We start from the raw sequence: 142,876 nt of genomic DNA, 5'->3' as shown, positions 1-142,876 counted from the left end.
GTCTGTTTTTTTTCCCTGTCCTTATCTGACCATGTTGGGTCAACCTCATTCCACTTATTCCTTTCTCCTTCTTTTTTCTTCTTTTCTCCCCACTCCTTCCCATCTCCTCCTTCCATATTTTTTGGGTCAAGTTTCTTCAGGTATAATGTACATGAAGTAAATTCATCCTTTTAAATAAACAGTTTTATGAGTTTTGATTAACATATGCAGTTTTGATAAACACATCTGCTCCACAATGAAGATATAGAACAGCCCCTATCACTCCAAAAGATTCCCAACTCTTTTTTTCCCAAACGCTTTTAAGAATTTCTTTTTATTACTTGCTTTCAATGACTTTGATTATATATGCATTGGCGTACTTTTCTTTATGCTTTTTTCCACTTGGAGTTCTTTCAGGTTCTTGGATTTGTGGGTTTATATTTTTCATCAAAATTGGGAAAATTTCAGCCATTATTTCTTAAAATATTTTTGTGGTCCCTTCCCTTTCTCTCTTCTACTTTTTTGGGACCTTTGGATTACATGTATTTTACGCCACTTGATATCATCCCATAGATGACTGATGCTCTTTCATCTTTTCCTCTTTTTTTCTCTGTGCTTCATTTTAGATCTCTTCTATTACTATGCCTTGAAGTTTTTAATCTTTTATTTGGCAGTGTCTAATCTTCTGTTAATCTTATCTAGTGTGTCTTTCTTTTCAGGTCTTATATTTTTCATCTCTACAAATTTCATTTTGTTCTCTTATATCTTCCATGTCTTTCCTCACTATGTTGATGGTTTCCTCTACATCATTTTGTATAAGAAGCCTATTTGTAATAGCTGCGTTAACATCCTTGTTGGCTAATTCCATAATTTCTGTGATTTCTGGGTCTATTTGTGTTAATTGATAGTAAAAATTTTCACGCCTGATAATGTTTTATAGGATGCTAAATGTTTTTTGTGGGGTTTTCTTGAGACAAGTCTCACTCTGTTGCCCAGGCTGGAGTGCATTGGCACAATCTCTGCTCACTGCAACCTCTGCCTCCTGGATTCAAGCGATTCTCCTGCCTCAGCCTCCCAAGTAGCTGCGATTACAGGTGCCCACCACCATGCCCAGGTATTTCTTTTGTATTTTTAGTAGAGAGGAGATTTCACTTTGTTGGCCAGGCTGGTCTCAAACTCCTGGTCTCAAGTGATCTGCCTGCCTCGGCCTCCCAAAGTGCTGGAATTACAGGCTTGAGCCATCATGCCCGGCCAAGAATGCAAATGTTTGAGTCAGCTCAGGCTGCTATAACAAAATGTGATACTGCATATAGCTTAAAGAACAGACATTTATTTCTCACCATTTTAGAGCCTGGGAAGTCTGCAATCAGGTGCCAGAATGGTTAGGTTCTGGTGAGAGCCTTCTTCCTGTCTTGCGGGTGGCTGCCTTTCTGTTGTATCCTCACATGGTGGCGGGCAGGGGGTGGGGCGGGGGAGAGAGAGAGAGAGAAAGAAAGGTCTCATGCTTCTTCTTGTAAGGGCACTAATCCTGTCATGAGGTCTCTGCCCTCATGACTCAGTTACCCCCCAAAGACACCATCTCCAATTACCATCACATTGGTTTCAACATATGAATTTGAGGGAGAACAGTTCATTGAATAGCACTGGATATTGTAAATTTTGTAATTGGGTGCTGGATTTTATTGTGTTTCTTTAAGTAGTATTGAACTTTGTTTTGGGACACTGTTAAATTACATGGGATCATCTAGGTTCATTTTAGCCTTGCTTTTAAGATTTTCAGAGGCAGGTTCTGAATAGCCTTTGGTCTAGGGCTAATTTAGCCTCATGACTGAGATGAGTCTCCTTATGAGGGCTCTGCTTGATGCCCGATATATTAAGAAGTGTCTGAATTTTAACTGTTGGAATCACAAACAATTTCTCACCTTATATGAGCTCTTTAGCCTACTGCTTTCCAGCAGTTTCCCCCCCGGCCTTGGGTACTTTTTCTCACATATGTGTAAACCAATACACAGCCAAAGACTCAAGAGGGCCCCTTGGAGATCTCTGAGGTTGAGAACTCTGGACTCCTCTTCAACACTCTTGCCTGTAAATTCTAGCCACTTTGGCCATTCTGCTTGAGTTTCCCTTCTATGAGCTGCATTGTGAAAACTGTCTCCACACAGGAAGGGGTGATCTTAAGGCTCATCTCATTTTTTTTCTCTCAGGAATCATAGTCTTCATTGTCTGTTGTCCAGTATATGGAAAGCATTGTTTCATATCATTTTGCCTGTTTTCCTAATTGTTTAAGGGAGGATCAATCTGGTCTCTATTACTCTATCATTACTGACAGCAGAAGTCTTTGCCCAACACTTTTGAGAAAAAAATTATACATCTGGAAGATCTGAAAGTCTGAAAAACACTGCTATAGACCTGTTAACTCTCTTCAAAACCATCCCGGGAAAAAAATCCTTTATAATGTAGGATTTGACCAATCTAGATCAAAATTGCACAATTTCCCCTCCTTGAAATTAAGGACCAAGAAGGGTGGGGAAAGGAGAGAGAAAAAGGAGAAAGGAAACATAAAGGTGTTCTCTCCTTGCTATGGTTTGAGTGTGTGTGTCTCCCCTGAATTTATAAGTTGGAACCTAAGACCTGTTGTGATAGTATGAAGAGGTGGGGACTTTAGGAGGTGATTAAGACATAAGGGATCTACCTTCATGAATGGGCTTAGTGCCCTTATAAAAGAACTAGCTAGGCCCTTTTAGACCTTCCATCTCTTCTGTCACATGAGGACACCGTATTCATCCTTTTTTGCCCCCTTCCACCATGTGAAGATGCAGCAAGAAGATGCTATCATGAGGCCGGACGCAGTGGCTCACACCTGTAATCACAGCACTTTGGGAGGCTGAAGCGGGCGGATCACTTGAGGCCAGGAGTTCGAGACCAGTCTGGCCAACACAGCAAAGCCCCATCTCTACTAAAAATACAAAAATTAGCCGAGTGTGATGGCCTCTGCCTGTAATCCTAGCTACTTGAGAGGCTATGTCATGAGAATCACTTGAACCTGGGAGGCGGAGGTTGCAGTGAGCTGAGATCGTGCCACTGCACTCCAGCCTGGGCAATAGGGTGAGAGTCCATCTCAAGCAACAAAGAAGGTGCCATCATGAGAGCAGAGAGCAGCCCTTACCAGACGCCAAATTTGCTAGTATCTGTATCTTGATCTTGGACTTCCCAGCCTCCAGAACTGTGAAAAAATAAATTTATCTTCTTTATAAATTACCCAGTCTCAGCTATTTTGCTATAGCAGCACCAATGAACTTGGATACCCCCCAGCACCGAGAAATTCATTCTGCCTGATTTGGAGGCAGCATAATTGTTGACAGCACGGGCACAGGTGCTAGCTGCCTGGGTTCAAGTCCCAGCTCTGCCATTTATAAGCCTTCCTTGGGCTGGTTACTTGACCACTCTGTGCTTCAACCTCCTCATTTGTAGAATATGATGATGGCACTATTAGTGCCTACCTCTTAGGTACTAATATTAGGTATCTTCTTAGCGTTGTTATCAGAATTAAATAAATTAATTTTTTTTGTTTGTTTGTTTTTGAGACGGAGTCCCGTACTGTCATCCAGGCTGGAGTGCAGTGGTGTGATCTCGGCCCACTGCAACCTCTGTGTCCTGGGTTCAAGCAATTCTCCTGCTTCAGCCTCCCAAGTAGCTGAGATTACAGGCACACACCACCAGGCCCAGCTAATTTTTTTTCTATTTTTAGTAGTGATGGGGTTTCACCATGTTGGCTAGGCTGGTCTCAAATTCCTGACCTCATGTAATCCACCTTCCTTGGCCTCCCAAAGTGCTGGGATTACAGGTGTGAGCCACCATGCTTGGCCAGTAAATTAATGTTTATAAAATACTAAGGACAGCGAATGGTACATAGCAAGCACTATGTAAGTGCTTGATTAAAAGTATGCATTTTTTTTTCATTAAAGAAGTAATACATATTTAGTGCAGATATAGAAGTTCACCAGGGTGGAGAAGTGTGGCCTGCTGAAGCTGTCTGTCTTCCAAGATACCTCTTAGGTTGGATTTCCTTAATACAGCATATTTGCTCAAGCCTAGCTCTCAATCTTGCAGGTGTGGGAGAAACAAAGCTTGCCATGGTGGCTGGATCAGATCTATCAAAGGCAACTTCCATCTCTATAGTACCAACCACTGGGAGGCCCCAGCATGACTGTGTATTCAGCAATGCTCTCTGCCCAGTGAAAAATTTACACCTTCTTTATTGGGCAAAAATAACCACACAAAACTGGTCGTCTCTGCTTTCTACAACTCAGGTGGCCATGTAAAATTTTCTTTAACAAACATGTTTTATAACAACTAGTTAAACAGTTACGAGTTTTATGGTTTAAAGATTGTATTTACAATCTGTGTAATCCTACAGCAGTATCTCTCAGAAAGCCACGTGTCTTCTCATTAAATATTGCTGAACATGAGGAAAGAATGAACAACTGTAATATAATCAGGAAAAATTTACATATATATTATTTCTTACTTTTTAAAAATTATGGTAAAATACTCATAACATAAAACTTACCATCTTAACAATTTTCAAGTGTACAGTTCAGTGGTATTAACTGCATTCATACTATTGTGCTATCGCCACCATCCATCCAAAAACCTCTTTTAGTCTTGCAAAACTGAAACTCTGTACCTATTTAACAATATCTCCCCATTCTTCCCTCCACCCAGCCCCTGGCAACCCCCATTATACTTTCTGTCTCTGTGAATTTGACTAATCTAGGTACTTCATATAAGTGGAATCATAAGGTATTTGTCTTTTTGTGACTGGCTTATTTCACTTAGCATTGTGTCTGTAAGGTTCACCTACGTTGTAGCATGGGTCAGAATTTGCTTCCTTTCTAAGACTGAAGAATGTTCCATTGTATGCATGTATCACACTCTGTTCATTCATTTATTCATCAATGGACACTTGGGTTGCTTCCACTTTTGGCTATTATGAATAATGTTGCTGTGAACATTGGTGTACACATATCTCTTTAAAACTCTGTTTTCAGTTCTTTTGAATATATACCCAGAAGGCAAATAGCTGCATCATATGGTAATTCTGTTTTTTTAATTTTTTGAGGAACTGCCATTCTGTTTTCCATAGTGGCCGCATCATTTCACATTCCCAAAAACAGTGCCCAAGGGATCCAATTTCTCTACATCCTATACAACACTTGTTTTTGTTTTTTTTTTTTTTTGACTTATTGATAGTAGCCATCCTAAAGAGTGTGAGATGATATCTCATTGTGGTTTGATTTGCATTTCCCTCATGATTCCTTTCTTTTTTAAGAAACAAATAAGAAATAGCTTACACACAGTTATAAGATAAAGTGCCATATCTTACCAGCATGGCAGAATGAAATAGTACACATGCATATACCTGCAAAACCACCACCAGATTAAAATATAGAACATTCCCAGCATCCAGAAGGCTCCCTCATTCCCCTCCCAGTCAGTAAGCTCTAAGATAACCACTCTTCTGGGGCACGTATAGTTTTCATCTATCCTGTGGCTTTTGCCCCACCAGACCAATTTCCAACAACGCCCTTGGCATATTGTTCTATTACAGTCACAGCAATGTTAACATTCCACATAACCTTCTCTTCCTTATCTTGCTGAGAGGGCAATTTCAGTGCAGTATTTAAAATTCTCCAGGTACTTATGTCCTCCAAATTATTTCCCCTCTCTTTACAAGTCTTCTTATCAAATTCAATTGTGACTTCACACTTCTGTAACCAAGATTTGTTTGATTCTACACAAGTTTAGCAGCTGATGTCTTCCCTCAGAAGTGGAATTACATTTACCAAGCTCATGAGACTGAGATGGAAAATCGGAATGTCAATGTATTCATTGATAACATGAAATATAATTGTTAAGCAGACTGACATATACTCAGCAAAACCAGCACATTCTTTCCTGAAGGCAGATCCAAGTGAAAAGCCAAATTACACAGAGGGTGGCTTGGTGAGCATTTAATCATTCAACATGATCTACTAAAAGACAATTACATGTCAGGGACTGTGCTGGACCCTAGGTGGAGAATAGTGAATAAGAAAGACAGGGCTCTGTGCTTGTGGATCCTAAAGTGTAGGAAAAAGACAAGTCCTGAACATATAATCAGACTTGTAGGTTAAAGAAAAAAAAAAAGACTGTGTATCTTAGACTCTGCTTCCTCCCTAGATCCACTAAAATAACAGTACAGGGATTTTTTTAAAAGGCAGTACATTCAGACAGGGGTCAGCAAACTATGGTCCGCAGGCCAGATCCAGCCTGTTGGATCTGGCTGAGAATACGGTCCACATATTGTCTGTGGCTGTTTTCATACTACAATGACAGAGTGGAGTGGATGCAATGGAGACCATATGGCATCCAAAGCCAGGAATGTTTACTACCTGGCTACTGAGAAAATTTGCCAATCCCGGTTCTTGAGCAGCGCCGTTCAATGGAACTTTCTGCAGTGATGGAAATGTTCTGCACTGTCTGATGCAGTAGCCAGCCACTACCTTTGTGTGGCTATAGAGCACTTGAAACGTGACTAGTGCAATTGAGAAACTGAAAGTTTATTTTATTTTAATTACATTTATTTATTTATTTATTTCTGAGACAGAGTCTTGCTCTGTCACCCAGGCTGGAGTGCCAGTGGCATGATCTTGCTCACTGCACCCTCTGCCTCCTGTGCTCAAGCAATTCCCCTGCCTCAGCCTCCCGAGTGGCAGGGATTACAGGCACTCGCCACCACACCTGGCTAATTTTTGTATTTTTAGTAGAGATGGGGTTTCACCATATTGGCTAGGCTGGTCTCAAACTCCTGACCTCAAGTGATCCACCTACCTTGGCCTCCCAAAGTGCTGGGATCACAGGTATAAAATAGGCCTGGCCTATTTTAGTTAAATTTAAATAGCCACATGCAACTAGAGGGTACTCTATTGGATAGCAAGCTGCAGACTACAAGACAAGGGGTATCTGGCTTGAGAGACACCAAGCATAGTGAAAGATAGGGTCTTCGGACTGAAAGCAGAAGGATTAAGTGAAAGTTCACATAAGGAAGGTTGAGATGCTCTGCCCAGTTGCTTCTCGGGCTTCTTTCCCAGCCTACACTCTAGAATGCTGACTCTGAGCAAATAATGCTGATCCTAAACAAATAATGAGACTTCTAGGTTGGAAAAAAAGACTATTAGCAGGTATGGTGGTACGTGCCTGTAGTCCCAGCACCTCGGGAGGCTGAGGTGGGAGGATTGCTTGAATCTGGGAGGTCAAGGCTGCAGTGAGCCGTGATCACTGCACTCCAGCCTGGGTGACAGAGTGAGACCACGTCTCAAAGAAAAAAAGAAAGAAAAGAAAAACTGCACTGCCCAGGACTATACTCTCTAAGGGAGGATTATCCTCTCCTAAAAAGAAGCTAGAAGAGTCTTTTCTGGAGAATTTGACCAGTTCAGAAGGAAAGATGTAAAGATCCTGATACTGATGACTAATGAATAGTCATCAAAGCTCATAGTTAATAAGCCCTGCTCACATGCACATAGCTTCCAATAACTTTCAGTCTAAGTCTCATCCTTCAATATAAGCAAACTGTCAAGGATCATCATAGGTTTTTATTATTTTTTTACTTAGGCTAATACAATGTAAAGAATAGTAGATTTGAGGAAAGTCTGTAATAAATAAGAAAGAGACCAAACAGATAAACAGACTTCGGCAAAGACATATGGAAACCTGTTTTATTAAATTAGGACATCCATGAAGTTGGATTATGAGAAGAAAAATTGTCTTTATTTTCACAAAGTTCAGCTCAAACTTAGCATTTTCTTCAATTATGAAAATAAACAAGAGACTGTAGTAATATTCATGTTCCTGTGACTTCATCAGCAATAGAAATCAGGTATTTTCCCCATCACATTGCTGTTGTTGAAATTATTTCAAAATATCACTTATGTTCATCACAACTTTGAAATCATGGTCATTATTAGACATGTTCCAAATCTTGTAAAAGCACATATGTTATTCTATGACTGATTTACTTTTTAAATATTTTGATAAATGTACTTTAACACGAATGATTTCTTTTATAATCCTATATATATAATTTTATTTATTAAAAAAATATTATGCTGAGAAGGCATCCTTGAGCTCCATCAGACTGCAAAGAAGTTCATGTCACAAGAAGGGTTGAGAGCATCTATAATAATGTTATCTTTAGGACTATAAGTGGATGGGGGAAATGCAGATAATAATCATCGAGCACTATGTGCCAGATTTTAAAATTCACAATTCTGAGAGGTAGGCATTATTATTATTATTATTATTTTGTTAGTTTTCATTAGAATTTTGGAATGCTTGTGTTATCATTTCAATGGGATATTTGGAGAGAGAAGAGATGAACTGATGTGCTTAATCAGTCCTCTCAACCCATAAGTCCAGCTTCCTTTTGTGAAAATAGTATGTGTACATCATAAGCAAGTTAGAGAAGTGCAATAAGGACAGCAAAAATCACCCTTAACGCCCCTACCGCTTTGGTGAACATCGTTCCAGACAGCAATCTATGCATATAGACATAACTTTACACACCTAACTTATATAAAGATAAATGTACACGGGGACTTCAAAGAGTTTGGGGCAAAGCGAAATTAAAGATAAAAACAGAAAACATAAACTTTATTTCTCAACACAAGTTCTGTCAAGTTCAAGACACTTTTGTAAGTGATGATACTAGCCATTCAGTCCATCCCTAAAAAACTGAGGCCTGGGGATTTAGCCATGTCAATGTCATCTTTTTTTACATTATTAACTAAAGAAAAATGGGTGTCCTTTAAAGATATTTTGAGATTAGGAAACAAAAAAGACGTCAGAAGGAGCTGAATCAGGACTGTAAGGTGGATGCCTAATGATTTCCCGTTGAAACTTTTGCAAAATTGACCTTGTTTGATGAGAGGAATGAACAGGAACATTGTCATGGTAGAGAAGGACTCTCTGGTGAGCTTTCCTGGGCTTTGTTTTGCTAAAGCTTTGGCTAACTTTCTCAAAATACTCTCATAATAAGCAGATGTTATTATCCTTTGGCTCTCTAGAATGTCAGCAAGTAAAATGATCATCCCCCCAAAAACAGTTGCCATGATCTTTGCTCTTGACCAGCCTGCTTTTGCATTGACTGAACCACTTCCATCTCTTGGTAGCCATTGCTTTGATTGTGCTTTGTCTTCAGGATTACACTAGTAAATGTTTCATCCCTGTTACAGTTCTGTGGAGAATGCTTCAGGATTTTGATCTCATTTGTTTAAAATTTCTGTTCTTGTCTGCAGCTGATCTGGGTGCAAGACTTTTGGCACCCATCAAGTGTAAAGTTAACTTTAACTTTTCAGTTAAAAAAGGAGCAAAATAGGCCAGGCATGGTGGCTCACACCTGTAATCCCAGCACTTTGGGAGGCCGAGGCGGGCAGATCACGAGGTCAGGAGATCAAGACCATCCCGGCTAACGCGGTGAAACCCCATCTCTACTAAAAATACAACAACAACAACAACAACAACAAAATTAGCCAGGCATGGTGGCGGGTGCCTGTAGTCCCAGCTACTCACGAGGCTGAGGCAGGAGAATGGTGTGAACCCAGGAGGCAGAGCTTGCAGTGAGCCAAGATTGCACCACTGCACTCCAGCCTGGGCAACAGAGCGAGACTCCGTATCAAAAAAAAAAAGGAGCAAAATAAATGGACAGAAATTGTCCCTGAGGAAGCCCAGACATTGGATTTACTAGCCAAAGACTTTAAATCAGCTACGTTCAATATGCTGAAAGAACTAAAGGAAATCTTGAACAAAAAACTCAAGGAAATCAGGAAAACAATGTATGGCGCTACATAGACATTCTGGAGCTGAAAAGTATAATAACGAAAATGAAAAATCTATTACCTGGGCCTCATCCAGCCTAATTACATCAAAATCTTTGGAGGTGGTACTCCAACATCAGTATTTTCCAAAGCTCTGTCAAGGTTAAAAACCTCTGTCCCAGGGATTCTGGTTTAGGAGGTCCAGGGCTGTGAATGGCAACCACAGAGGCACATTAGCATCACCTGGAGAGCCTTCAAAAACGCTGATGTTCAGAACACTCTCCAGACCAATTCAATGAGAATCTTTGAGGATAGGCACTGGGTATTGGTGTTTTAATCAAGCTTCCCTTACAATTTTTTTTTTTTTTTCTGAGACACAGTCTGGCTCTGTCACCCAGGCTGGGGTGCAGTGGCATGATCTTGGCTCACACTGCAGCCTCTGCTTCCTGGGCTCTAGCCATCTTCCCACCTCAGCCTCCTGAGTAGCTAGGACTACAGGTGTGCACCACCATACCTGGCTAATTTTTTTGTATTTTTTTGTAGAGACGGGGTTTCACCACGTTGCCCAGGCTGGTCTTGAACGCCTGAGTTCAAGCCATCTGCCTGCCTTGGCCTCCCAAAGTCCTGGGGTTACAGGCATGAGCCACTGTGCCTGGCCTTCCCTTAAAAGTTTCATGACCAGCCAAGGCTAGAAACTTGGAGAATCTCTTGCTGGTCCAGTCCTTGATATCTCCGAAAGCCTTTTTCAATTGAAATGCCAAGAGTCCCAGTATCTAATGTAGATACATTAATAACATTTGCTTATTCTCAAGTCCATTGATGAGAATATTGAGATTGGATTAAGTTATTATTGATTTCAGACTAAAAAATTACGCAGTGCCTGCTGGATGCCAGACCCTGGGAATGCAGCAGTGTACAAAACAGACACAGCCCCTGCTCTCATGGAGCATTTGTTCTAGCACAAAAAATTTACATAATTATGACAAGCAGTAAGAGAAGAGACAAGAGAATGGGGGTTGGGGCATGAGAGCTGCTATTTTGGATAGGCTGGTCAGGGTATCGCCGAGTAGCTGACATTTGAGAAGAGGTCTGAAGGAAATGAGATTAGTCCAGTACTGTGGGATACTGGAAGAGCTGTTGATTTTAGCAAAAGTATTTGAAATGCTCTTGTGGTTTGTTTTTTGTTTGTTTGTGTGTTTTTTGAGATGGAGTCTCGCTCTTTTGCCAGGCTGGGGTGCAATAGCGTGATCTTGGCTCACCGCAACATCTGCCTCCTCGGTTCAAGCGATTCTCCTGCCTCAGCCTCCTGAGTAGCTGGGATTACAGACACCTGCCATCATGCCTGGCTAATTTTGTATTTTTATTAGATATGGCGTTTCTCCATGTTGGTCAAGCTGGCCTCGAATTCCCTACCTCAGGTGATCCACCCACCTTGGCCTCCCAAATTGCTGAGATTACAGGCATGAGCCACTGCGCCCGGCTGAAATGCTCTTGGTTTAAGGATGACAATCTCACTCTCACAGCAGCCAATGTCTTCCTTTCATTGTGGGTACCTCTGTCTCTCACTCTCTGTTTTTGTTTTTTTTTTTGTTTTTTTGTTTTTTGAGACAAGGTCTTGCTCAGTTACCCAGGCTGGAGTGCAGTGGTGCAATTATAGTTCACTGCAGGCTTGACCTCCCAGGCTCAAGTAATCCTCCCACCCCAGCCTCCCGAGTAGCTGGGACTACAAGCGCACATCACCACGCCTGGCTATTTTTTAAAGTTTTCTGTGGAGACATGGTCTACCTATGTTGCCCAGGCTGGTCTCAAGCTCTAGAGTTCAAGTGATCCTCCCATCTTAGCCTCCCACAGTGCTGGGATTACAGGTGTGAGCCACCGTGCCTGGCTTTGGGTACATCTCTTATCTGAGTCCGACTAACCTGGTTCCTCTGCTTTCCACTACCTGTGTGAACTTTGGGCACGCCACATCATCCCTGAGAGTCTTCATGTCTTCAACTGTAAACTGCACATAGCAGTCATAACCATACCTACCTCACAGTAGGGTTGCTGAGAAGGGAAAACGAGCTAGGGAAGTGTAGTGCAATGATTACCAACGAGAGTGCTTGGGTCAGCACTCATTCAAAGTGCTGGGGTCAGCCTGCATTCGAAGTCTGGCTCTACCGTTTTCTAGCCATATAACCTGTGGCAAATTATTTAGCCTCTCTGGGTCTTTGGCTTGTGTGGTAGGCACAATCATGGCCTCCCAAAAATGCCCATGTCCTAAAACCAAACCTATGAATATGTAAGGTTACATGGCAAAAGGGAATTGAGGCTGCAGATGGAATTAAGACTGCTAATCTGCCGGGTGTGGTGGCTCATGCCTGTAATCCCAGTGCTTTGGGAGGTTGAGGCAGGAGGATCGCTTGAGCCCGGGAGTTCCAGACCAGCCTGGGAAACATGGCGAAAGCCCATCTCTACCAAAAAAAAAAAAAAAAAAAATTAGCTGGGCATCGTAGCACCCACTTGTAGTCCCAGCTACTTGGGAGGCTGAGGTGGGAGGCTTGCTTGAGTCCTACAGGCAGACGGAGGTTGCAGTGAGCCAAGATCGCGCCATTGTACCCCACCCTGGGTGACAAAGCCAAACCCTGTCTCAAAAAACAAAAACAAAAACAAAACGCTCCTAATTGCCTGACTTTAAGGCAGGGAGAGTATTCTGTGTTACTCTCTGGGTGGACCCAGTGTAATCACGAAGGTCTTTAAAAGTGGAAGAGGGAGGCAGGAGAGGACATTCAGAGGGAAGAAGATGTGACTACAGAAGAACAGCTGGAGTGATAAGAAAGACTTGATCATTGTTGCTGGGTAGATGAACAAGGTCACTAGCCAAGGAATGCAGGTAGTCCCAGGAAGGAACGCAGCCCAAGGTGCCCATGTAGACTTGTAACCAGCAGAACTGTAAGATGACACATTTGCATTGTTTAAGCCACTAAGTTTGTGGCAATTTGTTGTAGCAGCAATAGGAAACTAACATGGCTTGTCAATTGAAAATGGGCAAAATGATAGTATTGGTGATAGCTGTTGTGAAACCTCAGTTCTTATCTTCTTAGTTTAAAATAATTGAACCAGCCGGGTGCAGTGGCTCACACCTGTAATCCCAGTACTGTGGGAGGCCGAGGCAGGTGGATCACTTGAGGTCAGGAGTTTGAGATCAGCCTGGCCAACACAGTGAAACCCTGTCTCTACTAAAAATACAAAAATAGCTGGGCATGGTGGCCTGAAATCCCAGCTACTTGGGAGGCTGAGGCAGGAGAATTGCTTGAACCCAGGAGGCAGAGGTTGCAGTGAGCCAAGATCGCACCACTGCACTCCAGCCTGGATGACAGAGCAAGACTCCATCTCAAAAAATATTAATAATAAAATAAAATAATTTAACCCATTTCCCATTTGCCCTGAAAATACTTGTGCAGCTGCAGCATTTACCCTGAGATAACTCTCGGGCAGACATCATTCTACAGCATTCTCTTTTTAGTAGTGGTATTTCCATTTACAAAATATAGTGATTCTCGATCACTGAAAATGTCAAATCCTAGAAAACATGGCATTCCTATGCATGATGTTAATTCTGTGGTGAATTTATGGCACCAAAATGGTCTGACTAGGAGGTGACAATGTTTTCAACATTCCACAACGATACTGTTATTGAGGTAGACCACAGAAATGGAAATAAAACTAAGAGGCCATGTGTCATTGTGGAATATAACGAGAATATGGGAGCGGTGGACTCAGTTGATCAGATGCTCTCTTCTTATCCAACTGAGCACAAAAGGCACAAGGTTTGGTATAGGAAACTCTTTCACCACCTTCTAAACATGGCAGTGCTGAACTCCTACATCCTGCTCGAGAAGGACAATCCTGAGGACAAGATTAGCCATGTAAATTTCAGACTGACACTGATTGGAAGAATGCTGGAAAAGCACCCCAAGCCGGGGTGGTAACGTCTTCGAGGTCGTCAGTGCTCTGATGATGTCACACCTCTTCACCTGTCTGGAAGACACTTCCCCAGGAGCATACCACCCACATCAGGGAAACAGAATCCAATTGGTGGCTGCAAAGTTTGCTGCTCACACAACAGGAATGGCAAGAAGATCTGAAGAGAAAGGCCACATTTTTGTGTGGAATGTGATGTTCTGCTTTGTGTTGTTCCGGGCTTTGCAATTCACCACATGAAAAAAAAAATTAAATACTGATCATCATATACATTTCTGTTACATTAGGATTAGAGACAAGTTCTGTTTAGAAATAAATAACTCCGGGCATGGTGGCTCATGCCTGTATTCCCAGCACTTTGGGACGCTGAGGCCGGTGGATCACTTGAGGCCAGGATTTCGAAACCAGACTGGCCAACATGGTGAAACTCCATCTCTACTAAAAATACAAAATTAGCCAGGTGTGGTGGTGGGCACCTGTAATCGCAGCTACTGGGGAGGCTGAAGCAGGAGAATCACTTGAACCCGGGAGGCAGAGGTTGCAGAGAGCTGAGATCACAACACCGCATTCCAGCCTGACAGGTGACAGAGCAAGACCTTGTCTCAGAAAAGAAAAGAAAAACAAGAAAGAAAAAAGAAATAAATAACTCCAAGAAGAGATTTTATATTTTATTTTCACATTGAAAATCAGTCAGATTTGCTTCAGCCTCAAAGAGCACGATAATGTAAAGTTAAATGAGTGCTGGCAGCCAGCTGCACTTTTTTTTTTTTTCCTAAATGGCAGTGGGTTAAACAAGAGACACACAGCAAAGGAGATGCAGCACAGAGCAATTTATTGCAAAGGAGAAAGAATATTCTGAAAGTTAGGTACAGAATAGACAGTCCACCCTGAGGGGTGATTCCGAGCGGGGAAACTTCCTTTATGGGAGTCTTACCTAAGGGGATAGGAAGAGGTGTTACTAGCAAGCATGTTTTGGATGGTCCTCTGGGTGAACATGTGCAGTAGCACATGCTTGTTCATGCACTGCATGTCTTAGTAGCATCTTAAATCTCCACCCAGGGGTGTGTTTTTTACTATCGTAATGAGCAAGGGTCAGTCTGAGGACAGGTAAAATCAAAATGCACATACTCTTCATAGGAGAAATTCCCTACTGGAGACAGCTTTGCTCGCATGAGCTGGACTACAATGCAAATGCTGGGGCTTACTGTGTTGACAGTCACAGTCACAGCCACGGCTCCTGTGGCCTGCGGACATGTTACTTCCTTGCCTATCTATCCCGCCTCAGTATGTACTTCCTAGGTTTGTCTAGAGGGTTATATGAATTCACAGCAATTCCAGGTGCGTATAAGTTGTGGTAGCTAAACTAGTGGTCTACCGAAGATGTCCACATCCCAATCTCCAGAACCTGTGAATGTTACCTTACATGGCAAAAAGGATCTAGTAGGTGTGATTCAATTAAGGATTTTGAGATGGGGGCATTATCCTGGTGGACTCAATATAATTGAAAATGGAAGAGGGAGGTAGGAGGGTTAGAATCTGAGGAGACATGACAATGAAAGCAGAGGCGAGGGTGTTGTGTGTGGTGGGGAGAGATTGATTTGAACATGCTACACTGCCAGCTTTGAAGACGAAAGAAGGGGCCACAAGCCAAGGAATGCAGGTGCCTTTAGAATCTGAAAAAAGCAAGGGAACGAGCTCACTAAACACAGCCCTGCTGACACAGTGATCTCAGGAATTCTGACCTCCAGAACTGTAAGAGAATAAATTTGTGTTTTTGGCTGGGTGTGGTGGCTCACTCCTGTAATCCCAGCAGTTTTAGAGGTCGAGGTGGGAGGATGGCTTGAGCTCAGGAGTTCAAAACCAGCCTGGGAAACATGGACACCCTATCTCTGAAAAAAAATTTTTTTTTATTAGCTGGATATGGTGGTGCATGCCTGTAATTCCAGCTACTCAGGAGGCCAAGGCAGGAGGCTCGCTTGAGCCTGAGAGTTCAAGCCTGCAGTGAGCTATGATCATGCCACTGAATTCTAGCCTGGGCAACAGAGTGACACCCTGTCTCTGGAAAAAAAAAAAAAAAAAAAAAAGAAAGAAAAAAAAGATGTGTTTTTAAGCCACTAAGTTTGTGGGATTTTGTTATAGCAGCCACAGGAAACTAACATAGTGTTCCATGAATGTTAGCTACTGCCATTAGGTAGACGCTTTAGCGTGATGTCAGGCACACGGCTGGTGCACTTAGTAAATGACAGTAACAATGAGTAGAATTCACCAGGAGGGGCACACCAGGATGCCTCTACCTTTTCTGCTTGACTTTGACTTTTGGCATCTTCAGTGTCTGAAATTTGAGGTTTGAGTTTTTAAATAAACTTCTAAATCAGTGACTTTGTTCTGCCATTCAGGCCTAATTTCACACTTTAATGAATGTTAATCATTTTGTTACAGAGACAGGCAGTGATGATAGGGAACACCCCTCAGAGTGGAAGTCAGATAGCCTGGGCCCGGTCGCAGCTGTGCCTCTATCTGGCTGTGTGACTTAGGTCATCTTGCTTCCCCTCTCTGGGTTCATTTTCACCATTTAGAAAAGGAGGGAATTAATGTAATAATAACGACCATTTTTGGGATAGCTACGATATGCAATGTATACTTGAAGTTTTTTTGAGCCTCACAAAACATGTGCAAAGTATTACCCCCATTTTAGAGAAGTTAAGTGATTCGCCCAAGGTCAGAGCATTGGTATTTGGCAGAGCTTGGATTTGAAATCAGAGCTGTTTGACTCTTTTTTGGTGAACCCCTTTACCTTTCCCACGTTTCTCTGACCTCAATGCCATCTTTAAAGGACAGCTTTGGCCAGGCTCAGTGGCTCACACCTGTAATTCCAGCAATTTGGGATGCTGAAGCGGGCAGATCACCTGAGGTCAGGAGTTCAAGACCGGCCTGGCCAACATAATGAAACCCTGTCTCTACTAAAAATACAAAAATTAGCCAGGCATGGTGGCACATGTCTATAATCCCAGCTACTCAGGAGGCTGAGACATGAGAATCGCTTGAACCCAGGAGGCGGAGGTTGCAGTGAGCTGAGATCGTGCCACTGCATTCCAGCCTGGGTGACAGAGTGAGACTCCATCTCTAAATAAATAAATAAAGGATAGATTCATGTGGCTCCTGGTTTTCTCTGTAGGTTACCATGAGAACGAGCGCGGGGCTGCGAACAGCCCTAAGACCTTCCTCCAGCCCTCTGCCTTTCCACATGGGGACCCTGGAAATGGGTCCAGTTTGTGTGCTCCTGAGAACCTGTGACTAAGCCCCTTGGAGGCCTCCCTCGATCATGACCCATTTCCCATCTTACCTTTTGTGACAGACACTACTAGTTACTTAACCAATGCCTTTACTCCCTTTCTTACTTAGTAACAGAATCCCAGTTTTATTTGAATGACAATATGCCCAGTTAAAAATACCCTTGCAGCTGGTCCTCTGACCCAGTTCTGACCAATGAGATGTACAGGAAAATCTGGATGAGGCTTCCTTGGAATCTCTTGTCTTCCTCATACAAAGGGGTAGGGAAAACTCATCAGGAACGTGCCTTCTCTTCTTTGCTTTTGCTTTTATTCCTACCTGGAATGTAGGTGAGACTTCTGGAAGTGGGGCAGCCATCTTGTGACTATGAGGGTGAGAGCCAGCTGCTAAGGATAGCAGATCAGGAAGATTAAAAGAGCTTCAATCCTTAAGGATTTCTCTGAGCCTCTATACCCGCCTGGACTGCCTACCACTGGACTTCTTGTTGGGTGAGGGGAAAAAAATGGTATCTGGTCAGACTTGTTACATAAAACTCAATGTAAATTTGACTGACAAGTTCCCCAAGACAAGTCTCTTGTCTGTCCTGTAGCCCTGATATGTGGTGTTAATAAGCATCTGTGGTGACCCAAAAATAGACTTGGGGACGGAGAGATTGGCTGTGGCTCTGATTCTGAACTTGCTGATCCATCACCTGTTCCATTTGTGCTCTGAACAAGAGTACTGTTAATTACCAGTCCCCTCCGCCAGCCAGAGCACAGGGGGCTGTGTCTGTGTGCTCTCAGGGAAGTTCAAATATAGCTCAGGCTCATCCACTGCTTTTGCTGAGTGTGCAGCATCTGCAAGTCTGGCAGCCCCGGTGCAGAGTGGGGAAGCTTTTCCTGGAAGGCTAGGGTCTGAACAAGGGGCCAGAAGCCAGGGATGTCAGCAGGCCTGGCTCAAGTAAACAAGATTTCCTTCCTGTGAGGTGGGTTCAATACTTTCTAGTTAGTAGATAACAAAACCTGCTTTGGGTCAAATTAAGACCTAGAGGGTGAAGGGACAATGTGTTAGTTTCATTCTTTGGTTATATGCAACAGAAGTGAACTCTGTATAACTGGATAAAAAAAGCGTATTGGAAAAATATGGGATGGCTTACAGAATCATAGGCAGAGCTGAAAAATCAACTTGAGAGCAAAAAGAGTCATACTTCCAGGAGGTCTTGACAGCAGAAAGCAGCATTGGAATGACATATTTGGGTTATGAACCCATTCTTCAGTTGAAGGAGGACAGGATGCCTTTACTGGAGTTTTTCTAGATGATCTTGGAGATTGGAAGAGTGGTTTACCAGAAGTAATGGAGGTCTCTAGTACCCAAAGAATGGTGAAAAGATGTTGGGCAGTACAAATTTTTAAAAAATGTTCACTGAAGATAATATAGAATTGGTCAGGGGCATGGGTTTGGGGATCAGTCTGATCTTACTTAAAATCTTAGCTCTGCCCTTTACTGTTTGTCCTCAGTTAAGTCAATTAACCTCAGTTTCCTCACCTGTGTGTGATGAGAATGAGACATGTTTAAACCCGCTAGAATGTCAGCTGTATAACAGCAGGGATTTGTGGGTTCTTTCCTTCCACTCTTATACCCCCAGCACCTAGACAAGTGCATGGCTCATCACTGATATTAATTGAATGGATGAATAAACTTTACATTTGTCCCAGAATACTTCTTAGGCAGAAAGCTATTTTGTTGAAAATATAACAAGGTAGGTGCTTGGAGTGAAATGTGAGCATTGCTCCTGCCTCACTGCTTCATTCTGGGGAGGGCGAAGGAGATTCGGGCAGACATTGAGAGAGAGGAACAGATGCACACGCTATAGTCTCTCTACCTGATGCACCCCCAGCAGCATTACTCACAAGCACGGTCCCTGTGCCCTCATACTCACAAGCTTTCGCTGAAAACAACTGGCCCTCATTGATGCAGGATGAATCCATCCCAGAAGTCTTCACGACTTCCAGGCACAACGTTGGCGGGTTACACTCTGCTCATAGGTTTAATGTGTTGAGAAGTCTGAAGTCAACATGCTCCTGTGTTTCACAGTGAACCATGACATCATGGCAAGTAGAATAAATTACAGCCCCAGGGAATGCAAGCATTGTTAAAAAATGTACACACAACAGGACTTAACTGGTGGAATGAATCCACATCAATTCTTCAGTCATGTTTTCATCTACCAGTCTTGACAAGATGAAATTCTAAGTCTTTTCACTCCCCAGGGCCATTGTAGAAATACAAAGCGTAAAAGAAAGAGACAAACCTTGAAGAAATAGGGATGCTGGTACCCATGATCTTTAGCCCCTCCAATAACCAGCATCTCTGCCAAGGAATTTTGGTACCCATAATTGCTAGCCCCTCCAATAATCGTCACACTCACAAGCACCATCGCACGTCACTACCACCACCACCAAGCCCCATGTTGCTGGCAGTGGCAGCAACAACAGTAACAGCACCAGCTGAAGGTGAACCGCTTCTCCACCCCATCATTTCACCATAAAAATCAGCAGTGACATGGTTACCACTAGATAGTAAATGATACTGGGGCCCCGCCCATGTGCCCACATTGGTTTCTAGTTACAGAAACCAAATTTGCACTAGCTTTAATAAAAAGGGGTTCTTCTTTGCTAAAATCCATCCTTAGGAGGGATTGGGAGCTGGCCTTAGGGCTAACTGGAAAAAGGAATTCAAAACTAAGCAGTTTCTCTCTCTCCCCTCCTTCTCTTTTTCCCTCCCCTCTCTCACCATCTCTTTCTTTGTTTCTCCCTGCATCCTATGGTCTTGTCAACAGCAGGGATAGCGGAGGGCTGTTCCAGCTACCCCAAGCCCTTTCCCCCATCTGATTGCAGAGAACAGCTGTCCAAATCATTCAGAGGGTAGTAGGATCTTGACCTGGGGATTCATGGATCTCTCTGATCCATGAGACAGAGATTGTGAAGAATTTGAAAAATCTTATGGATCGGAATAGTCTCAGAAGCTCATCTTCTTTCCCCATGATTGGGATTCCTGTACGTGTCTGCAGCCCTTCCTGGGAAGCAGGTGGTGTAAAGTGTGTGTATGTGGGGGGTGGGGGGAAGAGTGTGGCTTTAGTGTCACAAAGATCTAGATTCAAACAGTAGCTTTCCTGTGCCTGCCTGGTACATTGCCTGATAGACATTTGATGGTTAACTTGCCGAGTGGCTTTAGACAAGTTACTTCACTTCTCTGAGTCTCCATTTCCCCATAAAATGGAGATGACCAGCATACTTAGCAGGCAGGGTTGTGATGATTTAGTCAAGCACTTGGAACATACCTGGTGCTTAGTTAACATTAGTTCCCATGCCCACTCGCTTTTGCAACAGAAATCAGCTCTCTGCTGTTATGCCATTTCCAACTTGGCCAGTGGGGTAACCCCTACTCTCAACTAGGGCTATAGGCTAAAGGGAAATGTATCAATATTAAGAAATATTTGTATGAGGCCCTCACTCTTTGCTCTGCTAGCAGTTACATAATCTCAAAGTCATCTCCATTTTTCTCTGCCACCCTGGCTGGCCTCCAGGCAATTAAACATTGATGTCGTAGCTATACTTATCTTCTCTTCCCTCTTTCAGCCAAGCCTTGGACATCAATCCTGTCTTTCAAATAAAAAATTTAACCCTCACATTTGTGGAGTTCTTCAGTATATGTAGCACTTCCAAGTTCCCTTTTTTGACATACTCATTATAAGGAATTAAAGCAATATAAAAAAGTACAAAGAATAAAGTGAAAAAGTCAAATGATCAAGGTCAACATCACCAGTGAGAGGTCATGTAGAGATCACGTGCCCTTTCATGTAATGAATGGGATGACAAGACATCACTTCTGTGATTTTTCTTCCCCAAAGCCTAAAACCTCAGTCAAATCATGAGAAAACACCAGACAAGCCAAAATTGAGAAACATTCTAAAAGTTTATGACCACCACTTTTCAAAAGTGTCAAGGCTATGAAAGGAAAGGAAAAACCAAGCAACTATCATAGGCCAGAGGAGACGAAGGAGATGTGATATCTAAACACAATGTGGTATTCTGGTTTGGAAAGTGGAACATAAAAAAGACATCAGTGGAAAAATTAGAAAATCTGAATGAAGTATGTATTCTGGTTAATAGCACCATACTATAATAATTACCAAGTTAATGTCTTACTTTTTATACAGGTAGCATGATTGCATAAGATGTTGACATTAGAGGAAGTTGAGGGAGGAGGAAGTCAGAACTTTCTGTCCCATCTTTACAACTTTTCTGTAAATCTACAATCATTTCAAAATTAAAAGTTTAAAAACAAAAATAAAAAGCCAGAAATGAGCATAATTCAAATGAGGTGAACATCACTCCAAACATCTTTCAATGCATCTATACAGATAGGTAATCAGAAATAATTTCTAAAAATTATTTCATATTATAATACTCTTCTTAAGTTTTGAAGGGTATTTCACTTATTTTACTTGAATTAATTGGAATTTTAGAAACAAATGTAAAGAAAGAATTTATGAACTTTAGATAACAATTTCTCCACCAAAAGAAATATATGAGCCCCTTAAAGATCCCTCCTGAAAACATTAAGAGGTTGCAGACATTGTTGTTTTTAGCCTTATATATCAATTTTAGATGGTGACTACATGCAATAAAACACTGGCACTGTTATACTCTTTCCATCTCTTCTCCCCAAACTTCCCGTTTTATGTTGTTATTTTTACTGTGTTGTTATTTTTACTTTAATGGAGTGAATCAGTTAAAGACTGCCGGACATGGTGGCTCATGCCTGTAATCCCAGCACTTTGGGAGGCCGAGGTGAGCAGATCGCCTGAGGTCAGGAGTTTGAGACGAGCCTGGCTAACATGGTGAAAGCCCATTTCTACTAAAAATACAAAAAATTAGTGGGGCCTGGTGGTGCGTACCTGTAATCCCCGCTACTCAGGAGGCTGAGGCAGGAGAATTGCTTGAACCCGGGAGGCACAGGTTGCAGTGAGCTGAGATCGCACCATTGCACTCCAGCTTGGGCAACAACAGTGAAACTCCATCTAAAAAAAAAAAAAAAAGATTGCTTTTAGCCATGAACTACAGAAAGCCTGAGTAGCCAGTGTCTTAAATAAACAAGTAGTGAAGAGTTAGGCAGTTGCCGTCACCATTTCACTGCTTCAAGGATGTCAGGGTGAAGGGTCTGTGTAATTCTCCTGGGATTTTCCTTTTGATTGCAAAACAGCTGCTAAAGCTCCAGCCATCATGTTCTTATTCCACCCAGGAAAAAGGAGAGAATGACTAAATCAGAAAAGGAAAGTTTTCTGCAAATTCCTAGTCTGCATTTCACTGACCATAACTGTGTTATATGCCACCCCTAGCTGCAACAGAAGCTAGGAAATGAGGAATTTTTTTTTAACTAGGCACATTTGATGGCCTCAATCAAATTAGTATTTCTTAGTAAGGAAGATGGAAATAACTGATAATTCTCAGTTATTTTTCTTCATTTTATATTTAAGCCTGTTTAGTATTTACCAGCAATTTTATATACCAAAGATTTTTAAAATATAATTTTTTTAATCCACTAAAAACATTTAGTGAAATTTTTTATATCCACTGGATTTTAATTTTTTAGCTCCATCTTTGTTTTGATCCATGTCTTGGTTAGCAAGATTTTATTGTCAGGAGTAAGCTGAAGCTGGGATCTTGAGAAACACCCACAGTAACCCACCTTGCTCTTCTCTAATATCTCCACTGCCCTGGAAATTAGACTTGAAATGGAAAGAAAGAATCAAGGTGGCCCAAACCTAGCTCCCTTGCCCAGGCAGAAGCTGCCCCTTTAAAAGAGAGAGGAGGCAGAGATGGCTCACTGCTGCCAGAAAAAGGCTTCTGATTGACAGCCAGTGTGCTCCCTGGAGACCTGATGTCATCACCAGTGAGCAATAAGGCATCCAACCGGCAGCTGAACGATGAATTGTTGCTGTGACCAGGATGGCTCCGTGGCCAGGATGGCTACATGCAGCCTTTGCCCAGCTGAATTTTAAAGTCGGAGGAACTTATCTTAAGGGTGTTGCTTCTAGTTCATCTAAGGCTACTCAGGGATTCTCACTCGCATATCCTCCAAACAGGCTGGCCGCTGGACTTCACCATTCTCAGTATCCTTGGAAGCACTGTGTTGTACCTGCAAGACTAGACTCAGGTTGGTGCCCAGCACTGGAGTCCTTGAAAAGTTCTGCCACCTCCGGGGTTCTAGGTCTGGACTACAGCCTGGCCGTCACGTGCATGTTCTCCCCCAGCCCCCAAGAATAAGATAATACAGGCTCATTGGAGGGGTGGGAAATGCAGGGGAAGGAAAGCACAGAAGGCCGGGCATGGTGGTACATGCCTGTAATCCTAGCTACTCAGGAGGCTGAGGCGGGAGGATTGCTTGAGCCCAGGAGTTCGAGTCCAGCCTAGGCAACATAGCAAGGCCCCATCTCTAAAGAAAACCCCCAAAACAAAAAAAATGGAAAATAAAAAAAGCCCACACATACACAGAATAGTATAAAGAATAAAATGAAAATTATACTTAGCAAAAATCACTGCTAACATTGTTGTTTTTTTGTTTTTGTTTTTGTTTTTCTGGCCAGGGCTTTTTCTATGCATTTATGTATTTTTAAAGTGAGATATAACTTACATAAACTTGTATAAAGCATACAAATGTTAACTGCACTACTGGCTTAATTTTTATGTTTGTAAACATCCATGCAACCCAGCAGGCTTCCCAGTCGACGACCCCTTTCCCCTCCAACCTTGATCACTACACCCTGGTCTTTCCTATTTTTAAACTTCATAAAAATGGCACATATGCATTTTTAAAATTAAAATGGGCCATAACTTATACATTATTTTACCCATTTGATATATCATGAACATTTCCTGGTGTCATTGTTGTTTTAGAACTTATTTTTAATGACTATGTATTTTATCATATGATCCTACATGATTTATTTAATGTTCCCTAATTCTTGCACATTTAGCTTACTTCAGAATTTTTGCCATTTTAAACAGTACTATGTAGAGCATCTTTTTTACACTGAGTGTTCCAGAGCATAGGATAACAAGGTGGTTCAGAGAATGGGTTTTGGAGTTAAAGAAATCAGGATTTGAGCATCCTGTCACTTACCAGCTACTTGAACTTAATCAACTTACACCACCTCCTTGGGACTCAGTTTCCCCACCTAAAAATGGACTTGACAATACTCCTCACATTGCATGTTGCTATAAGGGCTAAATGAGTTAAGTGTAAGTGCTTAGCATACTGCCTGCACAGAGTGAACACCCTGTAAATGTTAAGCTGCTATTATTCATCTTTGTATTCACTTCTAATTATTTCCTTAGGAGAAATCCCTAGAAGTAGAACTGCTTGATCAAAAAGAGTGCTTGTCTTTAGAATTTTTAAATACAGTCTGCCAAATTGCCCTCCAGAAAAGCCGTGCCAACTCACACAACTACCAGCTGTGCTTGAGAATACCCTTTCACCACTCCCTCAACAATGAGTATCGGAAGGAAGGAGGGAAGGAGGGAAGGAGGGAAGGAAGCAAGGAAGGAAGGAAGGAAGGAGGGAGGGAAGGAAAGAGGAAGGAAATGAGGGAGGGAGGAAGGGAGGAAGGGAGGGAGGAAGGGAGGGAGGGAAGGAAGAAAGGAAAAGAAAAAAGAAACTTTGCCAATCAGACAAGGAAAAAAAATATCCTTTGTTGTTTTATTTTCTAATGAGGCTGAACACTTCTTTTTTTCATATGGGCTATTTGTTTTTCTTCATTTGGAAATTTGCCTAGACAGATCTTTTACTGTTTTTTCTCTTGGGATGTGGGCTGGTGTTTCAATAACTGGACCACTACCCAATTCAAGAAGTCTGTTCCACAGTTCCTGTCACAGGGCTCTGACCTTGGTCCCTGCCCCAAGTTGTCACCTTGGTGTCTACCTGATTTTATGGCTCATCTAGGTTTGGGCTTCTGCTAAGACCCCTTGCCAACCTGAGATGTGCAGATGCCCAGAGCAACTAAGAAATCAGTGTCACTTTTTCCTTTAAATAAACATTTGCTCACCATTTGTTTAGAAGAGAAGCTGGATCATGCATGAAGGAACAACTGGGAAGGAAGACCTCTTGTGACAATACTTTGCATCATCTATTACAAGCAATTCAGCTCTGGCCCCAAACTTGCATTACTGGCTTAAAGAAACTAGAGTCCTATAGTAAAGCATAGCTGTCTTCCTAGAAGGCAGTTTAACATCATCTTCCCTTCTCCAAACTCCAAGTATTTATTTTAAAAGTATACTTAACCCCTGAACAACACAGGTTTGAACTGTGTAGGTCTATTTATGTGCAGATTTTTTTCAATAAATATATTGAAATGTTTTTGAAGATTTGTGACAATTTGAAAAAACCTGCAGATGAAACATACCCTAGAAATATCAAAAAAAGAAAAAGGAAATATGTCATCAACGTATGAAAATATGCAAATACTTACCTATTGTTATCATTTACCACCATAAAATATACACGCATCTGTTATAAAAAGTTAAAATTCATCAAAACTTACACACGCAAACAGATGATGCATGGTGCCATTCACAGTTAAGAGAAATGTGAACAAATGTGAAGATGCAGTATTAACTCATAATTGCATAAAATTAACTATAGTTAAAAAAAATAGCCAAGTGTAGTGACATATGACTATCATCCTAGCTACTCAGGAGGCAGAGATGGGAGGATCACTAGAGCCCAGGAATTCGAGGCTGCAGTGAACTATGACCACACCACTGCACTCCAGCCTGTGCAACAGAGCAAGACCCTGTCTCGAAAAAAGCACAAACAAACAAAAAACCATAGCACATACGGTACTACTGTAATAATTTCGTAGCCACCTCCTGTTGCTATTGCTGTGAGCGCAAGGGTTGCAAGTTTCCACTTAAGACGCTGTGTGCTGCTAATCATCTCTGCATGAGCAGTTCATCTCTCCAGTAAATTGCCTGTGGCAGTAAAAAGAGATCTCACAAAGTTCTTAGGTATTTTTCGCTGTGTTTAGTGCAATGCCATAAACCTTGAATGACATCATGGGACCCATAACAAGTGCTACCAGTGATGCAGGAAGTACTCCCAAGAAGTGGAGAAAAATTGTGGTATTATAAGAAAGAGTGGAATTGCTTGATACGTATCATAGGTTGAGGTCTGCAGCTGAGGTTGCTTGCCTTTTCAGGCAGACAATTCATCTTGTAAATCAATAACATAAACTTATGGTTTCAATAAGTACAGTATGGTAAATACATTTTGTCTCTCTTATGGTTTTCTTTTTTCTCTTTTTTTTTTTGAGTCAGGGTTTCACTCTGTTGTCTAGACAGGAGTGCAGTGGTGTGATCTCTGCTCACTGCATCCTTGACCTCCCTGGGTTCAAGCAATCCTCCCACCTCAGCCTCCTATGTAGCTGGGACTACAGGCGCCCGCCACCATGCTCAGCCAAGTTTTTGTATTTTTTTTTTATAGAGACAGGGTTTTGTCATGTTGCCCAGGCTGGTTTCAAGCTCCTGGACTCAAGGGATCGGCCTGCCTCAGCCTCCCAAAGTGCTGGGATTGCAGGCATGAGCCTTGGCGCCCAGCTCATTTTCTTCTCTCTAGCTTACTGTAAGAATACAGTATGTGATACATATAACATACGAAATATGTGTTAATTGACTGTTTATGTTCTCAGTAAGGCTTGTGGTCAGCAGTAGGCTATTGGTAGTTAAGTTTAGGGGGAGTTAAGTTATCCTCGGGTTTTTGACTGCACAGGGGTTGGTGCCCCTAACCCTGACAAAGTACAAGAGTCAACTATATCACCTTCAAATACATTTAGTCATAGCCTTGAGAATAAGTCAGGTTAATATAATTTTCTCCATGTCATTTTATTTCTAAAATTCTTTTAGAGTCCCCAACATGCTTTAACAACTTCTATAGGTGCCCATCTGACTAGTACCTTACTGGTTCTGTTTGGTTTGTGTAGGGTCTGGATTTCTGGGTTCATCTCTTGCTAAAGAGATCCAGGAGGCAGTGTCATGAAGGGAATGGTATTGAAAACTTGGCTGAGAGCCAGGCACTGTGGCTCACGTCTGTAATTCCAGCACTTTGGAAGGCTTAGGCAGGAGGATCACTTCAGCCCAGGAGTTCGAGACCAGCCACAGTAACATAATGAGACCCTCTCTCTAAAAAAAAAAAAAAAAAATTTAAGTCAATTATCTAGGAGTGATGGCTCATGCCTATAGTCCCAGCTACTCGGGAGGCTGAGGTGGGAGAATCCTTTGAGTCATCCAGGAATTGAAGGCTGCAGTGAGCTATGATCACACGACTGCACTCCAGCTTGGGCAACAGAGCAAGATCCTGAGTTCTAAAAAAAAAAATAATAATTTGCTTGGCATGGTGGTTCACGCCCCAGCACTTTGGGAGGCTGAGGCAGGCGGATCACTTGAGGTCAGGAGTTCAAGACCAGCCTGGTCAACACGGTGAAACCCCTATCTCTACTAAAAAAATAAACAAACAAAAAAAACAGACAAACAAACAAAAAAATAATAAAACTTGGCTGTTTTGGAAGAAGATACTATTTCCGCCTATGAAATTGGAGACTATTTTTTTAAAGGAGAAAAAGAGAAGGTTAAGAAAATGAATTACCTAGAATTAACCAAACATGTTAGAGAAAACCTATCAAAGGAGATAAAAGAAGACCTGGGTAAATGAAGAAATGTGCTGTTTGTAGACGGTAAGACATAGCAGTATAATGGTGTCAATTCATGTAATTATTACCAAATATTTGGGGGAGAGGAATTAGAGAAGCAAATTATAAAGTTTGCATGGAAGAATAAAGTTCCATGAGTAGCTAAAAGAACTATTTTCAAAATTAAGAGCAGAGATGGGGATCACCCTACCAGATGTGGACTAGTGGGACAAAAGAGAAGAATCCAGAAACAGAACTGTGTATGTGGATGTTTGGTATGTGATAGAATTGACAACAGAAATCAGTAAGGAAAAGACGGATTATTTTAATGGTGTTGGGGAAAATATCTGGTTGTATGGAAAAAATAAAAATAGATCCTATCTCACAGCATGTAAAACAAACTTCAGCTAGTTTAAGAAGCTAAAACGTTTATAGGCAAATCTTTGTGACACTGGGTTAGGGAAACATTTCTTAAGTAAGAAACAAAAAGTCCAAACCATAAAGTAATTGGTGGTTTTCTGCTCTATAAATGACAACACAGACAAAGCTAACAAATGATCAACAGACTGGGAAAGGTATTTACAGTATATTTTCAATAACAATAAAAGGATTTAAAATCTAAATTATATAAGAAACTCAGCAGTAAATCAGCAAGAAGAAACCTGGCAACCCAATAGAAAAAATAGGCAAACTCACTCTCTGAGAAACTCAATTAGTGAATAAACATATAAAGAGAAGCTCAACTTATTAGCATCAAAGAAAGAAAAATTAAAATAACAATGACATGCTGCTTTATACACATCAGACTGGCAAAAAGAAAAAAATATAAAATCAGGTGTTGGTTGGGGTGTAGGGCAATGATAACCTGTCTTGTAAATTAGTGTATCTACCCTAAAGAGTAATTTTAAAGCATTTAGTGAAACCAAATATATTTTAATCCATCGTTTTTCAAATTGTGGGCCATGACCCATTACTATGTTGTAAAATCAATTTGTGAGTTGTAATTGACATTTTAAAAAGGAAGTTGAATGAAATAGAATAAAACACATCAGAATACATTTCTAGTAATAAAGATAAAGGCTATTTCATGAAACTTTTGTTTTAACTTGTGTATGTGGAGATTGTGATGTAAAATGTGCTTATTATCATAGGTCACAATAAAAAAAGTTTGAAAAACAATGTTAACCTACCAACCAGCAAACCACTTCTGCATAGAAACCCTAGTAAAGATATAGGGATGAAGATGTTCATTAACTCATTGTTTATAATAGCACAAGGATAGCAACAAGTTACATTAGTCTGAAAACAAATTTTAAAAATGAAGATAAAATTTAACAGTAATTAAAATGAATAGAGTTATATAATTTAACGCAAATCTCAAAAACAGTCTTGATCAAAGTAGAAGAATCACTTGAACCCAGGAGGTGGAGTTTGCGATGAGATCACGCCATTGCACTCCAGCCTGGGCAACGAGAGCAAAACTCCATTTCCAAAAAAAAAAAAAACAAGAAAGAAAGAAATTATGGTATTGCTGATGGCAGACCATGAAAAACAGAATCACAAAGAAAACTGCTAGTTTTAGAGAATGAGGATGGGAAATAATGTCATATGCTCCTGGAGAGTGAATGTCATATGCTCCTGGAGAGTGAAGATTGGTACAATGTCATCAGAGGAAATTTGCCAAAACTTATTAAAAGCCTTCAAACCATGCAACATTTTGACCCAGCAGTTGTCCTGCTAGTGAAGTCACGGATGTGTTCAGCAATCTAATTGCAAAAGTATTTCTTTAAACTTTAACATGACAGCAAAAAACTGGTAACAATTTAAATGTCCAACATTAGAAATTAGTAAAATTATGTCAGCTGTTGTTCAGAAACTTAAAACGATGAGATGGAGGTATTTTTATTGCTGTGAGAAGATGTTTATGATAGAAAGCTAAGTGGAAAAATAAACAAAACACAGGCCATAAAAGCACTTATAGTATAATACCATTAGAAATATTCGTATATCATATATGGTCAAAAAAACACATCAGGTTTAAAAGTGGTTATTTCTGGGTGGTATGATTATGTGATTTTCAATTTTTTTCTTTGTGATTATTTTAATTTTTTCCCTAACTTTCCTAAAATGTGCAAAAATTATTTTTGTAATAAAATTAGTTTATTTTGATTTGCAAATTGGGCATCTGGGCAGCTGTCCAGATGATTTTTCAAATGGATGGAACTAGGCTAAGAAAAGAGAACCAGGCACAAAACCAACAGGGTGGGCAAGAAGGTTGGAAACAGGGAGAGTGAGAAGAAGCAAGGCCTAGAGAACAGATGGCCTGTAATGGTGACTTATAGGGGTTCTGCAGTTTGGGGCATGGCCAGGAGGGAGCAGTTAAAAGTGGAGAGTCCTGTCCCTGTCCCCAGACCAGAGGCTAGAGCCCTACCTCCTTTAGGCAGCTTGCCCAGTGGCCTGGACTCCAACATCTCCAGGCCTTAATTTCCCATCATTCTCCTGTTTGTTGGGCTTGGAGTGAAGATCCCCTCACGTAGGGATACTGAGCTCTGTCTACCAAGGGAAACCTGAGCTACTGTCCACCTCAGCTGGGGGCAGCCAGAATGAAATAGAGGAGGGTTCCTTGAGGGTCAGGTGTAGGAAGCTGAGCAATAGCCTCAAGACATCAGTGTCCATAAATGAGCTGTGCAAATAATCAGGACTCAGTGATATGGTTTGGCTGTGTCCCCACCCAAATCTCATCTTGAATTGTAGCTCCCATAATTCCCATATGTTGTGGGAGGGACCCAGTGGGAGATAATTGAATCATGGGGGCAGTTTCCCCCATGCTGTTCTCATGGTAGAGAATAAGTCTCACAAGATCTGATGGTTTAATAAGAGATTTCCTTTTTTGCTTGGCTCTCATATTCTCTCTTGCCTGCCACCATGTAAGACGTGCCTTTCACCTTACACCACAATTATGAGGCCTCCCCAGCCACGTGGAACTGTGAGTCCATTAAACCTCCTTTTCTTTATAAATTACCCAGTCCAGGCTGGGTGCAGTGGCTCATGCCTGTAATGCCAGCACTTTGGGAGGCTGAGGCTGAGGCAGGCAGATTACTTGAGGCCAGGAGTTCGAGTCCAGCCTGGCCAGCATGACGAAACCCTGTCTCTACTAAAAATGCAAAAATTAGCTGGGTGTAGTGGTGCGAACCTGTAATCCCAGCTACTCAGGAGACTGAGGCAGGAGAATAGCTTGAATCCCGGAGGTGGAGGTTGCAGTGAGCCAATATTGTGCCACCACTGCACTCCAGCCTGTGACACAGTGAGGCTCCATCTCAAAAAATATATATATTAATAATAAATAAATTACCCAGTCTCTGGTATGTCATTATCAGTAGCATGAAAACGGACTAATATACCCAGAGAAGCAATAGTTTGGAAAGGGTGTTTTAGTATTAGTAATCCTGAGTATCAAATGGCCATAGACTTAAATGGCTTAAAACACACACACACGTTTATTATCTCACAGTTTCTGTGGATCAGAACTATGGGCAGACTTAGCTGGGCACTCTACTTTCGGATCTCTCACGAGGCTGCAATCAATGCATCAGTCAGGGCTGGGGTCTCAGTCTGAAGGCTCGATGAGGGAAGCATCTGCTTCCAAGCTCACACAGTTGTTGGCAACAGTTGGCTCCTTAGAGGCCTTTGAACTAACGGTCTTACTTCCTAGCTGGCTGCTCACCAGAGGTTGCCATTGGTCCCCTGCAGAACAGCTACTTGCTTCATCAAATCATGCAAGCTAGGAAGGCAATAGAGAGTTGCCAAGGTGAGAAGGCAATAAAGAGAGGAGTTAGCAATGTGGAAGTCACCATCTTATGTGGAGTCTAATCATGGAAGTGACATCCTATCACTTTTGCCATATTTTATGGGTAAGAAGCAAGTTTCAGGTCCTACCTACATTCAAGGGGAGGGAATGACCCAGGTACACCAACTCCAGGAGGTAAGGATCACCTTAGAGTCAGCCACCACAAAGGGCAACGTAGAGAAGGGCAAGCTGAAGGCAGATGGTCTTAGACTACAGGGTGGGAGAGGGACTGCTGGTGATAGGAGGAACAGCCATCCTGGTTTTTCCAGGACTGACCCAGTTACAGCAATAAAAGTACATCCCAGGAAACCCCTCAGTCCCGGGGAAACCATGACAATTTGGTCATCCTGCCTAGTGGGACGTGAGATGATTTTCTATAGTGTAACACTAAATACCATACCAGAGAAACTCCCAGTTTGGTGCTAGTATGTTTTTTGCCCCCTTGGCACATGAAGTAGGAGCCGGGTGCTAGTATGTCTTGTCACTTCTCTAAGACTGTCATTCAGACTTAAGCCTCCTGCGGGCCACCACATCTTTCTATAATTTAATAATTGTTTCAGTGTTGTATTTATTTATTTGGTTACATTCTATTTGTTGCAAGTGATACTTGCCCTTCATTTATAGTAGTGATATAAAATTTTCATTTCAAATGTATCTGAACAAAAAGCAAACCAATTTAAGGAACAGTAACAAAATAATAATATTTATGGCATATGAATATTGCACAAATTGATGGCCAGGCATGGTGGCTTAAGCCTATAATCCCAGCACTTTACCAGGCTGAGGCAGGCAGGTTGCTTGTGCCCAGGAGTTGGAGACTAGCCTGGGCAACATGGCGAAACCCCATCTCTACAAAAAATCTAAAAATTAGCTGGGCATGGCGGTATATGCCTGTAGTCCCAGCTACTCACAAGGCTGAGGAGGATCACTTGGGCCCAGGATGTCAAGGCTGCAGTGAGCCAAGATCACTCCACTGCACTCCAGCCTGGGTGACAGAGTGAGACCCTGTCTCCAAAAAAGAAAAAAAAAAAGAATATTGCACAAATCAAGAAGGACTATATCATTTTTCCACTCCTTTCCATCATTACTCTCTAACTTCTTGTATTCCCACCTGCCCTTCAGTCATCTACACTCACTGCCCTGGCCTGCTTTCCAATTCTCTGACATATGAGGGGCACTCCCACACCTCAGGGCCTTTGAACATGTTGTTCCCTTTGCCTGTGATACTCTTTCTCCAGACATCTGCAGGAATCCTCCCCCATTCAGGTCTTTACTTGAATGCCACCATCTCATGACGCCTTTCTTGGCCATCCTGCACAGCATTATAGACACCTCCCAATTTTCCTCTACTTTATATACTTTTCCCAACAGTGCTTACATCTAAAACACTGTAATTTCTACTTGTTTCTCTTCTTAACCCATTTATGCCGGAGGTTGCAATTTTTTGTGTGTGTGAAAAATCAGATCTTGGCGATGACCTTGAGCAGTAGGATATAAATAACTCCCACAAGCTTAGCATTCCAATAATGGAACACTAGGCATAAATGGATTGTCTGTTTATCCTTACTAGGTAAGGATGCTTCATGAAGGCAGACATTTCTGTCTGTTTGGGTATTTTCTGAGTTCCTGGGCCTAGAACCATGCCTGGCTCAGAGATGCTCACTAACTATTACTATTGGCCAGGTGCAGTGACTCACACCTGTAATCCCAGCACTGTGGGAGCTCGAGGTGGGTGGATCAAATGAGGCCTGGAGTTCAAGACCAGCCTGGCCAACATAGTGAAACCCCATCTCTATTAAAAATACAAAAATTAGCTGGGTGTGATGGCAGGTGCCTGTAATCCCAGCTACTTGTGAGGCTGAGGCAGGACAATCACTTGAACCTGGGAGGTGGAGGCTGCAGTGAGCCAAGATTGTGCCACTGCACTCCAGCCTGGGTGACAGAATGAGACTCTGTCTCAAAAAAAAAAAAGTACTATCCATGGGCTCCATGGTGTGTGTCAGCCTGATTTAGAGGCACAAGGCTGGAGACATGCCACCACTACCTCACCTTTCTGCCCTATGTGTTTCGTCCACGATCCACAGCCTGCCCTACATTTCTTCCTAATGCCTGCTACTTTCTTCTCCAAATCAGAATCAAAGATGCCTGCCATGAAAATCTATACGCAGGGGTTGCTTGGAAAAGCTCTGGCTGGGTGTGGGGTTATTTGGTTTCAAGAAACAAAACGAGGAGGGGGTTTTATTGAAGGAATGCAGGAGAATGTCAAAGAGGTCATGGGCCAGAAGATAGTCAGGTGAGCAGGTGGGTCTACGCATTAGGAGGCTTTTGGTGACAAAAAGCATTTAACAGATGTGTGCCTCTATGCCTGGCTAATTAAAAAAAAAAAATTTGTAGGCCAGGAGTGGTGGCTCATGCCTGTAATCCTAGCACTTTGGGAGGCTGAGGCAGGTGGATAATTCGAGGTCAGGGGTTCAAGACCAGCCTGGCCAACTTGGCGAAACCCCATCCTGTCTCTACTAAAAATACAAAAATTAGCTGGGTGTGGTGACTCACACCTGTAGTCCCAGCTACTTGGGTGGCTGAAGCAGGAGGATCGCTTGAGCCCAGGAGGCAGATGTTGCAGTGAGCCGAGATTGTGCCACTGCACGCCAGCCTGGGCAACAGAGCAAGACTGTCAAAAACAACAACAACAAAAAACAAAACGAAAAAACCTGCCTCTTTTGTAAAGCTGGGGAATCTGAGGCCTAAGTTGACACTAAAGCCAGCATTAAAGATAGGTACCCGGCACAGCAAGGAGATTGAGCCCACTCGCTTGGTATTAAGTTGGGATGGGTCTGTGGGAGTGGAGACAGAGAAACGTGGAGGAATATCCAGCTTTTTCTACTGGGGACAATTCCATGTGGAGGTGATCGCAGTAACATAATTTATGCAGCATCAAAAGCTCTCTTTATGCACACCTTCCCTGAATCTTAAAGGCTTGTCACAGTACCTGGAGGGAATGTACCCCTCCTGGAAAAGATATTGCAAATGAAGCCCAGTTGAATTCCAAGAGGCCCCTGTCCCAAAATCCTTCCCACCCATTAGCCTTTCCTGACCATCCCAGAGGTTTAGTCTTTATTAATCAATTATAATATTCATGGGTGATTTGGATGGGGCCACACATTAACCTATGATTCCACATGAATTCATTTAATTAATTAATTTATTTATTTAGAGACAGTCTTGCTCTGTCACCCAGGCTGGAGTGCAGTGCCACGATCTCGGCTCACTGCAACCTCCGCCTCCCAGGTTCAAGTGATTCTCGTGTCTCAGCCGCCCACATGGCTGGAATTACAGGCATGTGACACCACGCCCAGCTAATTTTTGTATTTTTAGTAGAGACAGGGTTTCACCATGTTGGCCAGGCTGCTCCTGAACTCCTGGCCTCATGTGATCCACCTGCCTTGGCCTCTCAAAGTGCTGGGATTATAGGCGTGAGCCACTGCACCCGCGTGATTCCATATGAATTCAGTAGCAAGGATAAGGTTTTATGCTTATTGATTCCTAGGTCAGAGCACATGGCCCTCCCAGGGCAGAAGAGCTGTTGGGTACAGGTTGGGAGATGCATGGGAAAGGTCCTTAAACTAGGGCTACTTCTGAGGGGCCAGGTTCAAGTAAGACTCTGGATGATGATGGTGGCTGCCATTTGTTGAGATGTTACTATGTGCTATGTACAATTTTAATGCTTTATATACTTTATCTCCCAATTACTCTATGAAGTATATTATTTTCTCTGTTTTATAGATGACCAAATTAAAGCTCAGAGAGGTGAAGTGGTTTGCCCAATGGTACACAGCTAGTGACTTTCAGAGGTCAGATTTGAACTCATGACTATCTAACTTAAGTTAAATGGGTCAGAGTTGGGAGGGCTTTCAGCAATCATCCTATCCCATCCCCCTTCTGACATGTGGGGAAGCTGAGGCCCAGAGGGAGAGAGTGGCTTCCCCAAGATCACAGTATAAACCTGTGGCAGAGCAGATTTTAATCTTGCACTAGGTTTCTAGACTCCAGCCATCTCCTTCCGGGCTGGGTGGCATCAAAGGACAGGTTTAGATGTCAGGGTTGCTTGGTCGGGGGGAGGAGGAGTGCGATAGAAAAAGGTTGTGGTTCCTGGAAAGACGAATCCACCTTTTCCACCCAACCGGAGCCTCCCTTGGCTCAGGAGAGAAAGTGACCAGCTTGGGAAATGGCAGGTGGTTATTTTGGGCAGCCTAGCCTACTTTCTCATTCCCAGGAGACTGGCGGCAAAGCGTGCTCCCACCCTGAGGGTGGTCCCAAGGGGGATTCTGGACCTAATCCATGTTACTGAAGTCGTATATAACAGGAAGCTTGTAGGTAACCCTGGCCCAAGTAACACATTTACACTGTAATTATTTACTAACTATGGATACTAACTCCTTTTTTAGGTGAAAAAATGTACTTAAAATTATCTTATTCCAAACAATACATGCTCATGGTAAAAAAAAAAAATTCATATGCTAGAGAAGGGCATAAAGCAAAAGACACTGACTACTACCTAGAAGTTATCAGTCTTATGTACCTAAGGAAATCACCATTAATAGCTTCCTGTGTATGGCTCCTGAAATCTGTGTGCCCATTCAAAGATTTATATTTAAATACCTACATACATATGTATTTTGGACACAGATGGGAGTGCACTATACATACTATTCAGACATCGCTTTCTTATTTCATTATATATCTAGGCTATCTGTCCCAAACCCATCTACCTCGTTCATTTTAATGACTATAGAATTTCCCTACATGGATGTATCATAGTTTATTTGATGAGTACCTGGCTTATTTTCTATCCCTCGCTATTATAAACAATGCTACAAAACATTCTTTATACGTTATCTTCCTGCATATGTGCAAGTATATATGTAAAATGTAGAATAAATTCCTAGAAGTGGAATTGCTCTGTTCAAATGGTGAATTGCTAAGTTATGGTTTGTGAATTTAAATATTTTGATAGATACTAACAAATTAATCTCCAAAATTTTCATCAGTTAATATATACTCCCACTAACAATGTGTGACTGTGTCTATTTCTCCACTCCCTTCCCCATACAGTTTATTTTCAAGCAATTTCTTTGTTAGACTGATGGGTAAATAATTTGTTTTAATTGACATTCTGTTAATAGTGAGAAATACTGAATAACTTTTTGCTTTTAGATGTCATTTGTATTTTTTTTTTCCTGTGAATTGCCTGTTAAGAGCCTTTCTCCATTTCCTACAGGAGTGATGGCCTTTTTTGTACTGTGTTGTAAGTGCTCTTTATATATGAAGGGAATCCAACTTTTTTTGGCCTTTAAAAGAACTTACTGGGCCAGGCATGGTGGCTCATGCCTGTAATCCCAGCACCTTGGGAGGCCAAGGCTGGCGGATCACGAGATCAAGAGATCGAGACCATCCTGGCCAACATGGTGAAACCCCGTCTCTACTAAAAATACAAAAATTTGCTGGGTGTGGTGGTGCGCACCTGTAGTCCCAGCTACTCAGGAGGCTGAGGCAGCAGAACCGCTTGAACCAGGGAGGCAGCGGTTGCAGTGAGCCAAGATTACGTCATTGCACTCCAGCCTGGCATTAGAGCAAGACACCGTCTAAAAAATAAAAAAAAAACAAAACAACAAAAAAAACCAACCAAACAAAAAAACTTACTGTAGTTTTAGAATGTTTTGGGATTTGATAGGGCTCCTGATCACTCATTATCCTTCCCCACTTTCCTCAACTGCACATTTTCCCAGCAATTTTCCATGTGAGCTGTATAATTAGCTTGCCTAGTTCCAAAGGTCCTTTTCCAGACTTTTCCATTATTTCTAAAACTTTTTTACATCCATTATCCCCTTTAGCTTTGAAACCACTGAATGAGGTCTGCGGGCTTATTTTCCGAATGAAGAAACTGAGACTCAAATGGGATGTGGCTTGGCATTGCATAAGGTCACACAGGGGGTTCCTGATGACCAGAATCCACCACTACTTTGAGGCCCCTGCCTCTTCCTCCATTTTGTGAGCATGCATATATGAGCATTTGAGGATGAGTGTGTTTAGGAGTGTGTGAATGTGTGTATGAGTGTGTATGAGTACATGTGTGTGTTGGATGAAGGTGGCCTGAGGAGAGTGGCAGTCCTTGCTACAGGGCTCTTACAGCTTTGTAAATTGGGGCAGCCCAAATCAGGTCTGCAAGAAAGCCCGACTTCATTCTGATCTCTTCCTGTCTCCAACCATCTCCCTCCCTCTCTCCTGTTTCTGCCTCTGACTCTTCCATTCCCTGTCTCTTTGTGTCTCTCTGTTAGTGTTCCATGTCCCTTTCTTAGTTTCTGTCTCTTTCTACCCTATCTCTCCTTCTTTCTCTGTCTCTGTCTGTCACTTGTCCACAGTAGTGGCTTATTGAGGTGGACACCACACCCCCTACCTAGTTCTCTTTTTTCTTTTTCTTTTAAAAATAAGGCCAGGCCCCTCACTAAATAGTAAGTGAGAGACAAATGGTGGAGAAGTGAAGAAGCTCTGCTCCATGGCTTCCCGATAGGTGTGTCCCCAGAGGGTGAACAAGGACTAGAAATGACAGGAAAGCCTGTCAGTGCCGGGGGTCTGGCTTTGGCCTGTCAGTGCCAGCGGGTCTGGCTATGGCCTGAAGTGCCAGGGGGTCTGGCTTTGTCTCAGCTCTACCTGACCCTCTTGATGACCCAGGACAGGCCTCTGCCATTTTAAGGCTTTGGAATGTCCCCTGACCTGCTACATAACTGCACAGCTCCTTGCAGGTTCAGAAGTGCAGATGCCCCCAGAATCTCTGTAAGAAGGTGGGGCAAGAGTGCTCTACCCACTCTATGGGTTCAGACAGGGCACAGGCTTTGTCCCAGGTCACACAAGAAGGTGAGGCAGAGGCACTTAATGGCCTCTGCTATGGACAGGGCCTCACCAGCTTCTAGCTCAGGGGTGACCCTTAATAAAGTGCTGATGAGAATTTGCTGAATCACAGTGACCACAATGATGTGACAATAATCCTTAATATAGTGAGCACCTACTATGTGTTAGGCAACACGTTAAGTATTTTATATGTGGCATCCCACTTCCATTTCTACCCCACATCCCCAGCCCTATCAGGTAGCTACATTATCATCTCCATTTTATAGATGAGAAAACTCACGCCTAAGAGAAATAACTACATAGTTACTAAATGCCAGTGAAATCAAGAGGGAGGGAGGGAGAAAGGGAGGGAGGGAGGGAGAGATGGATGGATGGATGGATGGATGGATAGATGAAAGAATAAATTAATGGTTAGGTAAGTAGTTAAGGAATTTGGAGTTCATAACAGATTTTAATATCTCTATCCCTATTAGCTCTAAGGCATGTGTTAGCCACTTAAAGACTGAGATTAATCCAAGAAAATATGAGTCCCCTCTCAAGCTACCAGTCAACATGGACAAGTTCACACAAAGCAACATTCACACACTGTCAGGGATGCATTCACACTGACCAGGATGCAAAGAGACACACACAAGCATAGGCATTACAGAAACCTTACACCGACACTCAAATACGGCTAACTCAACTCAGTTACACATAGACACCAATACACTTAGAGATAAGGCAAACACACAGAAGGACACACCATCAACGGAAGACACAAACACAACACAGAACCACATGGCAATGGGAATACATGGATCATGTGCACACAGAGACAGGCACTGTCTTTCTCTGTCTTTGTGTGTGTCTGTTTGTGTCTTTCACCCACATACACACCCACATATCAGTACATGCAAAGACCAGGATACATATCACATTCGAAGCTAGACTGGACACATTTAACACGAGGACATGCACCTTGAAAGGATGTATTCAGAAACAAGGTTATTGCCTCAAAGACAAGGACACAGATATGCAGAAATGCTTATCTATCAGAGGCATGCACATTAGCAGGGGAGTTTTGCACACACACACATACATACACACACACAGAGCAGGCAGAACACAGACAAGATCAGTCTTTCTCTCTTGGACAAAACTGCAAATAGGACCCCCTAGAGGTTTAACTAACTACATTCCAGCCACTTGTCACTTCTCTAGCTGAAAGCCACTCAGCTGGGTCTTGCAAAATATGTAAAATTTAAGGGGCACTCCCCTGAAGGCTTCAGCTTAGTGAAAGGTGCCTGAAGAGGAGGGCTCCATCTGTATGTGCTGTTTCTCTTGATGCTCAGAGCTTGGCAGTGTCTTTGTTCCTCCTTTTCCTTCCCAACCCTCACCCCATCCAGTCTGTCACCAAGTCCTGCTCAAGTGATCTCTGAAACTTTCAGGCCCAGCCCTCTCCTTAGCCGAGGCCTTGTTACCTCCCATCCATGTCTCAGCCTCCCCCAGCCATGGCCTCCTATCTGGCCGTAGGACCCTTTGTCACTCAGACTCCTCCACTTCACCTTTCCACCGGGACATCCTTTCTCAGCCATCTTCCTTTGCTAGCAGGCAAAAAAAACAAGCAATGGATTTTTGGTTCAAATCAGGACTTACCTAAAGAGAAGGGGCAAGGCACTCTCTGAATTCACTCAAATCCATCCCTCTCAGAGCAGCCCCGGAGTTATTTTATTTTATTTTTTTGGAGATAGAGTCTTGCTCTATCCCTCAGGCTGGAGTGCAGTGGCGCAATCTCGGCTCACTGCAACTTCCGCCTCCTGGGTTCAAGTGCTTCTCCTGCCTCAGCTCCCCCGAGGAGCCGGGATTACAGGCACCTGCCACCATGCCCAGCTAATTTTTGTAATTTTCGTATAGACAGGGTTTCTCCATGTTGGCCAAGCTGGTCTCAAACTCCTGACCTCAGGTGACCCACCCGCCTTGGCCTCTCAAAGTGTTGGGATTACAGGCGTGAGCCACTGCGCCTGGCCCCAGAGTTATTTTAAAATGCAAATCTGAGGGCAGCGATTTGGTTTAGTTACTGATATAAATAAGTAAAATGTGTTCTAAGAACAAGTTTGACCAAGAACAGGACCAAGAAGAGTCCAGGCACATAGGAAGTGCCATTTTGAACATCACATCCTCAGGGAAGCTTTCTTCCATCTCCTCATGCTGGGTCAGATTCTCCACCCACTTGAAGGTGCACACACATGTACACAAATGCACTGCAACGTATACGCACGCTGGGCTGGGCACGGGGGCGCACGCCTGTAACCCTACCCACTTTGGGAGGTCAAGGCGGGAGGACTGCTTGAGGCTAGGAGTTTAAGACCAGCCTGGGCAACATAGCAAGACCCCATCTCACCCTACCTCACTCAAACACACACACACACACACACACACACACATTATATAGATATATATCTTTTATGGCACTTATCACAATTGCAATTAAAATTATCATTATGCAACTATTAGATAAGGTAGTAATTAAATAATTTAAATAATTATTAGCATAATTATTTGTTTAATGTTACCAAACTATAAACTCCATGAAGGCAGAGACCAGGTCTGTTTTATTCATCCCTGTATTTGTAGAGCTGGGTACAATAGTGAGCACTTGGAATTTACATTCAATAAATTTATCTATCAAGTACCTATTACATGCGATGCACTCTGTATACATCCAATCTCCAATCTTCATCACGATTGTGCAAAGAGGTGTTAATTATTCTCTCCCTTTTTTTTTTTTTTTGGAGACAGAGTCTCGCTCCGTCACCCAGGCTAAAATGCAGTGGCGTGCTCTCTGCTCACTGCAACCTCTACCTCCCAGATTCAAGCAATTCTTGTGCCTCAGCTTTCCAGGTAGCTGGGGTTACAGGCGTGCGCCATCATGCCCGGGTAATTTTTTTAATTTTTAGTAGAGACAGGGTTTTGCCCACGTTGGCCAGGCTGGTCTCGAATTGCTGACCTCAAGTAATCCTCCTGCCTCAGCCTCCCAAAGTATTGGAATTACAGGCGTGAGCCACCACGCCCAGCCTATTACTCTCATTTTTTGATGAGAACCTTGAGGGAACATACCCAAGGTCACATAAATAAAATAAGGACAGGCGTTTAAACCCAAGTCAGGCAATGCTTCTTCCGCTCCACTCCACTGAGCTGCCTGGTTCTTGGCATCCTCCATCTCACTAGACTGTGAACTCCAACCTGGAAGTTCATCTCTGATTTCCCATCCCTTCCTTCTCTGGATCCACATCCACCACTTCCCTCATTCATTTTCTTAAGCATCCCTCTCCACCCCCCAAACTTGTTCTTAGAATGCATTATTCATACCCAGGTATAAGTGGCTGACCACTTAAATTTCCCATGGGGAAACATTACATATTTACAAAGGGTAAATGATTTAAGTGTACAGGCCCAAACCCTATGGATGGAATTGTAGGCATGAGCTAACCAAGAAAGGAGAAATCACACCAAGAAGTCCAGGCACATAGGAGGTGCTATTTTCAGCTCCAACATCACATCCTCAGGGAAGCCTTCTTCGATCTCCTTATGTTGGGTTAGATTCCCCACCCACTTTTTTTTTTTTTTTTTTTTGAGATGGAGTTTTTGCTCTGTTGCCCAGGCTGGAGTGCAGTGGTGAGATCTCGGCTCACTGCAACCTCCACCTCCTGGGTTCAAGCAATTCTCCTGCCTCAGCCTCCCAAGTAGCTGGGATTACAGGTTCCTTCTACCACGCCCAGCTAATTTTTGTATTTTTAGTAGAGATGAGGTTTCGGCATGTTGGCCAGGTTGGTCTCGAACTCCTGACCTCAGGTGATCCACCCGCCTTGGCCTCCCAAAGTGCTAGGATTACTGGCATGAGCCACTGCACCTGGCCCCCACCCACCATTTTTGACAAGAGGCCTACTCACTGTGACCTTGAGTAAGTCCATTCCCCTTCGCAAGCCTCAGTTCTTTATCTGTAAGATGGGGAGAGGATGCAAAGGATACCTATCTCCTTCCTATGGCTGGTGTGAGAGTTTATTCATTCAATCAACAACTATTTACAGAACACGAACTTTTTGCCAGGCATCTTTCTGGGCTCTGGGAAGGGGAAAAAGAGACAATAAACAAATAAACAAGAATAAAAATGTGTGTGTTGTGTATGTGTGTGTGTGTATATATATATACATGCAAACACATACACATATACATGCATATACACATGTATGTGTGTTTGCACATATATACACGCATATACACATGTACATAAATATGTGTATGTCTGTATATATATGTACCCCCCCACATATATATGAAACATGTCAGATGGTGATGAGGGCTACAGGGAAAAATAAAGCAGGGTAGAGAGGATCTGGCATTTCAGGGAGGGGTTTTTGCTACTTCATAAAGAGTGGTGAGGGAAGACTTCAGAGGGAAAGTGACATTTGAGCAGAGATCTGTGAGTGAGCTACACAGCCCTTTACAAGGGAGAGGGCTTCAGGCAGAGGGAACAGCAGTACAGAGGTTCTGAAGCCGAGTGAGCCACCGGGGTGTCCTGGGTATGAGGACAGAGGGGTGGCAGAGCCAAAGAAGTTAGGACCTTGTAGAACATGGACTTTGACTGTGAGATGGGAGGGTTTGGGGCAGAGAAGTGGTCAGTTTCTGGTTACATTTTGTGTATAGAAATGACAGGAGTTGCTGATGGATCGAATGTGGTGTGTGTGAGACTGGAGTCAAGTATCCAACATTTCTGATCCAAACAAGTGGAAAAATGGAGCTGCCATTGACCAAGATGGGGATGATTATACCAGCACTCTTAACCATGACACCAGGCTGCCTCAAAGTCTAGATCTGGTCCCTGGGAAGGGGCTAGGGCTCAGGAGCACCTGCCGAAGGCCAGCACTGTGCTAGGTGTTTTGCACACTGTGATGGGCAGATGTGTCAGAATAACTCCAGTGATCCTTGCCCTTATGTAATACCTTGTGTGATCCCGCCCTTGTGTGAGCATGGGTGGAAACTTCGACCCTGATCAGGAATCGCTACCGTGATTATATTACATTATATGTCAAAGGGACATCATGCAAGTGGATCTGATCTAATCACACGAGACCTTTAAAAGCAGAATCTCTCAGGCCAGTAAGCAGAAGCCAAGGTAGAAAGATTCTACTGAAGGATGAGAAGGGCTTGACATCCTGAGACTGGCCTTGAAGGTGGAAGGGGCCATGTGAAAGGACCAGAAAGCCACTTCTAGGAGCTGAGGTTGACTTCTGGCTGACAGCCAGCAAGGAAACAGGAACCTCAGTCCTGCAACCACAAGGAACTGAATCCTGCCAACAACCTGAATGATCTTGGAAGTGGATTCTTCTCCAGAGCCTGCAGAGAAGAGCCCAGTCTGGCCAATACTTTGTGAGGCCCTAAGCAGAGAACCCAGCTCAGGCTGCCCAGACTTCTGACCTACAGGATTGTAAATCACTAGATTGGTGTTTTTAAGCCGCTTCATTTGTTACGCAGCAATAGAAAACAAACACCTGTGTTATCTTACAGGCAGTTCACAACCATCCAAAATGGAAGGCTCCTGTCCCCATTGTACAGATGAGGAACAGGACCCATGGGATAAAGAGTTTTGCCATAGGCCACCCAGAAAGACAGCACCACAGCTGAGATTCAAACTCTGGGCTGTCTCTTTCTGAGGCCTGAACTGTTTCCATGTCGCCAGATGGCTTCATAAAGAGGTGTGCGAGCAGCTGAGAAGGTTGTTTGACATCTGGGGCCTGATTAGGTGGGCAGGGACCCTCACGTCCCAGGTCACATGCAGGGAATGGAACATGGGTTTCCGATTCGCTCGTCTCTGTCCTGGGGCTGTGAGTGTCTGAGCCCGTGTGTGTCTGAGGACTGCGGGTCGCCGAGGGTGATAATGGGAGAGTCTGTGAGTGTGAGCCTGCCAAGTGTGTCTCAGTGTACCTGAGTCTGAGGGTGTCAGTCAATCCGTCGGGATGCACCCACACTGGGAGGGATGGAGTCTGTGTGGCTGTGTCTTGGCGTGTGTGTGCTACTCTAGTGTGTCTGACGGTGAAGGTGTGTGCATCTAGCCGTGTCAGTCAGAGCGTTTGACAGTGCTGAGATGATCACAGGGGGAGGCGACACAGAGTGTGTGCTGGGTCTGGGCTTGTATGTTCATCTGAGTGTATGAATGTGTGTATGAATTCTGGGTGTCTTTGGTAAGTGTGAATGCATGAGACTGTGTATGCCTACCTGAACTTCGTGGGGTTTTGTGGCATCTGAGAGTCTCCCCGCGAGGGAGGCCGGGCACCAGGGATGTCCTGCCTACCTCCCTGAGTGTGTTTGCAGGTCTCTGCGTGAGTCTGCGTGTGTCCGTGGACGTGTCTGTCCCCGCATCTGTGAGGGGGTGGGTCTGTGGGTGTATCTGTCCGGGTGTCTGCGGGGCATGTTGCAGAGTGAATGTGTAGGTGTGGGTGCCTGTTTGAGCTTCTCTGTGGGTGCAGGTGTGAAGCCGAGGGTCTCTGTGTGGGAGGCCGAGTGCCGACCGGCCTGGGCGGGACCCTTTGAGCGCATCCCCTCCGAGCGCGCCGGTGTCTCTGGGAGAGGCCTGTCTGGGTGAGGGACTGGACGCCGGCCTCTCCGCAAGTCGGCCGGCTGAGGGTGGGGGCCGAGGCGGGGTCGGGAACAGCCCTCGGACCAGGGCCCAGACAACCTCGCCCGGCGCCTGCCTCCCCGCGCGCACCTGCCGGGCCCGGGGGCTGCTAGAAGAGGCCGCAGCCCGCGCCCTCCGCGCTCCCACGCCCCGCAGCGGCGCCCCCTCCCCCGGCGGCACGGATTGGCTGCGGCGCCGCTCCAAGCCCGCCTCGCGCGGCCGGCGGGGGGCGCCGCGGGCCAGAGCGCGCTGCGCCGCCACCGCCACCGCCGCCGCCACAGCCGCCGCCGCCGGCAGCACAGCGCGCCTCGGGCTCCGCGCGCCGCCAGCTCCTGGCCCGCCCGCCGGCCCCGCCGCGCCCGCCAGCCCCGCAGCGGAGCCTCGGCCCGGCCCCGGGCCGCCGCCACCACGCCGCGCGCCGTACTCCGCGTCAAGAATGGGGCGGCCAAGCTGCCCAAGCCGCCCGCCGCCGCCGCCGCCGCCGCGGCCGAGGCGCCCGGCGCCGGCGCGGGCATGGAGCGCTCGCAGAGCCGCCTCAGTCTGTCCGCCTCCTTCGAGGCGCTCGCCATCTACTTCCCGTGCATGAACTCCTTCGACGACGAGGACGCAGGTAAGCGCGCGGCCCGCCCCCCAGACCCCCGGGGTGTCCCGGGATCCAGGTCGGGTGGCCCCCTCCCCGACCCGTGCACCCTCCTCCCCACCCCCAATCCCCTGGGAAGGCGCCCCCAGGGTCTCCTTCCGCACCCACGGGACCCCAGGGTCTCCAGGATGCGCTACCTTCTGGCCTTCTCCCCCAGGGACCCCGAGATCGTCTGCATTCACCTTTCCCGCAGGTGGGCCCTTTGGGTCGCCAGGACCCATCTCCCTCCTCACCCGCGCCTGTTGGAGGCCCCTTGCCTCGTCCCTGGAGCCGACCTGCCACCCTCCCTGAGTCTCCTGAATGTGCCCACTCTTCAAGCCCTGGGCTTTGGCCGTCCCACCCCTGGGGCTCCGACGCGCCCCCCGCCATTGGAGGTGGCGCGCAGACCTTACCTCTCCATCTTTGTCTTGGCCACATCCAGAGGATCCCTGCCCAAGACCCCTGCCCGGCGCCCGAGGCCTTGAGCGCCCCCAATTATCTCTCCTCTCCTTCCCTCATGGGCTGGGGCTCCAGACTCCTGCTTCTTATACGCCTGGGGCAGACGGAGGGGAACCGGCCAGGTGACGGCCTTTCCTCCCCTCTCTTCCCGGAGAGAGGTGTAGGGCGGCGCCAACTCTACACTTGTCCGCCTGCTGGTGTGTGCCCCTGACCTCAGGTGCTCTTGTCCCTGGAGTCGCCTTTCTTGGTGGGCTGAAGCCGGCCACCAGCCAGCGGCTTGAACCTCCTCCTCCCAGGCCTGCGCACAACCTCAGCCAGAGCGAGGGGTGGGGAGCTATAGGGAAACCTACTCTTTAGGGCCCTGGGACCCGGCAGAAGGAAGATGAGAGCTCCGGATTTGGCTCTGGGGCGAGGAAGGGAATCCACCAACAGGTGGGGTAGCTAGAGGGCTTGGGTGAGAGTTCCCCAAAGAATGCCAGATTGGGAATCGGAATCAGGTTCCAGTCTTCATTCTCTACTTCTTAGCTGTGACCTTGGGCAAGTCATGCCACCTCTAAGCCTGGATTTCCTCATCTCTGAAATGGGGATCATCGTATCGATGCAAAGCTCTGTATGGTGTGAGGGTGGAGTTCAGTGTTTTATAAGCTGAAAATCCGAGAGTCTTTGAATTCAATGGGGGAACAAAACAGAGGAGTGTATGTGCTGGAGGAGTGTATGTGCTTGAGGAGCAAAATGGTTTCATGGGCACTTTCAAGTCTCTGAGGAAAACATGGACTGTCTCTCCCGAAGTGCATATATGCACCATCCACAAAATGTAGCCTACGGTTTTAGGAAGTTCCTGGGCCCAGGTTTAGACTTAGTCTTTGGGGACCCTTGTCTGATCAACCTGGCCACCAAGGTTCCATCATGGGATGAAGTGGTGGGCATGTCTTCCTGCCCTTTCTCCAGAAGAATTTGTTGACTGGTGAATGAATGGGGATAGGTGAGGCAGATCCCCAATAGACCTGTCTTTCTATTGACCTGGAAGTGGGGATGGGGGTAAGGGTAAAGATGATTACTGCAGAGACATTTTACCATTTTTATAATCACCATTTTACAGAAAAAAACAACTGAGGCTCAGAGGTTTAACTTCTGCCTTGATGTGGCTGAGGGAGGTTATATTATTATTCTGGACAAGGCAAGGTGGGAAGAAGTAGGGGGCTCCCCAACACAGTAGAGAGGTCAGCAGGCCACTTGGATCTCAAGAGCCAGGCTGGGCAGGAGCATGGGTTTCTAGGAGCATCAGAGGCAGGAGCGGTTTAGTTTTTCTTCAAAGTCATGCTCTGTGTCATGGGTCAAACACCTTGGTTATTGCAGGCTGCAGGCAACTTGCTCTGGTTTCACTTAAGTCAGAACAGATAACTTCAAGTAGTATTAATGATATTTTTAAAGGTCCACTCACGTTTGTTTTTTCCAGCAGGCTTCTTGAAATTCTTTAGTATTTCACTTGGAAGAGACCTAGAAATCATCTTGTCTATCCCCTTTTTGCCCGAAAATGGATGGGGGTGTGTGTGTATTTGTGTGAGTGTTTGTGTGTGTGTGACTGAAGCCCTGGAATGGGTGTGTGTGTGTGTGTGTATATATATATATGTATGTATATATATATATATATACACACATATATATGCCAAGGTCATCTAGTGAGGCAGCCACAGAGCTGAGACTAAAATCAGGTTTATGGTTCTCTTTCCATTAAACCAGTAGCCCTCCCTCTGAAAGAGGATTTCTAAGAAATCCAGACCTTACTGTGTAGAAAATGTTTCCCAGGTGAGGAGGCCTGGGGGTGCGGCTGGCGACCAAGAGTTTGGTTGGGCATCTTGTGCTTACTGTCTGTTCTTGAGGGATGCTTCAAATTTGGGAGGGGGAGGGAGAAAGTCAACTTTCATTTCCGGAAGAATAATGAATGTCTGGTGAAAGTCGGAAGTAAGCAGCGTTGTCTTGGTGCTTAATGCCTCTTGTTCTCCTTAAAGTCATTAATTTTCTCCTAAAAGAAGCCTTTTTGGATTTGTTCTTTTAGAACAGCACTGCGCTGAACTGATTTCTAAAAGCAATGGAATGGTCTCTCCCATACTGGACACAGGCGTGGCTCCACCTGCCTCTTCTCCCCTCCCTCCCCTGGCCTTCTTAATGCCTGTCTGTCTCTGCTGGCTCCGTCTCAGAAGTGTGTCCCTGACAGGCCTCCGGCTCATCTAGGAGCCTCCCCTTTGTTGCTGCTTCCAACTCATGTTGAAATGCATCTTTTTCCAACTAGATTGAGCCAGAGCCATCTTCAGAGTTTAGTTGCCATCCTTTTGCTAGTTTCCTGAGAGATGGTGTGAGAAGGAGCCTTTTTCTCATTAGCCTTAACTGGGGCAGAGCACATTCCTGATTTGGACTTGGGATCCTTGGCCATTGGGGTGGGCACAGGAAGCTGAGCCTTCCTCACACCTCTTTCTAGCCCCCCGTGGGCCCAGGATGCTGGTCATTACTGGTTCCCAGAATTCCTCTCAAGGGGCATCTTCCCTCGTGCACTTTGAACTTACTTCTTGAGATGCTCCTTTTGCCCTCTTTCACAAGGATGCTGGGGCTTTAGGGAAACATGTGCTTGGAGGCGTTTTTTGTGTGTGTGTGTTTTGTTGCCCAGCCTTGTTGGCACTGGGTTTGTAATCGGGGAGGAGTTAGACACGTGGCCTCGGTTTCGTATCTGTAAGGAAGAAGAAAAATAATAACATGGACTGCATAGGGTTAACATTTTACAAATGATTACCTTTGTGCGAGACATATTCCCAGGCATTTTAAATATATTAACTCATTCCTCATAGCAAGCCTATAAAACTGCTATCCTGTTAACATCCCCATTTTCAGATGAGAAAACTGAGGCACAGACATATTAATTCATTCAAGGTCACTCAGCCAGGAAGTAAGGGAATGAAGCCTTGAACTTGGGCAATCTGACCCAGGCATCTATGCTTTTAATCAACTATTATGCTGTTTGTGCTGTGCGGAAGTCTTAGTACAGTACCTGGCATGAGGTAGGCTCTCACTACATGTTAGCTGTTATCTATCTTATTACTGAGAAAGAGTTGTTTCTGAACATGACCATAGAAAAGAATCTGTGGGTTTGGGGAGGGGAGAAGGCTGATTCTCAAAATGCTAGCTTTATAATTTTAATAGGCTAATCTTATTGCATCGTTATAGTTATTAAGGTAGAGCTGGGCCCTCCTTCTTTGAAGTGGCTTAAACATAAGGATTTGGGAGACTTGCCTGCCAGTCAAGAGGGTGGGGAGGATTTCAGCCACTGGTTCCCTGCTCTTCCTGACCACTTCATTTGCACCAATCACATCTACAGTCCCAGCCCTGACACTCTGCCTTGGGGCCTAGCTGGGGAGCTGGGGTGTCTCTAGTTTCCAACAGATGCCAAAGGGGGTTGTTACATCAGGGTCTGGAATTGAGCTTGGTGTTCCTGAGCCTGACCAAGTGGTTTCAGCGTCCAGTTCTCCCCCTCCCGCCTGGGAGAAGGGCGGAGAAGCTGGAGCAGCCAGCTCTGATTTGCCCATAGGATGGAAGCTTCGATCCAGCGCAGGGAGGAGGTTGCCATGGCAACACCAGCCAGCTACCGGTCCCTCTCCTAGCGGTTTGGGCCACATCTCTGGGCTGGAAAGCCCTTCCTGGCACCACCCTCTTCCGCTCAGACCAAATCTGTTGGGCTGGGGGCAGGGTGGGATAGTGTATGGGATCCAAAAACTAGTACCACAGTGCCCCGCTCCCCATTTTTGGACAGAGGGGAAATGTAGGGGGTGGTCTGAGTACTTCTGGGTGATGAGGCGGCGATACCCATATCCTGCCAGACAGATCCTGGCAGGGAGAATCAGAGTTCCAATTTCTCCCCACACCCCCAGGCACCTGGAATGACCTCACTGGAGTTCTCCCCCTCCCCCTTTATTCCATTTGGCAGAGTTTTCTTTCCCAGACCAAGTGCTAACTTTTGTCCTTGAAATTTGACCTGAGCTTTTTCTGGGAAACAAAATGTCCTGCTGTCTCACCCCTTCCCTCTAAGATGGTGGGAATGAATCCTTCAGCCCTAGAAGGAGGCTGGCAGGGTGGATGAGGGAGGAGGCCTTAAAATATCGTTCATGATCAGGACCACGTGGAGGCATGAAGTTGCAGCTTTGAAGCCTCCACTCCCACCCTCACCCTCCAGGGCAGGACACTTCCTCTCTCCCTTCTTCCTGACCATACCCCCCTTCCCATTTTCTTAATGTTTTCAGAGCTGGGCAGAACTCTTGTAGATTTGGATAAGTGAAGCATGATGGAGAGTTGAACCAGTTGTTCCCATAGTTCAAGTAGAGGGGTGGGGTGAGAGTGTGGACGCAAACCACTTTATTTATTTATTTATTTATTTATTTACTTTGAGGCAGGGTCTCCCTCTGTCGCCCAAGGTGGGGTGCAGTGATGCGATCTCAGCTCGCTGCCATCTCTACCTCCCGGGCTCAAGTGATCCTCTCACTTCAGCCTCCCAAGTGGCTGGGACTACAGGCATGCACCACTACCCCTGGCTAATTTTCTTTTTTTTTCTTTTTGTAGAGATGGGGTTTCACTATGTCACCCAGACTGGTCTCAAACTCCTGAACTCAACGATCCTCCCGTCTTGGCCTCCCAAAGTGCTAAGATTACAGGCATGAGCCACCATGCCCAGCCCAAACCACTTTATTTTAATCTAATTATCCTGAAAGAATAATCTTAGAAAATCAGGTGCATGAGGATTCACGCCTTACCCCATTGTACAGATCACTGGTCTGCAGGTCTGCTCTGCTGCAATCAGCACTCTTTCCTTATCTTCTGTCTCCCTTAGGCACCCCCTTCCCCATCCCCAAGCCCCTAGACTCCTGGCTCCAGCTTCCTCGGTTTGCAGCTGCCATAGGCCCACATGGTTCTGTTTGGTGGGAAGGGGGAGAGAGGTCCATCTACCTTGTTTCCCTTTCAGGATGTGGCTCTGCATCCCTCCCCACTCCCTGCTAGAACCAGAGGCAGAGCCAGTTCCAACTGAAGGCTGAGTGGGGGTGAAGGGAGAGATGCAGAGGAGAACGAGAATGGAAGGAAGCCTTCACCCTCAGCCGACCCTCTCGTCTGTCTGAGGGACTTTTTTCTACTTTGCCTCCTCTGTGTCTTTTCTTTATGGCCGTAGCAACCATCATTTCATCATGTCTTTTAAAAATTGCTGGAAAGGTGCCACTTTTGGTGAATGTGCTCAAAAGGGTGCAGTATCTCCCCCACTATAAACCTTCCCCCATTCTGCATTCCTCGTCAGTTCCACTGCCTTTTTGTATTAGAAAGATAACTGGGCTTGGATTTGAATCTGCTCTGGCTCTGACCTCAAGCAAGTCTCTTAACCTTCCTGAGCCTCATCTGGAAAAAAAGGGTTCATTATTTTTGTTCAAGCATCTCTCAGGATTATAAAAATAAAATGATTGATGGGCTTGCTTGGCCATGCTCATTGCTCTCTGTGATCGCACTGAATTCTATGGCAACCTGAAGCGGTAGCTGCTGTTGCAGATGTACCCATTTTGCAGATGAGGAAAGCCAGGCAGCTTAGAGCAGTTGAATTCATGACTTTCTCAGGTTATAGGGTGGCGATTCAAACCCAGGTGTGTTTGACTCTAGGCCATCTTCTGCTTCTGGGCATGAAATGAGATCCTGGGTGGGACAGGACCGTGTAAGCTCCTGGGGCTGTGCTTGTGCTGTCAGAACAGCAGGTGACAAAGGCCTGGGTGTGATGTGCCCCACCAGGGTCCACCACCCCGCTACAATCCACCCACCCATTGGAGTGCCTTCCCGGCCACTGGTTCCTGGTTGATCCCTATCACAGTTGGCCCTCAGCTGCCGTGGCTGCCTGGCCTCCTTGAAGAATCCAGTTGTCTGCCCTGGCCCTGGGGGCCAAGCCATCACCTGCCTCTCCAGACTGATGTAGGCCAGTGCTGGATTATATTTAACGCTGTGCTATTTCCACTTGACAGCTCCAGAGCGCCATCCCCCCTCCCCTTTTTTCCTTCCTCCCCCCTCCCCTTCTGATTCACTCGGAAACTGAGGAGGCTGATGTCAGCGCCTTATTCTTAGCCCCCGTAATTGTAACTGCATTTAGCAGTGCGCACTTCATTAACAGTTTCTGCGACGGGGGAGTGAGATGACTGTGTGGCTGGGCAGGGATGTGGATGGGGGTGGCGAGAGGGCAGCTGCTGCCAGGACCCTGGCCAGCTGCCTTCTCTGGATGGACCAGCTGGGCTGCTTCCAGGTCTGGCTTTCCAAGACTGGAAGTCTTGGAAGGACCCTTGGAGAGCATCTAGCCCATTTCCTCATTAAGCAAGTAGGGAAACAGGCTCAAAGAGGCGAAGTGGCTTGCCAAGGTCACATATTAAGGATCCAGAGCTCTGACCTCTGAGTCCAGGTTTTCTTTTCTGGTATTTATTCATTCAGTTAGTAGTTAATGAGCTGCTCGTGTTAAACAATGTTCTAGGTGCTAGGGTGCTAGGGATATATCAGGGAACAAGTCACACATGGTTTCTGCTCTCAGGGAGTTATATTCTGGGGTAGGGGAAACAGACAATAAATAGGTAACCAATTCAATAAAGAATTTCAGGTTCTGCTAAGTGGAATGAAAATGGAACGATGATGGGCTAGGAGATAATGTTAAGTAAGGTAGTCAGGGAAGGCTAAGGAGGTGATATCTGAGATAAAGCCTAAATGACAAAGAGCCAGCAATGGGAATATGAGGAGGAAGAGTGTTCCAGGCAGAGGGAATAGCTGTGCAAAGGCCCTGAGGTCAGTGCGAGTTTGAGTTTTAGGGAATAGAAAGCAGACCAGTGTGGCTAGAGATGACAGACCAGTGTGGTTAGAGAGACAAGATCAGAGAAGGGGGCAAATTATCTCAGCCTTGTAGAGGATAAAGATTATCCGGTGCGGCAACTGAGGTCCGAAGAAGGAAAAGAAAAGGCCCCCAGCTGGGTGAAGTTAGAGGGAGGCCAAGAACTCATGCCTCCTGAATCCCTGTTTTTTATGTTCCTTAGGCGCAGATGGCTGTGCCTTTACATGCATAACGCAGCTTCCTTTCACGTCGTAGCTGGAAGGCACTGTGGAGTCCAGGCTGGGTTCTTTCTGCTCACCCTGCCTGCCTCCACCCCTCTTCGAATCTCACCTGACCCAGACTGATGATGTAGGTGTGAGAGACCCTGGGGAACTTCCATGGACGGACAGAAAGAACATAGCTTTGGAATCCGACAGATCTGAATTTTCATCTTGACTGCCACTTCTAAATTGTATGACTGTAGGCAAGTTGCTTCAACCCTCTGGGGTTCAATGTCCGCATCTGTAAAATGGGGCATAATAACAGTAAATACTCAAGAGGGTTATAGTAAGGAGTAAATGACATCATGCACACAACACACCTAACCCAGAGCTGGACGTATGGAATAAGGTGTCCTTTGCTATGAGGATTAATGGATGAGAGTGCGTGTTTACCCCTCGGCACATAGTAGGTTCCCAGTCATTGGTAGCAGCTGCAGTTGTCACAGTGGCTGTTGTCAGTTTAAATGGGTTAGAGCAGGGCCGCCAAACTTGAGTGAGCCTCAGAATCCTCTGGAGGGCTTCTTAGTGCAGACTGCTGGGCCCACCCGGAGTCTTTTATTTAGTTTGGGGGCAGGGAGGACTTGAGGATTTCATTGCTAACAAGTTCCCAGGTGATGCAGATTCGGATGGTACTGATCCAGGGACCCTACCTTGAGAACCGCTGGGTTGGAGGAAAAGGCTGGAGAGAACTGAAGGGGTCTTGCCAACGTGGGATATCTCCTGGCTCCTGATGTCTTAGATGCTGGGACATTGGGTACCAAATTCAGTCCTGGGTATGGTCTTCAAGCCCTCTTGTTTCTGTCACAGAGTCTATGATCCAAATGAGTCTCAGCTGCTGCCTGCGTTGTGCCAGGTTTAACACGTAGGCCCTCATAAAGCCTCTAGGAAGTCATTTGTACAAAGGATAAGTGAGTCAAAATGAGCAATGCATCAGGCCATGAGACCATTGCATGGGATATTGGACCCAGACAGCTCTGGGAATTCTGAGGATTCAGGTCTAGCTCCTTTTTCGTCCAGAGAGAACAGGACATGGTCCCTTTTCTGCATTGGGAAAAGGGAGGGCTGTGTGTTAAAACCAGGAAGTTCATTTGAGGACAAGCCTCTACTGGGAAGAAGTAAATCAAAGGAATCATCGATGTAAAGGGGGCAAAGTGCTGGGAAATGCTACCGAGGGAGTTTACTGAGTCAGTTTATTCAGATGTTTCTAAGAAAGGGGTCGCTGACAATTTTCTAGGGAAGATTGGGGTCTAGCTCAAGTTGGAGGCAGGGGACCAACCTTGATGTGATGAGATTCTCACCCAGCCCCATACAACTCAGAATCTGAAGACAAAGGCACTTAAAAATAGTTTCCGGGTGGGACTTGTCCTAAACTGATGGGAAATACCCTCTGTGAGGGGTGGCTTGGGATAGTAAAAGTGAGCGGACTTGGGAGGCCCAAAGACCTGGGTTTGCATCTCTGGCCCTTTCTAGCTGTGCATCGTGACTGTGGTGTGTAACTGATCTAGGCCTCAGCCTGTCCTTTGCAAAATGGAATTAGAGATACCTTGTGAGAATTCCAGAGGATGTATGTACAACACATAGAAGACATCCAAGCGATGGAAGCTGCTGCCTTTCCTTTTCCTGTAGACTTCATAAAAATGATGTGATGTGCACATCTGGGTGGAGGAAGGGTGCAATGGGGCAGCACACAGCTGGCGTCAGGCCTCCTCGCTCTGGTCTAGGTATGTGGTGTTTACTGTGTGCACAGTGGAGCCTGAAAGGCTGCATGAGGAGTGAAGAGAGAAGGACTTTGTTCATCGCCGAGTCTCAGTGTCTCCTACACCCACTTTTTGACTCTTTGGGCCTCAGTATCCCTGCCTGCAGAGTGAGAGTCTGGTGGGCTTGGTTTAGATATACCCAGAGTCTCCCAGAGAAGGTAGGACACTTGTACAGGCCCTCCAGTTCCTCCTTTGTCTCCCCCTGACTCTGTGGTAGCCCCTAGATGGTTATTTTTCATCCCCAGAGCGCCCCCTCCTGCCAGTTTCTCTCTAGCTGATCTTTGCTTGATTGGTCTTGGATAATTTTTAAAGTATTTTTTTGGATTAGGTAATATATGCAGATGCTACAACATTTTAAACACATGAAAAATATCCGGGGGAAGTGTCCTGGGCACCCCTGTCTTCTGATCCTCCTGTCCCATCCCCGGTACAAGCACTGTTATCAGCTTTTATAATGCTTTATGCTGTTATTACTGCTGATAACGTAGATACATCGTAAAAAAGCCGAACAGCACCAGAGGACATCCAAAGAAATGGCATCTCCCTCCTACTCAGCTATCCAGTCTCACTCCCACAAGCCACCATCACACTCTTTCAGGCTACCAGTTTTTTCTTATTTTCCTGTTTTTGAATTCTTATTAAGCACTTATGGTGGTGCCCATCCCTGTGCCAGGCACTGTGAGAGTTCCAGAGAAGTTGGGTTGCACTAGGCAGTATAGCATGGTGAAAGTAACGAGCTCCACAGCCAGATAACCTGGATTTGAATCTTGGCTCCGCCGCTTATTGGCTGTGTGACTCTGAGCAAGTCACTTAACCTCCCTGAGCCTGTTTCCTCATCTGCAAAATGGGCTTATCATAGCCCCTTCCTGCCTCGAAGGTGTCAAGAGGATTAGATGGATAAATATTGGTAGAGAGCCTGGTACACAGTGAAAGTGTCTTAAGAGTGTTAGCTGTCATTATTTTAGTTGAAAGTCCCTCTGAGGTCATCTACTGTGGCTATCTTAGTTGAGGCCCAGAGAGCAATCTCAATTGGCCTGAAGCCTCACAGGAGGTCTGTGGCAATGATGTTTCTGGATACGCAGCTCAGGCTCTCTCCCTGTCCCCTGAGGCACCCCAAGTAGCCATCATGGACCCTGCGGCACCTGAGGCCTCAAGTTTGCTCCCTTTATCTCCAGCACTCAGTGTCCCTAGTGAATGCCACCTGGAGTCACCCTGAGAGTGGGTGGAAAGAAATGTCGCTAATTGGGTCCTCTAATGAAAATTAATTAGTTCCTCAGCAAATGTCTTGAGCAGCATCTTTCATCAGCCTGGGCCCAACACCAAGACTGGACCAGGTGCCTCCGGGGCCCATCCAAGCCCCGGCCGAGCCACCCCCGAGCCATCTGGCCTCAGGAAACTACCATTTGTGACCAGCTTCTACTGGGCATGCTAAGTCCTCGCAGAGGGACCCCAAAACTGGGCAGCTGGGCCCTGAGGGGAGTCAGGTGTGTGGCTCTAGCAAGGGATAATTTTTTTTTTCTGAGATGAGTCTCGCTCTGTTGCCCAGTCTAGAGTGCAGTGGCATGATCTCAGGTCACTGTAACCTCTGCCTCCTGGATTCATGTGATTCTCCTGCCTCAGCCTCCTGAGTGGCTGGGACTACAGGCGCGTGCCACCATGCCCAGCTAATTTTTATATTTTTAGTAGAGATGGAGTTTCACCATATTGGCCAGGCTGGTCTCGAACTCCTGACCTCAGGTTATCTGCCCACCTCAGCCTCCCAAAGGGCGGGGATTACAGGCATGAGCCACCACACCTGGCTCAAGGGAGAATGTAACATGTACCTTCTTCTCTGGACTTTCCCCAGAAGTCACTTGATTTTGTAACGAATACAGAAAATCAGGAGAACTCTTCACTCCTGTTTCCACTGTCTTAGCCTGAGACGTGGATTTTTGTGCAAGTGCTCTGTGGGAGTGCTCGCAGGTGAAACCTGCAAGAGAGGGAGAGGGAGACGCAGCATGGGGCAGGAGAAGAAGCAGCCAGACATGGGCACTTGGCTGCAGGCTAACTTCAGCCAGATCCTGGGGAGCTCTGGAGAATGGATGACATGGCAGGGTTGACTAGGCTTCGGTACTCCTATAGCAGGGTAGTCCCCCGAGGGCATAACTGTTGGGGCAAGGCAGCTCCTATGAGCTAAGGGCAGTTGTCCAAAGATGGGGCAGCTGTGAGCCGGCACCAGCAGATACTCATGGCAGCTGAGTGATGGGGGACCTGCTTAGCATGGGGGATCTGGCCAGGACACCAGTGGGGTCCACTCACCCACTGTCTGGGAACCCCTGACTACAGAGTGGGGAGAGTGGGTGTGCTCAGCTCTGTGCTGAGCAATGTCCAACCCTCGTTTCAGGTCACCCTCCACAAGGTGGGCATAGTCATTACATTCGGCCATATGGAGAAATTGAGCATCTGGATGGACTTCTGACTTGGCCAAGGTCACACTGCTAGTGAGGGGCAGAACAGGACTTCAAACCCAGGCCTATTCCAACACTTGTGTTCTTTCCAGCATTCTGTACTGTATTTAATGTTTTTCATGAATATATACATGTATCTCATGCTTCTTTGTGGGCCTCTTTCCAAGTCCCTCTTTGGAGGGTGCCTGTCCTGACTTTCTACTTTGCACCTTGCAGACATGAAGTCCTTTGTGTCTGACAAAGGATTTTAATATACTTGAGCCTGCCTGATCCTCATGAAAAGTTGGCCGTGTATCCAGAGAGGAGGGCGGAGGCCCTAATAGGTGGCCTGAGGTGAAAGCAGAAGGGGTAGTTGATTTGTCGTGGGATGAGCCCTGGATTTGTCATAAAGAAACCTGGGTTTGAGATCTCATTTCTGCCAGTTTGCCAACTGACCCTGGGCAAGTCATTCCCCTCTTTGAACTTTGATTTCCTCATTAGATGAACAGGTTCACAGCTATAAGCAGGAGGTAACCTACAGGTGTTTTAATGATACTGCACATATCAAAGACACATGGCAAGGCTCTGACTGGGGAGTGCGGGAAGGGTCTCAAACCAAGGCTGACCTCTGCCTTTGCTGAGGAGACAATGTGTGTGCAGGGAACAGCTTTAAATTAGGGCTCGTCTGTAAAATGGGCATGATGACACTTGCCCTGCTCTCCTAGTTTAGGTTTTCCCAGAACAGAGCCTGACACAAGGAATCAAGTACAAGTATTAGGGCAAACCACCTGAAACTGCCATTTTATTAGTGGAAGCAGTCTAATAGAATTTTGTATGCTTCATATGGTTCACAAAGGTGATGGATGAAATCCCAGGATGGGAGTGAGAAAGTGAGGCAGAGAAAGAAGTCAGGAGACTGTGTATTATCAGGCAGGTTACCCCAAGCAAGGGCAACTGGAGTTTAGTCTTGCTGGGGACTTCTGGGGAGACAGTGTAGCACAGAACTCAGCAAGCTGCTTCTGTAAAGGGCCAGACAGTAGATATTTTAGTCTTTGCAGGATTACAGTCTCTGTTGTAACTGCTCAATCATGAAGTTGTAGTGAGAAAGCAGCCCCAGACAATATGTAAATGAAAGGGCGAGCTGTGTTCTAATAAAACTTTATTTACAAAAATAGGCAGCAAGATGGATTTAGTCCGAGGCCCATAGTTTGCAGACTCCTGGGGTAGAACACGCGCTTTAGTTATCCCACCCAGGAAAGAGGGAGCTCAGGTATTTATACAGCAGTTCCCATCAGTCATTGGTTAAGAGCTGCTAGGGAAGATCAGAGAGTTGGTTATTGCCTGTTTTTTTCCAGCCTGCCATGGGTGGTAGCCCTCAGGCAGAGAAATGCAGGTGCTGGCAATAGGAGACTGGGCCAGGACAAGGGGTTAGGACATGAGGAATGACAGCATTGCTCACTCCAGCTCAGGGGAATGGCTTGTTTGACTATTTGGAGAATGTACTAGAAAGGCACAGGATGAACACAGGAAACAAGTGTTGTATAGAGCCAGATTAGTTGACTTCATATTTCCAGCTCTTCCAAGCGTTTGTTCCTTCCAGGCAAAACCCAGCTTCTTCATATTTGACAGTCTTGTTTGAGTTTTCTCCCTCCATGCCTCACTTAGGCCATTTCCTCAGCTGGGGTGCCTGATGTCTCCTTCTCCAGGGCTCCAGGGTCACCTCCTCCAGGAAGCATACCCTTCTTCTCTAGGGTGGAGGTGACCATTCCTGGGAGCCCCTGTGGTACTTTGCTTTTCTCCTTCTCCAGTGCTTGCACAGTCTGGCTTTTCACTTTTTCACTGTCACACTGTGAGCCCCTGCAGGGCAGGGACTGTGTGATTCCCATCTGCATCCCACCAATGGGCACTGACTTGGGAAAGGCAGAGTTGAATCCCAAGCCCCTCCGTTCCTCCCCTTCTCTCTTCTCTCCTTCCTCCCCACTCTATTTCCTTCTTTCTTCTCCAGTAGTTGCTCATGGCCAAGCCGTGTTCTGGTGACCTAAGGCAAGTCCAGTCTTTGTTGTCATGGAATTACATTCTGGTTCCTGGGGTGAGGGGGAGTGTTGGACATTACACAGCTTGAAGAAGCAACTAATAATCCGATCATGCCTGTGATAAAGAGTCATATAAGACAAGTACAGGGTGCTGGGAAAGGCCATAGCAGGGAGAACTGACATGTTGGGTGGGGGGCACAGGCAGGGGGACAGCTCAGCAGAGACCTGAGGTGTGAGTAGCGTTGGCCAAGTGAAGGCACGGCAGGGGAGGGGAGGGGGTGAGACAGGATGCTGTGAACACAGACTTGATAGTGATGGGAAGGGGGATGGAATCCTGGACTCTCTGGCTGTCTCTCCCGCTCCCGCTCCCCTCTCCCCACAGATGGAAATAACTATAATTGCTTCTGCATGACAGAATTATGGATAGTTTTTGCTTTCTAGTTTGTGCTTTTTTTGTATTTTCCAGATTTTCTACAATGGGCATATCATGGTAAAAATTAAGGGCTTCAGAGTCTGGAGACCACACTCCTTAGCTGCTGCGTGACCTGTTCCACATTATTTTTCACTTGGTGGTGCTTCTGTTTCTCTCTCTGTAAAAGGCCGATAAAGATAATTAACCTGGCTCACATGGCACCCCTTGCATTCTGACACTTCACTTCCATTCACTCATTCGAGCCCCAAAACTACTCTGTGAGGTTATTTTGGGGGCTATCCCTATTTTTTTTTGGAGATGGAGTCTCGCTCTGTCTCCCAGGCTGGAGTGCAGTGGCATGATCTTGGCTCACTTCAAGCTCTGCCTCCCAGGTTCACTCCATTCTCCTGCCTCAGCCTCCCAAGTAGCTGGGACTGCAGGCGCCCGCCATCACACCTGGCTAATTTTTTGTTTTAGTAGAGATGGGGTTTCATTGTGTTAGCCAGGATGGTCTCGATCTCCTGACTTCATGATCCGCCTGCCTCAGCCTCCCAAAGTGCTGGGACTACAGGCGTGAGCCACCGTGCCTGGCTGGCTATCCCTATTTTATAGATGAGGAAACTGAGGCACAGAAACATTAGGTAAGTTGCCCAAGATCACACAGGGTCCAAGGCAGAATTCAAGTCCAGCTCTTTGGGCTCTGGAGCTTCACCACTTGGCTCCATTGCCTACCTTACAGGGTAGGGGTGAGAGGACACCCGTGAAGCCCTTAGCACAGTGTGTGGTACATAATTAGTGCTCAATAAATGTTAGCTCTTGTTAGTATTAGCAGTTATGCAGGGGCCCTGAGGCAGGAGTGGGCCATGGTCTTTTGAAAGCCCAGGGAAAGGGGTATGTTGTTGGGAGGTGGCAGAACTGGATGATACTAGGCCTTTAAAGGTGAGGCTCTTGGGCTTGAGCTTAAGGTCAGTTGGAACCCCTCTTGGGTTTTTAGCAGGGATGTAACAAACTCAGATTTGGGGTTTGCCAATCTTTAAATACCTCTCTGGCCGCAGGCAAGGAGTGAAGCCAAGAGACCCAGAGATGGCTCCCTTTGGTATTAGTGGCTCTTCCCAGACAGATCTGACCATCTACCCCTAGTTCTCAGGCCAGGATAGTGATATCTCCTGGTGTCTGGGCTGGCCGCGTGGGCCAGTGCGCAAGAGACAAAAAAAGTCAGCAGTGTGTCACCAGGCTGGTCTGGTGATGCCGGGAGGCTGGGAAGTGCCGGTTTGAAGGCAGGAACAAATTACTCTCCTGGAGACAAGGCCAGGCCAGTTCCTGCCGTGTTACATTATTAAATTTGTAATCTTCATTCTAATACTTTCTAGCAGTGAATAAGAACCAAATTTAAAATGCTGGCTTTATATTTCTGGAACGAAGCTCTTTGTCAAGAACTCTTGAAGCCCATAATTTCTCTCCAGAGGTAAATGTCTAAGTCTTTAAAAAATTAAAATAAAAAAATACAGGAAAACCACTCTTTAGTTAAGGCTAAGTTTGAATGGTTGACGAACTCAACCCTGGTCAGGAATTGGGAGTGGGGTCTGAATGTCTCCAGCCCCAGAAAAGGCCCAGGCTTGGATGGGGCCTACAGATGCGACTCCTCAATCTGAGCCTTGCTGGGGAAGAAAGCGAGAGAAGCTTCATGCCTACCTCACCCCCAAGTGGTTGGTACGTCTGTTGATTTGGGAAAGGCTTTGGTAAAAACTGGAGACCACAGTTCCCAAAGGAATCACCCCTTATAAACCTCTTGTGAGTTTTCTCATGACCCATTTGGTGAATATCAGACCTGGCTGGCGGTAGAATTGGGTACTGTCTCATTCCTGCCTTTATTTTTAGAGACAGGGTCTCACTCTGTCACCCAGGCTTGGAGTGCACTGGCTCAGTCATGGCCCACTGAAGCCGCAAACTCTTGGGCTCAAGTGATCCTCCTGCCTCAGCGTCCCAAAAAGCTGGGACTACAGGTACATGCCAGCCTGCCCAGCTAATTTTATTTTTTTGTAGAGACAGAATCTCGCTGTGTTGCCCAGGCTGGTCTTGAACTCTTGGGCTGAAGCAATCCTCTCACCTTGGCCTCCCAATACACTGGGATTACAAGCGTGAGCTACCATGCCCATTCTTCATTTCTACCTTTAGACCTGGGCAAGGAGGGCCCTGATCTGGGGTTGCCAGCATTACTGGAATGTTCTCTGACCCTCCTCCAGTCAGGCCTCTGGCTTCACTCTTGTTGAGTGAAGGGAATATTACCCACCTGAACTCCTCCTTCTAGGCCTGTTCTAGACGTGGGGACCCTGAAATTCCCTGCCCAAATGGCCCTGAGTCAGCTTTCAGGGTCTGTCTCGACCCCTTCCCTGGCTTCATTCTCCTGAGGATGGATGCATCCATCGGTAGTATCCTGAGGGTGGCCCTGAAGGTGCTGTTTGTGGAGGCGACAGCCGGCACAGATGTGCAGAGTGAGCCCTCTGGATATGGGAGCAGAGGGAGAAAGGGTGGACCATGGCTGAGGACTGGCTCCCTCCCCCTCCGCATTCATCTGTGGCACTTGGAGGATTCTAAATTTGAGCTGTCCTGGCCTTGAAGGTCATTATGAAGACATATTTGTCAGAATGAAAGGATAGAACATATTTTATTTAATAGCCTGATTTATAACTTACATATTTAGAATAAGTATGAAGTCCTCCATTTGTACTCCTGCCCTGGGCCGCACAATCTTGGAGGGGCCTTTGTGTTATCCTTAGAACTGAGAGTGAGCACAGCCCAGGGTGGCCCTTCCCCTCATGGTCCCATAATGAGGGCCTGGTCCAGACACAGCGCTTATATGGCATCCTTATGCAAGTTAGAGGAAGGCACTTCTCTCCCTACCCCCATCCTGGTGGTTGAATTTTAAAAATGCTGCCTCCTCTAGGAGGATGAATCAGAACAAGGTTCCCCTTTCTCCAGTGCCAGCAGGGTGCACGGCTGGGCAAGGGAAAACAGGCTGTACCTCTGCCTGTGCCCCTTCTCAGCCGGGCATTTTTGTGCAGGGAGCACTCTGTCCGGGAGTTCTTCTGACCCCACAGACCCGAACCAGACCTGAAAGGAAAGTGCTGAGACTGGTTTCTGGAGATAGCCACCAAGTCATTTTACATTTTTAATGATCATTCTCATTATGATAGTTATATTTATTATTTCATATATGCCAGGTATTCTGAACACTTTACCTGGATAATCTTACTGAAATGTCAGACTATGAGGGGTATACCATTGTCATACCCATTGTGCAGATGCGGAAACTAAAGCTCAGAAAGGACAGGCCCATCTTTGGCCCAGGGCCATTCAATAATAAGTTCAGGCCAGGCACGGTGGCTCATGCCTGCAATCCCAGCACTTTGGGAGGCTGAGGTGGGTGGATCTCCTAAGGTCAAGAGTTCAAGACCAGCCTGACCAACATGGAGAAACCCCATCTCTATAAAAATACAAAATTAGCTGTGCATGGTGGCACATGCCTGTAATCCCAGCTACTCAGGAGGCTGAGGCAGGAGAATCACTTGAATCTAGGAGGTGGAGGTTGCAGTGAGCCGAGATCACACCACTGTACTCCAGCCTGGGCAACAAGAGCGAAACTCCGTCTCAAAAAAAAAAAAAAATTATAATAATAAATTCAAACACTGACCTGCCTGACGCTCGAGTCTGTGAGTCCACCCACTGCTCGGCACTGCCCTGGATCATATTTTACAGCATTCTTTATGCAGTCAACAGATATCACTGGCCCACTCCAGTGTGCTGAGCACTGAAGTTATGGTGCTAAATAGGACCAGGACTTTCTCAGCCCAGGAGAAAAGACAAGCAGAGCAGATAATGGTGATTCCATTCAGCAGAAAGTGCTGAGTCCCACCTTGAAGGGTGAGAGGCTGATTACCAGGCTGGATGTGGGGAAGGTGCCCCAGATCACTGGGGTCCTGTGTGATTAGGAAGAAGCTTCCTGGGGTTTATTTATGTCTCAGTGGGGCAAAGCAGTTACATTAGGAAGTGGACACAGGGAAGAAATGGAGCTAGGAAAGGGGGTGGGTGGGACCACCATCAGCTCCTTCTTGGAGATCTGAGTTATAGCATCATCGTCAGGCCTCTGGGGCCTCTGCTTAGAGGAGCAGGACTTAACATCCACCCCCTACCACCATCCTTTTCAAAGTCAGGAAACTGATCAAGAGGAGAAGGAGTCATTTGTGCATTTTCAGGCAGGTCGAGTTGGAACTCAGGCCTCTCAGCCCTCCTCAGCCAGCCATGATACAGTCCCTTCTCAGGGATCCTTCCACACCCGGGAGTGGGAGAGTCGCCATTTATGGTTTTAATTTTTAAAAATGGTATCATGCTTTCACGAGTTACAAATGCTTGTCCAGTTATACTAGCTGGCATTTCCTGAGCACATGCCACATTCCAGATGCCGTGCTAGGATTTCACATATGTTACCTTATACAATCCTTGGAGCAAACCTCTAAGAAAGGTTCTGTCGCTATTCCCACTTTACAGATGAAGAAATTAGGTAATTCCCCCAAGGTCAGACAGCTAGCAAGTGGCAGAGCTGGTTTCAACGCCGTATATGCTATGTGCACCTATGGTGGCAATTTTGGGAAAATGCAGAGAAAGCACACCAAAAGAAAATTAAAATGTCTCAAATTCTATAATCCAAAAGTAGAATGCTTCACCACTAGGGCTATTTCTCTCTAGGGGGTGTGTGCGCGTGCGCGTGCACACACAACACATATTTAAACCAAAGCAGGGTCATGCTGTAATACTAGTTTGTAAGCTGAAGCTACCATTTAAAAATCACCTTAAAAGGACCTTCACAGGCCAGTCTCCACAGGGATACTCTGATTTCTAGGATCAGGTCTAGAACTGCGTGCAACTCTTCTGTCAACAGACTTGGCAAGGCAGACCTAGGGACAGCACAAGGCAGCCCACCCTAATAGCCATGGTTCATTTTTGTCCCTGCTTTCTGCTCCCGTTCTTATAGAAAATAAATAAATAAATTTGAAAACTGACAGACCTCCCCAGGATTTTATTCTATGCCTGGCCCTGCATTTAAATGCAAGAAGCAGAAGGCTTGTGAGCTATAAATAGCCCAGGCCTCTTCTGAACAGTGGCGGGGAGAATTTGTAGGTTCTGTCTTCTTCCAACCTGGTGACCTGGATTACTTCCTTCCTGCAGCGGCTGCTTTCTTCACTGCCTCCTCTGTCCATCCTTCATGGAGCAGAGCAAGTCCTCTCTGCAGATGTTTAGTGAGCACCTGCACTGGGCCAGGCCCTAGGTGCTGGGCACAAGGACTTGAGTGAGACACTAGCATTGTCACAGCCTGGAGTGGCAGCGGGACATTCACAAGTGAGAATCATATCTGTTGTGGGACCCCAAGGAGAGGTCCCCAGCTCTGGGAATCAGGGGAGGCTTCCTGGAAGAGAGGATGCTGGAGTTGAAAAATGGAAGGAGGATAGAGGAGCCTGGGGAGGAGGTAGCCTGGGAGGAGGGGTCTATGGGACCACGGGTGTCATGCTTGGCACAGTGCCTGGCCAGAGCATGCCTTCATTATTATTGGGCAAATCATATGTTTTTTAAGAGTGTGTCCTGAGTTCCTTTAGTGGCTCCGTGGCCTGTAATCCAGTGATCTTGGGTAAGAAGGACACTCAGCATTTTGCTAGTCCATGACTCTCAACCTGCGCCGCATGTGCCTTTCGTCAGCAGCCAGGATCCTGATCCCCAACCCAGACCACTCAATTAAAAATCAGGCATGCAGCCTGGACTCTGTTGCTTCACAAGCTCCCAGGCGATTCTGATGTTCAACCACATTTGGGATTCTCTGTGCTGATCCAGTGTCCCACCTGGGGACCACAGCTCAGTTCCCATCCCAGTCTCCCTGCTGGGTAGGAGTTTATTCTCCCTTGGGTGCCTCTAGCAACAGGAAAGAGAGCTTACAATCTCCCCATTCTGTTGACAGGCAGCTCAACTGTGGAAAATCCTTCTTCTCCCTGGGCCCATTAATCCTCACATGTTGGGCTGGGCACAGTGGCTCATCTCATGACTGTAATCCCGGCACTTTGGAAAGCTGAGGTGGCAGGAGGATTGCTTGAGGCCAAGAGTTCCAGCCCAGGCTGGGCAACATAGCAAGACCCCTATCTCTATAATAAATAAAACTCAGCCAGATGTGGTGGCGTGTGCTTATAGTCCTAGCTGCTCAGGAGGCTGACGTACGACAATTGCTGAGCCCAGAAGTTTAAGGTTAAAGGGAGCTGCGATTGTGTCATAGCGCTCCAACCTGGACAACAGCAAGGCCCTGTCTCTCAAAAAAATAAGAAATTCTCATATTGTGATGACGGGCGGATCACGAGGCCAGGAGATTGAGACCATCCTGGCTAACATGGTGAAACCCTGTCTCTACTAAAAATACAAAAAATTAGCCGGGTGTGGTGGCGGGTGCCTGCCGTCCCAGCTACTCAGGAGGCAGAAGCAGGAGAATGGCGTGAACTGGGAGGCGGAGCTTGCAGTGAGCCGAGATCGCGCCACTGCACTCCAGCCTGGGTGACAGAGAGAGACTCCGTCTCAAAAAAAAAATAATAATAAAAAGAAATTCTCATACTGTGATGATACTGGTAAGTGACATTTGTACAGACCTTTGTTGTACACAAAATACTCTCTTGATATGGGAGGTAAAAAATATAGAGATTTTAAATTCAGACAGACCCGGATTTAAACCACCTTCTCCCTTTTTTCCTTCTACCCTGTTAGCTGTGTCTTTAAACACGTGACATAACCTTGCTGTGTCTCGGTGTCCTCATTTGTAAATAGAGACAATAACAGTGCTTACCCCTCAGGTTATTGGGAGGCTTATGACATTAAGTGTGGTTGGGTGCAGTGCAGCCGTAAGGCATTCACTTCGTAGTAATTTATTATTATTACTGTTCTGTAAGACATTTTCATGGTAAATTCAACATCCAAGACATTTTTATTGAGTGCTTAATACATGCCCAGCCCTGCTCCAGTTGATGGAGTACATTGTGAAAAAGTTATTACTAAATGGCAGTCACTGTTATCAGCATCATCAGTATCATTTTTTTTAAGTGGGTAGTAAAATCACCCACTTAAAAAATTATTTTTAGAGACAGGGTCTTTCTCTGTCACCCAGATTTTAGTGCAGTGGTGTGATCATAGCTCACTGCAGCCTTGAATTCCTGGGCTCAAACCTCAGCCTCCCAAGTAGCTTGTGCAGCAGGCACAAGCCGCCTTGACTGGCTAGTTTTCAAAATTTTTTGAGAGACAGGGTCTCGCTATGTTGCCCAGGCTGGTCTCGAACTCCTGGGCTGAAATGATCCTCCTGCTTTGGCCTCCTAAACTGCTGGGATTGTAAGTATGGACCACTGCACCCACCTCCTGTCTCCTCTTCATGGTCAACTTCATTTATCAAGCAAATCTAATTTCTAGTAGCCCCTGACAGTGGAAAAACTAAAATTGGGAGTCAAGAGACCAAGTTCTAGCCCAGCGCTGCCCAATAGACATTTCTGCAATGATGAAAATGTTCTGTGCCTGCACTGTGCGATACTGTAGCCACTAGTCACAGGTGGCTACTCAGCACTTGAAATGTGATCCCTGCAACTGAGGACTGAATTCTTAATTTTTTTTTAAAGTTTAAGTGTTCACATGTGGCTAATGGCTACTCCGGATGTGCTGAGCTGTGAGACCTTGAGCAAGTTTCTTCCCCTGTCTGGGAAGATGAAGAAATGCCATTGGAGAAGCCAGAAGAGAATGTCTGGAATAGAGACTGAGGTCTGGAGCCAGCTAGATCTGTGGTTAATTTCAATTCTGCCAGATACCACCTCTGTGAGCCTGGGCAAGTTACTTAAACTTTGTGTGTCTCAGTTTCCTAGTTTGTAAAGGGATCCTAATTATAATCACCTCACAGGACTAAAATGAGGTTTAAATGAGATGCAATTCTACAAGTGCCTTATTCCCGATAGGCTCTTGACAAATTGTGTGGAAGTGGTTTTAGCTGGTATTGCAGACACTCGTGTTCCCCTATTGCATCTTTGGAAAACTCTGAAAATTCTTGTTTTTGTTATAAATGCTTATAAAATGCTTACTTTTAGGGCTGGAGTTTATAACCTTGAACCTCTTGAAATTATGTTCAAGTTGTATCATTGTGCATCTCTATTTTTTTTTTTTTTTCCTGGAGAAAACCAAAACTTTTCTCTGGGGAAAAGCAGCTCCCAGCGGATTTTCAAAGGAGTCCAAAAGGTTTACGAACTCTGGGAGGGGAGGAAACTGGTGTTCATGGTGCATGTGGAACAGGACAGGGTGTGATCAGTAAGCCAGTGGACTTTGGCTCCAGACGGCGGCCGGTGTTCCCATCCCAGCCCTGCCACCTCCAGGCTGCGTAAACTTTGTTGAACCTCAGCTTCCCTATCTGTAAAATGGTTATAACATAAGACATATTTCACAGATTGTTGTGGGGATTAGGTAAACAAATCCATGTTAATTGAGTAGCATAGCACCTGTCACCTGTGCCCAATGAATGCTAGCTGCTTTTATCATCACATTGTCATTGTCATTATCATCATCGCCACTATCTCTTCCAACAATTGTATGCCAGCTTGGTGTGAGGTGTGTCAGTTTTTCAGTCTGCCCTCTCCTCCTGCCCCATCATCTCAAACCTCATCTCACACCACTCCCCCTTGCTCTGTCTGCACCAGCCACTCTCGTCTCCTTCGAACATACCAGACATGTCTGCCCACGGGCCTTTACATTTCTGTTCCCTGTGTTGGGAATGCTTTCTCTGATCACTCTGTTTCAGAGAGAAACTCCTATCCCTGCCCTCATTGCCTTCTAGCATCCTCTCTATCTTTCTGTATTTGTCTGGCTTGATGTTTGCTTGCCTCTCCTAGCATGGAGATTCAGGAGGACAGTTCGTTTTTCCTTGTTTTGTTTCCTGCTCTAGGTCCAGTGCCTAGAACAGTGTTGGACATGTAGAAAGTGCTCAAAAAAAAATACTTTGTGAGTGAATGAGTGAATGAATGAATGAATCTCATCTAGTCTGAGACAGGCTCCTGTAGGGCTCTCAAACTTCACATGATGTCTCTTGTGTAATATTTTCAATCAACAAATAATCTCTGAACCCTCCTTTCTGCCAGCTTAGGCCTTAGGTTCCAGGGATAAAAAGATGACTGAGAGAATTCCAGTTCTTGAGGAATGTACAGGCACGTGGGGTGACCATGGTACAGTTCTCTTCTAAGCACTTAGACTATAGTTGTAACTACAGAATTATGCTGCCGTCCTGTTTGCTGTCTGTCTTCCACCCTAGACTAGAAGAGCTCAGTGGGTGAGGACCCCCATCTGTCTTGTTCAATGCTGCGTCCTCGGCGCTAGTATGAAGGCTGGCACATATATGTAAATGGGGTGCATGAATGAACAAATACAGGGTGCAGCAGGATAGGGACTAGCAGAGAGGTCTGTGGGTGTACCAAGGAGGGGTGACTGGCCCTGCCTGGGGAAGGATGGGATGGGGCTGTAAGAGATTCACACGGGAGGTGAGGAACCTTCTGTCCCTTGCCTCGACTCTCACTTGGCCAACCATGGAGCAGTTTGGGAATGATGGTGGGGGTGTGGTTCCCCTCCCTCAGAGGCTGGGTGGCCCTTCCATATTTCAGCTTCTGCCTGAGCTGCTGTCCTTGGAGTTAAAAATAGGGAAGGATGGGAGCACAAGGACATGCTGTCCTCTGCCACTGAGCAGGGATTCTGCTACCTCTTCTCAAAGGGGGCTGTAGGGCAGCAGGTTTGAGAAGCCAGAAGCTTAAAGAATTATCCCTTCCTGCCCCCTTGAGGACAGGCACAGACTTCTCTTTGCCCAGTGTGGCATGACTCTGAATGAGCTGTGTGGAATGTCACAGCTGGAAGGGCTCTCTGGGGTAGGCGGACATCTGGCAGGAAGCCCATCACCCTCCAGGCCTGGGATCTTGGAAGACAACACCAATCAATCAAGGCCCCCTTTCCTGGGACCATGGCAGGCATCACCAATCAATCATGGCATCCTTTTCTGCCAAGTCCAGGCACAGTCTAAGAATTCTTAGCACAGGGTATTTCAGGCAACAGCTACCAGAGTTGGCAAAAAAAAAAAAAAAAAGAAAACCTATGTATCATCCCCAATCTAGTCCACTTCTCTCATGGTGGGAAAACTGAAGCTCAAGAGAGGAGCAGAAAGTTGTCTGATGTCACACCGGAAGTCAGTAGTGGAGCTGGGACAAGACCCAGGAGTTCTCACTCCCTGCCAAGGCTTTTTCTTTTTCTATCCCCTGTTGCATCCTCTTTTCTGCAGGAACTAAGATTTGCAGGTTTGTGTATGCGAAAGAATGGCTTTTAGGCTAGGCATGGTAGGTAGTTCATGCTTGTAATCCGAGCTCTTTGGAAGGCCAAGGCAGGAGGATCCCTTGAGCCCAGGAGTTGGAGACCAGCTTGGGCAACATGGCGAGACCCTGTCTCTACAAAAAATAAAGTAATTATCCAGGCTTGGTGGTGTGTAGTATCAGCTGAGATGGGAGGATCACTTGAGCCTGGGAAGTCAAGGCTGCAGTGAGCTGTGATTGTGCCACTGCACTGCAGCCTGGGTGACAGCCTGTCTCTTAAAAAAGAAAAAAAAAAAAAAAAGAAGAAGAATGGCTTTTAATCCAGGGATTGCAGGCTCCCAAACTTTATGCAACATACTGTGTGTATGTGCTGGCAGGTCCTTTTCTAAGAGAGAGTAGCTTTTATCCACTCCCAAGAGGCTCCTTGAACAATGAAGAAGGCAGAGAAATCAGAAAAGAGTGAATGGAATGGGCTAGAATCTTGCTACTCAATGTGTGGGCCACAGACCAGAAGCATTGACCTCACCTAGGAGTTGTGAGAAGTGCTGAATCTCAGGCCCCACCTGAGACCTGCTGAATTAGAATCTGCATTTTAACAAGATTCCTGTGTGATCCATTTGCACATTAAAGTTGAGAAGCTATGAGCTGGAATTCCTTCAGCCTTTGGTGTCTGTGTGGAGGACCTGCTGAGTGCCAGCCAGTGTCCCTGCCCTCATTTGAGAGAGAGAAAAGCAACCAAGGGAGGTGCCTTAGCCAAGGTGGGGCCCAGCTTCTCTGCAACTCTGCTAAGGCCAAATCAAGGAAGAGATTTGTTTAAACTGCTTCAAGATAAAGGATAGCACTGCTCATCCAAGGAGTAGGAGACCCAGCGTGCGTTAAGCATGTATGTGGGAGGTTCTTGAGAAGCCTTAGTGGACACTGGGTTAGCTGCTATCCTGCAGAACAGTCTGGAGAGAGACGGATTTTAAGCAGTTGTGGGACGTGGATGAGCCAAGCTGGAGCAACAGGGGATGTGCTGCCTAAGGCCAACATCACTACAGCCTCAGTGCTGAGAACAGCTAGTCCAAGGTGGGTTTGCTCTGGTGAGTGCTGGTGTCAGGTGGTTTCAGGTGGTCTTAACTAAGCCTTGCTAGCTCTAGTCTTGCAGGCTCTGGAGGAAGCTGGCCATCTGTTGATTGAGGAAGGTGGTGATGGGGAGCTTGAGGCTTGCCCTGGTGGGACTGGAAGGAAGGAATTCCCTCATTTCCAACCCCACCCCATCCCCTACATCCCTGCTCCCCATGTACCCACTGCATGTTTTCATCCATGGGCCTTTGTGGGGATACATGTGCACATGTGTTATCTGAAGATGACATCCGAGGGGCCAGACTGTACAAGTTGGCCTTGTCTGGCATTTGCAGCAAGTTTTCCACACTGCTTCTGGCTTAGGGGGAGCCTCCCTGCCTGTGGGCTCCTTGACCCTCTTGGGGTCAGTGTAGAATAGGGTTAACAGCCTGGCCTGGGAGATGAGATGAAGTGGAAGGAGATTTATATAAGCTTTATTGAGATATAACTCATATACCACACAGTTTACTAGTTTAAAGTGAACAATTCAGTGGGTTTTAATATTTAATTTATTCACAGAGTTGTGCAACCATCACCACAGTCAATTGTAGAATATTATCGTCAAACCTGTACCCGTGAGCATTCACATCCTATTTGCCCCTCCCTCTGGTCCTTGGCAACCACTAGTCTGCTTTCTAGTTCTATGGATTTACCTATCTTGGACATTTCAAATACGTAGAGTCATAGAAGAGATGATCTTTTATGACCAGCTTCTTTCACTTGCATAATGTCAAGGTTCATATATGTTGAAGCATGTATAGGTAATGCTTTGTGTTTTTTTTTTTTTTTTTTTTTTGAGACAGGGTCTCCCTGTCAACCAGGCTGGAGTGCAGTGGTGCCATCTCAGCTCACTGCAACCTCAGCCTCCTGGGTTCAAGTGATTCTCCTGCCTCAGCCTCCTGAGTAGCTAGGATTACAGACACACACCACCACAGCCCAGCTAATTTTTGTATTTTTAGTAGAGACAGTGTTTCACCATATTGGTCAGGGTGGTCTCAAACTCCCGACCTCAGGTGATCCACCCATCTTGGCCTCCCAAAGTGCTGGGATTACAGGCGTGAGCCACCATGCCCGGCCCAGTACTGCATGCTTTTTATGGCTGAATAATACTTTATTGCATGGATATACCACAGTTTGTTCATTTGTCCATGGATGGACATTCAGGCTGTGTCCACTTTTTGACTGTTACAGTTAATGCTACTGTGAACATTTGTGTTCAGCTTTATTTGGATGGAGTGGATTTGTTTTGCATTCTTCCTCTCCAGCCTTTACTTGCTGTGGGACCTTGGGCAAGCTGCTTCAGTTCTCAGAGCCTCAGTTTTCTGAGAGTTTCTGAGAATCAGGGACACTACTCTCTATCTCAGAGTATTGTTTATAATAGTAGCTGCAATTTACTGAGTGCCTGTATCTTACTGTGACAGTTGTTGTGCACATGTTATGTCATTGAGTTCAGTCCCACAAGGGGTGTGAGAGATTTATTTCACGGTTAACATGGATCTGTGCTATCATGGGCTAATATGCTACCTTGTTGGAACAAACCATTTGGTGTCTTGAGGAGTTCTCTTTCCAGTGTTTGTGGAGAGGGGGGAGCTTCCTTGCCTCCCCTACACGTTTGGCAGCATCTGTCTGTTAGAGGCCATATTTCTTTCCCTTCCTTTTCTTTTAAAAGTTTTGAAATACACATAGAGAAAAGTGCAGCAGCTGGAAGAATTCCCTCATGATTCCATCATTCCTCTGCCATGAGACCAGCTTGTCCCAGATAGGGCCTGCCCCTTCACCCTGGGTCCCAGATGAGTTCGTGGGATAGAACCATAGCTAACTCGTAAAGTATGTTAAGTATGGCTGGGCATGGTGGTTCATGCCTGTAATCCCAGAACTTTTGGGAGGCTGAGACAGGCAGATCATTTGAGGTTAGGAGTTTGAGACCAAACCGGCCAACATGGTGAAACCCCATCTCTACTAAAAATACAAAAAGGAAAAAAAAAATTAGCCAGGCATGGTGGTGCATGCATGTAACCCCAGCTACTTGGGAGGCTAAGGCAGGAGAATCACTTGAACCTGGGAGACGGGTTGCAGTGAGCCAAGGTTGTGCCACTGCACTCCAGTATAGGCCACAGAGCAAAAGTCCATCTCAGAAAAATAAGGTATGTTAAGTATGAACAAGAACTTTGTTCTGTAAGCCACTGAAATTTGGGGGTAACTTGTTATTGCAGCATAACCTAGTAAGAGCTTACTAGTACATTTAATCCTTACAACAATAGGTGGAGTGGATTCTATCATTTTTCCTGTTTTGCAGGGGAACTTAGACTCAGATTAGTTCAGTAAGTTTATTTAGTTTACTCAGAAAGGCAGAGGCATGCTTCAAGTCCCAAACTCAGTTTTTCTGGCTCCAGAGCCTGTTCTCCTAAGAAGACGGAAGTACGTGGGCTGTATTTGGTGAATGATGAGTAATTCCGTGTGGATAGAACACCTGGTATGTGCATCATGGCAGACTTGTAGTATAGGTTTGGGGCAAATCCTGGAAGTCTTGAATGCTGTGTGGATTGTGTAGCTTCCCAGTGCCATATGGGGCCATAGACTCTACCTTTTGCCCACAACCCAGTTCCTTCCAAGGCTTGTTTAGCTTGTCCCAAATGCTGATGGAAATAGCTTCCTGAGGAAAAACAGCTTTTTGTGGGACTGTGAATTGTCTTCCTTCCAATGATTGCGGAAATGCCTCTTCTTTAGAAAGTCTTTCCACATTGGCTCAAGGAGAGTAAATGACTTTCCCCTGACCACCCCTGCTCAGCATAGGACCTCCCCCACCCCAAATGCATTTACTCTGCATCTGGAACTTTTTGCCTTCAGTTTTCATTTGGTTCCACATTTTCCCCTTCACTCTATCTCCATGTTTTTATTTGTCAGTATAACCTTCAGTTGTACTGGAAGGTAGTGCTTGCATGTACAATGAAATCTTCTGATTTTATTTGCAATCAAGTATAATTCAGCATTGAATCAATTCTGCTTACAACCCAGACCGTGCCTCTAACTCCAGTGCTGCATTAATTACCCTTCTCTTCAGCTCCCATAATACTCTGTGCATATCTCTGCCCTTACATTATGCTACGTTGTAATTATTGCACAATTGCCCCTTTACTTGCCTATCTATTCTGGTAGACTGGGAGTTTCAGCAAGGTCTGAGTTTAATTCATCTATGTTATGAGTCTACAGCACAGGATCTGGCCCTGAATAGGCAATTAGTAAAGAGTGTGTTGAATGAATAATAATTACTTATCTGTTTCATGTCCCCTCCACACTCTACTACCTGTAAGTTTCTTAAGGTCAAAGACTGTATCTTATCCAAATCCCCAGAGACAAGAACAGCATGGCATAGGAAATGAACTCAATAAATGTATATTTTGTTGGCTAAGTGAGAGTAACATTTCCTTCCAGGGGCATAACCCTTTAGAGTTACAAAGCACATTCCATATTTATTACCCAGTTGATTCTCACAAAATCTTTCCCCTCCCTCTCTAGAGTTCTCAAATCCTTATCATGTGCCTTTTGCCCCTCTTGCTTTCACTCACTTCATCTCTGTGTCTTTATGATCTCTCCTCTTTCCTCTTCAAATCCTCTTGGAAAAAGGTCTGAGGCACTTATCCCTCCCTCCAGTGTAGAGCAGCGTAAAGGGCAAAAATTGCACTCTGGCCTGTGTTGAACCAGGATCACATCCCACATGCCAGCTTTGTAATTATGGGCAGGTTCATTAACCCCTGAGCTTCAGCTTTCCCTTCTGAAAATGAAGACAATACTTACCTTCACTGGTGGTTGTGAAGATTACATGAAATGATGAGTGCTGAGCACCACTCATAGGCTCTGGTTCAACTCGATAAATGGAAATTCCTGTCTTTATGTGGAAAGGTGATTATTTGAGGGTGGAATTTCAGGCACCAGCAAGCCAGTGGGAAGGAATTGTGGTTTTAAAACAACCACAGATAGGGATGCTTCCTAGTTCTAAAATCTCCCTTGTGAGCCCTACCTCTGCCCTAGGCAGGCCCAGTCCTCTATGCTCAGTCAGCACCACGGACAGTTCCTGCACACGCCAGTTCTTTGCTGTGGACTTAATCGCATTTTAGAGGCCTTCAGTTGCAAGTCACAACTTTATATACCACCAAGGGAGCTAAAACATGTCAGAATTTAACTCTGACATGCCACTGGTTGCCATTCACATCTTAATTTTGGAGATGTTGAAAAAATGCTTGTCTTAGAATCGATGAAATAACGAGTTTACTAGAGGTGGTATCAGTGAGCAGTTGACCATTGACCTTTAGAGAGGTTAATAATAATAGCCAGTATTTATTGAATGTCAACTGTATTACAGGCCTTTTCCCCTCCTTCCTGTCCTGTTCTGGGTGCTGTTTGCCCTCTATACACATTCTCTTAACAAAGATTACATTTGGGGAATATAAATGTGAGCCAGATATACAGTAAATCAACAGGCTTTCCACCATCTTTTTCCTCAAAATCTTCCAATCTTTAGCCTCACTTCTTCAGAACATTGCTTCCTGCTGAATGATAGTCTAACATGTTAACCTTTCCAGTTCACACCGTGGTTAATCCACCTAAAAGGCATTTCAAATGCATACCCTGTAACCCAGCAGCTGCACTCCTAGGTATGTGCCCTGAAGAACTGCACAGAAATGGTCACCAAAAGACACATGCAAGAATGTTTTTGGCAGAGCTATTTGTAATATCTCATTACTGGAGGCTACCCACCCAGATGCTCATCAGCAATAGAATAGATGAAAATTATTTTGATATATTCACACAATGTACTACAATAAGTCATGAGAATGAATGAACTGCAATGAAACAATCAACATGGATGAACCCCACAAACGTCGTGTTGGGTAAAAGAAGCCAGATGCTAAAGAATATACACTAGGTGACTTTATGTAGTGAAAACTACAAAATAAGCAAAACCAGTCTGTGCTGTTAGAAGTTAGGGTAATGCTACTTTTGGTGGAAAGTAACTGGAAGTGGCATGTGGGCCTTCTGTAGGGCACTGGTAATGTTCTGCTTCTTGATCTGGGTGCTGGTTCCATAGAACTTTGTAATAGTCATCAAGGTATACACTTACAACTGTGCGATATATAATTGTACAGTTTTCTTTATGTATATTATCCTGCAACAAACAGTTGTTTTAAAAAGCACCTTTCTCCAGAAGATAAGAGAATGCTAAGACTTTTGTATGCAGGATGATGTGTAAGAAATTTGAGGGGCAGCTGGTCACATGGAAGATTTGGAATAATTCATTGTGAATAGAATGTAGAGAACACTAGGGAAATGTAAATGTAAATTGGGACCAGGTCAGAAAGACAGTGTGTGTTAAATTGGAATTTATTCTGCAAGCAATGGGGTGCCATTGAAGGGTTTTAATCAAAGGGATGGTGTGTTCAGGATTGAGATTTGGGAAGCTCAGGCAGGCCACTGAGTAGAGAAGAAACTGGCAGAAGAGGACACTCCGGTGGTGTGGACACCAGTTAGCATAGAGGAGGAAACTGAGCCACAGAGAGGTTGAGTAACTTTCTTAAAATCACACAACTAATAGAGTGACTGGGGCCAGGTTTACAACCCAGGCATTCAGGCTCCATTGTCCATGCTTTTATCCATTAGGCCATGCTGCCTCCTGAAGATGCTCTAGAAATAGTGAAAGGCTGTTGACTGAAAAGGAGCAGGGAGGTTAGCAATTAGGAGACCAGAATTTATTTTTCCTGAAACAGGTTCTCTGTCACCCAGGCTGTAGTGCAGCAACGTGATCATAGCTCACTGCAGCCTCAAACTCCTGGGCTCAAGCAATCCTCCCACCACAGCCTCCTGAGTAGCTGGGACTACAGTGTGGGCTAGTAATTTTCAAATTTTTTATAGAGGCAGGGTCTCACTATGTTGCCCAGGCTGGTCTTGAACTCCTGGGCTCAAGCAGTCCTCCCATCTTGGCCTCCCAAAGTGTTGGGATTACTGCCATGAGCCACTGTACCCAGCCTGAATTCTAATACCAACATGGCCTTTAACTCCTGCCCCTCTTTGGGCCTCAGTTGCCCTCTGTACAATAAAGGCATTGATCTGGATGATCCCTAAGTTCCCTCCAGATGAAACCATCTCTTATTTTAAGGTAGGGCAGATTCCTATAGCTCCAGGGAGAAGGGAAAGGTTAGGGCCCTCACGGAAGTAATCAGGGTTGTGCTTCCTCCACCCATCCTTGGAGACACAGCCAGAGGCAACATCAGTGCTCTGGAGGCCTGAGTATCTGCAGATGGCTCTCAGCCCTTGATTTTCAGATGGACTTCAAGACCTGGACAAGGGAGGCATGTGAGGCCCAAGTCACTGGGAATAACTAGGCCAGGGAGAGTCTGACCATGGAGGAAGAAGAGGCAGCAGTCTCCAGGGTATTTATCTCAGAGATACAGGAAGAGTAGTGGCTGTGGGAAGGGGAAGCAGTGAGCCAGGGGCCTTGGTGCCTTTCGCATCCTGGTTTAAAATAACCCAGTCACCCAGAGCTCTTGTGTCTGGGGGAACTTCACAGGCTGCTCTATGGACTTGGAGTGGACACTCACACTGATCATGATGCGGTTAGCGGTTTTAGAGCCTGGGGACCTGGAACAGGTCATGGAGCCTCTCTTGGCTTGAGGCTTTTTGTCTGGAAGTCAAAGCTGATAATGCCCATCTTCAATAAAATGTCAAAGTGGGGACTGGTTGAGTTCTCTCCTTCTCCCTCCCCCCAACACATCCCTGAGGTCTCGTGGTTAAGAGTATATGATGATCTGTTTTCACACAGACCTGGTTTCAAGCCTAGCTCTGTCTTATCTGGTATAACCTTGGACAAGTTGCTGAACTGCTCTGAGCCTGTTTCCTTATTGTAAAATTAGGATAATAATACTTGTCTTTCAGTGTTATGGTGGGGTTAAATTATATATGTGTATATAATTTGTACATGGTACAGGGTAAATGCTAAAAACAATAGAATCTGTTTTCATAATTTATCATCGTTTTATTATCCTGTTCCTTATGAATACTTGCTTTTGGGAGAACGTACATTAAACACATTCATATTCAAGTATAAACAGCAGAGTGACATCTACTTGTTTTCTTTACCAGAGAGAATTTCCATTTTTCTTGGGGACACATCCTAAAGCCAATTCAATTTAACACACTTTCAGTGGGGATGGGCAGTGTGGGCACTATCCCTGGTGCTGAATGGAAGTAAATGACGAATGAGCTCACGCTGTAAACACTGACATCGACTAGGTGGATGAGAACTGTGTTTCAAGGTGCCGTGGAATAGTTACCCCAAGAGAAGTGAAGATTGAAGTGCCCCGGGACTCAAGGAGTCTGATGAGGGACGTCTTTGTGGAAGACATGGCATTTGAGTTCTGGGGTGGAGCTTGGAGAGTTTACTTTAGGGTGCATTTAAAACATGGCTTTGGAGCCAGAATAGCCTGGGTTTGAAGTCCAGCTCCACCATTAGTAGTCGTGCATGTCCTTGGGAAAGTTACTTAACCTTCTCGATCCTCATTTTCTTTCTCTGTAAAAGGGGGCAGTAGCTATCTCATGGTTTATTGTGAGAATTAAGTGGGAGATACCTTTGTAAAACGCTTGGCATGGCATCTAGCACAGTGGTAATAACCATATTAATAATAGTCAACTTTGTTGAGGGCTGACCGTGTGTCCCAGCCCACCTAGGCCATCCTGAGGGTTATATGTTATTACATTTTTACATTGCTTGCTTGTTAACATTTAGTGCTCACATAGCCCTGAGATTCTGGTGCTTTTATCCCTATTATATGATGAAGAAACTGAAGTACAGAGTGCCTGATAAGTTATAGGTGTTATTTAAAGCTAAACTCTGGAGAATGGTTAGAAATTTGATAAGGAGGAAAGGAACGGAGTGAGAACCAGGATGAGGAAGTTATTGAGGATGTACAGTATTTCTCAGGACGGAGCACTGAGGTGTCTGGCTGGGCTAGGCTATAGAGACTGCGAGGGAGACCAGTAGCTGATGGGGAGGGAGTCAGAAAATGGAGAGTCTTGGATGCCTGGGTGCAAAAACTGAACCTAATTCAGCAGGCAGTGAAGAAACATTCTAAGGTTTTTGTTTTTGTTTTTGTTTTTGTTTTGAGATAGGATTTTACTCTGTTACCCAGGCTGGAGTGCAACCAGCCTCAACCTCCCAAGCTCAAGCGATCCTCCTACCTCAGCCTCTCTAGTAGCTGAGACTACAGGTGCCCACCACCATGCCCGGCTAATTTTTGTATTTTTTCTTTGTAGAGGTGGGGTTTCGCTATGTTGCCCAGGCTGGTCTGAAACTCCTGGGCTCAAGTGATCCACCTGCCTGGGTCTTTCAAAGTGCTGGGATTAAGGGCATGAGCCACCACGCCTGGCTAAGGTTTTAAATAAGATGGTGGCGTGACTGAAGCTGTGATTTATTTATGAATTTGTTTGTATTTACTTTCATTTGCATTATAGAATTAATTAAAATTCAAATGACATAGAAGCATACAAAAGAGAAATAAATTTCCTTCCCAATGTGCTGGTTGGGTGTAAATGGGTACAACTACAGTTATGATGCGGGAGCCCACCTGTGTGAAGATTTTTGAACTTTGACTTGCTTAGGGTGCCAGCCTGTCTTAGGTCAGGTGTCCCCAAACCAGACCCTGAGATGAGATTCGTGTGGAGGCAGTAATGAAGGAAGTGCCCCCAGAACAGACCCAGGGAAGCAGAACAAGACAGGGCAGGAGGCACGCAATGGTGTGCTCTCAGGCAGGTCCCGAAAGGGTGGCCCCAGCCCCGCTGTGGGGTTACTCTGGGGGCTGCGTGAAGCCTCAGAGTTGTTCTGACCCAGGGCAGAGGAGGTGAGGGTTCATCCTCCCATTTCATTTAGTCTTTGATGAAGGGGCAGGGCAAGGGCAGGTTAAGGGTCATACATTTCCAGACACTTCTAGCTCTGCCTGTGTGGGGGCAACATGGGCTCAGTAGCCCAAAGAAAGACACCCCCACACCCCACCCCAGAAAAAGGTGCCAGGTACTGGCTGTGGGAAGCCACAGCACATAGCATGCCACAGTGGGGAGGGGCTCACAGAAGTGGTAAAAAGGGGGTCTTGGAGGAGGATCACATTGTTCACCACAGTGGGTCAAGTGAGGGTCTATTTCTGGGTCCTGATGGACGACAAGCAGAGGCTGTTCATTTCTCCCTGGCTCCCGTCAGTGTGTTTTATCAGCAGGTGCAGCACTTAGAAGCGTGTTTAACATCTTCTCAGGGGCTTCCACCTCACAAAAGGGTGTTCAATAGATGTCTGTTGAGAGAATGAAAGGGCCATGCTTCAGGGCCCGGGAGCTGGGTTGAGACCTGGTGGTGAGCAGTCACTAGAGAATGGTTTAGTAAGCCACCCTGATGGATCGATGGGCTGGAGCCACACTGAGAGATCAGAGAGGGTGTGGTGGGTGACTTGGTGGCCAGAGGCTGTTCTCCGAGGAAGTTAGTTGGTGAAAGAGGTGGGAGAACTAGAAAGGGCCCGAGGATGGAGAGGCAGCAGACGCAAGGCCCAGAGAGGACAAATGGGGGAGGAGGTCATGGTGAGTGATGGAGATGGATCAGCCACAGCCAGGAGAAGGATGGCCCCTTCCTTTCAGAGAGGAGGGGAGGGCCAGGCAGGGTGAAAGGTCAGGATGGTGACTATTAGTCAGGGTTCTCTGGAAGGACAGAACTAATAGGATAGATGTATATATAAAGGAGAGTTTATTAAGGAGTGTTGATTCACACGATTACAAGGCAAGGTCCCACAATAGGCAGTCTGCAAGCTGAGGAGCAAGGAAGCCAGTCTGAGTCCCAAAGCTGAAGAACTTGGAGCCCAGTGTTTGAGAGCAGGAAGCATCCAGCATGGGAGGAAGATGCACGCTGGGAGGCTAAGCCAGTCTAGTCTTTCCACATTCTGCTTGCTTTTATTCTGGCCATGCTGGCAGCCGATTAGATGATGCCACCCAGATTGAGGGTGGGTCTGCCTTTCCCAGTCCACTGACTCAAATGTTAATCTCCTTTGGCAACACCCTCACAGAGACACCCAGGAATGATACTTTGCATCCTTCAATCCAATCGAGTTGACACTCGCTATTAACAATCACAGTGACATTTGGAAGTGAGGAAGAGCAGAACAAAGGGAACAGATCTCAGCCACGTGGGATGGATGGATCTTGGTGGGGGTAGTTGGGAAAGCACTGGAACAGTCACTTTGGGGGCCATGGCCCAGTTAGCAAGAGAGGACGCACAGGAGGGGTAGGTGGTAGAGGTTGGATGGTGGACATTGCTGTGGTTGGGTCCAGTCGTGGTCCCCAGCTTGGGGAAGGTGGTGTGTCAAGGGAAAAAAATGAGTCTACAAGGGTGTCAGCAAGACAGTTGGCAAGGGCAGGTGTGGGAGCATTGGAAGGTCTTTCTCCCTCTGCAGTGGTTTGGCTTTTTATGTTTGGCACCTACTTTGTGCCCGCACTGTGGGAAACGTCTGTCATTTAACCCTCTCAACAGCTCCGTGGGAAGATGCCGTCCAGCTTGCCCCGGGTCTCCATACCTGGGCCTTCTGACTGCAAAGGCATGCTCACCTGTGTGGGGAGCCAGGGCTGCTGGGAGGCAGATCCTAGGGCCTGGTTGGGAACTGCTTTGAGGGCTGTAGGATGCCACACAGATGCAAGGCACAGCTCTGGGGGACTGAGTTGTTTGTCATGCTCTGCTCCTCCCTCTTCCGGGAGAAATGTGTCAGACCCAGGTAGGTGGAGATGGATCCGGGGTGGGGGCACCTGAACAGGGCTCAGCAGAGAGGGAGGGAGCCGAGGCAGGTGTGTGCTGCCAGCCTGCAGGGTGCCCAGTCATGGGTCTGTATCCCTAGTGTGGGGTGTGGGGGGGTGTTTGTTCCTGCACGTCTGACAGGGACATATGTACAGTGCTGTGTGTGTGTGTGTGTGTACAGGGACATCTCTGTCTGAGTCCGTTTCTGAATGTGCATGTGAGTGGTTCTTTCTTTCTCTGTGTCACTGTACCTGCTATACACAGAGAAATAACAGAAACAGTGGAGATAGAAGGTGGGGGGAGGCTGCAGATGCAAGCTAGGGAAAGAACAGATGATGGAATGGAGTAGAAACACAGATATAGGGGCACACATGCTCTCCCACGTGTTCAGAAACACGCAGGGAAGATGTGTATACACCTACCCACTTAGCCTGAAACACACAGAGCGACAGGCATGTGGAGACCCCTGGGAGCACACTCAGACCTGCATTAACACACTGTCTTTGCATGCATCTTACTGTGTGTGTGTGTTGCTGTGTTTTTCTGAGTGTGGGTGTCTGTGTGTCTGAATAACAGACACATGTGGGAGACAGAAATACGAGGCTACACGTTCTGAGAAACAGAGTGTTTGTATCTACGCATGCATGTGTGTGTGTACATGTGTGTGTGCTTCTTAGAGGCAGGGAGGAAGGAGAGACCATCCTGGAGCTGGGAGGAGGAGGGAGGCCAGGAGAAGGCCGGCGGGAGCTGTCCTGGCTTGCCCTGCTCCTGTACGCAGGCCCAGCTCTCTTGTCCTCTGGCAGGAGGAGGATGACTGGGTGTGATTGGGGCTGCTTTTCCCCAGTGGGTCAATCAGCAAGCATTGAAGGATCCTCTTGGGAATCAGCCCATGTCTGGACTTTGTGGGACCATGAAAAAGATCCCACTAATGATCTACCCCACCTCTAGCAAGCCCACAGTCCCTTGAATCACTAGGCCATGGAGCAGGGAGCAGACACCCTCCCGGGGCTGTGTCCTGGCTCCCCACCTTACTAGCTCTACGGGCGTGGACAAGTCCTGACCTCTCCGTGCCTCCTGTTTTGGGTACTGGATGGGGGTGAACAGCAGCATCCACCTTATGGTTGGTTGTGAGGATTAAGGCTGCTCTCAAGGCAGCCACAGTTATTAGTTGAGCTCTACAATGGTCTAGACCCTGTTCTTGGTGCTGAGGCTTCAAGAGTGAACAAAGTTCCCTGTCCTCATGGAGTTTATGGTCTTCGCAGAGGAAGCTGGCCAAAACACCAATATTGTTTAACGCATTTGGGTGGTAAGTGTTAGGAGGAAAACCAAAGCAGGAGTCAGGGCAGAGAGGGGCAGGGGGTGGGAGAAGGCTGCTGTTTTGGAGGGGCCAGGAGAGGTCAAGAAAGATCTTGGATAAGATGATGTTTGACCACAGAATGGAAGGAGGAGTGGGCTGCTGATGGGGGCCATTTAGCCTCATAAGAGCCTGTTATTCTCCCACTTGACAGTTGTGCAAATAGAGGCACACAGAGGCTGAGTAATTTGCCTTAAGTCTCCCAGCCACTGAGATAGATATCCAGGATTTGAACCCATGCCATCTGGTTTCAGTGCGAGTAGTCCTCAGTCGAGGGTGATTTTTGCTGCCTAGGGGCTATTTGGCAATGTCTGGAGATATTTTTTATTGCTGCAACTGGACTGCAGCAGGGTGGTGTGAGGGGTGCTATTAGTATCTAGTGGGCAAAGGCCAGGGATACTGTTAGACATTCTGTGATGCCCAGGGCAGCCCCTACTGCAAAGCAATATGCCATCCACACAGCCAGTCTGCTGAGGTCAAGAAACCCTGGTCAAAATCCATGCAAAGCACTTGACACAGTAGGACACATAGTAGGTGCTCAATAAATAGTAGCTGAAGAGGAGGAAGAGAAATGATTTGGAGAAGATTTCAGGGGAGAAATGAATTCAAGGGGGAGAAAAAGCACATGTAAATGAATCTATCGTTTAACAGAACTCATGCAATACTGTTTGTTGGTGGAGTGGTTACTGGTGAGGCCAGGAGTCTGAGGAGGTTGATGGGCTGAGGGTGGAGGCTGAAGCTGGACAGCCCCCAGCTGCTGAAACACTGCTAACCAGATGACTCTTCTCTCTGTCCCCCTCCCACCTGTGTCTCTCTCCCCATCTCTCTTGGCCGCTTTGCCCAGAAGGGGACAGCCGGAGGCTGAAGGGGGCCATCCAGAGGAGCACAGAGACGGGCCTGGCAGTGGAGATGCCCAGCCGGACGCTGCGCCAGGCCAGCCACGAGTCCATTGAGGACAGCATGAACAGCTATGGCTCAGAGGGCAAGTAAGTGTGGGGCCACCAGCCCTCCTGGCTCTTGCAGTCGTTTGTGGTGGGGCACGGGAGGGACTGAGCAACCCCTCTGGGAGCCCTAGGGCAGCTCCAGGCTGTGGAGGCGCCAGCTCAGGGCTCCAGGTTCATCCCCCATCTTCAGAAGGGAGGCAGTGTAACAGCAAAGCCCCGAGGGAGAGCGAGCCCCGCTGCTTGGATTTGAATCCTGGCTCCACCCCTTTCCTGCTGTGTGACCTTCGGCAAGGTCTCTAAGCCACACTTTCCTCATCTGTAAAATGGGATTAACAGCATCAGCTTCATAGGGGTGTTATGAGGATTAGACGTTTATAATCCATATAATGCAGGGGTAATATTTATACACAGCATAAAGCAGTGTTTGGCACTAAGTGCTGTATATTAGTGTTGCTTAAGAAATAAAGGAGGGGTAGAAAGGGGTTTTATTATCATCATTATTTCCTCTTTACTTTTTTAGTTTCCTAAATCCCGTTGGTTTTGAAAAATGTATACTACTGCTTTATAAAGGCATTTCTTGAGCATCAGCTCACTAGACAGTAGTGTGGCTGGCTCCTTGCCAGCGTTTCCCTCTGTGGGCTCCGCATCAGAATCACGGGAACACGTTACCAGTGCAGCTTGCAGGACCCCACATCCAGGCTGCTGAATTAGTCTCTGGGAGTGTGGCCTGAGAACTCCACTGTTAAAAAGCTTTTACCCTAGAGCAACTCACCTAGACTAGGGGTTTCTCATTTTCACAGACCCCTTTAAGAATTTCAGGAAAGCACTGGGCCCAGTTTCCCCCAATACACACAGCCCTCAGTGCATGTACACCCTCATTCTCCCACACACAGTCCTGCGAACATGCTTTTCTCATAACTGTAGGGGTTATCAGAGTCCCCTAAGACCATCCATGGATCCCTAGATCAAAGAAACTTTGATCCAAAGCAACTTCCTTATCATACAGATGACCAGGGCACTCAGAGAGGTTAAAGAGCTCACTCTGCATCATGAAGCGTGTTACCAGGTCTGGAACCCAGGAGTCTTGACTCCCAGCCGGGGGTTATTTCCCAGCACTGCATCGCTTCATGGTCCTAGCTATCGTCTAAAGTCAGGGAAGTGGGGTGGGATATCATGATTCTTGTGCACATGGGAAGACTGAGGCTTAGAAAAGTTAAATTCCACAACTGTCCAGAAAAGTAACCACTAGAAGCATGTGGCTAATTAAATAAGATGAAACTTTCTGTTCTTCTATTGCACTAGCCATATTTCAAGTGCTCGCTAGCAACTTGTGGCTAGCGACAACCATATTGGATGGTGCAGAAAATAGAACATTTCCATCATCATAGAAAATTCGTTTGAACAGTACTGGCTAAGTGACTTGTGCAAGGACAGACACACAGCCACTGGGAGGTGGGGCTGGGGCTTGGCCTCCACTTTTGCTTCCCTTCATTCTGGCCCTGCCCCTCAGCTGGGGGCTTCTGCTGGCTAAAAGCCTACCCCACCCCCAGCCCCTCCTAAACTGGGCATCTTCAGCCTCGTGAATGGCCTTGCCTTAGCAGATGCTGCTGTTCCACCCACCTCCTAGCGAGACTTTCCCGTGGGCGAGAACAGGAGGAGGACAGCGGAAGGGAGAGGAGGAGGAGGAGGAGGAGGAAGGGAGCCAGTGTTTTCTTTAACCTGAGAAACATGGCAAGGCAGCAGAACTTGGAGGAAGATATGCTCAGCATCTGGGGAGCAGTGGGGCCCTGCTGACAGGTGTGAGTCTCAGGGAGTCAGGAAGCTCAGGTCCTAATCCTGGCTCTGCCACTCATGCCCCTGGGTGGGCTTGAGCACATCAGTGGGCCTCTCTCATGTTTGAGGCCAGTAAACATCTGTCAGCCTCACGGGCAGGTCTGGAGGACTAGATTGTGGGAAGGGCAACGTGCTTCAGTGAGCAGCAGCAGAGAAGTCAAACCTGCATTTCTGTTTTATAGAAGAGGAGATGAAGGCTCAGAAAGGCCACATGACCAAGGGGAGCGTCATCAGAGTGTGTTATGAGGAAGAAACGAGGTGATGCCTGCAGGCAATAGGTGTTTGGAACATGGCTCTTGTTACTGTTTGCTGTAATGGGCTTTAAGGGACCAGAGAGTCTAATTACAGACAGGTTCAAAGCCAGGACTCAAAAACGAGACTGCCCTGGTATGTGGTTCATTTCAGCTTCTTAGTAGCTGTGTGGCTTTGGGGAAGTTACTTCACCTCTCTGAGCCCAGTTTCTTCATCTATAGAAAGGGGGCAGTAACAGTGCAGACACTTACAGAGTTGTGAGGGTTCAATATGTTAACACATGTAAAAGAACTTAGCACAGTGACCAGCTCTGTAATTGTTAGCTATTATTGTTTGTTGTTAATTAAGCCACTGTGTGTTGGCTATTTTGTTGTTTTGGTCAGTTGCATTCTAACGGATATAGTGAGCCACCCCAAATACAGTTGTGTCTATAAAGTGCTTAGCACAGAGTAAGCACTGAGTAAGTGTTGGCTGTGAGGATTACGATTACTAAAAGGCTTGAGGTGGGTGTTCTGAGCCCAACTGAGGAGGTATCAGGTGGGTTGGAGGGTGACGGGTCCAGCAGCAGGGGGACAGTCTTGGCCTCCTGAGAAGAGCTGAGTGTTGGTGGATCCCAGCCAGGCGAGGCGCTGCCACCTGCCCAACACCTGGGCGAGGTAGGGACACAGAAGGAATGGGTGGGGACAGTGAGCTGTGGTCAGCCTCCTTGTTCTGCAGGCATTTTGGGCACTGGTTTGGCCCAAATGCCAGGCTCTGAAACAGGAAGGGACTGTTCTCCCTTCTCCCCACCACTTGGGCTTCTGCCAGCCCAGCTGAGGCTTACAGGGAGCCAGCCCCGCTTGAGCACCCCCGCAAGGCTGCAGCCCCTGGCACCGCTGGGTCTGTCTGACTGCACTGGATCACCAGGCATATGTATTCCTGCAAGTAGGCACAGGATTTTCATTTCAGCAGATGTGATTGAGCACTTAGAATGTGCCAGGCAGTTGGGTCAGGCACCTCAGATACCTTGTCCTCCATGAGCTTCCACTCTTGGGCACTGACTAAGCAACTAGCAGTGTGGGGAGAGCTGCAAAGGACAGGTATAGAAAACTTGGGAAATGTTGTGTTCCCAGCAAGGTGTCAGGGATGGGGAAGGGGTGCCTGTGGGTTGGGTCACTCTGTCAGTGAGGATGCCTTGAGTCCCGGGTTATGTAATACCAATGGACAATGGCTTCAGCCCTTGCTATTCAAAGTGTGGTCCACAGCCCAGCAACACTGGCATGGGAGCTTGTTAAATATGCAGAATCTCAGGCTCTACCCCAGACCCACTGAATCTGAATCTGTATTTTAATGAGACCCCCAGCTGGTTTGTATGCACATAAGGTAGAGAAGCCCTGGCTTAATGGTAATAATGGCCGTGGCTAACTCTTGCAGAGAACACTTACTATGTGCAGACACTGTGCTGTGCTTTTACTTATATTGACTCATTTAATTCTCACAACCTGACAATGGGACTGTTAATATTCCCATTTTACAGATGAGGAAATGGAAGCTCAGAGAGGGTAAATAAGTTGCCCCACATCACACAGCCAGTCAGTGGCTGAGCCGGGATTCAAATCCGGGCATTGGGTATCTGCCCTTAATGTTTACATCTTTTTCTCTTTAATGGTTGCATTTATCAAGTTTTTTGGAAGTAGAGGCTTCCAGGATGGTTTGGTAGTTCAAGGATGCCATCAAGGACCCAGAGCCCCTCTCTCTTTCCACACCATGGGCCTCATGCTGGGCCAGTTGTTGTTGATCCCCTGGGGCTGGGGAAGGGCTTTCTTTCCTTGAGGCTGTTTCTGCCTAATCAAAAATTGGAGCTCTGTGGGTTAAGGGTGCAGAGTCAACCAGCCATGCCACCAGGCCAGGCCCATCTCACCCAGGAAAAGGGCAGGAGCTAGAGCTCGAGCCCTCTGAGATGGGGCCGTGAGAACAGAACCTTCCAGACATACCATACTCCCCACCTGCCCTAATCCTGAGATACTCCCTATTGACGTGTGTTCTAGTTTGGGTTTTCCCAGAACCAGACCTGAGACATGGGTTCAAGTGCAAGTGATTGACCTGGGAGGTGATTCTAGAAAATAATAGCAGAGGAGCATGTGGGAGAGAGGTGATGCACCCAATAAAGCATGCTTTAAGAAGCCAGCTTTCCTGGTGGGCAACCAGAGCCAATCCTGATGGGGAACTCTCGGAACCCATGTGAAACATGCACCTGGGAGTTATCTCCTCAGGAAGTGAGGGAGCTGAGGTATTTATATTCCAACTCTTAACCAGTTACTGAGCAGTGGCTGCTCCCTGTTAACTCTGGCTCTTCCTGTGGTAACATAGGCTCTTGAGGCTAGAGAAGCTCTTCAGGGGCCAGAGAAGCCTGGGCAAAGGCATGCAGACTCTGGCGGTTAGAAGTCAGCAAGCACTGATATAATAAGGGGTGGGGGGGATGGCCCAGCAGAGCCTGCTACACTGCCTGGGTGCACAGGGCTACCATCTCCCCAGCTGCCCAAACCAGAAATCTGGGGTTCTTGCAGACAGTTCCCCCTCTCCAATCCATAATCCATTCCCAATCCATAATCATGCTGTGCCATTTTATTCTTAATGATCTCTTGAATCCATCCCTTCCTCCCCATTTCCATCTCCTGGTCAAGGCCATACATCGCTCTTGCCTGGACACCTGCAGGTCTCCTTTTTGGTTGAACATCACAGTTTGCCACCCAGCACTTATTCTTCTGACTTTTCCCAGCCTCTCCCAGTCCCCATCCATGTGGGGACTCCACCACCCCGAACCTTTACCCTTCACTTTTCTCACCTCCAGGTCTTTGCATCCATTGCACCCTCTACCTGGCACTTCCTTCTCTACCCCTGCTCCCCCTTCACCCTCTGACTCATTCCTTCTCCAGACCTCAGCTGAGAACTGGCACAAAGGCTGTATCTCATGTGCCAACACCAGTAATTGATAGTGGTTCCCTGGAGTGCTGTGTTGAGAAGGATTCTGGAGCCAAGTCCAGGCTTGGCAGGAGAGCTGAGGTTGATTAGCAATGTCTGTCCTGGGCGTGGGCAGAAGTGGAATGGAACGGGTAGGGCCTGCCGTTCCTCTGGCTGTATCAGCAGCTCTCACAGTCCCCTGTCCCTCCCCCACCACAGTGCCCTCCACTCTGTATCTTAATTGTCACATGTGTGTCTGTCTGTCCCACTAGACACTGAGTTCAGTACCTGTCTAGCTGGCCTACAGTTGGTGCTCTGCACATTCTGATGAATAATGGGTGGGTGTGTGTGAGCAGAAGCATGCATACATTTCACTCCTTCCCGCCCCTTCAGCACACAGAATCCAGGGCCTTGGCATCCTCTCTGTTGACCCAGAAGCGCTCCAGGCTGGCTCCCAGCACCCACCTGCTTCTTCCCTCTGTTCTTTGTTGTCCCGAGATGTCTGGGTCATCAGCATCCAGGTCTCTGAGTGTCTGGGTCACTGTGCCCACAGCCCAGGGAAGCAGAGTGTGAGGCAGTGGCAGGGCCACTGAACCCGGGCTCAGGGTCACGGTTCTACCAAGGCTGTTTCCTAATCACCAAAGGCTCAAGAGCCTGGGTGGGTGGTCAGAACCCCCTTTTCTTCCCCACCTCTACTATTTAGCAGCATTCCCGTGCCCAAAGGACAAAGCAGAACTGGATGCATCTGTGGCTAGGAGACGGATTTGTTTTGTTTTGTTTTGTTTTATAAGCACTAGTATTTCTTGAGCATTTGACTATGCCAGACTCTGTTCTAAGGCGTTTATCTCATTTAATACTTACAACAGCACTGGGATTATCCTATTGTTCTTTATTCCTGTTTTACTGGGAAGCAAACCAAGGCTCTGAGAAGTGAAGAATGTGCCTCCACGACTAGTGAGTGGTGGAGTCAGGATTCAGTTCCAGGCCTGCCTGACCCCGTAGCTTTGACCTGCAAATCCCTGTGCTCTGCTCTGGGCAAGGCTGAAGTCCCCTCAGGGCAAATAGAGACAGTATAACGCAGTGCTTAGGAGGGTGAATCCTGGAGCCAGACTCTCCAGGTTCAAGTCCTAGGTCTGCCACTCCTAGCAGAGTGATTTTGGTTCAATTACTTAACAATTCTGTGCCTCAGTTTCCCATTTTATAAAGTGGGTATTAATTACAAATACCTAGCTTTTATAGAATTGTTAAGAGGATTAAATGGATCAACATTGATAAATAGTACTGTCAGTGCTTGGCTCAAGATGAGTTTTTGACAAAAAAATAAATCCTTGGCTTTGCACCCATGAGCCACACACAGTCTCACAGAGGTGGTCAGGCTTGGAAACACCTTGAATGGTTGAGAAGTCGGAGTCAGGATTGTATGATATGGTATATCCTGGCACAGGGCAATTCTGCTACAGTGCTTGTTTTGAAAACGAGAATTTGTTCCAACATGATTCAAGTATTAGGGAACAATTTGAGCATAACATAAATTTTGCATTTGTTCAGGTGCAGTTTCATCCACGAGGAGCACTGGGTGAATGAAGAAAACTGCACCCACATAAGAATACACAAAACACATGCGCCTCAGACATCCACGGCACCCTCAGTTTACTATTATAAGCCACACCCGTCCACACCTGGTGGTACAACTTTCCATTGACTTCAGTTTTTCCCTCACTGCCTCACAATCACTCACAGGCTGCACCTCTTCCGACACCCACTTCCACAGGCAAACTGCAGGTCATTTTTAAGGTCAAGTGCCATTTTTATTGTAGTATTTATGCATTTCTAAAGCATTTAACATATTTAAAACCATGCTTTCATTTTTACTGCATTCTTGCCTTTTTCTTTTTTTGATGTGACACTGACCCCATTTTCCCATAAGCTCTGTGATTTTTATAGCAAGATTTTGCATTGCACAGTAATTTTTAGAAATGTATATTTCATGTTACAGCAGAATTGACTGTATTGTAGGCTTGATGAGTTTGTGGGAGGATGGATGGATGGATGGATGGATGGATGGATGGATAAATGGATGGATGGGTGGATGGATAAATGGATGGATGGATAAATGGATGGATGGATGGATGGATAAATGGATGGATGGATGGATGGATGGATGGATGGATGGATAAATGGACGGATGGATAAATGGATGGATGGATGGATGGATGGATGGGTGGATGGATGGATGGATGGATAAATGGACGGATGGATAAATGGATGGATGGATGGATGGATGGATAAATGGATGGATGGATGGATGGATGGATGGATGGATGGATGGATGGATAGATAAATGGATGGATGGATGGATAAATGGATGGATGGATGGATAAATGGATGGATGGATGGATGGATGGATAAATGGATGGGCGGATAAATGGATGGACGGATGGATGGGTGGATGGATGGATGGATGGATAAATGGATGGATGGATAAATTGGATGGATGGATGGATGGATAAATGGATGGACAGATGGATGGATGGATGGATGGATGGATGGATAAATGGACGGATGGATAAATGGATGGATGGATGGATGGATAAATGGATGGATGGGTGGATGGATGGATGGATGGATAAATGGATGGATGGATAAGTCGATGGATGGATAAATGGATGGATGGATGGATAAATGGATGGATGGATGGATGGATGGATGGATGGATGGATAAATGGATGGATGGATGGATGGATGGATAAATGGATGGATGGATAAATGGATGGATGGATGGATAAATGGATGGACGGATGGATGGGTGAATGGATGGATGGATGAATGGATGGATGGATAAATGGATGGATGGATAAATGGATGGATGGATGGATGGATGGATAAATGGATGGATGGATGGATAAATGGATGGATGGATGGATAAATGGATGGACGGATGGATGGGTGGATGGATGCATGGATGGATGGATGGATGGATGGATAAATGGATGGATGGATGGATAAATGGATGGATGGATAAATGGATGGATGGATGAAGGGATAGGTGGATGATGGATGGATAAATTGGATGGATGGATGGATGGATGGATGGATGGATGGATGGGCGAGCATGTAGTGAATGGATGGACAGGGAACCCGTAAACTCCTAAACCTTTGAGAATCACATAACCCATAATCACCACAAGGGCTGTGCAAGCTTTTAATTTCTGATGCTGTTGAGACGAGTGATCCATCTGGAAAAGATAATGGAGTCAAACCCCTGTGTGAGCCAGTTACTTCTTTCACCATCAGGAACACAGAAAATCCAGGGGCCAAACCAAGCTCAGAGGTTAATAATAAAAGACCAATGGGTTTCAGCTCCACAAACAAAAGTAATAGGATTTGAAATGCAGGGAATCTCATTTCACCATTAACACAAAATAAAAGGCCAGCAGAACATGGGTTGTAATCCTGTTACAGGGCTTTGCGCCTGTGCAAGTGGCACACGTCCCTGGAAGGGACCCGCTGTTGCAGTACTCCCCAGAATGGCTTGGGCTTATTCTCAGGCATCCAGATGCTGTACTTACTAACAGGTCTAGAATCTGAAATGCCATGAAAATGCCAAGAATGTGGCAAGGAGGCTCTTCCAGGCCAGGCAGCAGGCCCAGCAGGCCATGGTATCTCACCCTTTGATTCACTCAGCAGGTCCTCTGTGCTAAGCACATTGACTACACTAGCTCTCTGACTCTCCCCAACAACTCAGCAAGGTAATTACTATTTATTCCCATTTTCTACACGAGGTAACTGCAGCTCAGAGAGGTTAAGACACTTGCCACAGGTTTTACAGTACTGGCATCCAGGGTCTGCGTTATGCCAAATCCAGTCTTCACCCCATCCTCTATTTTCCCAGTGTGAGTCCTGCTGTAGGGTTTGGCAGTGAACATCTGTTGAGCTCCTGTTGCATACAAGGACTTGTCAAAGTTGTAGCACATATGCAGCACTTAATTCAATAAGCTCTTTTATACCCCTGTGCTCATGGATGCCGTAAGCAGAAATTTTGAAAAACATTTGAAACTGAGACAGCACAGGCACTGGCCAACAAAAAGGCCAGACACTGTCCATGAGGCAGTGTGATTTCATTTGCAGATAAGAACATTGAAATGCGGAGACAATAACAACTTGTCGGAGGTCACACAGCAAGCAGTTGGCTAGTGAGTTGTAGAGGCAGATTTGATTTTGCAGCCTCTGCCTTCTTGTGTACTCCAGGGAAGACCCGCAGTTGGATTTCTGGCCAGTAGGGCCCAGCCACCACTTTATTCCTCCTTCCTCCAGCCCCCAGGAGGACGTGATAACCTATTCAGGGTTTCTGGGGCATCAGCCGGGTTCCTTGGCAGCTAGCAAGGCTCCCTGGGATAGGAAATCAGGCAGCCGCCCAGATATTATAAACAATTACCGCTAATTACCAGGCCTGCCAGTTCCCCATTGTCTGCTCACAATCCCACCGGGAACTGAGAAGCAGACAATGATGACGTTGGAGGAAACTTTCAATTTCAGGCTGCAGAGGGCCTCCCTCTGCCTGGGAGGCTGCGCTCCTTCCGTGCCTGGAATCCGTGAGACCCCCACCATTTCTCAGGCTTTTGGAGCCCAGACACTCCTTACAAAATGGAGGCTGGCCCCCTAGATGGCTGGGAGGGTAGGATGGAAAAGAGACCCAGGGGCATGGAGGAAAGGCCACGTCACCAGTGTGAAAGAGGTCAGGGGTCCCCAACCCCAGGGGCCTCCCCCAGGGGTACTGGTCCCTGGCCTCTTAGGAACCAGGCTGCAGAGCAGGTGAGCGGTGGGCGAGCGAGCGTTACCGCCTGAGCTCTGCCTCCTGTCAGATCAGTGACGACATTAGATTCTCATAGGAGCATGAACCCTGCTGTGAACTGTGCATGAGAGGGATCTAGGTTGCGAGCTCCTTGTGAGAATCTAACTAATGCCTGATGATCTCAGGTGGAGCAGTTTCATCCCAAAACCATCCCCCACTCCCTGCCCCAGTCCATGGAAAAATTGTCTTCCACAAAACTGGTCCCTGATGCTAAAAAGGTTAGGGACCCCTGGTCTAGACCACAGCCTCTGTGCTGTTAATTAAGGGTCTTTGGTTTTGCAAGAATAGTGGGTACATCTTTCAGTCCCCAGACACTTACGTGACTTTATTTTTTCATACTTTCTGTCTATAAAAAAACCATTGTTGCATAATTGTTAAGATAATAGACTTGGAAGCCTCACTCTCTGGGTTCAGATACCACTCAGCTTCTGTCTTGGTTTGGCTTCTTCCAGAGCAGACCCTGATTCAAAGATTCAAGTGGAAATTGGTTATTTGGCAGGCCATCCTAGGAAACCCCAGTGTGGGAGCTGCAAGGAATGGGATGGGAAGGGAGGGGAGCTAATAACGGATGCGTCATCAAGCCTGCTACCAGTAAGGGCAGCTGGAGCTCAGGCCCACTGGGGAGCCTTGGGAGGCTGGGTGAATATTCACCTGCATTATCCCCCCTGCAGACTCCCAGTTTGTCACTGGGTGGGGGCCGCTTCTGAGGCATGAACCCTCAGGTGCTTCCAGCCTGCCGTGTGCCACAGGCTGAATTTGCTTCCCCAGCAAAATTCAGAATTCTCACAGCCAGAAAATAAGCCCTCAGACCTAGTGGCAGGTGTGAGAGCAGGTAGCCTTGGAGTATAGAGGTGAGTGCTGAGGGATAGGGTGGGGCCATGCAGTACCTGTGTCATTTGGGTAGGTTTCTTAACTCTCCAGCTCATCTATAAAATGGGCCCAGTAATAGTATTGACCTCATGGGGTTGTTGTGAGGCTGAAATGAATGAATAAGTATAGAGCACTTTGACATTTGTGGCATTTAATGAGCACTGGGAGTTCGCTGTTGCTAATCTCTTTATCAAGTTCTGCTGTGTCCTCTGTTTGCTGAAAACCTAGACCCACTTGGTTCAGGATTTTCCCAAATGTTATGCCTGTGTCCTGGGGAAGTTTATGTGGAGAGAATCCATGTAAATTTCTAGAATAGGCCCAGGGTAACTATCAAAGTATTTAATAAGAAGCACAAGTCACAGCTACTGATCACACTATTTTGTATTGCCGCCCACATCCCCCCCGCCCACATTAATTCTCTACTTATTTATTCCTAAGATTTCTATCATTTACCACCTTCTAACATACTGTAATGTTTATGATATTAATTGTGTGTAATATGTCACTAGAATCTAAGCACCTGAAGGGCAGAAATCACTGTTCACTAACATATTCCAAGTGTCCAGAATAGTGCCTGGACACAATAGAGTGCATAGTATGTGCTCAGTAAACATTTGTTGGTTGAATGAATGGATCAAATGGACGCCGGCCATAACACCTGGTGTACCAGCTGAATGTCAGTGAGGGCTCGTGTCCAGTAGCATTGGCTGCTATTATTGTGGTGCTCAGACACTGGGGACAGAGTATGTGGTCCGCAATCATCATCCATCATCCTGGTGTCTCCTGGAACGTGATCTTACTGTCTGCTCCTTGGTCATTGTTTCCCAGGTCTCAGCTACTTCTCTTTGCCCAGACCACCAGGCCTTTATGGATCTGCCCTTCTCTCCAGTGCACCTGGATCATATGTTCCTCTCTAGGGTACGGAGGGATGTACAGAGAGCCTCAGAGATCTCCCAGATGGTTACTTGACAAGAAGCCCAAGCAGCCATTTCTGTAAAGTGTTCTGCCCTTTTCTTAGCTCCACCCAATAAGAAGAGTAGGTGCAAGTCTCCTCTGCTTTCAGATCCCCCCAGCCTATCTGGAGTTTTCTGTCATCCCCCAGCACTCACCAGCTGCAGACTACAGACAGTCCTCAAGGATCCTGCAGCATCTCAGCTCTGTTTCCTCCTTGCCTGACTTCCTCTGCTCTCCCAGGCTGAGGGTTTGTCTGTTTCGGGGCAGGATAGCTTAGTTTTGTACCTATTCTTTCAAGTCTGTTTCTTAGATTTGGAACTGAAAAGTCAAGAGCCCAAGTCTCTTGCTCTCTACCTCCTGCTGGGTCATTCCTTCTCTGAGGCAGCCGACATAGGACACCCTGGCTACTGTCTGAATGGGGAAAGCAGGCCAGGGGTAGTAGGAAATCAGGAAAAGGAAAAGCACTCAGGCTGAATATTCTGCCATTAACTCTGCAGATAACTTAAATAAAAACAGAACACTGGGGGACCTCAAATGGTTCAGGGAAGAATCGGGCAGCCAAGACTGGGTAGCTAGTAGAGTTTATGGGTTTTGCCTGAGGGCAGGCCATTTATGTGGCTCAGTTCTTGTGACTTTTAGTCTCCAGGATTCTCTTTTTTATTTCCCAGAGAGAGGTTTTGATTGGCCTGGCTTGGGTTAAGGCTCTAACTCTGTATGCCTCAGCTCTGGCCAGGGAATAGGGTCACCCTTTTGCTGGGCAAATGTGTTTCTTATTTAAATGATGGTGATAAAGATCAAAAGCCAACCTCTTGGGCTAGGCGTGGTGGCTCACCCCTGTAATCCCAGCACTTTGGGAGGTCGAGATGGGTGGATCACATGAGGCCAGGGGTTGGAGACCAGCCTGGCCAATGTGATGAAACTCTGTCTCTACTAAAAACACAAAAATTGGCCGGGCGTGGTGGTACACGTCTGTATTCCCAGCTACTTGGGAGGCTGAGGCATGAGAATTGCTTAAACCCAGGAGTTTGAAGCTGCAATGAGCCAAGACCATGCCACTGTACTCCAGACTGGGCAACAGAGGGAGACTCTGTCTCAAAAAAAAAAACAAAAACCAGAACAACAACAAAAAAAACCTCCTGTGGTTGTGGTGAGGATCAGATGAGAAAATGGGTTGCAAGTGCTTTGGTCCTCAGGATAACAGGGGCACATCAGGCATGGTACTTAGTGCCTCATTGCACTTAATACAACAGACCTAGGAGATGGGAACATTATTATTCCCATTTCACAGATGGGAAAGAGATACTTAGAGAAGTGAAGGGAGTGGGGAGAACTTACTAAAGCTGTCTTAGGCAAAATAATAAAATTATCTTTGTTGTTGCTGTTGATATTGACTTAATGTAACCAAAAGATGAAGTAGCTTGCTTCAGGCAGAGCTTGATCCAGGAGCTCACACAATGCTGTCATTTTGATGGTTTCATTCTCGGGATCCAGATGGTAGCTACATAGCACCAGAAGCTCCAGTCCTGCATCTCAGGCTCAAGTCTGGTGGGAAAGAGAGCGTCTCACTCCCCATAGTTCAAACAAAGCTTCCAGGCCTGATTCTTGTTGGCTGAACTGAGCTACATGCCTGTCTCTGAGCTGATCACTGGCCGAGGGGAAGGGATGCCCTGATTGGCCAGGCTGAGCTGGAGGCCCAGTCTCAGGAGCTGTTCCCTCCACCCCACTGTGATCATGTGCCATGGGGAGGGGGTTCCGTAAAGAAAATTTGAGATCTTGTTACCAGAGGAAGGGGAAGTGGATATTAGGTAGCCAAGCAGCCGCAAGAAATGCACCCCTCAGAGTCTAGAGCCGTTTGCAGTGCAGCTCACACTTTCACGTGCAAGGGCATCATCTGGGGCTCGCATTAAAATTCAGATTCTGATTCAGCAGCTGGGGGTGGAGTGGGCTGCAGTTCTATGTATCTAATTAGTTCCCAGGTGATGCTGATGCTGCTGGTCTCTGAACCACACTTTGAGTATCAAGGCACTAAACCACATGAGCCAGATACTGGGTAAACCTTATCTCCATCCCAAGAGGGAAGTTTCAGCATATCCATTTCATGGAGGTTGACTGCTTGAGTCCAGAGTTGTTGGTAAACCACTGGGAATGTGTGCTTTGTCTCACCTTTTCCTCTTGCAGCCTTAACTATGGAGGAGTTTGCCTGGCGTCGGACGCCCAGTTCAGTGACTTCCTGGGAAGCATGGGGCCGGCACAGTTTGTGGGCCGCCAGACCCTGGCCACCACACCCATGGGTGAGTGCCCCAAGGCTGGTTTCAAATGGACTAGGGGAGGTGGGTGTCACACCAGAAGCTCAGCGTCTCTCCCTCCTTCCCCTTTGCCTGTTGATCCATCCTCTGCGCATGCCGCCTAGAGCCCAGGGCACACTCTCAAGCCCTCAGCAGAGCCTAGGCACTTGGTGGGAGTTGGTTCTGGTCTTATTCTGGGCTGGGAGCAGGGGAAGGGGGTTTCAGCCCTAAGTAAAGGAGAAGAGCTGAGTCCCAGCTTGAGCTTCTGAACCATTTCCCAGTCTCATCTCTTGGTGCCTCTTCCAGGGGATGTGGAGATCGGTCTGCAGGAGCGGAACGGTCAGCTGGAGGTGGACATTATCCAGGCTCGGGGACTGACAGCCAAGCCAGGCTCCAAGACACTGCCAGGTCTGGGGCCTACCTTCCCCTGCAAGGTGGGGGTGGAGGTCAGGGAGGACATCCTGATGGGTACTGAGGGCCTTGAAGAGAGAAAATTGGGCCCAACTGTGGGGACCCCCTGTCGCAACTCTGATGTCTTATGTGGAACTGGTAGTTTAGGGTTTGTTTGAAGAGCCAGTTGAGATTGTCTGTTGACCTTGTTCCTCTCCTCCACTGGACTGAGCTCCTGGAAGGCAGGGACCATCTTTCCAGCTTATCATTATACCCCAGTGCCTAGCAGGGTTCTTGGCATGCAGTAGGTGCTCAGGCTTGGTGAGTGAGTGGGTCAGCAGATAGATGCATAAGCCAGGGAGGGGGTGGGCACATTATGGACTGAGAGAGGAAACAGGTGAGCACAGAGTGAGCAAAGGAAGGGTGGAGACAGTGAGGACCACCAGAGGAGGTGGGGCAGGCTGCACCCAAGCCCAGCTGTACCTGCTGCCCCCAAATGCCCACCCCCCATGTGTCCTGGTGCGTCCTCCCCAGACCCCATGGGGGCACACCTATCTCCAGCAGAGGGTGGGCAGCCTCCCTCTGTTGCACCCTTTGCCCACCATTTGAGGGCCAAACTAGAACTCACCCGTGCTGGCCTCTGTCCCCAGCGGCCTACATCAAGGCCTACCTGCTAGAGAATGGCATCTGCATTGCCAAGAAGAAGACCAAAGTCGCTCGCAAGTCACTGGACCCACTGTATAACCAGGTGCTGCTGTTTCCTGAGAGTCCCCAGGGCAAAGTCCTCCAGGTGAGGGGCATTGACGCGCTCACGTGTGTGTGTGCATGAGCACACATGCACAGTACCAGAATGAGAGGAGGGCACCCCTGGCGGGGGGTGTCTCTGGAGGGCCTCGCCTGGAGGAAATAGGTGAGGCCCTCAGTTCACTGTGGCTGAACTGAGCTCCACAACTTACTGCACAACTTTGAACAAGTTCCCTTCTGACCCTCAGTTCCTTCATCTGTAAAGCGGGGACCCTAATAGTACCTACCTGATAACATTCTGGTGCCAGTGGAATGTGTGCTGTGTGCAGGAAAAGTATTTGCAGTTTTGCCTACAGCAAGTGTTCTACCCATTACCATCATCACCGTCACCATTACCATCAACAGTGTCTGGAGGCCAGGGGCTTGGTATGGTGCCCAGTGATAAGAAAGGCCTGTTGAGGAATTGCAGTTTTAAGGAGGTAGAAATCACAGGACTGAGATGGATTGGGCATGGGGCGACCCAGGTTCTGCTTCTGGGCCTGTGAGTGGCACTGGCAGGATTTGAACCACTGTGTCTCTTGCCCCACAGGTGATCGTGTGGGGGAACTACGGGCGGATGGAGCGGAAGCAGTTCATGGGTGTGGCTCGCGTGCTGCTGGAGGAGCTGGACTTGACCACCCTGGCCGTGGGCTGGTACAAGCTCTTCCCCACCTCCTCCATGGTGGACCCAGCCACAGGCCCCCTGCTCCGGCAGGCATCCCAGTTGTCCCTCGAGAGCACCGTGGGGCCCTGTGGAGAGCGATCTTAGTGCTGGAATGGGGAGGGGCTCCCCAAGATGGCCTGGAGACCACCCAGCCCTGACCTGGGACCCCAGGCCCAGGGGCACATTGAACAGGAGGACGGGGCTCTCCCCCACAGTGGGGAAGCAGAACGGGGAGACCTGCCCCCCTTGGGCCCCTCCTCACCCCTTCTTTGCCTCCTACCCCCTGAGACCTCCCCTCTCCCAACGGGATTGGCTACACTTTTGACTTGGCCGGTTCTTGACCTGGTGGATGTGGCTGCAGTCCAGAGAAAGGAAAGATTGAGGTGGCAGAGCAGACCACTCTCCCTTCCCAAACTCTGTCCAACTTCTCCCCCTTTTTGCCTCCTCGGAAGCTCGCTGCCCAGAGCCATGTCCAGAACCCAGCCGGCCATCTCCATGGTGCCAATTACCAGCAAGTGTCTTTCCTGCGGCACCGGGTTCAGGCAGCTACTCCTGCCCCAGAGATGAAGGGGCAGCTTTGCAAGGATCCGGAGCCAGCTCCCAGGGGCCCAGAGCCCCCCACTTGAAGAGGAGCTTGAGCTTCCCTCTGCCTGCCCGTGGAAGGAGCTTTGCCGCAGCCTGTCCGAGTCCATCCGTCCGTCCCCTCCTGCCTGCCCCTCTTCTGGTGGCTCTAGGAATTGGGGTTCAGCAGGGACCAAAGGAAAGGAGGAGGTGCCGGGGGCCTGGCACAGACCCCTAGGTGCCTCGCTCCATGGGATTGCAACAAGCTAGTTTAGGAACCGCTGGCGGACTAGAAAGAATGTTGTCGTCTGTGTTCTGGTGGAGGAGCTGTGGAACCTGAGTTTCCAGAACCCCAACCCTATAGAGCATTTGGGGGTGCTGTATTGGAGGGGGAGGCTAAGGAAAGTTGGGATTGGGACTGGTGGTGCCAAGATAAGGGTTTCTCAAATTGGAGAACCCCTCCTTGTTGCATGAGGTCAATGGTCATCTAGTCTACCCCCCCTGCCTCCAGGCCAGGGGGCTGGGGAGGCAAATAGAGCCCCCCTATTTTAGTCTTTTTAAAAAAAACATCCTACACTAAGGGCAGAACCCACTGCCCCGGCCTCAATTACCTTGGCTGAAGGAAAGATGGCGGGAGGAGAGAAAAGTGAAGAGGCGTGAGTGTAAGAACTGGGAGATTCCTTTTCCAGCAGGCCTGGGTAGCTGCCTTCCCAGCCCAGCCCTCCCTGGGGCCTGCGGGAGCCCTTTTGCATGCAAGGGAGGATGGAGGCTGGCCCCTCTTTATAGAAGCACATTTCTGCCACCTCCCCTGGGAGGCACCCAGAAGCCTGCCACTCTTTACCTAGTCCCTGCTGTGTAGGGCGTAGTCCAGGTTAGCTAGGTAGAGTTAGTGCTCCAAGCCCTGGGGCCTGTTCTTAGCTCATGCGTAGTCCTTACAGAGTCCCAGGACCGGGGGTGGAGAGGAGCCTCAAGTACATTCCAGGAGACCACTGTCTCCTCGCTGGCCTGGGCCTAGATGGGGCAGCCTGGCTCACAGGAGGCCAGCCCCTCCTCCGCCCCCTTCCTTCCCTTGTCCCCCGTAGGGTTATAGCTGGAGCTGCCTGTTATACTCGGCTGTTCTGATTTATTATTCTTGGTACTGACTTTCTTTATGAGGGACTCCTAAGGGTTGCAGGACCTTGGCAGAGGGGGCCTGGTCTCCATTAGAGGGTGTTGTTTTCCCCTGAGGACACCCAGGCTGCCTTTGGTCCCACCCTGTTCCTCGTCCCGGTCCCGGTCCCAGTCCCACCAGGCAACTCCTTCCACCCGGAAATTCTTCCCTTCCCTTAGCCTGTGGAAGCCCTGGGTATTCTTTAAAGTTCTGGTCAATGTATATCACCTCCACGGAGCTGCTTACCCTGCACTGGGAAGGGGAGATGGAGACGCCCCCTTTACCCAGGAGGTCTTCAGAGCTTCCTGGGACCGCGGTGGGTGGAATCCCAAGGCTGGGGGCAGAAGGAGCAGGGCTCTGGAGGGATTCGCATTCAAGGCACAGAATTGCCCCCTTGCCTGTTTGTTTTTCTAACCAGTGTGATTTCTCTGCTGTTCGTTTATTACTTACCATTGGAATATTTTGAGCCAGGAGAGCGCCTTCTCTCTCCAGCCATCACCGCTGTGGTTGTTCAGGGGTAGCTTTTCAAAAACAGGGCAGAGCCTGGCTGTCCCAACCAGAGGGAGCAGGGGCTTGGCCCTGACAGCCTGAGCCCTTCCCCTGGTGTCTGCACAGCCTTTATAAAGAGAGAGAGAGCTCCGAAGCAATAACAACACCTGGGGGTGGTCAGTGAGGGCCCCCTCAATGATTTTCTTGTTTGTTCTGTGAAATCCCGCTCACCTCCTGGAGGGGTGGAGCAGCTGGGGGCTGGAGCCCTGTTTCTTTGTGTCATCGTGAGCATGTGCCCCTTCCCAGGGGCTGTGACCATTGGGTGTGGGAACTACGGTCTGTCCTCACCAAGGGATGGGGGTTTGGGGAGGGGAGTGACATTTTCATCATTAGCTTCGGAGAAGCTTCAAGCCCATCCTGTCCCCGCTACTGCCTGGCCCCTTGCTGACTCAGGCTGCACTGTTTGAAGAGGAGCAGAGAGGCTGGCACTAGGGGCCACTGGGGGGCTGGGGTCTCCAGGGGGTGACTATTTTCAATCTCTGGGCCAAGATCACATGCAGGATACCATGGGAAGGAGCCATCTCCACTCTCCTTCTCCAGAACCCCCTTTGCATAGCAAAGGGGAAGGGCCTGTGGGACCATTAGTCCATTTCCATTTTACAGACAAGGAAATCAAGACCCAGCTTGGGGGAAAAGCCACCCCTGGAGTCACCTGTGTGTTCAGTGGCACCCCCAGCCTGGGTCCCCTCCTCCCAATAGAGGCTGAGCCGGAGCCAGGGCAGTATGAGGTGGGGCTGCCACTGCCCATACCTCCTCCTCCCTTCTTTCTTTGAAGCCTAATGGCCCCCAAAAGATGGGCAGGACAAGCTGTAGCCCATCTGAGAGGTTGGGAAAATGAGGCCCAGAAACAGGAAGTGACTCACACAAGACCCCTCAGCAAGGGCGCAAAGAGGGAAGAACTAGGGGCTCCATTGTTCTTCAGGTGACAGGAGACCGTTGCTCCAGTGCATGTCTGCTGGGACAAGGATTCCTGGCCTCGAAGCCCTGGGCTGCACAGCCCTACTGGGCTCCACCTCTATAAACCAGTGACTTCTCTGGGCCTGGGTCTGGGGGAGAGGGTTGCCAGGGAGACTCAGCTCTCCTGGGGGGCTGGCCCAGCTGACTGAGGGTACACAGGATTGGGTCTAGACCTTGATGCCTGGGTGGAGGGCCCTTGTAAGGGGCCATAGCCTCTTCAGGACCAACTGGAGGGAGAGTTAGGAAACACCAGCTCCTGCCTGGGGCAGTGAGGGAATGGGAGCAGCTGTGGGCGCCTCATTTCAGGCAAGTCCTCCCCAAACCTTCAGATGCAGTGAGACCTGGCCTTCCTGTTGTGCTTTTCAGACTTTGTTTTCAGAATGCTTTTACCTCTAGTGTGCCCTTCGGCCCTCACAAGAGCCCCTGGGGAGTAGATGGTGGCCTGTGCCATCATCCCCATTTCAAAGTGGGGAGCTGAGGTCCTGGGAGGGGAAAGTGCTCGCCTGAGGTCCCACTGTGTTAGTGGGTGGGCAGGACTGGAACTCGGTTCTCCAACAACCCAGAGCTCACTCTTTTACACCCAGAGGTGGAGCAGGTGGCTTAGGGGGTGGTTATGTACTTCACAAGCCAATTCCCTTCAGCCAGGAGCTCCTGGGTGCATTTCCGTGTCAGAAACAGTACCGAGTCCCACCCCCTCTGGAGGCACAGCTGTTGCATCAGGCAAGGTCACCTGCGTTTATTTATTGAGCAGCAGCGCTGTCAGGCCCAGGGACCGAGCCCCTCTCCCTGTTCCCCTATGGTGTCTCCGAGGCCCTCTGGGAGGGCCCCACATCTGGAGCAGCACCTCAGAGTGGACAGAAAGCATTAGCGTCCACGAGCTCACCCGACGCCGAGCCTGTGAGGTGGGCTGATGGTGCCCGTCTAACCCAGCGCTTCAGGGAGGTCAGAATGGAGCCGAACCCCGGGCTGTGGGCATCACCTCTGGAGCCCTTTCACTTTATGACTGCTTCCTGGACAGGTGGTGGGAAGGCAGGAGCCCGGGTCCTTAGGCTGGGGGCCTCTTTCCATCCACCCACCTTTCCCTCATTCCCTCTCTTGGAGCAGGAGCCGCCCAGGCCTTTAGGGAGGGAGGGTTTCTGGGGCCCTTGGGTTGGAGTGGGGTCGCGTTGCATTGTGTTCATGACCATGTAGCTCATGTTGAAATTAAAGTTTTTGGCTTTTCTAACCTGGCTCGTTCATGCTTTGTGTTGAGACAGCCCTATCTGGGAAGCCAGGGGAAGTGGCTGAGTGCCACGGGGTGCCAGGATGCCACACCTCGGGCTTTGTCTCTGCCCCCTTATGGTGCAGGGACCTGTTCCAGAAAGTCCTGCCAGAGATGCGTAAGAGGGAGCAGGGTTCTGGATGAACCCAGTCATTCTACAGATGTGGAAACTGAGGCCCTGGGAGAGGATGCGATTCTCCAAGGTCATATTGCTGGTGATTGACAGGACCCGGAAGAGAGCTCGTCCCATGGCATTCTGCTGTGTCCAAGTGGCCCCAGTGACATGGTGGGTGGGTGACAGCAAGGCCTCCCTCATCCTGAAGTGGGGCTGGCCAGGGACAAAGAGCATCAGCCGTCTGGGGGAAAGAGGCCATCATTCACACATGGGCTGATTCCACTCTATACACTGGGCAGAGAATGAGATCGTTTAGCGCAGAGATTGACCCACTTGTCCACACTGGACTGTACACGGTCCCATTTGGTCCACCTTTGTTCCCCATGCTTCTCGTAGTGTGAGCATCTGACCTCACTAATTGCAGCGAAGATTCCAGTGTTGAAAGTTGCACATTTCAACCGTTACTCAGAAAACCAGCCTCTTCCCAACAGAAAAGTTGCTCTGGAGGGTCGGCTCTGAGGTGGACCTGTGCAGGGCCTCTCCTAAGTGCTGATGTGGCCACGCCCTCATACAATTTGGACTACAAGGAATTTGCTCCTGCAGGGTGACCCTGGAGCCTGGTTTGTGCTTATGGTGTGACTGTAATATATTTTTGGAAAGGAGGGAGGGGACTTAGCCACAGACAGTAATGAGAAACTGCTCGTGGCAGAAGACCGCCTAACGGCCCGTCATCCGTCTCCAATCCCTGGGAAGGGTGCCCTGATAGCTGAAGCCAGACCCTCCCATTCCAGATTCGACCCTGGCCTGGGTGGGGTTGTCAGATGGACTTCCGCCGGGCCCCAAGCCTGGCCCGGGGGTGCCTGCCCGCCACGCACGATCCCCGGGCTCGAGGGGGGCGAGAAGCCCAGGTTGTCGCGGGGGCACCTCTCCAGCTTGTGCACGTGGCAGGAGACAGAGGCGGAGCCCACGGAGCGGGCCGGGCGGCGGGGCAGCCAGAGGCCACGGCTCTCGGGCGCCCCCGGGCGGCGCGGGCTGGGGGGGCGGGCAGCGCGCTCGGGCCAGTCGGCGCTGGCAGCGAGGAAGCGCAGGACCACCGGGTTGAGGAAGGCGCCAGTGACCGTGAGCCCCAGGAGGATGTAGAGGAAGCTGAAGGCCACGTAGGGGAGCTTCCTCTGCAGCGCCTCGCCGCTCTGCAGTGCCACGAAGTCGCCGAAGCCGATGGTGGTGAGGGTGATGAAGCAATAGTAGTAGGCGTGGAAGAAGGTCTAGCCCTCGAAGTGCGCGAAGGCGACGGCCCCGAGGGCCAGGGTGGCGGCACACGCCAGCAGCCCGGCCACCACCAGGTTCTCCGTGGACATGCACGTCCGCCGCAGGCCCAGGCAGCGCTTGGCCGCCAACAGGAGGCGCCGCACCACCGCGTTCAGCCGTTCGCCCAGGCTCTGGAAAGTGACCAGCGTCAGCGGGATGCCCAGGAGCGCGTAGAACATGCAGAAGAAGACCTTGCCGGAGTCCGTACCCGGCGCGGTGTGGCCGTACCCTATGCAGGGAGAGCGGAGGGGAGAGCTGTGAGCGCCCAGCTCCAGCTGACAACAGTCCCGCCCGCAGCCTGCCTGCCCTGCGTGTCCCTCCCCGTCCCCGGGGCTGGAAGGGCATCTCCAAATACTAGTCCTAACTAGGTAATTCATCACCCCAAACTGCAGACAACCCAAGTGTCCCTCGACTGGGGAATGGATAAACAACCTGTGGGGCATCCAAACACTGCAATTTTTTTCAGCAACTGAATGAACTCCTGTAACTTGCGGCAACCAAGGATGGATCTCAAATGTCTAAGTTGAGTAGAGGAAGACGAGCTCGAAAGCCTACAGACCGCATGGTTCCCTATAAATGACATTCTGGAAATGACAAAACTGTGGCGACAGAGAACAGATCTGTGGTTGGTTGCCAGTAGCTGGGATTGGGGGCAGACTTAACTACAGAAGGCATGGCAGAATTTTGGGGGTTGATGGCAATGTTCCGTCTTGACCGTGGCTGCAGTTACATGGCAGGTATTCATCTGTCAGGAGTGTACACAGGAAAATGGCGAGTTCTACTGTATGTAAATTATGGCTTGATGCAAAAAAAGCAAAACTTTCCCCACTTTCCAGCTACACCCCGAGCTGCTTCCCCAGTCAGCATGTCCTCTCCACATGCCTTTTCTCCTGGCTACCTCCCCCTCCACTGCTCAGCCTGCCCGCACTGAACACCTTTTGGTTCTGATTGTCTGGCGTGGCGATTCTTACTGGGTCCCTTCAACTACTATAGGGAATCTAAACACGACTGGGCAATCTTGAGTCCTGGAACACCGTGCCATTGCAGGGGAATGAATGGGTATCTCATTGTGTGTCTTTTCCTGGAAAGAGGAGCAGTTGCTTTCATGGTATTCTCAAAGGAGCCTGTACCCCAGGAAGAGTCAGGAGGCCAAGAAGAATGTGCCTCCTCTAACAGATTGGCCCTACCTGCCAAAAAGTAAAAAATACAAATCCTTTGACCAAGGTAGTTCCACAGTTAGGAAGTTAGCCCTTCAATATACACACATGAGCAAAAATATGTGTGCACTTGGGTCGTCACTGCAGCATTGTTGGTCATAGCGAAAATGAGAAACAATGTAAGTGTCCATCCAAAGGGGCCTGGTTAAATAAATTATAGTGCCATCCAAACCATGGGATACTACACAGTAGCAGTTCTCAATCGAGAGTGGTTTTGCCTTTGAGGGGACACTTGGCAACATCTGGAGACATTCTGGTTGTCACAAATGGGGGTGAGGAGTGGGGATGGCTGTGTGCTACTGGCATCTAGAGAGTAGAGGCCAGGGACACTGCTAAACACCTTGCAATGCACAGGACAGTCCCCACAGCCCCAAATGTCAGTAGTTCCAAGGCTGAGAAACCCTACAAACAAGATGACGCAGCTCTTTAGAGACTGACATAAAAACATCAACATGTATTCTGTAAGTGAAAAAAGTAAGAGACAAAACTGTGTGTATAATGTCTATACAATGTGTGTGTGTTTTAAAGGAATATATAGGCAGAGAATATATCTAGAAGGACACACAAGAAACTGGCAACTGTATTTGAGCCAGGAAGAGGAATTTATGAGCTGAGAGACAGGGTGGGAGGGAGAATTCCTTTTCATTCCATACCCTTTTGTGCCCTGTGAAGTGTGTACTGTGTGCATATATAACTTACTCAGAATATCAGCACTACATACATTTAAAGGCCTGTGGCTCCGCTTCCACATTTCTGTTGCATAGCCCTATCACTTTGCCTCTCTGTTATTTTTGGGAGAAAGGGGGTCTGCTCCTCACTAGACTTTGAGCTCTTTGAGGGCAGGGATGATGGTGGTGTAGTCTCCATCACCGAGGTCCTGCACAGAGCCTTAGACTAGAAGCTCAATGAAAGTTTATTGAATCAAACCAAGCTGAAGGGGGTGCTGGTGAGAAACAGAAGAGTCTCTTTAGGAATAAAAGGCTTCCAGCTGTTTGGGACTGTGCCAGGTTTTGGCAGAGAGTGAAATGAATAATGATAATAACTAATAATGACAGTAACTAACCCATGTATGTACTCTGCATGGATTATCAGATTTAACCCTCCCAATGACTATATACATGTTGTTATTCCCATTTTATAGATAAGAAAACTAGGTTCAGAGGGACAAAACTGCCCAAAGGCCACAGGCCTGAGCTATTAACCAGCACCCTCCACAGGCCTGAGCTATTAACCAGCACCCTCCACGGGCCTGAGCTATTAACCAGCACCCTCCACGGGCCTGAGCTATTAACCAGCACCCTCCACGGGCCTGAGCTATTAACCAGCACCCTCCATTGCTTCAGTGCCTCTCTCCCATCCAAGCAAAGCCCAAGTTCCTGGGGCCTGGCACCTGGCTCTCTGCAAGGCTGGCTTAAGCGGACTAGACCACAGAGGGTGGGGGTGCCCCCAAGTGGCCAGAAAAGGCAAAATTCCTCCTGTTTCCACTTGAGTCTCTTACATCAGCCTCCCAGATGTACCTCAGAGGTAAAGAACCAGGGTAAGAGGCCAAAACCACATGGCAAGCCTCCAAAGAATGTAGATAAAGGCAGAGAGAACAAGTTGATGGCATCCCAGACCAGTGGGCACAGTAACCAGGAGGGTCTCAGGTGTACCAAGATAGGAAGCAGGGGTGTCCATGTGGACAGGAGGGGGCAAAAGAGTTGAATAAGAGCTGGAGCCACGTTGGCAAATAATGAATTATTACAAATGAATAGTGCCTACTTGGTTTCAGGCACTGTGCCAAGCATGTTACATGCTTGACCTCACTGAAACCTGGCAGTCACCCAGTGAGGTAGGAACAATTGCATTTTGCCTTTGGGGAAACCAGGGCTTGGACAGGTGGAATCAATTGCCAGAGAAGGTAGGTGGCAATAGAGATGAGAACAGAACTCCAGTCTCTGTGATTCCAGAACTCATACTTTTAACTCCACTACAAAAACCACAGCTCATATTCACTTGCAAGAGCGTTATGGGGAAACTTTCTCCAAGGCACTGGCTTTCGGACTGGTGATCCAAGCCCCAGGGGGGTGCCGGGACGTTCACAGCTGGAGCCTGGGGAGTGGCCGGCACCAAGCCTGGAGCCCTGCAGAGCCCACTTCTCTCCTTCCTGTTCCCCCAGGCTTAGGCTCAGCAGGTACCAGCCAGATGGTAGTCATGGCAACAGCTGGTGGTCCAGATGCTCCAAAGGAACTGCTCTGCATCCCCGAGGGCAGAGTCCAGAGCCTGTGGTTATCAGTCATTCCTTTAACAAGTATTTGTTGATCATCTACTGCATGCTAGGCACGGGTCATACAGCAGTCCCTAAGACAGACTGGGTCCCCATTCTCATGGGGTAACAATAACAATTGCAATAATAAAAAAAGATCTTTTCTTTGTAGTGCTCTGTATGTGTCATGTTTTAGCACAGGCCTTGTCTGTGCATAGTCTGTCTCCTGAATAATAACTCTCACCACAACCCTGAGATAAGGCTGATTAGCGACACTATTTTACAGAAGAGAAAACTCTGGCTCAGAGAGGTTGAGCAACTCGTCTAAGGTCACACAGCAAGTGTGAGACAACCAGGCAAGGAAAAGCAACTCCAGCCACTTGGTCTCCCAGCCCCGCTTCATCTATCTCCAAGCCCCTTGGACGTTTTCTGAGCACCCCTGGGTCAGCCTTTTGGCAAACTCGATTTACTGATTCCTCCCGTCCCTGCCTGCGTGGGCTGACAGCTCCATTCAGCAGAGGGGGGCAAAGGAGACGAGGGAGACAAGGGAGGCGAAGGAGACGAGGGAGGCGAAGGAGATGAGGGAGGCTCGGTGAGCCGAAATGACCCGTCCAAAGTAGCTCAGCTGGGCGGGGGCAGAGGTGGGACCGAAACCCAGAGGCGCCCCGGGACGGCTGGGGCTGGAGCGGGCGCGGAGGGAGGCTCCGGGCGGCTCACCGATGGTAGTGATGACGGTGATGGCGAAGTAGAAGGAGCCGGGGAACTTCCACTGGCGGCCGGCGCGGTGGGGCTCAGCCTGGCGCGCCAGGCGCTCCAGCTCGCGGTAGTCCTCGGCCAAGAAGCCGAACTTCCTCCGGAGAGCGCCCCGCTTCTGGACCAGCAGTCGCTGGCGGCCGCTTTCCGCCTCGGACTCGAGCGCGTCGAAGACAGCAGCGCTCACTAGCAGGTAACACAGGGTGCACAGGATCAGCCCGGCGGCGCGCACGCTCGGCCCCTGCATGGCGCCCCGGCCCGGGTACCCGCCGCGGTCCCAACCTGCCCCGTGTGCCCGAACCGCGCGCTCCGCCCCCTCCAACCCCGGCCCCACGCGGCAGGGTTGTGACGGGCGAGGCGGGGCGACTGCCGGGAACCTGGAGGCTGGGATCGCCACGGGTGGGGGCCGGAAGAGCCGCTCCCCTGTCCGCCTCCCACTCGCCTGCCCGGGGTTCATGTGTCTCTCAATAGTGAGATCTGAAGCAAAGGCCCAAACCCCGGACCTGCAGAAGTCCTGTTCCCGCCACTAACTCATGTTGTGACCTCGTGCCAGTCTTCCTTCCTTCCTTCCCTTTCTCCCTCCCTCCCCTCCCCCCCTTCCTTTCATTCCTTCCTTCCTCCCTTCCTCCCTCCCTCCCTCCTTTCCTTCCTTCCTTCCTCCCTTCCTTTCATTCCTTTCTCCATCCCTCCCTCCCTTCTTCCCTCCCATCCTTCCTCCCTCCCTCCCTTCCTTCCTTCCTCCCTCCTTCCCTTCCCTTCCTTCCTCCCTTCCTTTCTTCTTCCCTTCCTTCTGTCCTTCCTTCCGCCCTCCCTCCCTCCCTTCCCTCCCTTCCTCCCTTCCTCCCTTCCCTCCCTTCCTCCCTTCCTCCCTTCCTTTCATCTCTTTTTCCCTTCCTTCTCTCCTTCCTCCCTTCCTTTCATTCCTTCTTCCCTTCCTTCTCTCCTTCCTTCCTTCCTTCTTTCATTCAGTCAGTCAATCCTCTGACAAATATTTACCAAGCACCTACTGGTGCAAACAACGTTCCTGTTGTAAGTAAAAGTGATATCCTAGTAAGGAGGGCCAGCTAACAAACAAGAAACTAATTTAAGACAAGAGTGAGAAAGAAGGAAAAGGGATAGTTTCTTGGGGAAGGTGAACCCCACCATCTAAGGTGGTGCTTAAAACAGAACTGAGCATGACTTGGCAGCCAGAATAGCAGAGGAGCCAGTGTCGCTGGAGGCCAGTGAACTGGGGGGCAGATACTTTGGGGGAGCAGAAGGAAGGCAAAGAGGCAACTTCACACAGAGTCTTACAAGCCCTTATGTGGGTTTATTGAAAGCCATGGAAAGGCTGTATTACAAACACAGGCAAACAAACACACACACAAACACACCCGCAACACCACCACAATGATTTGATTCATATTTTTTAAAGAGCCCCTGGCTGTCATGGGGAAAAGGGATGGTGGCTAGGAGTGGAGGCCAGTTCGAAGGCTAGTGTAGTCCAAATGTGAAAAGCTGGAGAGAAATGAGGGGATCCGGGATGCACCGGGGAGGTGGAGTTGGGCGCCCAGCTGGCCACGTTGCCCAGCCTTTCTTGCACTTAGCAGGGTCTATGTGACCAAGCTTTAGCTCATGGAACATGGGCAGAAGTGACATATGCCACTTCCAGGCCTGGCCCATAAAACCCTGCCCTACACGTGCTCCATCTCTTTCCCCCACCAGAAGGCTGAATGCAGAGAACTAAAGTCTTTAGAAGAGAGGGAGCCCACAAGGTGGGAAAAACCTGGGGCTGAATGACAAATTGCAAGGTCGTCCCCCAACCCCCAATCAGGAGCCCCAGTTTTGAGCTTCTGTTGTATTAAGTCGCTGACGTATGTTAAGCCCCTGAGGCCCAGCCTGCCGCCTAGGCCCTCCAGATCCCAGAGGAGGACATACTTCCATATGGAAGCCTCTAGAAAGGAACTCAGTCCTGCCAATCCCTTGATTTGAGCCCAGTGAGACCTGTGTAGCCCTCCACCCTACAGAACTAGAAGATAATAGATTTGCGTTAAGCCACTAAGTTTGTAATAACTTACTGCAGTGGCAACAGGGAACTAATACAGTGGGTGTGAGGATTAAATGAACCAGTAGATGTGGAGCCGGAGAGCTGAGCTTGGCCCTGAGGATTTGTCTAGAAGTGTGAGCCACTGTTACAGATATCACAAGTGAGCAGATGCCCGGGCCTGTAGGGATGTCCAACCCAGTGCCTGTCCAACTCAGTTCCCAGGCAGAATTGGGCCCCAGTACCTGGTAGAGAGGGCCTGGACCCCTTCTTCTCCCGAGAAGCAGGATGAAGCTCAGTGGGCCGGAAGCAGGGTGCTGGTGCCACTACCTCCGCCTGATTTTTAGCAACAGCATCAGTAAGTTTAATATTCCGATTTCTGCTCAGACTTCAGAGGAGCAGAAACCTGGGCTAAAGTCTCAGAGTCGGAGTGAGTGGGGCTCCAAGGACCCACAGCCCAACAAGAGCCCGAAAAGAGTTTGTGGAGACAGTGGGACGTGGGGAATGGCCTGATCTTAGGGGAAGGGCAGGGCTCACTCAGGGGAGAGTTAATGAGGGCATGGTTGTGGACACAGCTGGAGTCAATAAGACCTGAGTTGGAATTCCAGCTCCTCCACTTCCTAGCTGGGTGTATTAGTCTGTTGTCACACCGCCATGAAGAACTACCTGAGACTGGGTAATTTATGAAGGAAAGAGGTTTCATTGACACAGTTCCACATGCCTGAGGAGGCCTCAGGAAACTTACAGTCATGGCAGAGACCAAAGGGAAGCAAGGTATGTCTTACATAGCAGCGGGAGAGAGAGAGAGAGGAGGGGGACTGCCAAACACTTTTAAACCATCAGATCTCGTGAGAACTCACTCAGCATCACGAGAACAGCATGGGAAAACCGCCTCCAAGAATCAATCACTTCCCACCAAGTCCTTCCTTCAACACGCGGGGATTACAATTGGAGATGCAATTTGGGTGGAAACACAGAGCCGAACCATACCACTGGGTGTCCATAAACAGAACACTTGTATTTCCCTGTGCCTTGGTTTTCTCATCTGAGAAACGGGGGTAGTAATGACCCTCACCCCATAGGACCATGTAGAGGATTATAGAAGCTGTTTTGTGTCACTATCCAGGTGCCCCTTAGCCAGTAGCTGCTTCTCCTCCTTTTTCACAACTGTCTGTGTGCAGATGTCGAAAATTCTTTTTCCAGAAGCAGGGGCAGGGCCAAACACTCTGCCTGTGCGAGGCATAATCACAGACATCACTCACAGGACTCCCACCTTACAGCCCAGGACACAGAGGCACTTAACCTGCCAAGAGATACTTAACCTGCCAAGAGCTACTTAACCTGCCAAGTCCTCCCAGCCAGGCCGTGGCTGAGCCAGGATTGAACTCAGGGCTGTCTGGTTCCCCAGGTCATGATCCTTGTCAGGCCAGATGCTGCTGGCTTTATCCCCCTCCCATCGCCTCCCTGGTTCTCACTTGCCTTGTCTCCGGGATGGGGCCGAGGATCCGTGGCTGGCTTTGCTTGCCCACTGTTGTGAGGGCCCCATGATGCGCAGCTGAGAGGCGCTTGGTCGGGTGTGCCCACTGGGGGTGGATGTTACTGGGGCCATGGGGGAGCTGTCTGGCTCCGTCAGGCAGATGACTCTGCCCTGTGCTTGGCATTTTTGGTTCAGTGGCTCTATTTTAAGCCAGAGGAGGTTAGACTTTGTGTATGTGTGTTTCTCAGGTTGGAAAGCTGTCAGCTGAGCAGTCACCAAAAACAGCAACACCCGAGGCACCTCCCCCTTCAGCTTACCTCCCTCTGCCTCCTCCCCTCCTTCCTCCTTTGGAGACCTGAGAGAACCCAGTGATTTTCCTCTGTCCCATCGCCCCAGAGGCACACCCGCGTCCCTCAGCGGGGCCTTGGATTTTCTTCTTTCAGAGCTCCAAGGTTGTCAGCTTTGAGGATGACAAAAGAGGCAATCCCAGTCCCAGGCTGGGTGCTGGGCATGCTTCTAAGCACTTAGGAGTCTAGATCCTTCTGAAGCCTTTGTGAGCCAGGCAAGCCATTCCCATCTCAGGGAGAGGAAACTGATGCTCAGAAGGAGAGAGAGAGACTCACCTAAGGCCACACAGAGTAGGGCAGTGGCAAAGAAGAACATGGGTGTCAGAGTTAGCCAGACCTTGGTTCTGTCTTGGGCAAGTAACTTCACCTCTCTGAGCCTCAGTTTCCTTGTCTGTGACCTGGGGCTAGGAATGTCTGCCTGACAGTGTTCCCATGAGGATTAAATGGAGTGTATGAAGAACTGCTCAGCACAGAGTATGCCCAGCAAATGTTAGTACTGTCCTCCACTCAATTAATTTCTTCTTTGCCCTTTTCCACACTGCCTATTCCCCAGGGCTACTGGGATCTTAAGGGATTGATTTTTAATAGTTAGACTATAGCCCAGTAATTTTCCGGAAAGCCAGAAGACCTGGCACGTTCCCTAATAAGATCTCTCTCTTGTCTCTCTCCTGAAAGAATGGATTATTTTAACCTCAGGGGACAGTAGGTGCCAGCTCCTTAGAGGTGGCCGCTGTGGCTTTTCTGTAGCCTGACTATCATTTAGGGATCTGGGTTACAAGAAATTAAAAGCTGTCTCTTGCTAATTTAAGCAACGTTACTGGTAGGAGTTTGGGGTCTCTCATAATTTTCTGGGCACTGAAAGACAAAACATATGGTTTGGGGGACCCAGAGAGTTGGAATCTTGAGTATCACCAGAAAAACACATAGCCACACCCAGTGGGGGAAACCACTGCTCCCAGGCCGATGAGGATATTCTTTGGGGGACAAATGACAACTGTCTGAACAAGACTCTGTCTCTGACGGGTTTTAGGCAGGGCTGCTCAGAGAAGTCCTAACGTGTTTGTGACCATTTCCTTGGAGCCATTGAGAGTTTGTTCTTCAGCCTCATGAGGATCCATATCTCTGAGTTAATGGAGTTATTAAAACCCTTACTCTGGGCCGGGTATGGTGGCTCATGCCTGTAATCCCAGCACTTTGAGAGGCTGAGGTGGGTAGATCACTTGAACCCAGGAATTCAAGACCAGCTTGGGTCACATGACGAAACCTTGTCTCTACAAAAAATACAAAAAAATTACCTGGCATGGTGGTGCATGCCTGTAGTCCCAGCTACTCAGGAGGCTGAGGTGGGAGCATTGCTTGAGCCTGGGAGGTCGAGGCTTCAGTGAGCTGTGATCATATCACTTGATCCTGGGGAGGTTGGTCCATCAGCCACTGCACTTGAGCCTGGGTGACAGAGTGAGACCCTGCCTCAACAAACAGAAACAAAACAAAAAAACCTTTACTGTGGTTTGTTTTAGATTTGAAAATCTAAGTGATAGGAGTATAGAGGTTTGCTAAACCATTCTCTCTACTTTCATGTATATTTGAGAATTTTCACAATAAAACTTTTTTTTTTTTTTTTTGAAATGGAGTTTTGTTCTTGTTGCCCAGGCTGGAGTGCAATGGCACGATCTCGGCTCACTGTAACCCCGCCTCCTGGATTAAGCGATTCTCCTGCCTCAGCCTCCCGAGTAGCTGGGACTACAGGCACACGCCACCACGCACAGCTAATTTTTTTTGTATTGTGAGTAGAGATGGGGTTTCACCATGTTGGCCAGGCTGATCTCAAACACCTGACTTCAGGTGATCCACCCTCCTTGGCCTCCCAAAGTGCTGGGATTACAGGTGTGAGCCACTGTGCCTGGCCAATAAAACACTTTTTAAAAGAACATTTTCTCTCTGTCCATCCCACCCTATTTTTTCCCCTGCTGTTTATTTGGTCTGAGTGGAAGGTGACTCTGAGAGTTAGAGTAAATAAGAACAGTGATTGAGTAGTTAGTATGATCCAAGCACAAAGCAGGCCTCACTTCATTTAATCCTCAGAACAACAGTAGGCATTGTTAATTCCACCCTATAGATGGGGAAATTGAGGCTCAGAAGGATGCAGAGATTTTTTTCAAAGTCACAGTTCCAAGGAGAGGGGGAACCAGCTGCTGAGCTCTTGCTCTTGACAGCAGCCCTTCCCTGCCAGTGAGGAGCTTAGCATGGCACTGTTACAGGTGGCAGTTGCTGCCATATGGCAATTTGAGCCCAGTTGCTACAGACAGAGGCCTGTCCCTTTTCCTCCTGCCAAGGACCACCCCTCCCTTTCCCAGTCAGCATTATATGTTGGAATCAAGAGCTGTCTGTCTGAATCAACGGGGGCAGGACTTGCATTTCACAAGACATCATGGGCTAGAAAGAGTCAAGGCAAAGAAAGAGCCTGAGACGTGAAGAAATACATGTGCTAATGTTAGTGTAACACAGAGCTTCCCTACCCAATGCCTTAGCCAGTAACCATATTGGCCATTTATAGTTAAATTAATTAAAATTGAATTAAGTTGAAATTTCAAGCCAGGTGCCATGGTGTGAGCCTATTGTCCCAGATACTTGAGAGTCTGAGGCAGGAGGATTGCTTGATTCAAATACAGGCTGTCTGGTTACAGAAACCTGCCCTTAACATTTATTCATAATCTTCGCTTTATATAGGCTAAGGAGGCTTTTGAGGGAAGGAAAGCTGGTATAATGTCCTGAAGAAAGTCCTGCAGGGGCTGGGCACAGTGGCTCATACCTGTAATTCCTCTCAAAGTGCTGGGATTGCAGGCATGAGCCACCGTCCCTGGCCAATTCTGGTTTCTTTAAAGTGGGGCAAGGACCTGCAGACATTTGTATGGCAACTGGAGTGCAGAATCCCTCTAGATTCTTGTGGGTTTTTTTTTTCTAGATGTTTTGTAGTTGTTTCTTCCACACCTAATTTGACAGTATTCTTTTTAGCAACCAGTCTTCATTCAGTTTTCAGAAAAACAAATCTCTTCCTTTTGCACTCATATTTCATCAGTTTATGGAATATCTAATTCAGTTACATTGTTACAATATTAAGTGTGCTTTGTGCAAACTGATTTGGGAACAGACCCAGCAGACTGTTGGCAAGCATGCTCTTCTACGGCCAAGAGCCAAAGGGGACCAGGGGCCTAGGGAATGGCTTACTAGCCATAAGCATTCAGTATGCCTGGGGCAGTAGCGTTGCATTCAGAGAGCATGGAGAGCGCTGGTTAGCCTGGCAAGCTGGTTAAACAGATTCGTAAAGAGGACCTTGTGCACTAACTCTGGAAAAGACTCCATAGTGTGGAATTGACTCTGGAAGACATGTGCCCCACTGGAGACTACATTTCCCAGCATCCTTGGCATCTAGGTGTGACCATGTGACTAGTCTCCACCAATGGAATGTGAGCAGGAGTGGTGAGTGTCACTTCCAGGCAAGGCCTTGAGGAAGTAGGTGAGCTTCTCCATCCCTGTCTGTCTAGATGCAGAGAACCCAAAGCCCTGCAGGATGGCAAAGCTGCAACATGGAAGTCACCTGGATCACCACGTAAAGGAAATCTCTCCAACCAGGAACAAACACCTGCCTTGCAATATTAGGTAAGAGATAAACTGCTATTGTGTTAAGCCACTAGATCTTGGGGGCTGTTCGCTATAGCAACTAGCATTACCCTCTTTAATACACTTCCCATATAAGGCTGTCATGAGGATTAAGTTAAATGACACACATGTAAGAGACTCTTAAATGGGACTTTTCCTATTGTCTCAGATTTACAGCTAAAGCCCCAAAGCCAAGGACGGACAAGAGGTGTCAAATACCCCCATATCATGCCTGCAGGACCTTTTTTTTTTTTTTTTTTGGAGACAGGGGTCTCACTCTGTCACCCACACTGGAGTGCAATGGTGCGATCTTGGCTCTGCAACCTCTGCCTCCTGGGCTCAAGCTATCCTCCCACCTCAGCCCACCAAGTAGCTGGGACTACAGGCACAAGCCACCATGCCTGGCTAATTTTTGTATTGTTTGTAGAGATGGGGTTTCACCATGTTGCCCAGGCTGGTCTCAAACTCCTAAGCTCAAGCAATCCAACCGCCTCAGCCTCCCAAAGTGCTGGAATTACAGGCGTGAGTCACTGTGCCCATCCCCTGCAGGACTTTCTTCAGGACGTGGAAGAGGCCATTGCTAGGCTCTCTCTGGTCCTCCAAAGGCCAGAGCCCACATTCCAGTTCGGGACATGGCTGCTTTCCAAACTAGGATGGGATAATTTTTTAAATCCCTGGGCTGGGAGACAGGAGGCCTGGTTCTCAAATGGACTCTGCCCCAGACTTGCTAAATGACCATAGGAAAAACACTATTCTACATGGACCCCATTGTGGCCCACCTATACATGGCAGAGGAGTAGGCAAGAGAAACACAGAAACACCCTCTAAGTGCTTTGCTGAGGGCCCATTAACCTCAGGAAACAGAGCCCTGAAGATGTTGTGAGTCCTCTTCTCTCAGGGCCACGGAACCTTCCCCCCACCTCCTCTCCCACTGCCAAGCTTGATCCCCAGGGCTCTGAGCCACACATTCCAAGGTAGAGCTTGAGCCACACGAGTCCCCATAACCTGCATTTGCACCCTTCTTTACCTGCACAGTGTGAGTGTTCACCTAGAGCCAGGAAAACAGCACAAGAGGTACCCACCAATGAGGAACGGGTGTCTGGGCTGTTTCCAGACCCCACGGCAACTACATTTCAGAGCTGGGCCTGTGTTCAAGGGACTCAGGCAAGTAGTTGAGATAATGATAATGTTAATGTTTGAAAAGATTGTAGCATAGTGGAATATTCTCCACCTTCCAGCTCCTTCCTAGGGCTTGGTGCATGTGCATATCTCCTTCCGGAATCCTGGTCAATACTAAGGTAAGATGAAAAAACTGTGGGTTTGAGATAAGCAGGAAAAAAGAAGCAAACTCTCTTAGTGGCGGAACTTACTGAAGTTAAGCTTTGAGTCTGTATTGGTCAGGACTCTTGGTTGCAAGTGACAGAATCCCAACTCTGTTAGCGTGGTTAAAGGTTAAGCTGCTGTAACAAAGATGCCCAGCAGTGCAGTGACTTAAAGAAGACAAAAGTTTACTTCTTTTTCAACTGCACTGCCAAGTTGTCAAGGCAGCTATGATCCAGGGGGCCACTCAGAGACCCAGGTTTCTTCATAGTGCACTCCATCATTCCTTAGGACAGTGGTTTCCAGGGTGGTCCTTGGACCGGCAGCTTCAACAGCACCTGGGAACTTGTTAGAAATGTCAATTCTCCAGCCCTATCCTGGGCCTAGCGAACAGGAACTTTAGGTGTGGGGCCCAGCCATCTGTGTCTTTACAGGCCCTCCGAGTGATTCTGCAAGTTTGAGAATCACTGCACTGCCCCAGGATACTATTCCTGTCTGCACAGTGGAAGCTGGGGCACAGAGGGTTGCAGCCAATGGGAAGGGGAAAGAACTCGAAGCAGGCACACAAACTTGTAAGGCTCAGGTCAGGAAGTGGCACATGTCACTTCCCTTCATATTTTATTGGTAAAGATTGAGTCACATGGCCACACCTAGCTGCAAAGGAGACCGGGAAATGTAGTCTAGGCATGTGCTCAGATAGAAGGGAAATCATCTGAGTAGGAGAAAGAGGTAGTGGAAAGCTCTGTGAACTAAGCATTCTGGTCACTGGGACAGTATAAAATTTGAGATCATTTGTTTCATGACTTTGAACCATGACTATCTGTCCCATGGTAAAATTCCTATACTAGAGAAAGAAGGTAGTTTATCCACATTCTTGTCTAACACAGACATTTAACATTTCTTTATTGTGAAATATTTAAGACATTGTGGCAAAGACTGATGGATGTTTGTGATAGCACATGAAATGTAGATAGACTACATTTCCCAGCCTCCCTTGCAGTTAGGTGTGACCATGTGACTGAGTTTTAACCAATGAGACAAAGAGCAGAAGTTCTGTGTGCAACTTCCTGGCTCCGGCTCTCCATGAATTGATTGTCTGGGCTTCCTCCCTGACCTAGTCAGGCCTTACTGGATGCAGATGATTGGGAGAAGGAGAGAGGAAGGAGGAGCCCTAGACGAAGGATCCTGAGTCCCTGGATCACCATGTGGGGGAGCCCACCAAGCAGAAGCACCCATAGGGAATGTTACGTAACACAAATAGACTTTGTGCTTTGGCTAGTAAGCATTTTGGTAGTGACGTTCCAATGGCGCTGGTAGTAGTGGAAGTGGATGCAGTTGATAAAGGGGTACATTGTCTGTAGAGAATTTTAAAACAGTAATGAAAAGGTCTAAAAGTCAATCTGCTTTTTATTATCACCACATGCCAGCAATTCTAAACATTGCCAGTGTTAAAATATTCCTTCTCACCAGGGAGAAAACTCCCACTGTTAGAGGCGTTTGAACCAGAGCGATTCCATCTTGAATAGGGTCTGGGTAAAATGAGGCTGAGACCTGCTGGGCTTCATTCTCAGATGGTTAAGGCATTCTAAGTCACGGGATGAGATAGGACATTGGCACAAGATACAAGTCATAAAGACCTTGCTGATAAAACAGGTTGCAATAAAGAAGCCGGCTAAAACCCACCAAAATCAAAATGGCCTCGAGAGTGACCGCTGGTCGTCCTCACCGCTAGACTCTCACCAGCGCCATGAGAGTTTACAAATGCCATGGCAACGTCAGGAAGTTACCCTATATGGTCTAAAAAGGGGAGGCATTAATAATCTATCCCTTGTTGAGCATATCATCAAGAAATAACCATAAAAATAGGCAACCAGCAGCCCTCGGGGCTGCTCTGTCTATGGAGCATTATTCCTTTACTTTCTTAATAAATTCACTTTCACTTTATGGACTCGCCTTGAGTTCTTTCTTACGCGAGTTCCAAGATCCAGATCCCTCTCTTGGGGTCTGGATTGGGACCCCCTTCCTGTAACACCACCACCTCCCCTGGTCCCTTGGTATGCCACTGGATTTCGGGTTTATTTATTACTGGGATCTGGTTTACCCTAGCTAATAAAGACAGGCATAAAGGTATAAATAGCAATGACGAACATCCATATGTACAACATGTTTTTTAAGGAAAAAAACATTACAAATATGACTGTTGACATGAACATTTAAAATAAATTTAGATTTATTCTGGCAACTGCAGTCTGATACTTAAGCAATCTTCCTGACGTGGGGAAAAGACTCAGGGAGACTTTGCATTCCACAGATGCCACATCAGCCATCTGGAGTAGGCAGCGCAGCACCAGGTTCTGCCACCAGGTTCTGATTTAGCCGACTTCTTTATTGCAACCTGTCTTACCACAAGGTCTTTGTGATCTGTATCTTGTGCTGACCTCCTATCTCATCCTGTGACTTAGAATCCTGTGACTTAGAGTAGCCGTTCTTTATTCCTTTACTTTCTTAATAAACTCATTTCACTTTATGGACTCGCCCTGAGTTATTTCTTGTGCAAGCTCCAAGAACCCTCTCTTGGGGTCTGGATTGAGACCCGATCCAGAACATAAAGATCATCAGCCATCTGGAGTAAGCGGTGATACCACCAGGTTCTCAAACTCTGGGTTTTAGTCAGATGGCCACAGATCAGGGGTCAAGAGAGGAAGGCAGGGGAGTGGGACTGCAGTGAGATGTCTCAGAGACTGAGAGAGGCAGGGGGGTTAGTGGACCTGGAGGGTGTGTCCTTGAGGTGAGTGGTGGTGAGGGGGTTGAGAGGGTAGAGGGAGTCAAGTCAGTCACCTGTGTCCCCCCTGCTGGCTTCAGGGCAGGGGAGAAGCTGCTGAAGAGTTTCACGTTAGGTTATTGGCCATCCAACAGAGACTGGATGAAAAGACCTGGCCCAGCGAAGATGTTAAAACCTTTTTCATGAAAGGCAGTGGTGAGGGGGCATTGGGCAGTGAAGGTGTGACCAGAAAGGGGTCCTGATCCAGACCCCAAGAGAGTGTTCTTGGATCTCCTGCAAGAAAGAATTTGAGGCAAGTCCACAAAGAGAAAGCAAGTTTATTAAGAAAGTAAAGGAATAAAGAATGGCTACTCCATAGACAGAACAGCCCTCAGGGCTGCTGGTTGCCCATTTTTAAGGTTATTTCTTGATGACATGCTAAACAAGAGGTGGATTATTCATGTGTCCCCTTTTTAGACCATAGAGTGTAACTTCCTGACATTGGCATGGCATTTGTAAACTCTCATGGCGCTGGTAGGAGTGTGGCAGTGAGGACTACCAGAGGTCACTCTCGTCGCCATCTTGGTTTTGGTGGGTTTTGGCCAGCTTCTGCAGCCTGTTTTATCAACAAGGTCTTTATGACCTGTATCTTGTGCCGACCTCCCATCTCATCCTGTGACTTAGAATGCCTAATGATCTGGCAATGCAGCCCAGTAGGTCTCAGCCTTATTTTACCCAGCCCCTACTCAAAATGGAGTTGCTCTGGTCTAACACCTCTGACAAAGGGGCCATAGATAAAGACCAGGCCAGTGTGATGGGGCCACTTGCAACCAAGTTTGTCAGCAAACCTGGAGGTGACGAAGAGGACTTCCTCCTACTTCTGCCCTTGGGTTCTCCCTGATGTCATAATTCATGTCAGTGGAAGTGAAAAAAGATGAATTCTTGAGAATCAGATGGCTGAGAATGCACCTCAGACCCTAGACCACATTTTAGCCATGGAGAGGCAGGTGGCCTTTTCGTTAGCACATGACACATGGTGGCCATTGGTCGCCTCCCCTTTCCTAGGCAGAAAGTCGAGGGGTACCTCTCAGGGAGACTGTTGGAGTTGCGCCTTGAAGACAGCCTCCTCCTGGCAGGAGGCCTCTCGGCTGTTCATGCATGGAAATGCCACAAGGAGGCAGCAGCACATCACTGCTGTCCTCCCCCGAGCTGGAGCTGTGTCTGATTTTAACGAGATGGGAAGTTTGTTAAAATAGATTTCTGGGCCCTACTCCCAGAGCTTCTGTAGGTCTGGGATGGGGCATTTCTAACAAGTCTCCAGGTGATGGCTGCTGCCTCTGGTCAGGTACAATGGATCTATCTGTTAGAAGTCAGGATAGTGATTATCTTGTGGGTAGTGAAGAGAGGGAGTCCAAGGTGGATTTTGGAGGTGCAGGCAATGCATGGTCCTGCTGTTGACCCAGGTACTGATTGCATGGGTGTGCTCATTTGTGAAAACTGGATTAACTGAACACTTTTATTTGTATATTTGTTTTGTTGTTGTTGTTTTGTTTTGTTTTGTTTTTTCTGAGACAGGGTCTCACTCTTGTCACCCAGGCTAGATGCAGTGATGCAATCTCGGCTCACTGCAACCTCCACCTCCTGGGAGGCCATCCTCCCACCTCAGCCTCCGGTGTAGCTTGGACTACGGGCATGTGCCACCATGCCCGGCTGATTTTTGTATTTTTTGTAGAGGGGGTTTCACTACGTTACCCAGGCTGGTCTCGAACTCCTGAGCTCAAGCGATCCACCCACCTCAGCCTCCCAAAGTACTGGGATTACAGGCATGAGCCACCGTGCCTGGCCTTGTATACTTTTTATACTTCATTAAAAATTCAAGAAAGAAGAAAAAGAAAGGCAAGGAAAAGAGAAACAAAATGGAAATAGAGGATGAGAGAGAGAGAGAGAGAGACAGAAGAGAGAAACGGTGAGAGAGAGAAACATAGAGAGAGAGAGAAACAGAGAGAGAGAGAGAGAGAGAGAGAGAGAGAGAGAGAGAGAGAGAGAGAGAGAGAGGCTGGGCTAGCCGCTGGTTCAGCTGGTTCTGACTTCCCATCCTGGATGGTGAGTGGTGATTCTATTCTTCAAGCCTCAGCTTCTCATCTGTAAAATGCAGATCACAGCAACCACCTCGTTTTCAATAAAAGAAGGTATAGAAAGTGTGAGAGGAAAATGAAAACCCCAATTCACTCTGCCAAAAGGAAAAAACTAAGCTAAAAGTTGAGTCGTGCAACAAGCTGCCTTTCCTTTGTTCCTAAGCAGAGAGCCACAGATAAAAGGCCAGGTATCTCCACGAGTAGCCACTCTGTGTTCACTTTATCTTTATGTAAAGTTACAGAGCATGAGATGAATACATAATTGAATACATAATTTCCCTACCTGCTCTTTTTCTCTTGCAATATGTGGATTTCCAGACCCTCCTTCTTTCCCCTCCAGCCTGCTTTCCCCTTTAAATACTGAAGCCCTCAAAGTCATCTTTAGAGAAAGGCACAGACCTCTCTACTGGGCATGTCCTTAACCTTGGAAAAATAAATGTCTAAACTGATTGAGACCTGTCTCAGACACTTTCTGGTTTACAAAAGCATCAGGAACACAATAGCTGCTCAATAAACAGTGAGACTGTAAGCTGCTCCCCTTAAGTGTGTGGGCTCCCCTGGGCGCCGTCGTTGTTCCTGGATCCCAGAGCAGGGCATGGGAGGGCCTGGCTGTCTGTGTTTGCTAGATTCATTTTAATTGTAACTAGTTAGGATGGGGAGGACCACGGGTGTCCTGGCAGGCAGGAGGACCTCCTGGGGCCTGTTGATGCCCTTCACTAGGGAAACTTCTTCCTTACGGCTCTCGGCTGGAGGAGGATGGTGTGCCAAGGGCCCCAGGAACAGGCCCTGTGCCAGGTCCTTCAGCCACAGCTGGTAGCGGAGGCCTCTCCAGAAAGCATTCTGCCCCGGGACACTCAGCTTGCCCCGCAGACCCAGGCCAGCACTGAGGAAGTGAGTGCAGAAGCTTCCCGTGGAGGAATGGCCAGGCCTGGGCACCTGTGGCCGTGAGAGCTTCAGAGAGGGTAAACCTGGTTTTCTCCTGTGACTTTGCCCCCGACACATGTTTCCTCTTCTCCACAAACAAGAGGATTCCCAGTGTTTGCCTTCACAACACTTGCCAAGAATTGCAGGCAGGATGATAATAATAGCTTCAGTTGAAGAACATGGAGGAATTACCTTCCTAATACTCACAATACCCCTGCGGAGTGGATACTCACAATTTTTTTTTTTTTGGCAGAGTCTTGCTCTGTTGCCCAGACTGGAGTGCAGTGGCATGATCTTGGCTCACTGCAACCTCCACCTCCTGGGTTCAAGTGATTCTCATGCCTCAGCCTTCCAAGTAGCTGGGATTACAGGTGCGTGCCACCACGCCTGGCTAATTTTTGTATTTTTAGTAGAGATGGGGTTTCACCTTGTTGGCCAGGCTGGTCTCAAACTCCTGACCTCAGGTGATCCGCCCGCCTCGGCCTCCCAAAGTGCTGGGATTACAGGCGTGCTCGCCACTGCACACAGCCGGGTACTCACTTTATACAGCCATCCTGTGGGGTGGGCACTACTATTTATTCCCATTTTACAGATCAAAAAACTAAAGCGCCAAGAGTTAGGATAACGGTTGCTAAAATTTATTTTATTTTATTTTGTTGCAGACTACCACAATTACTACTTGAGACTGTCACTATGACGGTTATTACTGTTACTACTTGAGACCGTCATTACAGCAGTTACTACTGTTACTGCCTGAGACTTCATTACAGGACTGAACGAGGGGACGAATGTAGAAATGAAAACTTAAGACAAAAGAAACTGTTGTAAAGGAAAGGGCCAGGGGAAGAAGAAGAGAACTCCCTGCTTCTAGTGAGCAAAGGCAACCCCTGAGCTTCCACAGCCCTTCCTATTTATTGGGTAGAATGAGCAGGGAGGAGGAGGTAATGACTGGTTAGCTGGTTGATTGATCACGGATTCGTATTGTTACTAACAGGCTTCAATTATGCCTAATCACAGGAAACACTATGCTTGGAGCGTGACTGCCCTCAGCATTCCTTCTGGATGGCAGAAACAGTTTGTCAGTTTGCCAACATTCTGCGTTTATGAGAAATAGTCTGCTGCTTACTCGTATAGCTTCCAGTGGTATACTGAGTTGATCATGACCCTCAATCTTTCGGCCTCTAATATTTATTTATGTATTTATTTATTTAATGAGACAGAGTCTTGCTCTGTCCCCCAGGCTGGAGTGCAGTGGTGCAATCTCGGCTCACTACAACCTCTGTCTCCCCGGTTCAAGCAATTCTCGTGCCTCACCCTCCTGAGTAGCTGGGATTACAGGCGTGTGCTATCACACCCAATTAATTTTTGTATTTTTAGTAGAGACGGGGTTTTGATGTGTTGGCCAGGCTGGTCTCGAACTCCTGACCTCAAGTGATCTGCCCATCTTGGCCTCCCAAAGTGCTGGGATTACAGGTGTGAGCCACCGCGCCCGGCCCTAAGTTTTTTTGTAAATCACGTAACACTTTCAACAATCCTCTGTGTTGAGTATTGCCATTATCCCCATTTTAAAGAAGGGGAAACTGAGGCACAAGGAGGTTAAGTACTTTGCCTAAGATGACAGCACTAGGAAATAGCAGAGCCAGGATGCACACCTGGGCAGGTTGGCTGAGCCCACTCACTCTACCACTGCACAGTGGCGGCTCAGCTGTGAGGTCATGGGCCTGAGTCCCAGCTCCACGACTCCAGGGCAACTTGTTAATCACTCTGGGTCTCAGTTTACTCATCTCTAAACAGGGAGTATTAGTGGCACTTTCCTTTAGGAATGTCCCAAGGATGACGTGCAGTGGTGTGGACAGAGTGCTTGGCAGAGAGAGCCTTATGTATGGGAGTCCCTCGGTGTACATTCCTCATTCTTGTCCGTGTTCTCCCTGTTTTGGGGGATGTTATCAGAATTTTGCCTGGAAATGTGTTTAGGGTTTATCCTTGCAGAACCAGACCCATGGAAATTCTCAATCTGTGAGAGACCAACAGCCATTCTCAAGAGTCAGATAAACTCAGGTTGGACTAGCATCCCACCCCAGCTGTAGACCAGCTTTTAGACAGCTCACTTTCCTGGGTGTTTCCTTATCCCTGAGCTGGAGTTAGTTATATTTGCCATGCAGGGGCTCTGTGAAGGTTACATGGCTCAAACTCAGCATGTGATTCTCAAACTAAGGTTTCTGGAGGGGGTGATACCTGAGATAAGTGTTGGGGGCTGGGCAGCATGGGCCTCTGTGACCAGCAACCGTACCTGGGGTGGGTAATTTACAAACACTGTGTCTGGGAATTGCCCTCATTCTCAGAACCCTCCTGCCCTTCCTTGTCCTGCATCTCCCAGGCTCCCCTTTCTTCCACCTTCCCAGCAGGTTCGACTCATGGGAGGCATAACTGGAAACTGGGGGATAGCAGCAGGCAGAAGCCAGGGCAGGTCTCCCCACCTCCATCTACTTTCTGTTAGGTCTACGAGGCTGTGTCTTCTTAGCGGCTGCAGCTCCCAGCAGACAGCCTTGCCAGGTCCTCATCCTCTGCCTGCTGGTGCCAGCTCTGGGCTCTGCCCTCCCTCTGCCCCTCCACCCCGAGGGCTGGTCTGGTGTTGAATTTCTCCTCTTGCATCACACGGTCCCCTACTTGGCCTCTCAGATGGGTGACTAAGTCCTCTCATTAAATTCCTTTTATTTTATTATGTTGAGTGAAAGACGTCATTCATTATAGAGTACCTGCTGTATGGTTGTATTAATGAGAAGTTCAAGAACATGAAAGCTCATCTATGGTGATAGAAATCAGAGCAGTGGTTGCCTTGGGGAGCAGGGGGATAACTGGGAGGGAGCCAGAGGGAACTCCCTGAGATGATGAAAATGTTTTATACCTTGATTGAGGAGTTGGTTACATGAGCGTGTACGTTTATGAAGACTCGTTAAACCATATGCTTAAAATCTGTATATTTAACTATGGGTAAATTATACCTTAATAAAATTAATTTAATAAGAAGAAATCCCTGTTTAAATACCGAGTGTTTTCTAATTTCCTGCTTGGATCCTAATGGAAATACAGTTTTACTTTTTAAACAAACACAGGTAGACCATGGAGGAAAATGTAAAATTTATGTATTTGGTGTTGGGTGTTTTTTTTTGTTTTTGTTTTTTGTTTTGTTTTGTTTGTAAACAATAAAACATGAGACTTCGAACAATTTCACCCTTGGGTTAGTTGATTTCAGGCTATGCTCCCCAGTCCCTGGAAGGCAGCCTTCATTCTCCCTGCTCTTCTCTGGTCAAAAACGCTGGGAAGCACTGGTCTGTATAAAGTGCTAGTGCCTAGCACATAGCAGGCGCTCAAGAAATGTTAATTATTGGCTGGGTGCAGTAGCTCACGCCTGTTGGGAGGCTGAGGCAGCAGGCGGATCACTTGAGGTCAGGAGTTCAAGACCAGCCTGACCAACATGGCTAAACCCCATCTCTACTAAAAATATATTAAAAAAAAAAAAAAAAAAAAAGCCAAGCATGGTGGCATGCGCCTATAATCCCAGCTACTCAGGAGTCTTGAGGCAGGAGAATCACTTGAACCCGGGAAGCTGCAGTGAGTCGAGATCGTGCTATTGTACTCCAGCTCCAGCCTGGGCAACAAGAGCAAAACTCCGTCTCAAAAAAATAAATAAATAAATAAGTTAATTATTATTAATACGAATTGGGTTTCTTGGATCACTTGAAGGCCTGTCTTCTGGCTTTCTTTAAGACCATGTGGTTTCACCTTGTGAGGTTCACAGAGAACTCCGCCCCTGAATTCTGCCCCGGATAATGGGAGGGCTTTCTCAGAAAACACAGGCCTGACACACAAGATCACGCATAGGCTTGTATTCGGGAACAATTTTACAAACTCCAGAAAAGGCGGCAGGAGATCCAGAATCTCTGTGTGCCTTCTCTTCATCCTACCCCTGGAAAAATGGCCAGTCCAGCCCAGCACCTGCTGCAGCCTCAATATTAAGGGAATGCTTGTCCCATCTCTTGCCCAGGGGAAGTCGGAGAGAAAGCTCGCCCGTGTGCATGTTTGATATAGGCTGTGTGTGTAGGCAGGGAGTGGGCTAGAGGACCCTGGACACCTTGGCCAGCCTCCTAGGCAGTGAGTTAGAGGAAAGGGGACGAGGTCTTGCACCTCTGCTGTACCTCAGGATCCAGACAGACCAGGCAGCGTGTTAATATTGGTGTTCTGCATGGTGGACCCAAGCTAAAGTGTTGCCTGCAGCCAAGGGCCTGGGCACGGACCATCTTCCATTAGCCCAGGGCCCAGGCACAGGGCCACCAGCTGGGGATGGTGGACACCGTGTCCCCATTCCCAGCCCGGCTCTAGAAGGCACTGTTTTGTGGACTGCGACCCCTGGAGGGTGGGCAGGGCCTGGACAGGCACAGGCGGCGCTGGGTCTCCAGTCGGCAGAAGCGGTTCTGATTGGACACCCGGGTGGCCATGCCCAGCCCACAGGTGGTCGAGCAGGGTCCCCAGGCCGTGCTCCATTCTGGGCAGGGGACACCAGGGGGCAGGGAAGAGACAAGGCCAGAAAACTGGGGTCCTAGGGGGGAAAGAACAAGAGTTAGCACTGAGCAGCCAGGGCTCAGCAGCTCAATCAACCCACCTACCAGCGGCCACGGCAATCTTGGTCAAATGGCTCAGCCTCTCTGCATCTCAGTTTCTTGTCATGTAAATTTCTTAACAGTGGATGGCACTGAATAAAATAATGGGCATGAAGTGCCTAGCACAGTACCTGGTACTTGTAAGATTTCCATAAATATTAGTTGTTTGGCAACCAGAGTGTGCTGGTCACGATGGTCCCTCAGTGAACCATGGTTTTCTCGTCTCTTTGGATAAACAGCATTTTACAGGCAGGGGGTGCCCAGCCTGTGTGGAGTGGTGCTTTGGCCCGGTGGCAAGGATGCTAAAGATTCCAGGATTCTTGTGCCAGGAACAAGATGGCAGGTTCACCATGGTCTAGCTTTTTCTCTGCTCCAAGCCTCCCTCTGTGAGTATTTTGGTGTCCTTCCTTCTAGTCTTACACTAGAAGTCCTCAACTAGGGTAATTTTGCCTCCCAGGAAAGGTTTGGCAATATCTGGAGACAGTTTTGGTCATCACAACTGGGGCATGCTACTGGTATCTAGTGAGTAGAAGTCAGGGATGCTGCTAAGCACCCCGCAGTGCACAGGAAAACCCCCCCAACAAATAATTACTTGCCCCAATTGTCACTAGTGCTGAGGTTGAGAAACCCTGATTTCTACCCACATGTGTGTGCTGTGTATGCATGTGTATGTGTAGATATACCTGTATACGTGCATAGGGACACACTTAGTTGAGATCGAGTTGGAAATACACCTTCTTATCCTGCTTTTATCCATAAGGTGAACTCACTGGTGTTTTCCTATGTATTTAAATGGATATATCATATTCCATCACAGAGATAATAACGGCTACCTCTGATATAGTACCATGTGCCAGGCACTGCTACAGCTGCTTGACTTGAACAAACTCAAGTAGTTCTCACAACGCTATGGAGTGGATGCTCTTATTGTCCCCATTTTACAGCTGGAGAAACTGAGACACAGAGAAGTTAAGCAACTTTCTCAGAGTCACACAGCATAAAGGGGATGGCGGGGCTGTTGCAGATGCCGTGCACCTGACCCATAACACGTGACTACCTCTTGTGGGTGGCAGCAGCATTTATGAAATCAATCCTCCTCTTTTCAGTTGCCTTTTTTAGAAAGTCACATTCATGTGATAATTTTCAAAAAGCAACACAGCAACAACAAAAATCTCTAAAATTGAAGATTTATAGTGGGACGGTGGGAGGTAACTGTCTTTTCTCCATCTCTAGCCCACCCCCGGCCCACATTCCAGAGCAGCCACTTTGCCTTGTTCAGTTTTGAGTTCCTTTTTTAGTAAGCCCAAATAATAATAAATTACTAAATCTATTAATATGTATCAATATATTATAAATACGGTAATATTATATATTCTAAGAGCTTAGCTCTATTATATCTCTGAAATGTGAGAATTTGGTTCACATACCCTAACCCACCTTTCCTCTCCCGGCTCTGTCACCCAGTTTTTATTTTTAATTATTTATGGTTTTAAATTACACATCTCAAAGGCGGCGGCTTTTTGTTTATTGGTTTTAAAGAGGGAGGCCTGCTGACCCTCCACTCCTCTTTCTTTTTTCCTCTTTTTGAGATGAAGTTTCGTGCTTGTCGGCCAGGCTGGAGTGCAGTGGTGTGATCTGGGCTCACTGCAACCTCTGCCTCCCGGGTTCAAGCGATTCTCCTACCTCAGCCTCCCAAGTAGCTGGGACTACAGATGCCCGCCACCATGCTAGGCTAATTTTTGAATTTTTAGTAGAGACGGGGTTTTCCCATGTTAGCCAGGTTGGTTTCGAACTCCTAACCTCAGGTGATCCGCCCGTCTTGGCCTCCCAACGTACTGGGATTACAAGGGTGAACCACAGCGCCCGGCCGTCCACTCCTCTTTCTTATCTCCCTCCTCAGCCTCCGCCCCTCCCAGCTTCTGATGTGTCCCTGGGTCCTGGTCCCCAGGAAGCCGCGCCCCACCCCACCCCACCCCCCAGGTGGCCCTTGGCGCCCCCAGGCAGTCCTGCCCTGACCTGGACCACCGCTGCGCTCACCTTGGGCTGGAAGGGGCTGGGTCCCCAGTCCCCCTCCTTGGCCGCACACCCACTCAGGGCAGCACTTGCCCAGGACCTCGACCCTCCTGGGGTGGGGGCAGTCCCAGCTGGGCAGCCGCACGTCCTCGCTGCACAGCGGCACGCAGGTGAAGCCGCCGTCCTCGCAGCGGCAGCGGATGCTGCAGTGGGGCTGGAAGGTCTCCCCCTCCCGATACAGGCGGCCGTTCACCTCACAGCTGCTGTCGTCCTCTGCCACTGCGGAGGAAAAACCGCACCCCCATCGGTGACCCGCAAAGCGGCACAGCCCTCTCTGCAGAGCTGCCCAGATCCCGCTGCCTGAGGCAGCGGCCTCACAGTAGCTGGGCCCTGCCCAGGGCTCCAGCCCAGGATATGCACCTCTCCCCAGCCCTCCACCAGCCTGCTGGGGCACCCTGGATCTCGGCACAGGGATTGCAAGAAGACAGGCCTGGATTGACCCCCCGAACTCTGCCCTTTCTTAGCTGTGAACCTGGGCCAAGTGATTTCACTTCTTCTTGCCTCAGTTTCCACATTTGCAAGCTGGGATATAATGGTACTTATTTTCCAGGGTGGTAGAGACTACTCGGAATGATAGGCGTAATGATCACAACATAAAAGAGACCTTCCATAGGTCCTAGCTACTCTGTTATTATCATTAGTATAGTTACTATATATTAATAACGTTTACGTATTCTATACACACTGAGATTTCATGCAACAAAGTCGTTGTCCACTTGTGCTGTAGTCATCACTGTCAGGTCAGGGCTTAACTTGCTGGCTGTGTGTCTTTGAGTAAGTTACTTAACTTCTCTGAGTGGCCTGAACGACAGCAATGATGAGCTCAGTAATTGTACCTTCAGGTTCCATGGGATGACATGTCCGTACCCTCTAGCACACAGTGCTAGGCATGGCCTAGGTGCTCAGGGAACACTCTTTCAATGAAGCCCTCAAGATATGGGCGTTATTGCCACTTCCTCCACTGGACATGAACTCCTTGAGGGCTGGGGCGGCCAGTGTGCGTCTTTGCACCCTCCAGTGGGCTCAGAGCCTAGGCGCGACACACAGCACTGCAGGAATGTCCCTTGAGTGAATAGCTGGCATAAGCCTTGGCACATGAGAGACCCTGATAAAATAGCCCTACTCCTTATCATTCCAGAGATATTTACTGTTTCCCGCCTGTGTGCCAACCACTGTGCTCCCAGACAGAAAGGACAGTTCCTGCCTCGAGGGTCTCATGGGCTTGGGAAAGGGGGATGGGTGTGAGGGCATCATCTCCAAGACAGAATGAAGTAAGAGTGCTGGAGAAGCGTGTGAGCTGCTCAGGAAGTGCAGACGGGAAACAGCGTGTGTGTGAGACCTGGGTGGCCACTAAGCTATGTCTGGGGAAAGGACTCATTAGCAAACAGGTTCTCCCAGATCTTCTGAGAAAACCTTCCAGTAGGTCTGTACACACGCAGGGGTTTCAGAACCAAAACCACACATACTTAGGTTCCAACTCTGGCTCCCACTTGTGGGGCCTGGAGCAAGTCATTTTGCCTCGCTGAGCCTTGGTACCCGGCTCACAGGGCTGCTGGGGGGTTAGATGAGCTAGGGGACTTACAGCATTTTGCCCCAAGCCTGGCACATAGCAGATGCTCAATAAACAGGAGTGGGTTATGCTTCCACGTAGCATCTGCTATGTGCCAGGCTTGGGGCAAAATGCTGTAAGTCCCCTAGCTCATCTAATCCTCCAGCAGGGAAGGCCTTGCTGAGAAATAATGCTGGTAGAGGGAACAGCCAGTGCAAAGGCCCTGAGGCAGGAGTGTGCCTGGGGTATTTAAGGAACAGCAAGGGGCCAATGTGGCTGGAGCAGAGAGCAGGAGGAGATGAGGTCAGAGAGAAAGCATGAACAAGATCCTGTGGGGCCTTGTAGGCCACTGTGGGGACTTTGGCTTTTCCTCTGAGATGGGAAGCCACCAGAAGGCTTGGGGCAGAGGAGGGAGGTGATCTGACTTATGACTTCCCAGGAGCTCTCTGACTGCTGTGTTGTGAATAGACCAGGGGCAAGGACAGAAGGAGGGAGATGATTATGGGGCTACTGCAAAATCCAGGCCAATGATGACGGGGCTCAGACCAGAAGGGATGGGAGTGTCGGATGCTGGAAATACACGATGAATTTGCTGGTGGGTGGTATGTGGGAGGTGAGAAAAGAGAGATGTCTAGGCCGGCTGTGGTGGCTCATACCTATAATCCCAGCACTTAGGGAGGCCGAGGCGGGTGGATCACTTGAGGTCAGGAGTTCCAGACCAGCCCGGCCAACATGGTGAAACCCCGTCTCTACTGAAATACTAAAATACAAAAATTAGCGAGGCATGGTGGTATGTGTCTGTAATCCCAGCTACCTGGGAGGCTGAGGCGTGAGAATCGCTTGAACGCAAGAGATGGGGTTACAGTGAGCTGAGATCCTGCCACTGCACACCAGCCTGGGTGAAAGAGTGAGACTCCATCTCAAAAAAAAAAAAAAGAGAGAGAGAGAGAGAGAGACCTCTAGAACGACTCCCAGGTCTTGAGTCTGAGCCATGAGAAGGATGGAGGTGCTCTCAACAGACTGGGGAGGCCGTTCTGGGGGGCGGAAGATCAGGATCCCGGCATTGGATGCGCTGTTACCACGATGGTGAATCTGCAGCACATCTCACAGCTCAGAGTTGGCCCTTAGGGAAGATCGTTCAACGAGTAAGTGATAGGAGAGGTTTTTGGCAGCATGTTCCCTGCAAAGCCCTAGACTGAGCCTTTGTGATGTCTTAGCTGGACTCTTTGGGGTTCACCAGTTCCCAGCCTCTAAATTCAGTTTAAATCATTAAACACTGTTGAGCACCCATCATGTTGACAGACCAAGGTGGGAAGTTGCAGGAAGGACCAGAGACCAAAGTACACCTTTGGCCTGCAGGTGTTTGAAGTCTGAATTAAGACGGAATAAGAAAAATCCCTTAATACAGTTATTAACAATCACAGCCTATGTACTAATCAACTGCTGCATGTCAGGCAGTTGAGCAGTGGAGCTTGTGGAGCCAGCTCCCTGAGTTCAAATCTCAGCTCTGCCGCTTATGAGCTGTGTGACCTTGGGCAAGTTGCTTAGCCTCTCTGTACCCCTTTTTTCCATTTATAAGAGAAGGGTACCTACCTCATGTGGTTGTGAGATTAAATGAGTTTATATTTATGAAACCCTCCGTGTCTTACACATGGTAAGGGCTGTGCAAGTGTAAAATAAACTCTGTGGGTGCTGTTTACACGTGTCACAGCAAATGTAAGTAACAGCTTTGTAAGCGAAGTGTTACTTATCTCAATTGTTCTTCAGATACATTTTCATAAGCAATCATCCCTCAGTCTGTGTAACGAATCACCCTCCTTATCCTTACAATACTTGTAAATAAAGCATTTCCCATGGAGTTATTACTTTTTTTTTCTTTGGAGATAGGGTTTGGTCTGTTGCCCGGGCTGGAATGTAGTGGCGCAACCACGGCTCACTGCAGCCTCAAACACCCAGGCTCAAGCGAGCCTCTCACCTCAGCCTCTCAAGTAGCTGGGACCACAGGCATGTGCCACCACACCCGGCTAATTTTTTTTTTTTTTTGATAGAGAGAGGATCTTACTATGTTGCCAAGGCTGGACTAGAACTCCTGGGCTCAAGTGGTCGTCCCGCCTCAGTCTCCCAAACTGCTAGGATTATAGGCATGAACCACTGTGCCTGGCCTGTTGTTTTTTAACAAGGCTTTTCCTACAGATGAATTCATTATCAATGATTCATGAGCTTCTCTCTCTCTCTCTCTCTCTTTCTTTCTTATTTTTATAAAAGTGTGACATGCACATAGATGAAAGAGGTAAATTGTTCTACAAGGCTTGTTATTAAAAAAGAAAAAAGAACAATCTCTTGCCTCTTTGCATTTCTCTAAAGTGATGGTTCCCAACTGGAGATTTTGCCCCCTGGGGAAATTTGGCACTGTCTGAAGACAGACTGTCATGACTTGGGGGATGGGGAGTGCTGCTGGCATACAGTGGGTGGAGTTCAGGGATGCTGCTAGAAGTCTTACCATGCACAGGACAGCCCTCCCACAACAACTAATTCTCTGGCACCCAGTCACTGGAGCCAGCTTGCAAAGCCCTGCCCCAAAGCATCAGAGAATACCAAGGCCTAGAAGAGTGGTGAGGAATGTCACATGCTCGGGTGACTGCTGAATACACGGCAAACCCAGGATCCCAGCAGTGCTCCGAGGGCCCCCACTATGGGAGAAGATAGAATAAAATGTTCCTTAGAGCCCGTTGGATCTGGTCCCGTGCCGTGTGACATGAAGCATGTCCCTTAATGCTGGTGAACCTGTTTCCTCATTCATAAAATAGGTCTGAAAGTACTTCCCATCATAGGGTTATTGTGAGGATGATGTGACTTGTGTAGTAAGTGCTTAGCACAGTTCTGGACACATATTATGCCCTAAAAGGTTGCACTTTTATTTTCCCCAAAGTGTTGTAAGGATCCTGAGAAGGGAGTGGTAGCATCTGGTTTGAAGAATCTGGGAGGGCTTCTCAGGGGAGAAGCTGTTTGAACCTGGCTTTGAAAGTTGGCAATGATTTGGACAGGTAGGGATGGGGAAAGGTTATTGGGGTAGTGAGATGGTTTAAGCAGAGGCCAAGAAGGGAGAGGAGGGAGTGGGGAGTGGGCTTTGGGACACCAAGTTCAGCTGGAATGGACGGGATACCTGAAGTGAGCACCCAAGGAGGTAGAGAGAGGAGGGCTGCACTTTGATCCAGGACAACACGGCCTTGACCTCCCGCTCACACCCGCCCCCACTCAGTCCTGCAAACCTGCTTACAGAGGCACAGGGCCCCCCGGCCACCGGGTCCTGCCCCGGGCTGGCAGACCAGGCCCTGGCTGGCGTCGCAGACGTGGAGTTGGTCGCAGGGCTCCCCCAGCCGCCGTGCACATACCCGGCAGCAGCCACAGCCATCCAGCACCAGGGGTACTCCCAGCGGGCATCGGGGAGGTGGCCAGGGGCAGGTACATGGTGTCGGGCACAGCTGGGTACACACCTGAAGAGACAGAGACCTCACTCAGCCACGGGCTTTCAAGGTGGGCAGTGAGACCCTCACAACCAGCCACTTCTCTGCCAGGCTGGGTAGTGTGGTGTCCACACCTTAGCCTCAGAGCCGTGCAGACCTGGCCTCAAAGGCCAGTAGTCCCACAACATGCCCTAAGAGGCAGTATGGCATGTAGTTATGGGCAAGGACTCTGGACTAGAGTTCCAGTTCTTTATTTTTTATTTTTATTTTTGGAGTCAGAGTCTGGCTCTGTTGCCCAGGCTGGAGTGCAGTGGCGCGATCCCAGGCTCACTGCAACTTCCACCTCCTGGGTTCAAGCGACTCTCGTGCCTCAGCCTCCCGAGTAGCTGAGACTACAGGCGCCCACCACCATGCCTGGCAATTTTTGTATTTTTAATAGAGATGGGGTTTCACCGCGTTACCCAGGCTGGTCTTGAAATCCGGAGCTCAGGCAATCCGCCCGCCTCGGCCTCCCAAAGTGCTGGGATTATAGGCATGAGCCACTGCACCTGGCTAGACTTCCAGTTCTAATTCTGCCTCTTATTAGCTGAGTGACCTTGAGGAAGTTACTTAAGCTCTCTGAGCCTCAGTTTCCTCAAAGTATCTAACTCAGAGGATTGCTCTGAGGAGTACATGAAATGTTGCACAGCAAACCCTCAGCACAGGGCCTGGCATGCAGTAGGCGCTCACTGCACTTAGCTTTGATGATCATTGTTGTTAATGGTGGCAGAGGGCTCAGCCCCAGCCCTCTGGGAGCTTACAGAAAGGCAAAAGCAACAAGTCAAGGATGAAAATGGCAGGGTCTGGTACATTTTCCAACATACAGATACTTATCTTAGGACTGAATAAATCGAACCATATCATGGATGTTTTTGGCCTTTCGATCCATTCAGCATGTGTCCCAGCTCTGGAGGTACGTCACATCAGCCAGGACACTTGGGAAAATACAGACCCCCAAACCACTCTGGGGCTTACAAAATCAGAAGTCCCAGAGTCAGGGACCTGAAATCTTTATTTTTAACAAGCTGTCCAGTGGCTTCTGAAGCTCAGCTAGGTTTTCAGCACCTCTGCCCCAGTCTAACCTCCTCCCCCTGCCAGGTACGGATGGGGAAACTGAGCTCCAGAGAGGGACAGGGACTTAGCACCCGTCAGTGTGTTCGATTCAGGGCTGGGAGTGTCCCCGGTCCTGCTTCCCAAGTGAGGACTCAGGGACACGGGATGGGGGTAGACTGTGTCCGTAAGCCAGGGACCCACTCCCCAGTGACAGGATCAGGGTATCAGCCCATGTGGCCTGCCTGACCCTCGCCACCCACATCAGAGAAACAACCAAACCATACAGCAGGTGCCGTGGGCTCCCTGTCTGCCCATTTGAAGGTGGGGACCAAGAAGGAAGTATAATTCAAGATGCTTCCAGTGGCCCCATCTTTGGGGGGCCAAGTTTGAGTTTAGTAGGATCCTTAGGGGATGAGGGTTTCATCTAGAGGAAGGGAGGCTTGCAGTTTATAATGATGGAATTAATGACCTTATATCTCCTGTGCAGCCCCAAAGCAGGAAATGACCCCTTTGCTCTGCCTCACCCTCTGCCCCGCCCAGTGCCCCCCCTACCCACGATCCTGCAAACCTGCTTTCAGTTCCCGGCAACTCCCACGCCGGCCACTAGGAGCCATTGCAAACTGGCTGACCAGCCTCTGGTGGGGGCCACAAAGTAGGAGGCGATCACAGCCCCCACTGAGACAGCACTGAGTAGCAGATGGACACAAGGAGCTAGGTGTCTGGCTGCCTCACAAGGGAGTGGGTCCCATCGCTGCAGGCTGTTCAGATTCTAGAGATGATGGCCTAGCCTCGCCCCTCAAGGTGTGGTCTGAACTAGCAGCAGCGTCACCTGGGAGCTTGTCAGAGAGGCAGCCTCTGGAGCCCCTCTATAAATCCAAAGCTGAATTTTTATATAATAAATCCGAATCTGCATTTTCTTTTCTTTTTCTTTCTTTTTTTTTTTTTTGAGATGGAGTCTTGCTCTGTCACCTAGGCTGGAGTGCAGTGGCACGATCTCAACTCACTGCAACCTTCGCCTCCCAGGTTCAAGCAATTCTTGGGAGGCCTCAGCCTCCCAAGTAGCTAGGATTACAGGTGCATGCCACCATGCCCAGCTAATTTTTTGTATTTTTGGTAGAGACGGGGTTTCACCATGCTGGCCAGGCTGGTCTCAAACTCCTGACCTCATAATCCACCCACCTCGGCCTCCCAAAGTGCTGGGATTACAGGCATGAGCCACCGTGCCCAGCCCGAATCTGCATTTTCATAAATCCACAGGTGATTCACATAGAAACGGTCTGGGCTTTTGGGTTCCCTTCTAAGTCAGAGGTTCAGCTCCCTTGGCTTGTGGGCAATGGAGGGAGGACTGTCAGAAGTGACTCTCAGGTCCCTCCCACCTGAAAACAGGAGTGCCAGGAAATAGACCAGCAGCTGTGCACCTTGGCTCCCACTGTGGACCCCTCTACTGGCCATGCTTGTCAGGGGGCAGGACTCTGTAGGCCCCGATACCCAGGAGAGGCTATTAATGATATCAACTATTCTAGTGTACAATTATCTCATGTGATACCATATGTATGTCATGTGCCAAGTGCTGTTGTCTCATTTACCCCTCCAATGTGAGGTGCCATCATTATGCCCATTTTAAAGATGAGAAAACTGGAGCTCAAAGCGTGTAGTAACACAGCCAGTAAGAGACAGAATCAGGATTGACATCCAAGTTCAAGTTGACATCCAAGGCCCAAACTCAAGTTGTCCCATTGTGCCTCAGTTTCCCCAGGGCCTTGCTGTGATATCTGGTAGTGGGGGGCAAGGCTCATGATATCTGGGGCAGGAGCACTAGGCATGGAGTTTTTTGGGCAAGAGTTGAGATTCAAGTTCTGCCAGTGACTTGCTACGTGACTGAACACATGGACAAACGGCTTTGGAAGGTGGAGGTGAAGCTCAGTTTTCTCCTCTGTAAATTGGAGTAGAGACAACCTGTTTCTGAGTGATGATGGAGATTAAATGAGGTCCTGGCCAGTCCTTGATCAATGTGATTTTGCTTGTGTCCAGGTGTCTGCCTCCTGCCCCGGTCCACAGCCAGGAGCCCCGGAGCCAACGGCCAGCCTGGAAGACTTAGAGTTCTCCCTCTGAGGGTTGCTGTGGCTTTCCATGTCATGGTGACTAAGTCCCTGTGTTTCTGTGCAGTCCCTGTTTCCTGGGACCAGGGAAGAATGGTCCCGTAAGTCTCACCCTAATGGCAAGTCTAGGACAGCTTTACTTTGTTCTCGTATAATCCTGGGCCCCTTCTCCCTCCTAGAGCCCCAAGTCCCCTATTCCAACTACCCAAGCCACCCACACTGGCATCATGTCCTACCCATCCCCTTTGGAAGAACAAACAGCAGGACAGGATGCCAGCGTGGTTCTCAGGCTTCCCAGGCACGAAGACTTGGAGCCTGAGGGAGAGAAGCTCCTGCCCGTGCTCCTCAAAGGAGCGTGACAATACAGTGAGATCGTGGCTTGTGGTGGGGCCGATTCCATGGCTCTGGGAACTCAGCATTTGCCGAGGTGATGACAAGGCTTAGCAGCTGTGGCCTTGGTCCAGTTTGGGCTTGGGGAGGCACAGACTGGAGTGCTTCTCCCCCTACATCCATGTCATTCTGGGCTCCACCATGGCTCTCCTCTATTGCTCTGACCTTTCTTTGCTGTGTGGCTTTGGACAAGTTGCTTACCCTTTCTGAGCCTCACTTGACTGAAAACTGGGGTTGCAAGTTGCTTACCCTTTCTGAGCCTCACTTAACTCAAAATTCCTTATGGGATTGTTGTGCATGTTAGACAAGGTAGATGTCCCACAGGCTCTTTGGTAAATGTCCCATGCAGCATTCGGGGATAAGGCCATTACTCCACAGAGGTGTCTCCTGTCCCCCTCTAGCTAGGGCGGGCGGGTCACTCACTGCCTAAGAGTCCAACAGCATTGATGCCCTTGCAGAATGAACCTTCCAATCAGCTAGGCATCCATCCAAATGCTGGCTCAGAGTTAGGCCAAGCATGTCATGTCTTGCGTGCCCCCATTCATAATGAGGATACATTAAAGTCCTCTTGAATTTGCCTGGTAAGTTTGATGAATGATCATGAATGGTCTTCACAGAGGCCTCACAAACTGTATACCCTTCACCTGGGAAGATGCTGAGGCCCAGAGAAGGCAAGATACATATCTGAGGTCACACAGCAGGGCTGGCCGGAGGCAGCTCTGAGTTCCAGGGAGAGAAGCCCTGCTTAGGCATGGGGGCCAGACTGTGCCCAATGTGGGGCCCTGGAGGAATTCTGCCAAGGGGGTCCTTGGCTGCGATTTTACATCCCCACCCCCTCCACACCCAAATAGTCAGCAGTGCATTCCAGGGCCCGGGCCTCCTTACCTTTGAGAGGAGGCAGAGGAGGGAGAAGGCCAGGAGGTGGGTCTTCGGTGTGCCTCTCATGTCCCCTGCAGAGCCAGCTTTGAGCCTGGGTGGCGGACCTGTGAGTCTTTATGTTCCGGCAGCTGTGAGGTCACTCCCAGGCACACACAGGCACACGCACGCGCACGCGCACGCGCGCGCACACACACACACACACACACACACACACACACACACACACTAGCTTTTTCATTCCTTGCTTTGCTTCCCATCCTCATGGCTCAAAGGATGAGCCCATTTACCTGAAGGTGAAACTGTGAAGGCCACCAAGGAGGTGCCTGTCCGTGTGTGTGTGTGTGTGTGTGTGTGTGTGTGTGCGCGCGTGTGTGTGTGTGAAAGCCTGAGCCAGTGCCAGCACCAAGAACCTGTGACAGCTTGCAGGGTCCTCTCCAGCTCCTTCCAGCCCAAGAGGGTCCTAGCCCTGCTGTAGTTGTGAAGCCCTATTCCAGACCCCCTGTCCGAACCCCAGCGGGGCTGCAGATACCGGAAGCATTCAGTAAACACCCCCTTTGCAGAGCTGACCCAAGGTCTCCTAAGCTCCGTGGCCCTGACTCTGGGTAGCCGCGGCCCAGCCTGCGGTTTCTGGCAGGCAGATTGGCAGCCACCCAGAGGTGGGTGTGACCCAGAGCAAAACTTCCCTGGGCGGCCTGTTTGCTCTTGGCAATAAGGGGCCTCCCTTGGCCTGCCTCCCGGCTCTGGAAGGGGGCCCGTGGTGGGCGAGTCCGGGCAGGCTGGACCTACTGTGTGCCGGCGCTTGCTGGGCACCGCTAGATGATGGGGTCAAGCCAAATCCATTTGCTTTCATTCGGCCGCCTCTGAGTTCGCCTCTGCAGGAGCTGGAGGCACAACACTGACCTGAGGACAAGGCCCAGAGAGGGAGAAAACAGAGGGAAAGCAGGTGGAAGTTCAGGAATACCAGGCAAGGTCCCTTGCTCAGACCAAGAGTGAGGAACACTTTCTGATGGAGGTGCCATTTCAGAAAGCCAAGAAAAGAGAGGGTGAGAGAGGGCAGAATGTTCCAGGCCAAGGGAACAGTACGTACCAACGCCTAGATGTCGGACATAGCATGATAGCCTGCTTATTCTGGGAGCCAAAGCGCCTGGTATGAGCGGAGCCTTCTGTGCAACGGGAAATGGTGATGTCTGTGAAGGGTGAGACACACAAGTTCACACCACCAAGATTTGGGGACATCTACGATGTGCCAGCCATGGGGGCGGGGGATGGAAAGACATGGGCTTTGTTTGTAGAATTTGGCAAAGATAAAAGAGGTGATGTCAAGGGCTGTCTGGGGCCCCCATTACCTCCACCAGTAGTAGTCCAAACCTCAAAGTGATCTAGCTGGATAGCAGAGGTTCCAGAATGGGCGATTGGTGA

The 142,876-nt window shown here is 47.9% G+C and overlaps 3 protein-coding genes across 6 annotated transcripts; 1 reads left to right on the top strand and 2 right to left on the bottom strand.

Moving 5' to 3' along the window:
- The first annotated feature begins 45,459 nt into the window (after positions 1–45,459).
- Positions 45,460–104,935, top strand: RIMS4 (regulating synaptic membrane exocytosis 4). Of its 3 annotated transcripts, none has more exons than XM_019017178.4 (6): positions 45,460–45,828; positions 84,574–84,712; positions 98,550–98,662; positions 98,963–99,064; positions 99,697–99,836; positions 100,380–104,935. In XM_019017178.4, the coding sequence occupies exons 1-6, from the start codon at positions 45,732–45,734 to the stop codon at positions 100,596–100,598; spliced, it is 810 nt and encodes a 269-aa protein (XP_018872723.2). In that variant the 5' UTR covers positions 45,460–45,731; the 3' UTR covers positions 100,599–104,935. The 3 variants fall into 3 exon arrangements, with proteins under 3 accessions (XP_018872723.2, XP_018872722.2, XP_055229022.1); XM_019017177.4 differs by having other exon boundaries at positions 84,571–84,712; XM_055373047.2 differs by lacking the exon at positions 45,460–45,828 and adding an exon at positions 71,192–71,526.
- KCNK15 (potassium two pore domain channel subfamily K member 15) lies at positions 103,920–110,930 on the bottom strand. The gene is given in 3 exon segments (XM_019017174.4): positions 103,920–105,939; positions 105,941–106,623; positions 110,574–110,930. Coding segments are annotated over 3 exon segments (1,002 nt in total). The 5' UTR covers positions 110,857–110,930; the 3' UTR covers positions 103,920–105,903.
- Positions 110,931–129,125: 18,195 nt separating this feature from the next.
- Positions 129,126–142,562, bottom strand: CCN5 (cellular communication network factor 5). 2 transcript variants are annotated; one of them, XM_055373048.1, is made up of 5 exons: positions 142,545–142,562; positions 141,464–141,569; positions 136,811–137,027; positions 131,949–132,203; positions 129,126–129,850 (listed from the first exon to the last, which is right to left on the bottom strand). In XM_055373048.1, exons 2-5 carry the CDS (start codon positions 141,521–141,523, stop codon positions 129,630–129,632), a joined length of 753 nt encoding a protein of 250 aa, XP_055229023.1. In that variant the 5' UTR covers positions 141,524–141,569; positions 142,545–142,562; the 3' UTR covers positions 129,126–129,629. The 2 variants fall into 2 exon arrangements, with proteins under 2 accessions (XP_055229023.1, XP_018872720.1); XM_019017175.3 differs by lacking the exon at positions 142,545–142,562 and adding an exon at positions 141,745–142,072.
- Between the last annotated feature and the right edge of the window lie 314 nt (positions 142,563–142,876).

The sequence above is a fragment of the Gorilla gorilla genome, chromosome 21 (assembly GCF_029281585.2).
Source record: "Gorilla gorilla gorilla isolate KB3781 chromosome 21, NHGRI_mGorGor1-v2.1_pri, whole genome shotgun sequence".
Taxonomy (NCBI): Eukaryota; Metazoa; Chordata; class Mammalia; order Primates; family Hominidae; genus Gorilla; species Gorilla gorilla.
This window is presented reverse-complemented; position numbering and strand designations above follow the sequence as displayed.

Excerpts from the sequence above, each read along its gene's own strand:
- RIMS4 (XM_019017177.4), top strand. The coding sequence starts at position 45,732 with ATGGAGCGCTCGCAGAGCCGCCTCAGTCTGTCCGCCTCCTTCGAGGCG. Across the intron at positions 84,713-98,549 it reads AGCTATGGCTCAGAGGGCAA|CCTTAACTATGGAGGAGTTT; the intron begins GTAAGTGTGGGG and ends TTCCTCTTGCAG. Across the intron at positions 99,837-100,379 it reads CCCAGGGCAAAGTCCTCCAG|GTGATCGTGTGGGGGAACTA; the intron begins GTGAGGGGCATT and ends CTTGCCCCACAG.
- CCN5 (XM_055373048.1), bottom strand. The coding sequence starts at position 141,523 with ATGAGAGGCACACCGAAGACCCACCTCCTGGCCTTCTCCCTCCTCTGC. Across the intron at positions 137,028-141,463 it reads TCCTCTGCCTCCTCTCAAAG|GTGTGTACCCAGCTGTGCCC; the intron begins GTAAGGAGGCCC and ends CTGTCTCTTCAG. Across the intron at positions 129,851-131,948 it reads CCAGCCCCTTCCAGCCCAAG|GACCCCAGTTTTCTGGCCTT; the intron begins GTGAGCGCAGCG and ends TTTCCCCCCTAG.